General features: G+C 32.5%; 14 protein-coding genes and 1 pseudogene across 23 annotated transcripts in view; 7 read left to right on the forward strand and 8 right to left on the reverse strand.

The window, feature by feature from the left end:
- The window catches only part of LOC114421014 (calcium uniporter protein 2, mitochondrial-like), a 2,539-nt gene extending 417 nt beyond the window's left edge, over window positions 1-2,122 (forward strand). The window contains exons 1-2 of the mRNA XM_028386763.1: window positions 1-333; window positions 1,354-2,122. The exon at window positions 1-333 is cut by the window's left edge and continues 417 nt beyond it. Coding sequence (XP_028242564.1) covers window positions 1-333; window positions 1,354-1,830 — 810 coding nt within the window. The 3' untranslated portion in view covers window positions 1,831-2,122. The remainder of the gene's footprint in view (window positions 334-1,353) is intronic.
- A 3,001-nt stretch (window positions 2,123-5,123) lies between these two features.
- On the forward strand, window positions 5,124-6,532 carry LOC114421023 (E3 ubiquitin-protein ligase RNF185-like). Its single transcript, XM_028386775.1, has 2 exons — window positions 5,124-5,327; window positions 5,651-6,532. The coding sequence occupies exon 2, from the start codon at window positions 5,673-5,675 to the stop codon at window positions 6,363-6,365; it is 693 nt and encodes a 230-aa protein (XP_028242576.1). The 5' UTR covers window positions 5,124-5,327; window positions 5,651-5,672; the 3' UTR covers window positions 6,366-6,532.
- Window positions 6,533-14,927: 8,395 nt separating this feature from the next.
- On the forward strand, window positions 14,928-16,880 carry LOC114421029 (probable galacturonosyltransferase-like 2). The gene is made up of 2 exons (XM_028386789.1): window positions 14,928-16,344; window positions 16,635-16,880. Exon 1 carries the CDS (start codon window positions 15,098-15,100, stop codon window positions 16,151-16,153), a length of 1,056 nt encoding a protein of 351 aa, XP_028242590.1. The 5' UTR covers window positions 14,928-15,097; the 3' UTR covers window positions 16,154-16,344; window positions 16,635-16,880.
- A 4,978-nt stretch (window positions 16,881-21,858) lies between these two features.
- LOC114421034 (probable vacuolar amino acid transporter YPQ1) lies at window positions 21,859-26,575 on the reverse strand. Of its 3 annotated transcripts, none has more exons than XM_028386803.1 (12): window positions 26,282-26,573; window positions 26,098-26,140; window positions 25,681-25,707; window positions 24,294-24,392; window positions 23,851-23,963; window positions 23,529-23,706; window positions 23,287-23,391; window positions 23,082-23,174; window positions 22,933-22,953; window positions 22,761-22,819; window positions 22,572-22,662; window positions 21,859-22,263 (listed from the first exon to the last, which is right to left on the reverse strand). In XM_028386803.1, exons 1-12 carry the CDS (start codon window positions 26,503-26,505, stop codon window positions 22,126-22,128), a joined length of 1,191 nt encoding a protein of 396 aa, XP_028242604.1. In that variant the 5' UTR covers window positions 26,506-26,573; the 3' UTR covers window positions 21,859-22,125. The 3 variants fall into 3 exon arrangements, with proteins under 3 accessions (XP_028242604.1, XP_028242618.1, XP_028242611.1); XM_028386817.1 differs by having other exon boundaries at window positions 21,859-22,230; window positions 26,282-26,570; XM_028386810.1 differs by lacking the exon at window positions 25,681-25,707 and having other exon boundaries at window positions 26,282-26,575.
- Window positions 26,576-31,754: 5,179 nt separating this feature from the next.
- Window positions 31,755-33,286, forward strand: LOC114405738 (probable pectate lyase 4). Its single transcript, XM_028368218.1, has 4 exons — window positions 31,755-32,213; window positions 32,356-32,711; window positions 32,799-32,934; window positions 33,062-33,286. Exons 1-4 carry the CDS (start codon window positions 31,755-31,757, stop codon window positions 33,284-33,286), a joined length of 1,176 nt encoding a protein of 391 aa, XP_028224019.1.
- A 12,278-nt stretch (window positions 33,287-45,564) lies between these two features.
- On the forward strand, window positions 45,565-48,009 carry LOC114421063 (lysM domain receptor-like kinase 4). The gene has a single exon (XM_028386840.1). The coding sequence runs from the start codon at window positions 45,713-45,715 to the stop codon at window positions 47,660-47,662; it is 1,950 nt and encodes a 649-aa protein (XP_028242641.1). The 5' UTR covers window positions 45,565-45,712; the 3' UTR covers window positions 47,663-48,009.
- A 1,889-nt stretch (window positions 48,010-49,898) lies between these two features.
- Window positions 49,899-52,619, reverse strand: LOC114421070 (serine/threonine receptor-like kinase NFP). The gene has a single exon (XM_028386851.1). It carries the CDS (start codon window positions 51,959-51,961, stop codon window positions 50,162-50,164), a length of 1,800 nt encoding a protein of 599 aa, XP_028242652.1. The 5' UTR covers window positions 51,962-52,619; the 3' UTR covers window positions 49,899-50,161.
- Window positions 52,620-53,433: 814 nt separating this feature from the next.
- LOC114394981 lies at window positions 53,434-56,665 on the reverse strand (annotated as a pseudogene).
- LOC114421078 (clathrin heavy chain 2-like) lies at window positions 56,482-67,590 on the forward strand. 2 transcript variants are annotated; one of them, XM_028386873.1, is made up of 30 exons: window positions 56,482-56,705; window positions 56,810-57,014; window positions 57,108-57,196; window positions 57,299-57,377; window positions 57,524-57,651; window positions 58,758-58,856; window positions 58,945-59,053; window positions 59,352-59,431; window positions 59,506-59,733; window positions 59,820-59,885; window positions 60,470-60,586; window positions 60,741-60,938; window positions 61,135-61,251; window positions 61,370-61,429; window positions 61,738-61,824; window positions 62,144-62,227; window positions 62,331-62,465; window positions 62,548-62,610; window positions 62,707-62,811; window positions 62,914-63,026; window positions 63,140-63,392; window positions 63,513-63,649; window positions 63,720-63,998; window positions 64,097-65,099; window positions 65,337-65,822; window positions 65,947-66,117; window positions 66,236-66,421; window positions 66,614-66,736; window positions 66,824-66,934; window positions 67,015-67,170. In XM_028386873.1, exons 1-30 carry the CDS (start codon window positions 56,664-56,666, stop codon window positions 67,168-67,170), a joined length of 5,109 nt encoding a protein of 1,702 aa, XP_028242674.1. In that variant the 5' UTR covers window positions 56,482-56,663. The 2 variants fall into 2 exon arrangements, with proteins under 2 accessions (XP_028242674.1, XP_028242666.1); XM_028386865.1 differs by having other exon boundaries at window positions 62,548-62,811; window positions 67,015-67,590.
- Window positions 67,591-68,281: 691 nt separating this feature from the next.
- LOC114421088 (cytochrome P450 71D8-like) lies at window positions 68,282-70,761 on the reverse strand. The gene is made up of 2 exons (XM_028386884.1): window positions 69,808-70,761; window positions 68,282-69,102 (listed from the first exon to the last, which is right to left on the reverse strand). Exons 1-2 carry the CDS (start codon window positions 70,714-70,716, stop codon window positions 68,491-68,493), a joined length of 1,521 nt encoding a protein of 506 aa, XP_028242685.1. The 5' UTR covers window positions 70,717-70,761; the 3' UTR covers window positions 68,282-68,490.
- A 4,627-nt stretch (window positions 70,762-75,388) lies between these two features.
- Window positions 75,389-77,476, reverse strand: LOC114421098 (cytochrome P450 71D8-like). Its single transcript, XM_028386895.1, has 2 exons — window positions 76,514-77,476; window positions 75,389-76,217 (listed from the first exon to the last, which is right to left on the reverse strand). The coding sequence occupies exons 1-2, from the start codon at window positions 77,420-77,422 to the stop codon at window positions 75,606-75,608; spliced, it is 1,521 nt and encodes a 506-aa protein (XP_028242696.1). The 5' UTR covers window positions 77,423-77,476; the 3' UTR covers window positions 75,389-75,605.
- Window positions 77,477-79,734: 2,258 nt separating this feature from the next.
- Window positions 79,735-82,901, reverse strand: LOC114421105 (cytochrome P450 71D8-like). Its single transcript, XM_028386907.1, has 2 exons — window positions 81,917-82,901; window positions 79,735-80,609 (listed from the first exon to the last, which is right to left on the reverse strand). The coding sequence occupies exons 1-2, from the start codon at window positions 82,820-82,822 to the stop codon at window positions 79,998-80,000; spliced, it is 1,518 nt and encodes a 505-aa protein (XP_028242708.1). The 5' UTR covers window positions 82,823-82,901; the 3' UTR covers window positions 79,735-79,997.
- Window positions 82,902-89,299: 6,398 nt separating this feature from the next.
- On the reverse strand, window positions 89,300-91,485 carry LOC114421113 (cytochrome P450 71D8-like). The gene is made up of 2 exons (XM_028386920.1): window positions 90,496-91,485; window positions 89,300-90,167 (listed from the first exon to the last, which is right to left on the reverse strand). The coding sequence occupies exons 1-2, from the start codon at window positions 91,393-91,395 to the stop codon at window positions 89,556-89,558; spliced, it is 1,512 nt and encodes a 503-aa protein (XP_028242721.1). The 5' UTR covers window positions 91,396-91,485; the 3' UTR covers window positions 89,300-89,555.
- A 12,637-nt stretch (window positions 91,486-104,122) lies between these two features.
- LOC114421123 (protein DA1-related 1-like) lies at window positions 104,123-111,840 on the reverse strand. Of its 5 annotated transcripts, XM_028386943.1 has the most exons (13): window positions 111,645-111,840; window positions 110,750-110,794; window positions 110,480-110,631; window positions 110,207-110,297; window positions 109,238-109,559; window positions 108,484-108,604; window positions 108,200-108,283; window positions 105,700-105,819; window positions 105,364-105,576; window positions 105,190-105,252; window positions 104,961-105,079; window positions 104,813-104,871; window positions 104,123-104,728 (listed from the first exon to the last, which is right to left on the reverse strand). In XM_028386943.1, the coding sequence occupies exons 3-13, from the start codon at window positions 110,588-110,590 to the stop codon at window positions 104,391-104,393; spliced, it is 1,641 nt and encodes a 546-aa protein (XP_028242744.1). In that variant the 5' UTR covers window positions 110,591-110,631; window positions 110,750-110,794; window positions 111,645-111,840; the 3' UTR covers window positions 104,123-104,390. The 5 variants fall into 5 exon arrangements, with proteins under 5 accessions (XP_028242744.1, XP_028242752.1, XP_028242729.1 ...); XM_028386951.1 differs by lacking the exon at window positions 110,750-110,794; XM_028386928.1 differs by having other exon boundaries at window positions 110,480-110,794.
- Window positions 111,841-136,241: 24,401 nt separating this feature from the next.
- The window catches only part of LOC114421153 (BEL1-like homeodomain protein 4), a 7,418-nt gene continuing 96 nt past the window's right edge, over window positions 136,242-143,563 (forward strand). The window contains exons 1-6 of one of the 3 annotated variants that reach the window (XM_028386984.1): window positions 136,242-136,506; window positions 136,549-136,694; window positions 136,796-138,118; window positions 139,382-139,770; window positions 140,980-141,040; window positions 142,699-143,563. The exon at window positions 142,699-143,563 is cut by the window's right edge and continues 96 nt beyond it. In XM_028386984.1, coding sequence (XP_028242785.1) covers window positions 137,063-138,118; window positions 139,382-139,770; window positions 140,980-141,040; window positions 142,699-143,325 — 2,133 coding nt within the window. In that variant the 5' untranslated portion in view covers window positions 136,242-136,506; window positions 136,549-136,694; window positions 136,796-137,062 and the 3' untranslated portion in view covers window positions 143,326-143,563. Of the gene's footprint in view, window positions 136,695-136,795; window positions 138,119-139,381; window positions 139,771-140,979; window positions 141,041-142,698 lie in introns of all 3 variants that reach the window. The other 2 variants (XM_028386968.1, XM_028386978.1) reach the window with 2 other exon arrangements.

The following is a 143,563-nucleotide window of genomic DNA, read 5'->3' on the forward strand; positions in this document are numbered from 1 at the left end:
CAACTCGCCGGAAACCTCCTCGACAGGCTCAGGACGATGGGTATTGCCCACAACCGGATCCGGTTGGATGGGTTGACGCCGCCTCCGCCGATGGAAATGGTGGACACAGTCACCGTCAAGGACGCGAGAAAATTGCTAAAGGTGGCGCAGGTGGAGATGGTGAAAGCGAAGCTGAGAGAGACCCGAAAGAGTTGCATAACGTTCTCGGAGTTCATTGGGATCTGCGATGAGCATTGCTCGGATCAGGATCAAGCGGTGGAGATTGCAAAGATGTTGGACAATTCCGCGGCTGTGATTGTGTTGGGAGATGTCGTGTTTCTCAGACCCGAACAGGTTAATTCTTAATTCCTTTTATTTTTGTCATTTAATCCAATCTAATCCTGTGATACTTTATTTGTTTTGCAATTTTGTTTTTTTGGTGTGTTTTCGTTGGGTTGTGTTTTAATTTCTGGGTTGTTACAGAGGGGTGATGGTGGAGATCAAAGATAGGTTTTTTTTTTCATCACATGCTTCTTCGCGTTTCCCATTTAATTGGAGACTACCGAAAACTGATAGTTTTTTTATGATTATTTCTTGTGTTTTTTCGACAGGAATTTGAAACTATGTTGTTTCGCAAGATCTAGAAAGTGTAAAGGATTCCACGTTTGAGGTGGTTAATTAGGGCTGTAAAGGACTGCAAAAGCCCATCAGCTTTCATCCATCACCACCATTCATTCAATTTTGTCATTCTGCGGCTTCACTAATGAGAAATTTGGGATTTTTTTGAAATAAAAAAAGAAGAAAATTCAAGAGTTTGGTTCAATTGTGATCTGCTTGAATGAGTCTTTGCCCCTACTAATCCCAAATTATTTTAAAACAAGACTAAAATGGTATACAATTATTAGCTGCCATTAAGTGAAAATTGGGGGTTTGATTATGTCTATAAGTGTATTGAAAATTGGAGGTTATAAAGCCCAGCTTTTTTTATAACTAGGAGGAGGGTGGGTACCTTCTCCTTACATAAAAATACCACAAGAGATTCCCCAATATGTGAAAGTGTTTTTTTTTTTTTGGGGGGTTGGGGGGGGGGGGGGGGGGGTGGAGGAGGTTATAGGGGGGGGGGTGGAGGAGGTTATAAAGCCTATCCTTTTTTATAATTAGGAGGGTGGGTTAAGGGTTTATTTAGGTGATGGTCATTAGTAAATTTGTTCTTATTTCTTAGGCATTATTAAATTTGTTCTCCTGTGTTTCTTATTAGGTACAATCTCAGAAAGTTTAAATTTAAATAGCAAGTTTGTGTGATTATTCCTAGAGGAAAAATCAAATGTAGTTAAAGCCAATTGTTTTACCCAAACTCTAAAATTTGTGATACAGGTAGCAAAAGCCATCCAAGGTCTTCTCCCTGTACCAGGAGCCAAGGCGCACGAGTCGGTAAGAAGAGAATTCGAAGTAATGGAGAAAAAGAAGTCAGCCATTGACAAGAAAGCAGACACCATGGTTCGGCGTGAGCTCTGGGGAGGGTTAGGTTTTATGATGGTGCAAACAATGGCATTCATGAGGCTTACGTTTTGGGAACTCTCCTGGGATGTGATGGAACCCATATGCTTCTATTTGACCTCAATGTACTGCATGGCAGGCTACACCTTCTTCCTAAGGACCTCAAAAGAACCTTCCTTTGAAGGCTTCTACCAAGTCCGTTTCAGCTCCAAGCAGAAGCACCTCATGAAGCTTCACAATTTTGACATTGAAAAGTATAATCAACTCAGGGCTGCTTGCTCTCCCACCACCATGCCTCCAAAGTTTGATCCCTCCATTGCTCTCCCATTTGACAATTCTTCCATTCATCAATGATATTGAAGGTGGTGTGGTGATTGGCCTAATATGAAAATAAAGATGATATGGAAGGCCCTCAATAACATTAATCATTTTTCATTCACTTCAGAATACAGCACATTGCTGTCTCCTTCGGCAAATTTGGGGTTACAATCCCCTCCACCGATTCATCCCCTTAATGGTGTGTTAGAATTAGATGCGGCTTTATGTAGAACAGATGCTGAGTGTTCTTTTCGATTTTCCTTTAAATGTCTTTTTTGAGAATGACAAAATGTCAAACTCTCTTCATCAAACTTTTTCTTCACCTGCATACGCCTTCATTACAGCAATATTCTCTCCACGAGTACGACAAAATTTGTCCTTCAGCAACAAAGTTCTTCATTTTCTTAAAACCTGACAAATTTTAGATATTTTCGCACACTAAACATCCAAAGAAATAACACAATAGAAGTAATTGGACAATAATTTTCTGTTGTACACACTCTTAAAAACATTAATATTTTAGAGTCACAAAATTAGATTTCCATTTAAATTTATCCTTCGAAAATCCAATTTTAGAATCAACTAGAAAATATTAACTTTTAACAAAATTTATTAAAATATATTAACTTCAAGCGTGAATAGATAATTAGTCTAATGGAATTGAAAACAAATAGTCTCAAGGAATGGCAATCTGATACTAAGTCTCCGTTGCACAACTCTATTACATGACTGCTTCACCTTCTCATGCTCCTCTTGCTAGTTCCTTTCGAATCCTCTTCCTTCATATTCTTGAATCATGAATGATTATGATTTGGTCCTTATTGACTTGTTCTTGCATATAGATCTTTCATTGAGTTACAAGATTCAAGAAGGAGCAAATATTCTGCGGGGTACGTAGTTAAACAAGTCTAAAACTTTTCTTATCTCGGATTCTACAAATACAAGGAGTGTAATTGAGCCAGCTGTGTGGAAAATACCAGCACCATCAAAGTCTTTGGGGTTCTCATGGAGTGTTATTAGACCAAAGTTCAAACCAAAGGAAACTTGAGGAGGCTGAGTATTATCAGAGATGATCAACATTCTAAATATCCTCTTGTAATCTGTCTCAGGAAACAATTTCTCACTTGTTCTTCTCTTGTGCCTTCTCTCATTCAGTTTGAACAAGGATACATAGGTGGCCGGGTTTCGAGGTAGAACCGATTACTCATTTTTGGCATCATTGGGGTCTTTCTCTGGGATATAGGAAGAAATTCCTTTGGAAGACAGTATGGACAGCGACATCTTGGTCTATATGGCTACACAGGAATGCAGTCATACATTTAAGGAAGTGGAGCTATGTCAGGTATCCCTGGTTGAGTGAATTATTTTCATGGTTTGGTCTTGGTTGAAGGCGAGTTTTAAAGCATCTTTTTATGACTGGTTGAACCAACCCGTTTTGTGTCTCAATGCTGTCTGATGGTTCCCTTGGTGAATTTTAGCCAGAGATTAAACTTTCTTGGAAGGGGCCTGATTCGAATGCTGGTTGAGGGATTATTCTAGCTGTTCACAATTGGAGGGCTGGGTTTTTATCTTTGTTTATGGTTTACTGTGGCTGGTCATTGTTCTTTATCATAAGTAGGGTAGGATTGTTGCACATGAGTAGCAACACGTTCTTCTTTTTATGCCAAGTTTAATAGGAAAGATTATCTGTTTTTGGATTCTCTTTCTTTTCGTAACTTGGTTGGAGTACTTTTTTTGTTTTCATAGGGTATCTCTTGTCCTCCAACTGTGATTACAACATACAACTTCTTTTTTTTTCCTGATTATTACAACTTGTAATGCAATAAGTAATGAAGTATCTAACCCAATACTCATGGTAAACATCTTACAACTTGTAGGTCAGATTCCGAATCCCTCTTTTTCCTTTCTTCTGTTAAAATACTACCATGAAAAGCAAATTATTGTTATAATTTTAAGAAACACAAAACGGTAACAACTATTTATTGGGTAATTTTACGATGCCTTGCTTGTATGCCACCTCCATTAAACAGGCTAATCATTTTTAATAAAAGGGAATCAAATAGTCAATCATGAATTTTCAAAAGGCTGAAACGTTTCCTAAATGGTTTCTAACACAGGTTGAAAATTAAATTTTGGTTCAATTCCTTTCCCTTGCGCATTAAAACTCTAGGAGGATATGAATGTTTAATATCAAATAAATTTGTTACTACGTGGATGAATTTGTATAAAAAAAGATGTTAGGCCGGAGCCCAATTCCCGTAATGCTTCAAGGCCCAAACAGATAGAAAGTAAAGGCAAATACTTCTTGCACCTCTTTTTTGTGTCCTGCACCCCTAAATGTTTTAAATTTCCATATCATCCTCTCTTTATTCTAGAATATCTATTCCAAAAATGTATATGTATTCCTAAATATGATTTTTTATTTATTTTGAAATAGGTATTCGAGAAGTGTATAGGTGTTCCGGAATGACTACTCTAGAATATGGTTTTCATATTCTAGAATAATTATCATGGAAGTGGATACCTCAGCACCCAAATGTATTTCCCTTTCTTTATTCATAGAAACTCAACACAAAAAGCTTTCACTCCCATATCTCTAAACCCAAAAGTGTTTCCCTTTCTTTTGTTCCCTTTTTTCTCTCAAGAAGGGAAGGGACGAGGAGGTGAGCAATGGTTATGTGGGTTTGGGTGGAGGTGGGGCATTGTGGTTATTGGGTTTAGAGGTGGGATGCAGTGATGTTGGGTTTATGGCCAGGGTTGTGAAAGTGAGGGAAGGGGTGCTGAGTGCTGACTATCACGCATAGAAGGTAAATGTGTCCTTTAATTATAATTGTGGGTGCAGAAAGTAATTCTTGAAAATGAAAGACGATTCCGATTGATAAGTACGGTGGATCCATTGATTTCTCTTTAGGAAATTACTTTATGTACTCCACTTTTTTCATGTTACACCCCTCAAATTCATAATATTTCCTTCTTACCCTTCTTCTCCCAAATAAACCTTAGTCACCTCTCCTTCAAACCTCTTTGACCATCCATCTCCCCTCCACCCAATGCCACCTAGACTCTGCACCAAATCCACCACCGCCGCACGGGTCACTGTGACCCACGAACTTCCACATTGCAGCAAACCCACCATTCCACTGTACCACGTTTTGGATTGAGAAATCCGTAATACAAAATGCATTATGGATTCATGAGGATATAAAAAGCAAATATTGGGTGCATAAAGTACTTACCTTGACTTCAAAGGAAATTGGCCGATTAGCATATTATTCATAGAATAGTGGATATATAATAATTAGAATAGACCCCTCAAAAAGAGAAAGGAATAGTTAGATTAGACCAAAATACTACTAGTACCTTAATAAACAAATAAATAAATAAGGTGAGAGAAAAAAAAAATGTAGAGGAACCTGGAAACTTCCACGAGGTTTTCGGTGAAAACCAAATTTGGGGCTTTGCATCGCAAGATTTACCCTTTCCAATCAAAATTCTTCTGCCTTCCCCTACCAATTCTTTCTCTCAACCGATTTGTAAGTTTCTCTCTCAGATTTCTTATTTCGTTATCAATTCATGTTTTTTTAATTTTTTATTTTCTACGTTTTTATTCTGAGACGAGATCTGTATCTGTATCTGTTTTTCTTTCGTTAAAATATTTTTCTTTCTGCTTTTGTTTTCTCGTTCCACTAATTGCCACGTTCAATCCCTAGATTTATACGTCGATTATTCGATTGCTTTTCGTGCAATTCGCTGATTTGTATTTTAGTATAACCTTGTTGGTGACAATGATGCGATATAGCGTATGGTGATTGTTTTTTTCTTTTTTGTGACATTTTAATTAATTTTGTTTGTGAAGATCTGAGTGAGGGGTTTGGCCAATGACGAGTGGTTTTGGTGAATCAACGAGAGCGTCTGCACCGAGCCCATCATGCTCGGGGAACAGTTCAAACGATGCCGGTGATTTTGAATGCAACATATGCTTCGATTTGGCGCAAGACCCTGTGATCACACTCTGTGGTCACCTATTCTGTTGGCCATGCCTTTATAGGTGGCTCCACCATCACTCCCATTCTCAGGAATGCCCTGTTTGCAAGGCCCTTGTGCAGGAAGAGAAATTGGTTCCTCTTTATGGAAGGGGCAAAACACAGACTGATCCCAGGACCAAGTCATATCCTGGAATGGAGATCCCCCACCGTCCTTCCGGGCAGAGGCCGCAAACCGCGCCACCCCCGCCACCTCCTGAGGCTAACCCTTTCGGGAGTTATGGGTTTGGACTAATGGGAGGGTTCATTCCTATGGCAACTGCTCGATTTGGAAACTTCACGCTTTCCACTGCCTTTGGCGGGTTTATCCCGTCCCTACTCAACATTCATTTCCATGGGTTTCAGGATGCCACTGTCTATGGGACAACGTCTGGTTATCCCTTTGGGTTTAATGGCTTTCATGGAGGGAACACGCGGGGTTTTACGCAGGCAACTGGTCAAGTGCAGCGGCAGGAGGATAATGTTTTGAAGAATCTGCTTATGTTGATTGGGTTTCTTGTCCTTCTTACGGTAATTTTTGTGTGGTAATGGTCGTTCTGTGTTGAGGTTACAATGCTTCTTAAGGAGTTGCGTGTGTAAATATTTTAACTGGCTTTATGAGGGAATTGTATGCTTGAGAGTGCTGCCACTTTGGCTCTTTATTAACTGTATTATAAGCATATGCAGTAAACTTGAATGCTGCCTATTTGTCTTTATCGCTTGCCTGTTGTTTTTTCTGTCTTTTAATAGCTTCTCTCAATCTGATACTATATTTTGGTCTTAAAACCTTTGGTTGTTGGTCTCACAAAAGTGGCTTATTTTTCAAGTATCTGGAATAATAGTTGGTAGCTTCACTGTGCTGCCCATGGTCATTAGCAGCTCAAGTTTTGGTTTGACAATTAGTATCTCATTATTGGAGAGTTATTGTGATTGATAACTGAAACTTATCAATGTTATTTGTCTCCTTCCTAACGGAAATTGAGGACGTGGTTTCAAACAAATGGAAACACTTGGATGTTTCCAATATTCAAGATGGGGTTATGTTACTAGATTTACATATTTTTGCTTTGGTTGTATTTTGGATTTGCATTGGAGACATACTAAATTCATTTAGCGTGGTGTAGGCATGTAGCTAGCTTTGCTCTTAAGACTAATTCCAATAGAGATCAATGTATAAATAGAGAGGCTTTGATGCTGGAGTCAATATTTATCTCATCTTCCTCTTGCATAGATATTCTGTTTTGGATTGAGTAATGGACAGAATAATCTTCAGAGTTTTCTGATTTTTATTGGTATGTTTGGAGGAGGGGAAGGAACATAGAGAAGGGAAATAAATTTAAGAGAAAGTGGAAAGAGAAGAGGAAGAACGGCATATTATTAGAACAAAAATTCAATTTTTTTTATTTTATTTTCATTTCAAATTTAAACTTTTCACTCTTGTTTCATTGAATGAAAGGGTAAAAAGCTTTTGCATATAGAAGCCTAGACGGATATAAAGTTTATTATATGTATAAGGGAGTTGTCATGATACTTCTTTGGATGCGGTAGTTAGGGTGAATGTAGCTGATTTTTACTAATAATGGTTGAAGGTTTAATTTATTGAGTATAAAAAGAAGCTAATGAAAGGCTAGACACTAACAGTTTAAATATTATTAGCATAATGTTGTGTTGTGTTGTTTTTTTTTTTTTTTTTTTGGATTTGGGTTCTCTCCTGTGCCAGGAGAGATCCTGTTTGAAAAATTTTAGGCATTTTCATTAGTTTAAAACTTAATTTACGTTCAGCAATGTGGTTTTTCATTTTTTAGAAGAGAAACATAAATGAAAATGTGCAGCATGGATATTGGATGGTCTTTTGGCAAACCCACATGTGTAGTTTCTCGGCGTAGCACTACGATGTACCTTTGGATGTTGTTATTGAATCATGTAATTACAATAAGTTTTGGTTGATTTTTATTTCAGTCGGCCTTAAAGTAAGTTTTAAACTAATGAATTTGCTAAATTTTTTCAAAATGGCCTCTCCTGTTACAGGAGAGGATCACGAATCCGTTTTTGTTTTGTTCCCAATTACATTTCGATTTAAAGAAGAAAACCAATCAACCATGTAGGCGAAATCAAGAAACTATAAAGGTGAAAGTATAAGAGAGACCATTAAGCAAATCTTTACGTTTTGATTTTCATTAAACTAGTAGATAAATATGATATTTTTTGCTATGAGTGGATAAATAAGTTCTTACAATTTAGTATTTTTTACTTTTAGTTCTTATATAATTATTTTTTTTAATTCTTATAAATTATATATTTTTATTTTTCTTTCTTGTAACATTTTAAATAACACTTTTTTCATTGATCAAAGTGATATCTAAAATGTTTTAAGGATTAAAAAGAAAATAAACATAATTTACAAGAAATAAAAAAAATAATTTTGCAAAGACTAAAAAGTAAAAACAATGCTAAATTATAACGAAATATTTTGACATTATTTGATCACGTAACTTTTTTTTTAAATTTTATCTTTTATTATATTTCAAATAGAATTTCAATTCAAAGATATTTGAGCCGTAAATATTTTCCTTTTAAGGATGTTTTCTTTCTCTTTCTTATGTACGTCCATGTATGTGTGTAATTTTCAAGGTTAACGTTAAACACCCTTTTATCTAAGACTTTAGAAAATGAAATGAAATTTGACTGGTTTAAAATTTAGGCACTATTTTTATACCGTTAACTAATTAGAAGTCATAGTTAACTTTCAAGGGTGTTGCTTTCTGTGGTGGTGTTTTTGTGCATGTTGGGAGGGAGTCAAACCATTTGGTTGACTCCTTTGCTAATCATGGCTTGTCTTTAAGTAGAGATAGTGTGTATTTTCATTCTCTCCCAGCTTTTGCTGCGCCCTATTTTATGGAGAATGCTCATGTAAACAGGTTGCATTTTAGTAACATTTAGTTCTGGTCCTGGGGATCTTTGCCCAGACCTTCCAGCGAAAAAACTTTCAAGTTAATTATTGTAAGGATTAATAAAATTAGTATATATATACAATTTTTACACCGTTGATACGTGTATTAATTACTAACATTTTTTTTTTATTGCTACTCATATTTTAAACATCTTTATGTTAAAATTTTATTTCACATTTAAAAGTTTTAAAGCTGATAACAATTATGAGAGGGGGTGGGGGAGAGATTGATCCTAAAAGAATAAGGATTCCTTAAAATTATCATACTAGACCGAACAAGAAAACAAACTAACAAAAACAAAGTTACATCTTAATATTTTATTTTGTATATTATTTGACGAATAATAGACAACATAACTAAAATAATATAAAATTTACTAAAATATTTAATATTAATTCTCTTAATATAATTGATATCAAATTTAATGAATTTATCGAAATAAAAAAAGAGAGATTAGATTAAAAAAATCAATATTTCCTTTTTAAAATGATTGCATTGGTCATATTTTTTTTTTAATTATCAAAAGAGTATTTTTTTTAATATTTTATACCTGTGACAAAAAGTAGTCCCATAATTTCCTAAATAACATTGAAAATTTTATCTTCTCTTCATTTTTAAGTTGTCCCATAACCTTTTATCAAATCAAATGTATAACAAAAATATTTAACAAATCAAATAGACCCTAATTCACTGTAAGAACATAATCTATTTATGTAGGATTGTTATTGAATCAATTAATTTCACATCAATTCAACATAAGTTATTAATTATTTATGAAATCAATTCATAAGCTTGATGAATTGATTTTAGAATTGAGTTCACCAAATAAATAAGTTAAACCTGGGTCAAATATCTTATAACTAATGTCCAAGAATTCGTTACGCTTACATGTATGAAAAAAATATAATTTATATGTGTATCATTAATAATATAAGTAAGTTATATTATTTGGTTTTTAGTTTATGTAATTTGAGATACTAAATTTAATAACTTGTGAGTTAGAATCAAATTAAATCTGAACTAAAAAGATCAAGTCAAACGAAGTCCAGCTATATCAAATTTGACTCAACTTTTCATTTCTACCTTTACTTTCAAAGAATGAAAAGAAAAAGACAGTACAATGCATTATTTACCGACAAATAATATGTAAATTATAACAGTTTTCCTTCTCTTTTTTTATATTTAATTTATAAATATGTTATAATATACTCAACGTTTCTTCAATATAAAAAGGTTGTTATTGAAAGAAAAAAAATCTTTATAAAATATTCAGGAAATTTATAGACGTTGCATTTAAGAAAAGGAATTCCTGGACGTGATTCAACGCTCAAATAATTGAAGATGCAGATTGATTAGGCCCAAGTTGGCAGAAACGAGCTCGAAAAGAAAATGAAGGTTGATGAACCAGAAATCAATCCTCATTTATTAGGAAGTGGGGCCAATTTATCAGACATATGGTATTCAAACATTGGTCTTCCCGAAAGCTCCACAGAGTCAATTTAAGTGTGCATACATTACCAGAGAAGAGAACTCTTTAAGTCCTTTGCTGCACCGTATTATTGTATTTTTTTTTTCAAAATGAAATTATAACTTTTAATATGAATTTTATAAATTTTCATCAGTTTGTAGTTTTAAGTTAACTAATGAGTGATTTTACATTTTACGGTGACTTTTTAAAAAAAAAATTAAAATATAAATGAAAATGCAGAAAAGGTAAAAATAAACTTTTTTTTGTCAAACTATGACAAAATTACCTGTCATACAAGAAAAGTATAACAAAAATTTAATTTATCATCGATCATAAATATTTTAATTTTTTAAATAGAAATATAATAAACCCATAAGAATTTTAATTTTAGAGAATAGATTTTTTTTTTTACAGGAATCAATCAACACATTTCATCTGTAATAAACAGGAGAAATACAAGTAGGACATTGATGATATAAGAGTAAGGAGTAGCTTTAGAAATAGCAACTCTAACTAAGGAATGAACAACTACATTAGCTTGCCTTTTGGTAAACTCAACTTGGAAAACTTGCCTTCTGGTAAACTCAACTTGGAAGTGAGAAAATTGGCACAAAATATTTCTGCAGTCAAAGATAATGGATTCAACTTCTGGTAATTAAGTTTGGCTTATTACCACAGAGGAGGTCCACAACACCTCTAGGATAACATGAGTGATATCAAAGTCCACCAGCCACTGAAGAACCAAATTAAAGGAGACCCGTTGCCCCAAATCCACTAATAAAATAGGTAATGTTGGCGAATCTTCTGATTATCGAGTTTCAATTCGACAAGTACCAACAGGCCGAAAAAGACGAAAAAAAGGCCTTGCATACTCGAGAAGGCAAGTTAGAAAATAGTTATGTAAATAAATTATTTGAATTGTCATATATAATTTCTCAAATTTCATTATCGCCCTTTTATAAAAATGATATAAAATCTGCATGTATGTTTACTTGTTCAGGTGTGTTAAAATTTAAGTAACAATATATAAGAAAAAATGAAAACTATAAATAAAAAATAAAATTAGATGTTTAATATTAAAAAATTATATTTAATTAAAAAGTAAGTAACTTTCAATATTTTTAAAAGAGAGAAAATTCAATTTTATAATATTAAATTTTACAATGAGATAAAAGGGCACAATAGCTATCATTTCTGTTTAAAAAATTCAAATTTACTACAAGAATATAATTTTATGCTAAAAAAGTCAAAATCACTGAGTGATATTAAATTAATTACTATCAAACTATCGAGGATGTGGATTAATTAACATAACATTATTTCAATTTAACTAGTTTTTGATTTTGTGTCTCCCATATGAAGGAAAAACTATTATTCAACTTTAAATATTTGAAGGAAAATTTTTGTTATTCATAACTGTATATTACCCAATTCAAACATAATTATCTCCAAAAGATACTTGTAATTTAATAAAAATATTTACTATCAAAATAAACCAAAGGATTTACTAAAATGGAAATGAAAATAAAAGACAATAAAAATATTAATTAGTCGTAACCAATTTATCAATTTATGCATTGTTTTTGTAACCAAAAAAAATAAAATGCATTGTTTTGCACCTATATTCAATTCCAGCTCCACAAAAGGAACCTGACTTATAGGGCTGACTATTCGGATTTGGGAAAATGCAAAATGCTGGTTATAAAAGTTTTTTAATCTTAATCTATAAATTGAATCTCTGCCCCAATCCCAAAAACCATGTTACGTAAATTGAAAAACTTGGTGCACATGTATGGTGTTACTTAAAGGTACTCTATTAAATAACAAACAGCGTACAATCAGATAAGAAACTTAGATTTCTGTAAAAAGAAAAAAAAAAAAAGGAGAGATAAGAAGAAACCTAGATCAAATTTTTTTTAACGCAAAATATTTATCAGTAAAAAATTGTAGACTAATATCTTAAAATATTAAGATCTATTCAAAGAACGCACCTATCTTCATATATGATAGTTTAAGGTTTTGATGCATTATTTATTGGTTAAAAACAAATATTTGCTCCTTTACATAAAAGTAAACAATTAGTATTCAATTAAAAATGCTATTATATGTCTTATTTGGATTAAAAAGATAATTGTTTGCAAACAATTACTATAAGTTATGCTTATATTTGATTCTGTTGCTTAAATTGCGTGTTCCTGTTCTTTAATGGATGAGATTTTATTTGTGACGCTTTTGTAAAGTACTAAAAGTAGTATGTATGAACTCTTGAAGAAAACATAATTGAGGAAAATTTACGAAAATTACATCAGGTCATGGACTTGGTGATGGAAGTAGAATTGAAGAACGAAAGCAGCTATAGGTCACGAATCACGATTGAGAAAGAGAAGCTGTCACTGTGTAGTCCATGCCTTACGACATCTCTAGCTTGGACGTCTCTTTCCCTTGGAAATTAACCAACACCAAAACACCTTTTCTATCACGGTTTCACCCTTCTTTATATTTTTATGATATTTCATGTTTAAGTGCCACCATTTTGTGAAGCTACTTGCAACCTGCCAATTAAATAAAGAAGGTGGTCTAGCTAAGTTTTTAATCACAAATTTTGAGTAATATGCTACCAAGTGCCCATCTTTGTCCTCGGAGCAAATGACTCCTTTGTGCATCCCAATTCCTTAATTATATATAATCGCCATGATAGTCTTTTTTAGATTGTTTTAAATTTATTATTATTTTAAAAAAATCAATTAGTTTTTAGTTTCACCATTATCTTTTATTATTTCGAATAAATAAACTAACAACTATTAATAAAATAAATACAATATAATCAAATATTTTTATATTCTTTTATAGTTAAGAATATTTAGCGAATTTTCTTAATTATTCTGCAAATATTTTATCTATAGTATCTTAAATTAAAAAGAGTAGCATTACATTAACATATCTTAAGCTTAGTTATTAATTATAGTTACATCCTTCTTAATTGTAATGTTACATCTTCCTCGTTTATTTTATATATGAACAATGGTAGGAAAATGTTTGGTAAAATGATATACGAAGCAAGTTGATTGTTTTTTTTTTTCGAATTCAACCGAGGGCGTTGTATTCCATCTAAGTGTACGTGTGTAACTGTTGATACGCTATTGGTTAAAAATTAAACACATATTTCCTTTAGTCTCTAATTATAAGACCATTTTAAATAATTTATATTTCTTGAGAAAAATAGTTAAATTACATTTGTAAATTATTTATACTATCATTCTGAAATTATCATTTTCTTATCTCTCTATTCACTTAATTTTTTTCATTAATGTTTGGATGAAAAATAATTAACTAAAAATATGTAGAAAAAAATAATGCATTTAGAAATTAGAATATAATTTTATAAAAAGAGAAAAATAAATTTTTGAAAAAAATATTATAATTAGAAACAAAGAGAGTATATTGCTTTATGCATTTCATAAAAAAAAAAAAGAGTTCGTGCGAAATTTGTTCTTTATATATTATTATTAGTTTTCTACATGTTGGCATCATATTCATTTCTGTTACAAAAAAATATATATTCTCCTATTTTTTATTCAAATAATGTTGTTGTTATATGTTTTTGAAAAAAAAATAATGATATACAAACACTCTCATGTTTCTTTATCTCTTTTTTTTATCTGATGAAAAATTGTATCATACCTATATTTTTTACTCGCTTTTTTGAGGTGTTTATTTAACTTTTTCCTTTTAAAAAAATATATGCACAAGGTAATTCCGAGATGTTATGTTAGCAGCCGTATTTTTCTTCATTGTATCCAACCTTTGTTTAATGTTTATGAATAAAATGATATTATCATCTTTCTTTTTTTTCTAAAAAAAGAAGGTAATTCCAAGATCTTGCTTAATTTTATAAAGACGGGTAGGAAACAGTCACGATGCTAATTGAATCGGTTGATTCGTTCGATCACTTGGATTTTTGTGGATACGTATACATATATAGCAAGTCATAAAAGTGATCTTTCCCTACCAAGAACTGTTGGTTTGAGATGCAAGTAATACTCCGCAGACGTGGATGGTTTAACTAATAAAAAGAGAGGAAAGAAAGTGACGAAATGGTTTAAAAAGATGTAATATTCATATTAATAATGATATGATGAGCATGGTTGTATAAATCCTTCCAATTTTTATCTACCAAAGCATATTATTTGTAATTTTGGGTAAATGGAGAGAGCAGGAAACTACTTTAAGGAAGCTAACTCTCACGGCATCAGTCAAGAGTAGTGGTCTAATATTATTTAAATTTCATTCTTTAGGGCCGACAACATTCGAATTCACATTATTATCCTCATAATGTATTGGGTAGTTCATGCTTTAGACTTGTTAGAAAGAAGAAACAAGGAAAAGATGGAACTCATTTGATCTTCTTCCATTATGAATATATTTAGAGTGCATCAATGCAATTCCAATTTAAAGATTTTTTTTTTAATTTCAGGTGTATATTAATTAAGGGAAATAAATTAAATTCATAAGGAAATGCTGATAATTTCCAATCAACATTTCATAATTTTTTTTTTATAAAAAAAAAGAAGGATGTTTGTTTGAAAAACAAATAAGGTTACTCCTTGTAAAAGAGAATAATTAATAATTTCTTAGAATTACTCCTTGTAAAAGATGTTACCTAAAGCAGCACCCCCAGAATATAAATACAGGGATAAGAGGTACATAGAGTAAAACTAATTGGGCGTAGAAATATGGCGAATTGAAGGGGAAATAGAGAAGATGATTGAGTGAATATGCATAAAGGCGGGTGTTTTTGAAGCAAGTGGGGTTGATAAGAAGAGAAAGAGAATTTAGATCAAAACTTGGAAGCTCCTTTTGCCATGGCCACTAGTGCTGCACCCAAACCCAACCAATATTATTTCTTCACATTAATCCTTCATTTCTGTCTCCTCCTTATCATTTCCACATCCACTACTCAACAACGCTTCAAACAAGCCCCCAAATTCTACAACTCCCCCAGCTGTCCCACCATTCGCCTCTCACCCACCGACACGTGTTCCGACGAGGCAGTCCACGTGGCCATGACCCTGGACGTAACCTACCTCCGCGGCTCCATGGCCGCCATCCTCTCCGTCCTCCAACATTCCTCCTGCCCCGAAAACATCATCTTCCACTTCGTCACCGCCGCCTCCTCCTCCCTCCTCAACCGCACCCTCTCCACCTCCTTCCCCTACCTCAAATTCCAAATCTACCCCTTCGACGACGCCGCCGCCGTCTCCGGCCTCATCTCCACCTCCATCCGCTCCGCCCTGGACTGCCCCCTCAACTACGCCCGCAACTACCTCGCCAACCTCCTCCCCTCCTGCGTCCTCAAAATCGTCTACCTGGACTCCGACCTCGTTCTCGTCGACGACATCGCAAAACTCGCCGCCACCCCCCTCGGAGACAACAACAACACCGTCCTCGCCGCCCCCGAATACTGCAACGCCAACTTCAGCGCCTACTTCACCCCATCCTTCTGGTCCAACCCCTCCCTCTCCCTCACCTTCGCCGGCCGCACCCCCTGCTACTTCAACACCGGCGTCATGGTCATTCACTTGCAACGCTGGCGTGCCGGGGACTATACCACCAAGATCCAGGAGTGGATGGAGCTCCAGAAGAGAATGCGGATCTACGAACTCGGATCGTTGCCTCCGTTTTTGCTCGTTTTCGCGGGAAACATAGTCCCCGTGGATCACAGGTGGAACCAACACGGCCTCGGCGGGGATAACTTCCGCGGGCTTTGCAGAGACTTGCATCCGGGCCCGGTCAGCCTCCTGCATTGGAGTGGCAAGGGCAAGCCCTGGGCCCGCCTCGACGCCAACCGCCCTTGTCCCTTGGATGCCTTATGGGCTCCCTACGATCTTCTCCTAACTCCTTTCGCTCTTGAAGCCTAGCCCGCCCAATTATTACTACATTTTTATTTTTATTTTTATTTTTTTTAAATAAACTCAATTATCTTTTTCTTTTTCTTTTTTGGCTGAATAGTTTTGATTTAGCACTGGTGTATAATGTATATGGCATTATTATGGCTTGTCCTTCGGAGCTGGCGCTGGAGTCACTCCTTGATCTTACACTGTACAGCCAGGTACTTTTTTTTAACCCTTTCTTGTGGGCCAGTGAAAGACTGTTACCGTTACGGCTTCTAATGTAGTAGCTACTAAGTACTAACATTGAAATGAACCAAATAGCAAAGCTTTTTATTCTAATATAGTTTGTTTCTTCACTTATTGTTCTTGAATGGGTTTTTTGTTTTTTACCCCTGCGTTATGCTAGGTTTCTATTTTTGTTGAAAGTATATATATGAAATTGATAATTGAGAAGTAATACGTGTGGAATTGGAGTGGGCAATCATGAAACTTGTTATTCACCATGTAGGAGAGGAAAAAAAGAAAAGGGAGTGTGTGTTCTGTTGTGTCGGTGACGTTGGGTTTGTTATCATGGCTACGGATCTGAAAACGATCGTGTGGAGATTTGGATATTTTTCTTGTCCAAGTGAATCGCTCGTTTCTCTCTTCTATTGTCTGGCCAAAGCCCAACATTGCTTTTGAATGTTTTGACCACATTGACGATGATTGATGTATCTTCTTTTTTACAACACAAAATTTGAATTTGAAGTTGGAATAATCTATACGTAGTAGATAGGAGTCAATTGCTGCTAGAAATAAGTAATCACCGAGAGGGACACGGAATATTTAGTTAATTATGAATAATACAACGCACTGAGATTTAACGAATGAATAAATAAAAACAACATCTCCCTTTACTCAAAAAGAAGAAGAAGAGAAACTATAGCTTTGCAAAAGAAAGAAAAGAACAACCAACCGGGCTTTAACACTAACATGTTTTATTTGACTTACCGGACTATTTTCTAACTTTTATTTTTTTCTTCTATCAATCTGATTTTCTTATCGTTTTAATACTTGGTTTCTTTTTCTTTTTTGCTACAATTTTTTCTGCTCATATGCATGCGTCTGTCATTACTTTCCGTTCACTCATGTGACCAAGAAGATATGTTACAGTTGTTTTTTGGATTTTAGTTGGAAACTCTCAAATTAAACGATATCCTGTTATTGTAGAATTTTTAAAAATATAAACCAGGTCATTCTGATCGCATAAGATAAACTTACGACATGACCTTATGCATGAAAATATTTTTAATCAATTTTTTTTTATTTACTATTACAAATTGTATGTCTCTTAAATTGAAAAATCAGATAGCAATTGACTTTAAAACTATACTATTGCGTTTGTGCAGACAAAAGGTTATGTAAATATTATTATAACAAAACTAATAGCGAGCATAGAACAAGGTATACACTAGATGCAATTAATTAGTCCCAATGTTCAATATTACCATTGATTATACAAAATGCAGTGCACCGTGGTGGTTATATGCATCCTCTTTTCAATTCAATTCTAGAATAATCATTCGCCAATCGCTGAATGTACATTGGTGAATAAATGTGAAAAATAGAAGCAAAAGTCAAGGTTTCCTACTAAATGAAAAAACAAAAACGTACTAGCTTGAATGCATGTATATGGAGGAATCAATGTCAGAATGTACGCGAACATTAATTCGTCAGTAAAGAGCCTCGCGTCTAACTATCACTCATCAAGTTTTTCGCTGGCTTTAGTTGGTTAAGTGGAAATAAAAAAAAATTGTTTATAGAAATTATGTTTTCCCTTTGTCATTTTTTAACCAAACAAAAAAAAAATACATCATTATACTGCAGCTGCTTAAGGCCATGGAACCTGAAAAATAAGGTAAAAAAGTTGTTCACTTGTAGAATATTAAAAAAGTAAAAAATATTTAACATATGTTTAAAAAAAATTATAAACATTAATATAATTAAAGATAAATTTATGGTAGTTTGAGATAACATTAATATTCAGTAAAAAAAAAAAGATGACATTAATATAAATGTATAATTTTTTTCATTGATGACGTAACAACACTTCTTACTATTAAACTAGATGTAATATACTAAATTTTCCATGAGAGGTGACTAGTCAAAAATGATCTGACTCGTTGGATTATTTCAAATTACGTTTTTATTATTTTTTTTATGAAACGAGTATATGCGCGAGGCTTGCTGTTTTAAACTTGAAAGAGGAGCATTTGATATATTAAAAGCTTTCTTTAAGTCAATCGGAATACTTGATTCAAATCTATCTTATTACTATAACTTGAAAGAGGGGAATTCCGAGGCACCCATGGAAATTATATTATTAGAGCAGAAGTTTTAGGTATTTTCTTTGTGCTAGATCCTAGATGAGTTGCCATAAGTAGCATGCTGCTAGTTTCAGCAACCGGACGATGTAAAAGACTAGATGTTCAAAGACCAGAAAGTTGAGACATTAAAAATTGCCATAAGTCTACAACAATTAGGCATTGCTTACTTATTTTAATTTTCTAAGTCAACTCATACATGTATCTAAATTTCTACGCAATATAAACAGGGTGATAGAACATGGGGTACGCGGATTACAATGGTATTGTAAATTAAATATGAAAATCATGGTATCATAAGGGTTTATTTGTTTATATTAGTATGGTCAAATTGTCCGTTTTGCATGAATGAGAGTTGAATAGAGGAATAAGATGCATGGGCATAAAATATAGATGGAGAAGTAATGGGAGCAAGAAGCACATGGAGGCAAAGGGAAATTGGTGGGACGCGGAACATGATGAGTAATATAACAAACAGAAAAAAGAAAGAAAATGAGATGTGCCCATTGAGATGAACAAACTCCCTAAAATCTCGGTTAGAACTTAATGAGGCATACAAAGTTAGGACAAATGTTAATACGTTCCCCCTCCCCAAAAAGAAGAATATTAATTTTTTTGTTACTTTACCTATCTAATTTCTACTCTGTTTTTTTTTTTTTTTTTTTTTTCTATTTCATTGTAAAGATTTGTTGCGAGGGGGTTCATATCTCCTTGTTTTTTACACCAAAAGCAACAGTGATAGGTGTTGCAATCTATTTTGGTTGTTTGTTTCTTTCACCGCTAGAACAATTGAGTTCTAAGCGACTTCAACCTGGTAGCTGAAAATTGAGTCAAACATGAAGATTATAACATAAAGATACGCAAACATTACCAAACAGCTAAGAAGTTAATTGGAAGCTTCAAACTTCCAATTATGAAATCCAAAATCTAAACCTCGATAGTCAATTATATTTATAATCTGTCGTCATCTTAAGTAGATGCCTGCGGATTCTTCTTTTGTGATTGTCATTATTCTAGGATTTAATTTCTATGTATTACGAACATAAACAGTCTTACACTACTAATTAATAAGAGATTATCATTAATATAATTTTTAACATAATTCTTGTAAAAATTAATAAAATTATTATATATGATGACTTATAAATTATGATTAGATGAGAATATAAAAATTATTTATACTATAAATGCATGCAACAAGTAATTTTGTGCTGAGAGAGAAGCACGTTGAAAGTGGCAGAATTTGACACTTAATGGTATAATGAGTGTCATTTTAGGAATGATTTTGGATGACGACTATTCTTGAATATGGTAATACACTCTTACCATAATGGGTTAACAGCACTTGACGATCTCGTGTCATGTGATATAAATCCTTCAATGTTGTCTACCCTGCTACAATGGCAGGTCTGTCCAAATCTTGGTTGTAGAGAATGGTATGCAAATTTTCATCCTTGTCAAGCAAATGACAATAACGGTCAAGCACGGCTTTTCACCTCACAGCAAATGACCTACTAACTTCACTATAAATATACATTTGAAAATAGATAAAACATTAGAATGAGACAAATAGGTTGGTTAGTTACACAAAATAACTAAAAAAATGATGTTAATTAAATCAAAATGAAGATGACCTGGTTCTTGGCGTTAACAGTGTTTATAATAGCTTCTGATGCAACCGTGACCTTTAGCATGATCTTGGCCATTTTGCAGCAGTGTTCGTGCTCTTCATTTTTTAATTCTGACATAATTCACATTCAAGCATGATGTTGAGTATCTATTTAAGCAGATTATTATACAATAATATAACAAAATTGGCATTGAATTAGCAGTCATGATAAGCGCTAGTTCATCCTTAGCGTCACATAAGTAGGTACATCACAAATATATGCTTCATTAACCAAAGAAAGTGCATGCATAGAACATTAATGCTAAAATAATATTGTGTCTGTGAGTGAAAATATAAATGCATTCAATACAACGCAGGGGTTTGGACATTCTTACCAAGCAGAGTGGCAAGAACCATTTCCAGTTCCTTGTTGAGGGTGCTTAACCGTGATGGTGGTGGAGTAGAGCCTAAGCTTACAAAATGTTTTGCGTCTTGATTCATCAATTCTAAATTCCACATACAGTTCAAGGGTGCACATTGTTAAATGTTCAAACATAAATAACCATTTAAGCATATTATTATATAATCCTATACCAAAATTGACACTAATCCTCCTGTTCAAGCATAAATGGTAGTTGCTTGATGCCTGGAATTCATAATTGGTATCTGACTCCCAAAAGAGAGAAAGAAAAAAATAATAATCTTAATATATATATATTTTAATTACACTACAAAACAATTTCAAAAATAATTCATAATTTTTTTCAATTAAATAAAAAAAATCCATACGGATCAACAATCCATATAAACCATATGGATCAATGATCCATATGAACTAATACAAAGAAGCAATACATTCAATCAACCAAAACAATGAATCAAGCAAAGTGCGTGACAAAAATAAGCACGAAGAAGAAGAAGAACCAGAGGAAGTAGCAACATGTGTGAGAAAGTGTGAGAAGAAGCACCAATGTGCGTGAAGCGGAGGAACAAGAAGAAACAAAGAAGTAGAGAGGAAGAAGAAAAGAATAAGCAGAGGATGAAGAAGAAGCGACGCGCACGAGAGAGGCAATGACTCATACGGACGAGTCATTGTTCCTATTTATATTAAATAGGTGAAGGGCATTTTAGCCCTTTTACCTACGTTGCTGGGTGTCCCAGCAAAAATGTTGGGTGCCCAAAGCAACCTCCCTTCATTATTACTTCTTGTTGCGTCCCATTGTAATTGCATTACACGAAGCAACATCTGAGCTTCAGATATGCTATGAATCATAAAAGTAAAATTTGAGAAAGTCTCCCTCTCACACACGCACACAAAAAAGTGACACAACTATAAATGACCCTTTTACATAAGTTGTAAAGGTCTTTCTACATTCAGGATTCAGTCATGGTAGAAAGTGAGACTTAATCAGAGTTTAACTCAACCCAACTCATTTTTAACAGGTAAAAATGAGTTGGATCGGGTTGACCCGTTTGATATCCCTTTGGATGTGTGCATAAGTAAAGATGTATCCAGACATATACACCTGTAATCTATGATCACATCAAGCCATACTGAAGCCTTACCTTAGGCCTTGGCACCTCTTGACTCTTGGCGAGTCGAGCTATCACTTTGTTCTTACATGAGTTAATACAAAATCATCAATCCCATCGGTGTTACAGCAACATGAAGTGGAAGGTTTTCAATTTTTCATTCTGTAGGGATTATCAACCATACAGCGATTATTAGTGACACAAAAAAGTGGAATACGGTATAAGAATCGGTTGATAATTCATAAACTTTATAACTTTGATATATAGCTGGTGTAAGAACCGTGAACGATTCATAATTCATAAACTTGATTACATTGATAGCTGGTAATCGTATAGCACATTTTAAGACGCTAATATATAGAAGCGTTTCCTAACTAGTCCACCTCATTTTTCTAGCCAGACCTTTACTAATAGCTGAATGTCATGGTGGAATTGAAGTATAATATTGGTTCATAATGGGGAAGACCTACATGTGTCGGCTACAGTCCCACAAATCAAGACACAAAAGTTTTGCTGGCTTCTTTGTAGTCTCCATAATCAGCATCATCACTTCCTGTTTTCTTCCGAACGTATCTGTAGTTGGCATACTGCAAAATTATCTGCCACTGTTGAGGTTTACCAACTTTATAGTCCTAAACATATTTCTTTAAGGATATGTTCAAGAGTTAAGTTTTCTTTAAAATAAAAAGGATTATTTTTTATTCATAGTAAATATTTTAATTTAATAAATTTTTAACAAAAAAACTAAATTTACATAAGTTTAATGTATTAATCTTCTATTTAAGTTTAATGTTGTATTATATAACTCTTAATTTTAAAATAAAAATGTCTTCCAACACGTAATAATTTCTCTAAATATAGGCCAACTGATAAGAGTGTGGGAGAGAGTAGTGCAACCAAAATAAGAGTAAATTGAAATTTTGCAAGATAAACAGGATACGAATAGGTCCAATGCCACGCAAACAATGGCATCCAAAAGCCATGGCATATTAGCTCTGATGCTTTCCCATTCGATAGTTCGTACAAGAATACTGCACATACACAGAACAACAGAGGAGTTAGATTGCTTAATGTTGGCTTTTTCAGAATAACAGGATGAAAAATATATGCAAGGGAGGGAAATCCTAACCTTCCCACGTAAGTGGCATTGGCGATCAATGCAAAGATGAACATGAGTGGATTTAAGCCCTATCATGATAAAGAAATAGTGTCTATAAATCAGTGGAAATACAAGCTAATCTATGCACTAAATTTTGAGTTATGATTCAAAACAAAAATAAATGATTAAGATCAAACATTACCTCCACGCTCCCTCTTTTAATCTGGCCAATGATAACGTAATCAACAACTTTATCAGTAATTAACGCACAGAAAAATAGAATACACAACTGCAGAAGAAAAAAAAATATTCGGAATAAATAAATAAATAAGAGATAATTTTGAGACATACATTCAACCATATTTGAGGAAGCCGGCCACCCATATAGATAACAGCCATGAGCCATCCTAACCATTGACCCAAAGCACTGTGCATGTTGTGCTCCTGTGATGATAAGTGGCAACAACATAATGCAATTATGCAAAGGAACCATATTCTGTACAAATAATCATATTAGTGTGTGAATAAATTAATTAACGTGTATCACTGGCTATACCTGCGAGAGTAGCTTTCTTCCATTGAATCTTTTGTATCCCTCCATCAAAGCATTACCCTGCCGGGGCAAGTTCATAGATGCTGCTAGAAAAGTTCCATAGCTTGTCTGAAACATATATATAGATAGTAAAAGGAGATTAAAATTATGGTTACATACAAGTTACAGATATTAATTAATGGTTTAGTATTGGTGTAAGATTAATACAGATTCTATTAACTTTGATTTGAAGGACAAAAACTCACAGGGACAGAACGGGGGATTGGTCTAGGCTGTGTTACAGGCTTCGTAGAAGAGAGTGGAGGTGCCTCATCATCTGAGGATGAATCATTGTTCATTTCCATGGCTGAAGGGACACTTTTAGCAGCTCTCAAGTAGGTACCAAATGGTGGAGTATCATTAGCAGCCAAAGATCTCGCTGACCTGTTTCATTAACTCAAATAATAATAGTAATTATTAAAAATCACTTGGTTAATTTTTTAATCAAAACATTAATAATTATTATGATTGCAAAAACAGTACCACGAAGTACGAATTGATAGACAATATGAATACGTAGTTACGTACCTATAGTAGTAATCCCGTCGAGGCGTTTCTTTGGGTCCGTCATTTTGTATTGGAATCCCAGAGTCGCGGCCTGGTTTCTGTCTCAAAGGTTTTTTCTCTTCTTCTTCATGAGCCTATTAACATTACGTCATAAAGAATAAGGTAATGAAATATATACATTGTACTCTTTGAAAAGATATCGTAGAAGTGTATTATTTTCTTTGGGGAAGCTTGTAATTTGTTGTCTTAATCATTTCTAGTTCAAGGGAGAAAAGAATTTGACTAATTTGAAAATCGACTAAAAATAAATAAAATTTGAAAAAATTATTTCAACCAAAAATCAATTTAAATGATTCATTCCACATTAATCACTTATGTGAAATTGAAAAAATTGTAATTTGAACAAACATGTCTATGTAAATTTCAATTTTGATGAGCAGAGCGGGACTTGGAAATTACTGTACCTCATCGATGTTAATCTTCCGAAGAGGCTTGCCCCATTTATAGATGTAGTCATAATAGAAACTTTGAAGTACTAACACGATCGTAGTGATTGTGTAAAGCTGTAGATCACAATAACAAGTGGTATAAGGACGTAAGCTTAATTTCTATGCACTCAATCTCAATTTTTTAAACTATTAATTAATTAGAAAGTATAATAAATATGATTTTTAAAATAATTATTATAAAAAATAATAATTTATTTTATGTGCTAATTTATGATTAAATATAATATAAATACATTTTGATTTTTTTTAACAGAGTATAAAGACGTTTAATGATATTTCAGTTTATATTTTATTACCTATTTACATAATGCTATCTATCATTACATAATTTATTTCAGTTTACATTTTATTACATTTTAATTTTTTTAACTATTTCAGTTTATATTTTATTCCCTATTTTATTAAATAATGCTATTATATTTTTAAGGAAAAAATATTATTAGTTAATAAATACCTGTATATATGCTATGATAAAAAATATTTCCCGTAATTCAAATTATTTAATAAATACCTTTATATATATATATATATATATATATATATATATAAAGGAACGGTTAGAAAAACGGAAAGAAATTATTAAAATTTACAAGAACATTTCCCGTAATTTTATCTGGAAATAAATACAAGAACCAGTGTACAATGGATTGGGCCTTGACCCTAGTAAAATGGCACCTCTTTGTTGTTTCAGTAACAGTTGGGCCTACCCTATTTTTTGCAAAAACAAAACGTTAATGGACCTTAGTTTCAAAGTTTTCAACGTTCAGAATAGTATATTTCTTTCAAAAAAAATGTTACAAATATTATTTTACAAAATTAAATATGCTTGATTATATTAAATTGAAATTAAGTTTAATTTTAGAATAAGTTTTAGTAAAATTTAAATTTAAATTAAATATATATTTTTTGCATTAGATAAAGAAATATATATCAAATTATTGTAATCTTGCTTTCAAATAAAAATCAATTTAATTTATATTAAGGATTTTTTTAATAAATTTATTTATTGATGGGAATTTAATACATTTAATGAAATAATTTTAATTAATTATTTAAAACTAAACATCAAATAAATTTTATATAATAAATACTTTTTTTTTTGCTAGTTGAAGAGCAGGTTAGTGACAAAAGCACCCACTAGAATCTGTAAACTTCCAAAATTAAGATAAATCAAAATCAAATTGACACATGCAAACATGCAATTTCCAAGGCTAAACATAATTTAAAGGTTTTAGGCTTATGTTGTTTTCGGATCTAAAAGACCCATACGCCCGAAAAAGAAGATAGTAGAAATAATATACATAGAGAAAATTCCGGAGAAATATGTTTGCAATGTAATTACCAGAGCTGTGTAGTACTGGGTTGGCAACTAGTTTCGCAGCCATCCAAAAAGCAAGAAGAAAAACACAACACAAAAACAAGAAAATAGTAAGGCAACAATCAAAATAAGTACAGATAGCACATGTTAATGTGAAATTTTTACATATACAGAAAACCACAAAGACAAGTGAGATTAAAGCATGAAAAAATCGTAAATAAATATAAGATGAGATGAATGATTAAGACTTAAGGAAGAAAAGAGAGGCCGAAAGTCATACATTTAATTTCCTCATTTAGTAACCAAACTAGCATTCTAACAATCTAACAAATAAAAAAAGAAGAAAAAAACACGAAAGAACTGGAATAAGAAGAGGCATGGATGATGGAACGAAACAAATTAATATTTTAATGTATACGGTTAACTGAAAAACTCAGATACCGTGGCTGGCTCCAGATGGCAACCAAGGAGGTTGAATATGTCGCTGCATCCAAATAATTCAGTACAGCAATTAGAGTACTGGACTAACTAATTGTTCCAATAATAAACCTAAGATTTGACTAAAATTATGAGAAAACGAAGAAGTAATTAAAGTGCATGGGAAAAAGTTGACAAATTAACTAACCCAGCGACCCAAGTGAGGAGAAAGGCTAAGGAGACACCATGGCTGGACTTAGCGCGAAAGTTGGTTATTATCTGAGGAATTTCTGCTACTCCCCAACATACGAGACTTATGAAGCCAAAGCCAAAGGAGATTTTATCTTTCAAATTGCAGAGACAATCATCCAAGTATTTCTCAACCCAACCCACACAGGGTTTACTCTCCTTCACGCAGTACGATTCTGGCATTATTTCTTAATTGCTCTCGTTTTCCTTGCACTTGGAGAGAGGGTTTATCTGCTTCTATTTTTAAAGGAAGAGCTAGCCTGCTGAAATTACCAAACTAGATGCCACAATATGTATTCAATTTGTGAAAAAGTGCGTCCTCTTGGTTGGACTGTGTTGTCCTTATCGGTGTTTAATTGCACAATTTGCTTATTGCTACACGTGTGAGGCATATTCTCTCAAGCCATATATGCTACGTACTACTCCATGTGAGTCTATGCATAATACTATTATATTGCATATTGCAAGTTAAATTATATTTTGAGACAAATTATAACATCTAAGTACATGTGAGCTCTCTCGGCTGTTAGACTTTCCAATAGACCATGGTCATGTTACACATGAGAACACGAAGAAATGTTGTTCAAAAACCTGTTGACATTGCACCAAATCTAAGAAAATTTTACTTCGTCAATTATTTTTTTAAAATGAATATTGTCTGTTTTTGTCTCTTTACAGTGTTATTATTATTATTTTTATGGGATTTGCAAAATTAAAATGGACAGCAGGTGTCAAGAAAGTGTTGACATTATTGTATAGTTTTTTCCGTGCCTTTTTTGTTTTACCTTTTTTTTAAAGCAAAAAGAAGAGCATGCAAGGTCATGGTACTTTTTTTATTATTGTTTTGTTTCATTATCTCCACAGAAAACTCTGAACAGAAATTAAGTAGCTCTGACAAGTAGGCCCCGAACAGAAAATAATATTCGGAACATTCACCGCATATACTGGAAAATGATTCCCAAGATGCTATATTTACTGGATGAAAAATACTTCGTGAAAAAGGGAATATTTTTTAATAGAAATTAGCATTACACTCGTTAAAACACTTTTTTTAAAATACATTCTCTCTTTTACCGGTTAAAATTAACAAATTTTTGTAGATCTTATATGTTATTTAATAAATTTCTTTTATAATTTTATCTTTTAATAAATTTTAATCAATAAAAAATATGTCATTAGCATTATTTTTTTAGTTTCACTAACATACTGGGAATTGATTCTTTCCCCTTCGATTTTACCAACTCATTTTTATTAGTCTTTTTCTTTTATCTCTTTTTTTTTAGGAAAAATGTAAATTATATTAAACCAAAAATGATACAATAATAAACGGGACATACCCCGCAGCTAGAGAAAATTAAAAGTCTCCCTAATACAAGAAGACCTATATCAAGGTTTTAAAACAAACGTAACAGGTGCGTTTGTCTATACATAAGAAACTTAATCTGGCTAATAACCTCTATTACAGAAAATTGATAATCTTCAAAAAATCAGTTTGTTCCTAGACAACCAAATGCAGTAGACTGTAATTGTTATATAGTCAGACAATGTAATTTTCCTTGAACACCTGATGTGGATCTGTCCCTAATTAAAGAGTCAGTAATGCGCTGTAAAGAAGTAAAACGCCTGGAGCCAAATCACGAATGTGAGCCCAAACTTGGAGAGATTTCCTGCAAGAAAAGAACAAATTAGCATTTGACTCAACCTCAGTTGAACATAAAGGGCAGAGGGAACCCTTGTTCAAAAAAGCAACTTTGTCAAGAGTAAGCAGCCGATTCCTTTTAGCAAGCCACAAAATGAAAGACATCTTAGAGGAGATTGCTGGGTTCCATATAACAGAACACCAACTAACAGTAGGCTTGACACCTCTAATGTATTCATAGACTTTGCCAACAAGCAATTGTTCATTGGTACTCCAAGATTGAATCCTCTTTTTGGCATCTTCCGTACTTAGCTCTTTAGAGATAATAAAGTCCCTTATTTGAATGATTTTCTTTATCAAAACTGAATCTGATGAAGAAATATTGTAATTCCACACATAGCTACCTCTGAAATAGTAATGGTGAACCCGGCGAACCCATAGAGAATCTTTCTTACAATGAAAGTCCCATAGGATACGGGGAAGAAACGCAAGGTTCCCGTCCTTGAGATTAAAAAGGCCTAAATCCCCTTCTTTTTTCGGAGAACAAACTACTGACCAAGCAACCAAGAGCTTGTTTTTGCCAATATCCGCTTTACCCCACAGAAAATTACGATACAAAGCGTTGATCCGGTCCAGAACAGATTACAACAAAGAAAAAATTCTTAGACATCTTTTTCTTTTATCTATTAATCTGTCCTGCGGGCTTCCAATTTCCTATAAGACCCGTTCAGCCGGAGCAAAGTAACGGGAATTTATTTTATATAATTGAGAATTTTTACCAAGTGCAACTGAATCTCTTATGTTCACATTCACTCAATAAACACACAAAAATAACAATGAATTCATTCATTATTTTGCTTGTTTGTGAGTTTGTCATATAGAAACTACAATGTACGATGTAGAGTTTGGCAAATGAAAGAGTTATGCTAAGCCTCCATGAATCATTCCATTATACTGACCGAGTTCAAGATGGGACCCCCAAAAGCAAAACCGAAACAGAGTGCATAATATAGCCATAACAGCATTGATGATAGGTGAACCTGGCCTCTAAACTCGTCAAGGTTCATGTTCAAAAACAACGGTTCTGCCTGCATAGCTCTGCGTCGTTCTTTTTTTTGCACTCAAACAAATTTTCTTTTACCATTCCTTTAACAAATAGTAATATCCTTATTAAATAAGAAGTTGGGGGCACCAAAAAAACATGAGAAGAACTAAAAAAAAAAGGTGGGGTCCATCCATTATTCGTAAATACGTTTTCATTCTGTGGCGGAAATGATTGTTCATAAGTACAAGTGGCTAAAATTTGTTGAACACTATCACTATGGTGGAGATGGAGCTAGCTTTGTGACGTTTGGGATTAGTCACCCTGCAAGAGATGGATAAGAGAAAGAATATATATATATATATATATATATATATATATATATATATATATATATATATATATATATTCTGATCCACAAAAGCAGTCAGGAAACGGACAAAGAAAACGGCGTCGATGCGTCGCAAATTGGTGATTTCATGTGCATAGACGTGTAGATCGATCTTGTTACGTCGGCTTCATCTTTATCCTTTCTAATAAGCGGATCTGGATTTCCTGTAGTCGAAAAAAAACACGCATTCATACAATCAAACGATTTTAATCGTCTGATAAAGATCTAACGATTTATTTTAATAAATTCAACCTAAAAATATTTTAAAATATTAACCGTCTGATTGAATCAAATGGTTCATATTCATGACTGTCCATTTCCCTCGTAAGCACACAGCACTACGACTTCTAACGTATTCTATTGTCATATACCAATTAAGCCAATTCTATTTTGTTGATTCGTACGTGGATGCGTTGGATACGAAAGCAAGTCGATAGAGTCATCTTGCAACTCCGCCATATTCCACATTAGTAATTTACATCTGATAATTACATGATTGATCACTTAAGTAGCCTTTCAAACACTAAAATAAATAAATATTTAAGTAGTTTCAAATTTCTAACTATAAGGACAGTTAGTAGATGCACATATACATTATATTAAGACAAATTTAAAAGTTTGTTAGGGCTATTGCCTCTAATGCCCACCAAGTGGATCTGTCCCCAGACCCTACACCTTTTTATTTTCACTCCTAAGTGGATGGAAATGAATAATAATTATCTTTATGATCCTCATTTAATCCCTAATAATTGATAACAGTTTTTTTCTTTCTATTTTTGTCTTTTCGATTTCTCTTAAACTAAATATCCTAATTTTTTTTCTGTTCTTACTACTTCCATTCACTCTGTTTTTTTCATTTCTATTTTTTATGTATTTATTTATTTTATTTCTATCAATCACATCTTTTTTTTTTTTTTTATACAGAAAACACATCTGTTATGAATGTACGAAGACGCTTTTAGTTCTTAGTGGGCTCATTCACACCACTTCTTCAAAGCCACGGGCCCGCAGCCTATGGATTATGTTACTGAGAAAATGTATCTACATGGGCCGAAAGCTATAGGAGGTCGCACATAAAAAGGCTTTTAAATGGAAGGTCAGTTTGTCTCTATATGACCAAAACACAAAAGCCAGGTTTGCTTAATTTAAAGTCTTAAATCACAAACTACTAGACAGACATATATATATATATATATATATATATATATATATATATATATAGTCGGTAGATAGTTGGTTTCTTGAGCATATTGTTTGGGGTTGATTCTTAAATAAAATTAATTTACAAAATATATTTTAAAATAGGAAAATTCATATATATACAATTTATCCAAAAATTTCCATTTGTAGTTATTATTTTGAATTTACTTACATGTTTTAAAAAAAATCTTTATCAGGTGAGTGAATGATATATAACTTAGTAATTTAATAAAAAAAATTATTATATATTTTAATTAAAGTATATCTTAAAATCTTGTAAAAAAATTCTTTAGTAATGTTAAGTTAAATAGATAAAATTATACATTTTAAAATAAGAAAGTATAAATAATGTAATATTTGCATCTCTTAAGGGGGAAAAAGTGTAATTTATTCTATGTTTTAACATAAGAAGAGAGGATTCCCTAAAAATAACCTAAGAGAGGATAGTGTAATACTCACCTTTTTTTTAGGCAAGGACACTGTAATTTACTTTAACAATGTTAAGTTAAATAGACTTTGTATATTTCAACATAAGAGGAGAGAACAGTATAATAGTTGCAACCCTCATGGGAGTGTGATGTATTCTAAAAAAAATGATATTGTTTAATATGCTATTACAAAATTATTATTTTATATTTTATATATCAATTGGTAAATATGATTCTAAAAATTTAAGTATTACATAGATGTATAAACAAATCTATGTATAGTAGTTTTCATTTTATGTATTATGAGAGTATTAGGATCTAATAACACATACGTGTATGATCCCTATGTGATGTTAAATTAATCTAAAAATATTGTTCGAATTTTTTTAAAAAAAATTCAGCCATTAAAAATATTATTATCTTCAGAGCATATCAAATTTTCCAAATTCACTTTTATTGGTTCGTAAATTTAGGTAATTGTTACAACTTAAGGTGAAGATTTAGAATTAGTTAAACATTCATACTTACTTATTTCTATTCATAGTTTCTATCTAGTAATGAATACTTTCTTGTTTATAGCTTTAGAAAACAACTTTAACAAACTCCAAGATCAATCTTTTCTATATAATTGCTTCTTTATACTACTACTTTTTCAATATACTATCAAAAACTCTCTTTTTTATCTCTATTTTCTCTGTGGTTCACATTCATTGAGAAAAAATATTTTTCATGATGGTCTCTCATGGTATCAATTCTATCCTTTGGCACTTTATTTTGGTTATTGTCATTGTTGCCCTTTTCACTCCAACCCTTAGTGCCGCAAAACAATCTAAAATAAATGGCCTAAAAATGAATGTAATTGATCGATGTTGGAGACTGAATCCTGAATGGAGGAGGCATCGACCTCAACTAGCAACATGTTCCGTTGGTTACACTGGCAAGATGACAAACAACATTGGAGATGACCTCATCCATTATAAAGTTATTGATCCTAGTGATGATCCTATAAACCCTAAATCTGGAACTTTGAGGTATGGAGCTTCAGTAATTCAAGGTAAAGTGTGGATCACATTTCAAAGAGACATGCACATTAAGCTTGAGAGACCCCTTCTTATTAGTAGTTTCACCACCATTGATGGTCGAGGTGTTAACGTTCACATTGCTGACAATGCATGCATAATGATCTTTAAGGTAATTGATCGCCAATTCTTAGTAATTTTTTTAGAGGTACCAACTTCTACAAATTAAACATGCATGCACAATAAACATTGCAAGTTTTTGTTTACATGAGTTAACACTTTGTATGCATCTTTTATTATATTTTTTCTTCTAGGCCACCAATATAATCATCCATGGCATTCGGGTTCATCATTGCAAACCTCAAGCCCCAGGGATCGTGATGGGACCTGAAGGAAAGGTGGTTCCTTTAGGCCAGGTAGATGGGGATGCAATTAGATTGGTTACTGCTTCAAAGATTTGGATTGACCATAATACACTTTATAATTGTCAAGATGGTCTACTAGATGTAACACGAGGTTCCACTGATGTGACTATATCCAATAACTGGTTTAGAGACCAAGACAAGGTTATGCTTCTTGGGCACGATGATGGATATGTGAGAGACCAAAACATGAAGATCACTGTTGTGTACAATCACTTTGGACCTAATTGTAATCAGCGTATGCCAAGGTAATTAATTGCTTAATTAAGAAGTTAAGATACACAAATTTAAATGTATTAGACAATATTAATTTGTTTTATAAATAAAAAATACAGGATTCGTCATGGATATGCACATGTAGCCAACAATTTGTACTTAGGATGGGTGCAATATGCCATTGGTGGAAGCATGGGACCTAGCCTCAAAAGTGAAGCTAACCTCTTTATAGCACCAACAACAGGGAGTAAAGAGGTAATCAATCTTAACAATTCCATTTCAAAAGCTTAATATCCAATTAATGATATGTCACAAAAGTTGGGCATTTATGCACATATAAAGTGAATTTACAAATGTTTTGCTAATTATTTAACATGTGTAGGTGACATGGAGAAAAAATAGTCATAAAAATGGAGATATATGGGAATTTCATTCAGTGAGAGATGCTTTTGAAAATGGAGCCTCCTTTGCAGTAACAAAAGGAGGACGTGTGCCAAAGCCAAATTATAGCAAGGAACAATGCTTTAAAGTTGTTAATGTCAACTCCGTTAGATCATTGACAAGCTCATCAGGTGTTTTACAATGCACTAAAACTTCTATATGTTGATCAACTACAAAATAGAAAAAAAAGGATTTTGAAGTGAAGTTTGTATCACTTAAAATTTAATCCTAATATTTGACGAGGAGTTAATTTCCTCCCAAATGTATTAAAACTCCATTATATTTAAATTTTGATTTCTCAACTATGATGTTATAATAAACTTGTTTAATTTTTTTATAAATAGAATGTTAAGAAGATATATAACAATTATAATTCAAGGAAGGAAAAGTATCCAAGTTCAAACAATATATACAAAGAACTTACACGTATTCCACTTTAAATGTATGAGTGAGAACTTCATATTACAATGTGTAAGATGCAAAATTATGTTTAAGTATACCAACACTTTTGAAATTTTATTTTGCTAAGTTTCACAATACTTATAAATATTTATTCATATATATATATATATATATATATATATATATTGAATAGTTTTAATTTTAATGTTTACCTAAACATATTGAACCGAGTGATAAAAAATAATCTAATTCATTTTACGAGTCTCATTTAGTTTGATGGTGAACTTGATGAGTTTATATCTCTAATATATTGATTTAAAATTGGTCAAAATGAACAATTCAAAACTAGATACGATCGAATAAATTAGATTAGGGTGTCTCAAAAATAACTTAATAGAGAAGAAAATGATTTTCTCATTACGTCCAAGCATTTTTGCCTAAACCAAATAGTTCATTTTTGTTTGGGTTGTTATTCGGCGTTTGCGTTGTTGTTGTTGTTTTTTTTTTTTTTTTTTGACGTTAGTTTGCGTTGTTACATATACAAGATCTGTGGTGTGCCTTTTTAAAAGCATGCTTCTTTTCTTTGTTTTGGTGTTAGTGGGAGAAGGAAGCTTGAATTAGCCGTGGACATATTTAAATTGTACTTTTTAATATATAATCAATAATTAAATATTGATCAATATATTTAAATGATTTAATTATCTATGATTATATAAGTTTTTGTTCATTCTATATTTGTTAAGTTTTCTTAAGAGAACTTCTATTTGCTATAAAGCCTGATTTACGCCAATTATACAAATAAACTTTCAAGAATTTAATAACTACCTATACCACCGTATAAAATAATTTTATATTATCATATAATTATAATTTATTGTTATATAATTTTTAAAATTATTATTATAAAAATTAATAAATTTATCATACATAATTAAATAATCATATAAAATTATTTTAAACTCATTATATAATTTTTTTCCTCAAATATTAATGGATACAATTCATTATTTGTATTTGCTGTAAAACAAAGAAGTGATAAAAATAAAATTTACCTAACCAAATGTGTTTTGTCTCTTGATACTTTGAGACACAACCAATTTTACCTAACAATAACTAGACATATATATACTTTCACAAAATCAAGTTTAATTTAATCGGAGTGAAGATCAATCCTCATCATTCTTATTATGAAACCAAACATAGTGAATTCAGTTCACTTTTCCAACCCACATGCCGCCGTGCGCCTCCTCCGCTCCCACCACCGCCCTCCTTCCGGTTTTCACCTTTGCGATCTGAACCTCGTAATGAGTCCAGTCTCAATCATTGCATGTTCTTGGCGGTTATCTGCATCACCACCAACCTCGTCTAAGAACTCCTTTGACTTCACGACGCATAATGCAGGGCCAATTCTAATATGAAGTAATTTGTTTGGAGCTACACGGGTGAAGTAGTGGTTAAGACCGTAGGATAGAAATTAAAAAAATCGACGGATCAGATTTATTACCTGGTACCGGTTAGTAACTTTAGTTCCATTTACGAATTTAATTTATTTATAATTTCCAATAGTTACAATTATAAATTTTAATTAGTTAATACCAATTAATGAATTTATGATTATTTAAAATATATAAGATTAAATCTTATAATTTTATGATTTTTATTTTTTTAGTTCTTATAATTTGAAAGTAATTTTAATTCTTTTCTAGTCATTGTTTATAAAATATTTTTTTTTATTTTTTATAATTTGTATTTTAATTATTTTTAATTCTTATAAAAAAAATATATAAAGATAATTAGTTACAAATTATTTTAAAAAAAAAATATAAATTATAGATATTAAAAATATTACTTTTAAACTATGATGACTAAAAAAATTAAAATACAAATTATAAAATTAAAAAAATCATTTTTAAAATTAAAAAAAATAAAATATAAACTAAAAAGATAAAAATTATAAAAGAGCAAATGAATAATTTAATATATGATGATACTATCGTAACAAATCCTCCAACTCCAAGAGAAACCGTTCATCCACCACCAGCATCACGTTGGTTCTTCAATTTTTGATTCCCATTTGTTTTCCTTTTATCACATTTAATTTTTGTTCTGATATTTATCTTTTATATTTTTTATTGCATTTTTCTTCTTGTATGTTTTTCCAGATCTGGATTTGTTTTCGGATCTGCACCTAACACCTACTGCAGCCCGCAACACTCAAGACTTCTCCTCCTTCGCCCCCAACCATGCCTTTCGCACTCTGACCTTACTTTCCGGTTTCCTCTCTCCCACATCACCGCCGCCACCACCAGCCCCTTTTTCCCCTTTCTTCACCGACAACAAAAACAAATAGACAACCCCAAACACAACGCACACCCAACAAAATACAAAAGAAGAGGTCGCAAACGTTCACAATTCCCTTAATCTCAAATCTAGAAACTCATGCACACGAAACCAAAGTGGAGGGGCACGACAGTCGGTTAGACTCTAGATTCAGCGGCGATGATGACCGTAACGACGGTATTCACAGTCTCTACTATGTTGTTGTGCCTTCCCTATGATGAATGAGGGAGCTTTGGTGCCGGGAATAAATGGTGGTGAGACATTGGAGGAAGTTAAACGGGTTTCAGATTACAGTAGGAAAAATTGGATAAAAGAAAGGACTTTTGGCTTTTCAATTTGAGAGAATAAAAATGGTTGAACCATGGATGCCAATGCAAACCGAGATTCAAATCATTAAACACATGAGCCGATATAGTGGAAAGAAACACGGTCTTGAATCTACGAATGACAAAAAAGATGTTAAAAAAAAAAGTTAAAAAGAAAAACACAACCTACCTACACGGTGACAAAACAAGATTTTTTTTTTCCCATTTTTAATTTTATTTTTTAAATATTAGTTATTTATTTTTCTTCCGATAACAAGTCTGTTATTGCAGGTAATTTTGCTCCCTCGTCACAAGTGAGGGAGTAAGTTTTGGACTTCACCTTAGAATTCACCGTCTATTGTTGAAATTCTGTTTTCCTTCACTTTCATTTCATAGAATGAAATATACAAGCTACACAATCTTGTGATGGAAGGCTCTTATATATAGCCTTGATTCCTAACTGCAATGTAACTGCCACAGCTAAGCCTAACAGCATGACAGCTCAGCATATACTACTATACCTACATTGTACAAGGTATTCATACAAGTATTCATATACATGACTATACTATCACTATACTTTTGGTATACTCTATTATTCCCCCCACAAACTCAAGGAGATTCATGCCAAAGGAAACACCTTGAGTTTGGTACGAATTGCAGTATGCTGAGAAGGTGACAGAGGCTTAGTTAGAGGATCAGCCAGTTGATCTTGGGCAGGCACATGTAGTATATTGAGTTGTTTGGAGAGCACTTTTTCTCGTACAAAATGAATATCAAGCTCAATGTGCTTGGTTTTGGAGTGTAAGATGGGATTGTGAGATAGGGAAACTGCACTGAGGTTATCACACAGTAAGGTAGGAGTAAGAAATGGCACTTGGAGTTCACGGAGAAGGGACTGAATCCAGAGTAAATCTGCAGTGGTGTTTGCCATGCTGCGATACTCAGCCTCAGTGCTTGATCTAGCTACTAGTTGTTGTTTCTTTGATCCCCATGAGATGAGATTAGGGCCAAAATAGATACATGAACCAGATGTTGAACGTCTGTCATCTTGATCAGTGGCCCAATCTGCATCACTGTAAGCTCTTAAAGAGAATGGAGGACTGGTGGGTGATGGAGTGAGCAGTAGGCCATGACTGAGGGTGCCATTGAGGTACCTAAGTATTCTTTTGACAGCTTTCCAATGAGACTCCAGAGGATGTGCCATGAATTGACACACTTTGTTAACACTGAAAGCAATGTCAGGCCTTGTCAATGTAGCATATTGGAGAGCTCCAACAATGGATCTGTAGAGAGTGGGATCAGTCATGGTGTCTGAGCCGTATTTGCTAAGTCTGCAACTGCTTACCATGGGTGAGCCAATTGGTGCAGAGTCTTCCATATGTGCCTTGCATAACAAGTCTCTGATGTACTTAGTTTGATTAAGTAGAAGAGCTCCTGAGGGTAAGTGATGAACCTCAATGCCTAAGAAGTAGTCAATCTGGCCCAGTTGCTTTAATGCAAACTTCATATTTAGCTTGTGAATGAGATCACTAATGAGGTGTGGTGCTGAGCCTGTGATTAGAATGTCATCAACATAAATCAGTACATAAGTACATGCACCATTTTGAGTGTGAATAAGCAGAGATGGATCACATTTGCTCTTGACAAATCCCAGTTGCAGTAAGGCTTGTGTCAATCTGTCATACCAGGCTCGAGGAGCCTGTTTTAGGCCATATAAAGACTTGTGAAGTTTGCAGACTAGGGACTTGTCTGAAGCCTCAAAGCCAGTAGGTTGGGTCATATATACTTCCTCTTGTAGTATGCCATTGAGGAAGGCATTATTCACATCAATCTGTTGCACAGACCACTTGAAGGTAACAGCCAGAGTTAGAATAATTCTGATGGTGATGGGCTTGATGACAGGGGAGAAAGTTTCTGTGAAATCAAAGCCAGCAGTTTGCAGGAAGCCCTTAGCTACAAGTCGGGCTTTGAACTTGTTAACAGTACCATCAGGATTTTCTTTTACCCGAAATATCCATTTACATCCAATTGCCTTTCTATGTTGTGGAAGAGGCACCAGTGTCCAGGTTTGGTTGTCCATGAGAGCTTTATATTCTGCCTGCATAGCTTGCAGCCAGGCAGGATCATTGAGAGCACTTTTGACAGATTTGGGTTCAAGAGCAGCCACAAATACTTTAGGCTTGAGATTACCAGTTTTGGCCCTAGTGATCATGGGGTGAGCATTGTGGTGAGATATGTTTTGAGAAGCAGGTTTGATTGCTGGCACAGGATCTGCAGGAGGTGTAGGGACACTTGGTGAAGTAGTAGATATTGGTTGAGATATGAGGGAGTTGATTTGAGATATAGTTAGAGGTGTGGAAGATGATGGTGACACTGATCCTGGTAATGGTGAGACTGGATCAGGTGGATCAGTGTCAGGAGCTGATGATGTCTCAGGGTGCAGATTTGTGTTTGTGTTTACTGAGGGAAACAGAATTTGTGCAGGGTAAGTGTGAGACATGTGTGAATTATTGGATGATGAAGCAAATAGAGACAAGTAGGGAAATTGAGACTCATGAAATATCACATCCTTGGAGATGTAAATTCGACCAGTTGCATCAAGGCACTTGTGACCTTTATGTTGAGGTGATACTCCTAGATAGACACATGGACTGGACTTATATTGAAGTTTGTGGTTGTTATAGGGTCTCAAGTGAGGAAAACAGAGACAGCCAAACACTTTGATCTGAGAATAATCAGGTTGAGATTGATGCAATGCATGGTAAGGTGACTGAAACAGTGGGATAGCACTGGAGGGTAACCTGTTAATGAGATATACAGCTTGAGTGAAACTGTGATCCCAGAATTTTAGAGGTAAATCTGCATGTGAGAGTAGTGTAAGTCCCATTTCAACAATGTGTCTGTGCTTCCTTTCAACAGTCCCATTTTGATGAGAGGTATGTGGACAGGTAAGTCTGTGTTGGATACCTAACTCATTGAGCAGGGCTGTGAAGGCTCTGAATTCACCTCCCCAATCAGATTGTATGGCCTTAATAGATGCTTGAAATTGGTTTTGGATAAGTGCTTTAAATTGAGTAAAGGCTTTAAGTGCATCACTTTTGGCTTTTAGGAAGTATATCCAAGTAAACTTGGTATAAGTATCCACAAAGGTGATATAGTAACTGTAGCCATAGTAGGATACAAAGGGAGCTGGCCCCCATAAGTCACAATGAATGACTTCAAACGGTTTAGTGTAAACAGTATTGGATAAAGGAGAGTGCAGTCTATGAGATTTGCCCATACAACAGAAAGTGCAAGGAAGAGTTGCAGTTTTATTAGAAAAAGGTATATTACACAGATTTAGAATGTTCTTAACAGCACTGGTGTGGGCATGGCCCAGCCGAAGGTGCCACATTTGAAATACATTGCCATTTTGCATAACAGAAACAGTGTTATTACAATTGACAGGATTATTGAAAACAGAAAATTGACTGGAACTAGACATTGAGCTTGAATCTGAGTTTGAGGCAGCACCACTGTTGGTGAGAAACTTGAAAGGCTTGAACTGATAAAGGCCATCAGCTCCAACAGTGCCTTCAAGGAGAACTTGTTTAGAATCCTTGACCATTTCCCATCACAACTTGGTCCTGACCAGTGTAGGGAGAGCTGTAGGACAGGTTGTTGGGATTATAGGTGAGGTGATGTGAGGCACCAGAATCAGGGTACCAAGCTCCATTGGAGAACTGATCCATATTAGGCATGGCATAGGGCTGAGGCATGGCCAAGTGTGCAGTAGGCCTCATGTAAGGGTTGAAGTTCTGAGGCCTGTTGGAGGGTCCTACTTGGTAACCACCGCGTGAGTTTTGATTCATGGCTTGAGGATCATACCTGTACCAGCAGTTAATGGCATCATGATTTGGTTTAGCACAGATCTGGCACTTGACTTTGCCTTGATTTTGAGCTTGACCTTTTCCACGACCTCGGCCACGGCCTTTACCACGACCTCTTCCACGATTGGCATTGACATTGTAGTGCTCTGTTCCCAGTTCTTGACTCTCATGCTCAAAATTTGAATCACTGGCATTGGTTTCAGTATGTGCCACATTTGCTGACACACTTGGACTCGTAAGTTCTTGCTTGAACTTTTCAAACTGTGCTTCTTGAAGAAGGAGCAATGCTTCAACATCTTCGACAGTTGGTGTGTCAAATCGACTATACACCATCATGACAAACGAATTGAACTCTTCTGGCAGTCCCTCAAGGATTGAATCAACTTGTTCTTGTTCAGAAACCATGTCACCAACCGCAACGAGTGAGTTCACAATCGATTTGATGCGCAGAAGGTATTCATTGACGGATCTTGAGAGTTTCTTCGTGTTCTTGAGTTCAGATCTCAATTGACGAGCACGAGATTTGAGTACAGAGTTGAAGTATTTGTGGATCTTGTCCCAGACTTCATGTGCGTGTCTACAACTCAGCACACGAGGAAGTACACCATCGGAGAGGGTGGATAGCAACCAAGTGAAGAGTGTTTGATCTTTGATTAGCCATTGTTGATACTCATCGGAGTTGATTCCAAGTGCGCAATCTTCAATCGACGCAAATTGCAACGGAATCTGCGGATTTACAACAAATCGATGAAGATTATGCGCAGTGATTACTCCATTTACCTGTTGACTCCACAGGAGAAAATTCTTCTCATCAAGCTTGATTGTGAGAGAATGTGTGAGCCCAAATTTGGTGGATGCTTTCGTTGTAGCTGGTAGATCAGCAAGCGAATTCACGTTCTGGTGCTCATCGTCCGCCATTAATGGAGGTTCTTCCATGGAAGACGAAGAGTTTCTGGCGCGGAAACGTAACAAACTTGTAACTGAATCTTAGAGACTCAGTGATACCATGTTGAAATTCTGTTTTCCTTCACTTTCATTTCATAGAATGAAATATACAAGCTACACAATCTTGTGATGGAAGGCTCTTATATATAGCCTTGATTCCTAACTGCAATGTAACTGCCACAGCTAAGCCTAACAGCATGACAGCTCAGCATATACTACTATACCTACATTGTACAAGGTATTCATACAAGTATTCATATACATGACTATACTATCACTATACTTTTGGTATACTCTATTATCTATTGTAAGGTTTTTTGAAGTTCATTTGTCTCTATCTCAAGGATAGAATTGCTTGATTTTGAATATCTTAGCTAGACTTGTGCACTTGCTGGTGTTAAAAGAGTGTATTCGGGGACTGACATTGTTCAGGGAATTTCCATGGTAGAATATAATGACTTTGTCAAGAAGTTGACCAATAACTAATTTTGTTACCTTTTGTCGATGATCGATCTTTCGTGCAGAGTAAGAATATACGACCAATTGATATTCAGGGAACCCATTTTAAGGAATATATATATTGAAGCGCGACTTTGCTATTAAGTTGACCAATTGCAAATTGAAGCGCGACTTTGCTATTAAGTTGACCAATTGCAAATATTGTTGCAGATTCTTGGGATATTTCGTGCGGAGCAAGAACATACTATAGAAGAAAGTCATAAACTTATAATAATGCTTGATACACCGCACCTATTGCGATTGGTGAACATTAAAATAATAGTTTTAATTTTAATTTTGTCTAACGACATTTGTTAGTATTTTCTTATAACTTTTTATAAATTTTTGACGTCTTTTACTATTATTATTATTATTTTTATTATTATTATTATTATATATTATAGATTGATCGGAAATTACAATTCTCGCTAAAGATATTCACAAGATTTCACTTTTATGAGGGAGAATAAATCAAAGCTCGTATGCTGACTTAAAAAAAGAAAATAGCTCGTATGCTGTTTGGAGTGCAAGCAAAGTAGCAAACACGGATTGTTCAGATTAACACATGCAATATGTGATAACAAATTGATACAATTCAGTAAAAAAACAAATAAACAAATTGATACAACGAATACATACTATGAAACAGATGTTCCCCATGTTGACTTGGTACCCTTAATATCTATTTGTTTATTCCAGATGGTTATGAATTGATTATAGATGAAAATTACTTCACTGAAGGTTTTGTTTATTTATTGGAGAGTTGTCGTTGGTATCATGAGAGAAAAATGTAAAAACAATTATTTTTTCTTTAGACTAAACATCTGTTAAATTATATTTTAATTAAAAATCAAACGCACGCTAACATATCGTTACCAAATTTTTAATAAAATTTCAATGCAAGAAATTTCTTAATAGGTGAAGGCTAAAATGAATTACTTGATAAATGGTTCATTATGAACAATAAAATTTAACGGTTAGATTAATCTATGTCATCAGATTATGAGTCTTACACATCAGATTATATCCTCTAACTTTCTTAATCATCACTATCCTCTGACTTTCTTAATCACCACTATTCATCCACGATGAACCACTTTCAGGTTGAGCCACAAACCACCAAAAATTAACTCGTGTTTGATGTGGATCTCTCTCTTGCGCGTCACGTGTGTCGCCAGAAGTCACCTATGTGTCGCCCTCTACTGCTTTTGTTCTCATTCTCGTGTGTGTCGCTAGGGCCGTTGGAGACCACATCACACGTGACCCTGTGACCGTTAGTATAATAGAGAAGACATCAATTTCAGTTTTCACTACTTTTAAAATTCTTAATATGTAATTTTTTCCTTGGTTTTCATCTATCATAGTTTTCATTGGAAGCGAATTCTATCCAATCATTTCAATGAAGACAAGTAGGCAACGACACCTTGGAGTCGTCCCCGCCAATGGTGGACTTGTCAGAGTCTCTGGTGTCATCGCCAAAAAAGGAAGAGCTCATGGCTAATGACAATAACTTCCCAGCGTCTATTGTTGATGCAAAGAGAGTTTGAGAAGGAAAGAGGAAAAGAAGAAAGAGAGGGGGGGGGGGGGGAGGGGGAGGGTCGCTGCTGCTAATCAAAAGGATTAATCAAATGGTCAGAAATTTGTCGTCATGGTCTACGCAGACGCTATTGTATCGACGAAAATCATTCACTGGTTTTTGTTGGAGTAGTTTTGAAGGAGTTATTAGAATTAATGTCTCATGTGAGAGACATGTGACTTATGTAGGGACTAATAAATAAATAATTAAGAAATAAATTGTGATTGGGTTAACTAGGAGAAGTTTTTAGAGATAACTGCTGCTTAATGAGAGTCGTGATTATAAAAGAGATTAATACCTACTAACGTAAAACAAGGTCCTCTTTTTGATAAAAATATGTTCTTTTTAACCCCTAATCATTACAAACATAGAGAGACAAAAAGAATAGTCAAGAAAGCGAAATCTTATTTCTCTTCTCTTCCAAGAAATCAAAGTGCACTAGAAAGAAGCCTCACTATGGAGAAAAGTATGTATTGTGATAACTGTGAAATTTGAGTTTAATTGATAGTCAATCTTGACTAAGAATGATTAAAATTTCTCTACTTTATTGTTGTTTTTAATGGAATAATGATGATTTTTATGTCATTTTAATTCTTGACCAACAAGATTTAAAAGAAGGAAAATTACAAGTGCTTTAGAGGAAAATTGATGCAAAAACTTGAAGAAAAAGCCTTGAAGAAGAAGTTAAGATTGGGACAGCTCGCTTAGCGCACAAGACAGGCACAACGCATTGCCTCGCTTAGCGACCAGCTCAAGCTTAGCGTGAAAAGGCCCACGAAAAATCCTAAAGGTGCGCTTAGCGTGAGTCCCGCACTAAGCGTGTGAGCACCGCCATACTCGCTAAACCCAGAAGCTTCGGTGCTAAGCGCATCATCACCGCCATACCCGCTAAGCCCAAAAGGGTGCACTTAGCATGAGGTCATGTGAATTTTAAGCTACCTTAGACTTATAAAAGGAGTAGGAAGGGAGAAAGTCATAATGAGACTTAGAACTCTCTATTGAATACACTCAAAGTCCGAGTATCTCTAATAGGGGAAACCTTCTTTCTTTAGTCATTCTCTCCTCCTCCATTATTCATCCCTCTTCTTCTTCCATCCTCATCAATCCCTAAAGTGTAAAGTCTCTCATGACCATGAGAGGCTAAAGCCCCATCGTTGGAAGCCTAGCAGCCAATACCCTTGTAATGTAATATTTTCTTACTATTTATTGCATGCAATGCCAATTTTTATTGTTCTTTCTTGCGCTTTATTGTTATTGTTTATGATCTGATCGTCCATGCATCTGTTTAGGGATCAAGCATTGAGAAGTGTTTAATTTCTAAGGAACTAGGAAAGAGCATTTAAAAAAATCATTGTTAGGGATAGAGTGGTATTGTTTAGCCTATGCATACATTTCTTAACTTCATGCAATTTACTGTTCTATCTCTACGAAGAGATTTGAGAAAGAAAATAGATAAATTAGACTTTTCAACGTGAGGGATCAGGATTGAATATCATAGTAGATGTTGGTAGGAATTGAAATAGTATTAAATAGAGAAACACATTAACATTGCATTAAGGGTAGTTAGGCATGTTAGGTCCCAAGATATTTAAATTCTGAAGTCATTTTTTGCATTCAAACTTGTTTACTTCTCTTGTCTTTTATCTTCTAATTCTTTCTCTCTTATTTTCATTGTAATTTCTTATCTCTTGCTTAAAAATTGGATATACATAAACTCAAGTACAAATAGAGTCCATGTGGATTCGACACTTGGACTTTCGAGTAAACTTTATTACTTGAAACAAATTGGTGTATTTGTCGATGAGTTAACATTTATTTATTATTTGTAAAAATTATAGGTTTTAACATCTTGTTGATTTCCTATAATTGTTAATCTAGGAAACCTTTAAAATTGACAAGAGTCTGTTCCACGAATCTATAATAGGTTGCTGGTCCACGAGGTTGAGCTCGTTAGCACTAGAGAGATCGTCAGAGAGAAAGTTGAGGTGACAAGGGAAAAAAATGCCATTGCCAAAAATTGCCTTCGACGATGACAAATGATAGTTACTTGAATGAGATGAGGGATTCATAGTTACTTAAAGGAGATGAGGGATTTAGTGTGGAATGACATATTGTAGTAAGATTAATCTAATGATAAAAAATCATGGTTCCCTTTGGACCACCTATAATACTAGTTCACCGAATCAATCAACTAAATATTATGCTTAAGTTGCTTGGTTAAAGATGCTATTACTATCAGTAAGAGATTGACAATAATGTCACGCGGAGAAGATACAAGCAAAGCAAAAAGAACTAATTCAGCGTCTCAGTCAATTTAAGTTGTCTTTTTCTTCTTCTATTTTTAATTGATTTTTTGAAATTGATCCTCGTGAAGTGATAAGACAAGAGGTCAAGAAAACAAGTATAATTCAAGTGTTGTTACTTGTTATCCACTATTTGGTCAACAACAATCCAAGCCAACCCGTTGTTTGAAAATATTTTAACTCTCAATTCAACTTCAAGAAGAAGCAAATCAATAGGCTTGTTATTTCTCAGAAATTGTCTTCCATCTGAAATTTTGACCAACAGATCAAATAATTCCAAAAAAATTGAAACAGGCACTCCCTAAATCATTTAATAAAGTGTTACATAATTGCTGGGTTTAGGCCCCGCTTATGTACAAAAAGTGGTGCATAATTGCATTCATTTCTCTGCAAACAACAATGGATCTCTTTCCCTTCATCCCCATCATCATTTTCACACTATTGATCCACAACTTCTCTCTGATTCTGGGGCAGCAACCTTACATTGGTTTAGGCACAGTAGCGTGCCCAAGAAGGGGTAACAAAAATTCTATCCGTGGTTACACTTGCAATGGTGCAAACCATAGCTGCCAAAGTTACCTCACCTTCAGATCTCAACCCATCTACAACTCTGTCAAGACAATATCAACTTTGTTGGGTTCTGACCCATCCCAGCTTGCTAAAATAAACTCAGTTTCCATGAATGACACCTTTGAAACAAACAAGTTGGTTATTGTTCCGGTCAACTGTTCCTGTGCAGGTGAGTATTATCAAACAAACACATCCTATGAGTTCCATAATTCAGAAACTTACTTCTTGATTGCCAACAATACTTTTGAGGGCCTCACAACATGCCAAGCTTTGGAGAACCAAAACCACAACCCTGCAAACATATACCCTGGTAGAAGGCTTTTAGTGCCTCTTAGATGTGCTTGTCCCACAAAGAATCAAACTGAGAAAGGCATCAGGTACCTCCTAAGTTACTTGGTAAACTGGGGTGATTCTGTTTCATTCATTAGTGAGAAATTTGGTGTCAACTTTATGACCACTCTTGAAGCTAATACACTTACTCTCACCCAAGCCACGATCTATCCCTTTACCACAATTCTAGTTCCCCTTCATGACAAGCCCTCAAGTTCTCAAACTGTTTCGCCAACTCAGCGCACTCCACCACCCTCTCCTCCCTCTTCTGATCATAGCTCAAACAAAACATGGGTGTATGTAGTTGTTGGGGTTGTTGTGGGAGCTATTGCCTTAATATCGGTTCTCTGTGCTGTCATTTTCTTCACACGCTATCGCAAAAATAGAAAGAAAGATGACTCAGTGGTAGTAGGGTCCAAGAGTTTTGAGGCAATTGAGGAAAAACCAGAAGTGAAAGTGAATGAAAAATTGTCAGAGATCATATCTGGCATAGCTCAGTCTTTCAAAGTGTATAATTTTGAGGAACTACAGCGTGCAACAGATAACTTTAGTCCTAGCAGCTGGATCAAAGGGTCTGTTTATCGCGGTGTGATTAACGGTGATTTGGCTGCAATTAAAAGGATAGAAGGAGATGTGTCAAAAGAGATAGAGATACTGAACAAAATCAACCATTCCAATGTTATACGCCTTTCCGGGGTTAGCTTCCACGAGGGGGGTTGGTACCTTGTTTATGAGTATGCCGCTAATGGGGACTTGAGTGAATGGATCTACTTCCACAACGTGAATGGGAAATTTCTGAGTTGGACGCAGAGAATGCAGATTGCATTGGATGTGGCCACAGGACTTGACTATCTTCACAGTTTCACTTCTCCTCCTCATATCCACAAGGATATAAACAGCAGTAACATTCTTCTGGATGGTGATTTCAGGGGAAAGGTCACGAATTTAAGCCTTGCTAGGTGTTTGGAAGGAGGGGACGATCAACTTCCCGCGACGAGGCACATTGTTGGGACAAGAGGCTACATGGCTCCAGAGTATTTGGAAAATGGTCTTGTGTCTACAAAGCTTGATGTGTATGCATTTGGGGTACTTATGCTGGAAATGGTCACTGGAAAAGAGGTTGCTGCTATTTTAACTGAAGATGAGACAAAATTGTCACATGTTTTAAGTGGCATACTTGGTGAGGAAAGTGGCAAGGAGATGTTGAAGGAGTTTGTGGATCCCTCTTTGGGAGAAAATTGTCCATTGGAACTTGCTATGTTTGTGATTGAAATGATTGATAATTGCATAAAGACAGATCCGGCAAGTCGCCCTAGTGTGCATGAGATTGTGCAATCTATGTCAAGAACCCTGAAGTCTTCACTGAGTTGGGAAAGGTCAATGAATGTCCCACGAAATTAAACTAGAGCTTGATCAGAATCTCTTGATGTTAAATCAGTTGAAACAAGATGCTTCAATCAGTCAACGATATTCTGTATTTTGCTAACTTCTTCTGTTGTTTTCTCCATCAATTTATGTTGTAGTCCGTTAGTATTATTATAGTGTGTTTGTTCAACTAGGTTTTTATAGATAAACATATATGATACATTATGATGATCGAATAAGAATTTATTCGATAACTATCTTTAAGAGATCTGATGCTAAAGAGCATGAATATTTCTCTGACGTCTCTTCCAGAAATGAATTTTCTGTATGTTGTGATTTTATCAGAAATTAATGTAATTGTAGTTTTATTTCCTTGTTAGTTATTATTTGTGTGACATTAAACCCTGAATATGTGTAGAGAGACTCTAGTTAGGATTTTAATTGTTAAACCAAAAATTTCTTAAAGTGCTTGATGATGCTATTCCTTTCAGTGACTCTGAGCAACAAGTCCAATCCAACTGAAGTCCACGAGAACAACTCCTGCCGTAAAAGTTGTGCAAGAGATGATATTGAAGTAGACCTTTTAAATGTTGAATACAAAAGTTAAAACACACCCTGGATTCATTAACTTGAATTTCCGAATTTCCAATTCAGAAATGATTACGAGAATGAATATCATACCGTGGAAGAAACGTGATCTATGGATGGCTTTCACCGACTTGACTTCCGTTAAAAAATTATACTATAGCAAAACTCATTCCAATTACCAGTTGACATAAAAAGGAAAAAGTTCATATTATTCGTACAAAACGGGGGTCATTAAAGTTTAGTATGCACTTGGTATAAGACTCCCCAAGCATTGAAGGAGCTGTTGTGGCATGCATGACCCGGTTGGATTGCCCTCCCCAGTGGTTTTATGTAGTTTGTGTTAGATTTAATTCTGGTAAAACTAGGAAATCTGTAAAATGAAAAATTAAGAATGTATCCACCGTTGATTTAAAATTGACTAAGATTACAAAATACTTTAATTTAATATTTTTATTTTGATAAAAAATTATTCTTCACTAAAATGAATTCTCTTTGTATACGTGGAATAAATACACGATGAAATTAGTTTCTGTTTTGTATTTTAGTCAAAATTATGTTTTCCTTGTTATTTAAAAGAGGTTGAAAAAAAAAATAAACAACAAAAATTTGAGTATGTTGATAAATTACACAATGAAAACATGTGTATTTTTTTTTTTTTTTGCATTCCCTCTTGCATAATAAAAACATGATTTCATTGTATATTTTATTAATGGAGTCATATTTTTGTGAAAATGATATATTTGAAAAAAAAAAAATCAAAACACACGTGGGTAGTGTAAATAAGAAACATGGTAGTGCTAATAGCAGCTTCATTGAATCAATGATTGTCAGACTAAACTGGATTTGACGGGTAGCCCATTCTAGTAATTTTTTGATTTATTTTCGAATTTTATGGCACAAAAGATGAAATTGAAAATACTAGTCATGCAGAAGCAGAACCCTCTCTAAGCACGGGCCGTTAATATTTACGAAAGATTCTCCACAGATTCCTATCTTTGGTACTTGCATTTTTTTAAACGAAAGAGGTAGGTACCTTCATCAATGATTGGAACAACATGGACGACTTTTTATTTTATGCGTATTTCAAAAGCCCTTCACGTTACATGAATACCCATCCACCCCAAAAAAATAAAAGGTAGAGCTAGTCTGCTTTCATTTATGCTGGCCATAGAATAATACTATATTATAAACGTATAGGCATATCATAATGCACAAAAATTTGCACTTTTTACCTTGGTTACTCCATGCATGATGCATCATTATACGTTAAAAATGCATCTATCCCAAGGGATTGGCATTGTCGTCAAAGAATAGTGAGCAGATATTATAGGCCATATACTCTCAATTTTATAGATATATAATAATAATAATTTAACAGAGCTGAGGCCGTATCCAAAGGCCTTCTTGCATAAATTCTAAGTTCCTATGTCCAGCCTTGTGACAAAAAATTAGAAGATAAAAAAGTGGGATAGATTAATTGTATTTTAGAGATCAAAGTGTTAATGGCAAAAAGTACTAAGATAAGAAGAATTGAGGATGTAATTGGACGAACAAAATCCTAAATTCTATCTGTGCAATATTGTGACTTTATGAGGTATGAAACATAAGCTTGATGCAACCAGTGGTAGAAACGTATATTTCAAACTCGAATAATTATTCTTTCGCTTGAATTTGTTTGTACATGTAACAGATAATCCATCATTTAATTCAGTTTCAATTGTCATACAAAAAAGATACAAAGAAATAAGCAAGTTTAGTCTGAGGTCAATTGCAACTTTCATTTTTGCCGACTCTACCCCAAACTTAAAAAAAGTAACAGGGATGCAATAACAAATTTTTTAACACACTCCCCTAAACCAAGCCCACCATTAATGACTAAAGATGTAATAATCATCATGTAAACAAAATACCATCATGGATTTGAGAAACTAAATTGCCCTCACTCAATCAACGAGCTGCTATGGAAGTGACAATTTGAGTAGCTTCTACATCTAATCCAGAAGAAGTCAAGGATCTCTCCAATGTCGCAGGAGATGGTTGAGTGAGAAGGGAGAGGCTAAGGACAATTTCTGCAATGGTTGATCTGGACAAAGACTTATCTGCTGTACAATTCACTGCCAAGGAGGCCAAGCTGAGAGCATAATCTATAGGATAATAACTCTCTAACTTAGGATCCATCCATTTTTTGAGCCTCTCCTCTCTATTCTCTTCTTGATCAAAGATCTTCCAAATGTCCTTCCACAGCATAACTACCTCACCATTTTCCTTGGTTGTCATGGCTTTCCTACCAGTAAGCAACTCTATCAGAACCACCCCAAATGCAAAGACATCTATCTTTGGCATCGTGGGGTTGGTAAAAGTTCTGGCCATGGAGAAATTTGCTATCTTGGCCTTGAAGTTTGAGTCAAGAAGGATATTGCTGCTTGCGATGTCCCTGTGGACTATTCTTGGATATGCATGTTCATGCATGTACTGCAAACCCATTGCAACATCCACTGCTATGCTTATCCTCTGACACCATGTAAGGGAGGCCCTTGAGTCTGATGTGTCTGAACAAGACTTGTAGAATAGCCACTCATCAAGAGATCCATTTTGAGCATATTCATAAACCACAAAACAATTTCCATCATTGTCTGACGAGACACCCATTAATTTCACCAGATTTCCATGATTCACCTTCTGCAGAATTTTCAACTCCTCTGTGACATTTTCCTTGAATCTTTTTACTGCCAAAACCTTACCCTCTATGTTTGCCTTGTACACTGATTCCCCAATCTTGCACTTCTCACTGAGGTTCATGGTAGCTTCCATGATCGCATCAGTTTCATACATGGTAGGCTTACTTACATAGCCTGAAACTCCAGAAAGTAGTTTATCTGCAGTTTCAGCTGATGAAGCACTCCTATTCAAACTCTTAATTTTCAGACAATATACATACACCAGTAATACTGCTAAAACCACGACCAGTAGCGTGCATCCCAAGCTAATACCAATTATAACTGGAAGACGAATTCCGCCTTTTCTTACATCTGAAGGAAATTGAGCAAGAACAGGCAAGCGTGTCACTGGGATCAGAACTGGAAGGTTGTTTGCAGCAGTAAAGTTCTGACCATAGTTGTTTTCACTCAATATGTCCTCTGGTGATGCACCAAACTTTTCACTTACAAGGGAAACATTGTCACTGGGCTGCCACACGTATGTAATCAGGTACTTTATCCCTTTGTCCAACTGGTTCTTTGAAGGACACTTGCAGAATAAAGGAAATACTACTTGGATTCCTATTGGCAACGTATTTGGACTTAGACTGGGGTTTAAATCCATCACTACACGCCAATTCGTGAGATTCTCGTATGAAGTGGTTGCAACAAAGTAGAAGGTATCACCTGGGTTGATCTCATAGGAGATATTGGCGAAAGAACGGTTTCCAGTGCAACCACAGGTTACTGGTATCAGTAAGACTTGGTCTGCGATCAGCTTGTCGTCTTCAGGCTCTAAGTTACTTGCTCTTGCAATGGATAAAGGACTTGTGTCAAATATATTGGATATGCTGGTTAGACTCAAAAAATTTGGAGACTGAGCAATGTATGTTACATAGGTTTCACATGAAGGCGGTGGTGAATCAGAAGGGCATGAAAAGTTTGTTTCATTGGTCTGTTGTGATTGAGCTACAATATTAGTGAAAAACAACATAAGTACAAGACAAAGAATCTGAGAACGGAGCGGAAGAAAGGAAAATAAGACAGCCATTGCTGTTTAGTTGTGAACAAATGTAAGTAATGAGGGAAAGAATAAGGAGAGTCTATTATCACAAGCAATTGCCGTTGTTGATATGTATGTAGCATTCTGTCAACAAAATACCCATTGGTTTAATATAAAAATCTGCTCCTGCCTGTCACTAGCTTTAACTATATTTTCTTTTGGCTTTTGGAATCCTAGACACTGTGGACACGTCAATATTATGTTAGCCAAATTGTATGCAATTCATGCGCATGACATGATATAAAAAATGACAATAGAGTATTGTAATGCCTAATCAAACCTTTGGACGCCCAGTTAATGTTCCTACCAGTTCTATCTATGCACGATGTTGGCCAGCAAGCCGATACCTACAGACCAACTACACTTGATGATTGCTTGGAGTAGGTGTAGGTTTGGATAGACTTTTAGCTAGCACCAAGATGCAAGATCATTATTTGCTATTGTAATTTACACAGGCATTAGACAGCTTGGAGTGTTGAATCGTCCATTTGCGTATAGGATATGCAACAAAGTAAAACACTTCATCAAATTCACCTTTTCAAAAAAAAAAAAAAAAAGTAAAACACTTCATCAAATTCACCTTCATTTTATTTTTAATCAGAGAAACTCAATACTGGACTGTCTACAGCAGCTGAGCAAGACGTACACCAAAAAATAGGACTATGGTTGCAGTAGCCTAGTACTTGATATGAATTGAATACCCATTAGTGTAGTTCTTAAATTGATGTATTTTAGTAAAGTTCAAAGATCAATTTAAAGGTTTTTTCAGTATTTAAGGAATTATTTAGTATATTTTCTAATAGTTTTAGGATTATTTAAGTAGTTTTTCTTACTTTAAGGACTATTAATGAGATAGAATCATATCTCAAGGATCAAATTGATGGTTCACTCAAATGCCGTCCTTATCTTACTCTATCAATGCCGTTCTTGCACCCTTTTCTTTGAGTACCTTTTCAATGCATCTCTTGTTTATTCATAACTGAAATTTGTAACCAACTACTTTCGTAAGAAAAATAAAAAGAATTGAAAGCTGCAACAAGTTAACCCATAACGATTAAAAAATTGATAACTATGAGATGCCCTGCAAATTGCATAAGTCAGCAACTGACTGAATGTAGCTCTCCACACGCTAACTAGAGCTTCATTAATTTTGTGATTAAGCAAAGCCAAGCATGACTTCTAGCTCTTGATTAAGTGGATACACCGAAGCATTTGGTAGCCATAAGAACAATAGCTCATTTCTGAGTATCAATCAACTCACGTCCTAGCCAACAACAATTTTTCAGAACTCTACTAAATATAGAAACTTAAACCTTTGCACCCAGCCTCCCTGTCTAAAAAAATTCCCACCACTATGGGTATTGTTTTCAAGGTTTTAAGTTACGGTGATTGCAGTCATCACAATCCTTGATAGTGCAGAAAAATGCAGACTAACGCGACCACTGTTGTGGTCCTGGCAATAAGTGAAATTGTAAACCGTTTTTTAAAACCTTGATTGTTTTTCACTTGTAATAATGTGTGCTGAGATTTCATGCATGAAGAAATCCATACCTATTGTATAGAGAACTATGGATTACTCTAACCCTCATTTTAAGCAGAAGAATTTGAATAAATATTATAAATTCTTGTGAGATCTGCAGAGCTGACAGTCCATACATGACCCTGCAATGCAAGTGGAAGGACAGTATTTATTTCCTCATAACTTTCTTCCACTGCAGCAGCCTCTCTTCGTCTTCCCTCTTTCCATAGGCTCTTTACTAGCAACTCTTTGGTGGCAGAGTCAGGCACCAAACCTGAATTCTTCATGTCTTCAAATAGTCTACATGCTAGTGCAGCTCTTTCTGACTTGCAATAACCTTGGATTAATACCTTAAACAAATAAGCATCTGGCTCTAAACCGCTCTGCCTAACCATTGCAAAGAGCTTCTGCACTGTTTTTATATCTCCAAGCTGTGAAAAATATTGCATTAGGCCTGAAAATGTCTGGATATCTGGGCAAATACCATTTAAAATCATGTCATCAAGCATATCCAGGGCATCAGAATTTCTTCCACACTTTGTCAATGTTCTTAGAAGAGAGGAATACAGAAGCATCAAGTTAACATTTGATATAGGACCGCAAAGTATTCTATCATCATTAAAAACCTTCAGAGCAGCATCAGCATTTTTAGAAATCCCATAAAAGTCAATGATCAGCCTGATGGTGCTGAATGGCAGTCTCATTCCCTCCATTCTGGATCTTGGAAATGAGTCTATCAACCAAGTCAGTATGTCCATGGCGTGCTAGAAGGGTCATGATTCTTTGTACCGTGTATATGTCATGAGTAAATCCTCCTTGATTGCCAACCCAACAGAAGAAACTCCATGCAGCTTCTGGAGTTTTGAAAATTCTAAGCATCTTGCAAACCAGCCTTGTTGTCTACACAAAGTTTGCATTCTCTAGTGCTGCTACCTCATCAGGACTCCAATTCCGCAAGGCACTGGCCAAAGCCCGTGGGTCCATCCACGGTTTTAAATGAATTCCATCAACATGATCACATTGACAAGCATCACTTATATTCTCATCTTTGCCCTCCTTCTCATTTTCATCCTCATCCTCATCACCATTATCAATAGAATAACTTACACTCCTGACTCTCGCATCCGGCAAAATTCCTCTCAATAATCGCTCCTTGCCTTCAAGAACTCCTTCCTCCTTCATCTGCTGCAGCAACAGACCCATACCTCTACTAGGCAATATTCCATCAACCAGCATTTCCTCAACTAAAATTCTCACTTCATCAAACTGTTTGCTACCTACAAAACCCTCAAGCAGAACGGAGTACTGCTTCAAGGTGCGTTTGATCCTCATTGAAGGCAACAGGTTAAAAGCCTCCAATGCCTCTGATAACTTCCGCGACTTCACAAGGTGCTCGATTATCACTGTATAGCTTCTGCAATTCGGAAGAGACCCTTCATCAATCATTCTGTGAAAAACTCGAACAGCCTCAAAGTCCTTTCCCATTTGAGCATAAAGAGTCATAACAATGCTATAAGATTCAGTACACAGATGGTCATTCTCGAGTGCATACTGTTCCCACACCTGAAGAACAGTATCAAGGTCCCTAGCTGCAGCATGCCACTGCATGAGATTCATGAAACTGATCTGAACAGAGCCGAACCGGTTAGCTCGGATATCATCAACGAGAGATTTGAGCTCAGAGCTTCGACCAGACTTGGCAAGAACAAGAACAGTGGCAAGTGCATGGAGCGTATGGTGGGTGTGGGAAAAATGGGAACTTTTTTCAAGGGCATGGACAAGGGAGAGAGCGGAATCAGCAGAAGGAGCAGAGCGAAGTGCATGACTGACCACGAAAGAGTCCAAAAGACGGTGGTTTATGAGAGAGGGAAGGGAGGAGTTGGGGGTGTTGGAGCGTAGAGTGAGTCTAATGGAGTCAATGAGCTTTGCACGGTGGAGGCAGTGAGAAACTTTGGTGGGAAATTGTTCGCGGCGACGAGCATAGGAACGAGCTTGCACTTGCAAGGTTAACCCGTTTAACAGCCTCGCGAAAGAACTGCCTCAAGTGCATCCGCATTCAACACTACCGAGGTACAGTTCGTGATTGAGAAACCGTTTTTATTCTGTGTTGGGTGACGCAATTAATCAAACATATGGTGTGCGTGCTATTGCTTGTATGAGCGGGAGGACCCAGGGCAGTGAATAAAGCACAAACTAGATGCCTAGATGGGATACAGTTGGCTCAAATATTTCGTTTGCCAAAATACATTGCACATAATGATTAATATTTGGTTATTTTTTCATAACTACGAATCAAAACAAAACATTGTGAAGTTTTTTGGAAAAGTAAATTCAAAATTATTTTTTTGATAATTCCAGATTAATCAATCCAAAAAATTAGTTGGGGGACACATAGATCCTCCTCCTGGTTATTTTAGAGGCTTAAATACATCTATAATCTCATATTTTGTTAAATACCTAATTTTAGCTTTCTATTTTAAAAACTTAATTTTGATCTAATTTTTAATTTTAGCTATAGTTATTTTTTACATTTTAATTAATGAAATTATTTATAAATATGTAAAATCTAGGATTCAATTGGATTAAAATAAAAAATATATAATTAAAATTAAAGATCCAATTAAAATTGTAATTTTTTAAAAATAAAATTACTTTTTTTTGTATTATTGTAAAATAAAAGATTAAAATTAATTTTTTTAAGAAGAGAAATAAAATTAAATATTTTATATGATTAAATAGTTATTTTTATTTTTAAATGGATAATTTCTAAAAGATAAAAATTAAAAATTTAATTTTAAAAAAGATAAAAAATACAATAAATTTATCCTATGGTTAAAAAAATAACATAAGACACGAATTTGAATTTGTCAAATAAAATGATTGGAAACTTTTTACAGGTTATTTTGTTGACAATGACAGACGAGGATAACTTTATGGCACTCTTTATATTAAATTTTGTAACGAATGTACCCTCGAAAGTAGACAGAGAAGAAAATAAGATCTTGCATACATTATCAACGCGCATTTGAATGAAATAACTTTTTTAGAAAGGATCCTTTAATTTTTTCTAAGCACTCTTCTTCTCTCGTTCTTGGCCTTCTCTGCTGCTACTTCAGATCTCGCAGCGCAACACTAACACTCCAATTCCCCTCCGATTCATCCCCGCTCACCATGGCCGCGAACGCCCCCATCATCATGCGCGAAGCCTTAACGGTCCGCATTTCGCCACTCTCTCGTCGTTTTCCCCGCAATGCCTTGCCGCATTGCCCATTCTCTCGTCGTTTTCTGACTCTCCGATACGCTCTTCGTTTTTGCAGTTGGCAAGTGTCGGAATCAACCCGCAATTCATCACTTTCACGCACGTCACCATGGAATCGGACAAGTACATTTGCGTCAGGGAAACCGCGCCGCAGAACAGCGTCGTCATGATCGACATGACCATGCCAATGCAGCCTCTCCGGCGCCCTATCACCGCCGATTCCGCGCTCATGAACCCTAACACCAGAATTCTCGCGCTTAAAGGTAACCAACCATTGGCGCCTTCGATTGATTGCGTTATATGATTCCAATTCGATCACCCAATGTTTTGTTTTGTTTTGTTTCTTCTCCGTGCAGCTCATGTTCCAGGCAGTACTCAGGATCATTTGCAAGTTTTTAACATTGAATCCAAAGCGAAGATGAAATCGTATCAAATGGGCCAACAGGTGAGGTGTTGTAACATTTGTTAATGATGTGATTCCCGGATAATGTGTTTGTCTATCGTTATTAATTGATTAATTGGTTGTGATGTGCGCTATTTCCTTTAGGTTGTGTTTTGGAAGTGGATAACCCCAAAGACACTAGGCATAGTGACTCAGTCATCTGTGTATCATTGGTCAATTGAAGGTAAAGCTAAGATGTATTGTTTTGTTGCTTTCTACTTTCTTTCTATAAGTTTGACTGTGGCTCATGTTATGCTCTATTATGTGTGTTCTATTGATGGGACTTTTCTGAGTAGTGAGTTTAATGTTTTTACCGTTTCTCTTATCTAGGTGATGGTGAGCCAGTGAAGGTGTTTGACCGAACAGCTAATTTGGCGAATAATCAGATTATCAACTATCGTTGTGATCCTACTGAAAAGTGGTTGGTTTTGATTGGAATTGCCCCCGGTTCTTCTGATGTATGTATTTCCTTTCCAATAGCTACTTTGAGGCCTTGCACTTGGAGTTATTGGCAAAGAGCAATTCCCCTTGTTTTATTCTTGTGTTTGTGTTCTGTTACTAATAAGTTGCAAAATTTGTCAATCTTATATCATGGGTTGATTGTGACCATTTGAGGAGGACATTACAATAGTTTCTTGGAAAATAGTCAATTACTGGTATCTTTTTACAGCCATTTGTGTAGACATTTTACAAATTATGATGTTGTAACTAGGGATGCAAAATGGAAGGTTTGGGTAATTTTTTTTTTTTTTAAATCGGATTATAATGGATGCGTCATAACAATCCATTAATCGATTCTTGATTTTTAGAAAATGTATGTAAAATCCAATCCATTCACGACACATTTAATAAATCTTCCAATCTGTCTATTTAAAATATATTATATTAAAAATTTATTTATAAAACCTACCAAAGAAAATTGTTATTTATAAAACTTTTGTTTCTATCTTCTGGAATTCTGTTATTTTCCCCTTGAGTTTTCCTGTTAAGTAAAGCTTAGGCTGCTTAGTTTGCAAAATTTTTTAATTGAAATGCAGTATGAATTGAATGTGGCACTCACTATAAGTGTTTATAGGACTCCAAAACCTTGTTTTGCACTCACTATGATTGTTTATGCATCTCATGTGATTGGTCTTTCCATTTTGTTGTAACGAAACATTGTTGCTTTGTTTTATGAGAGTCAGAATATGTTTATGATTAGAATAAGTTTAACACTAAAAAACATAAAGGATAAGGAATGTGTGTTTGTGTGTATGTGCATGAATGTATTGAGCCACAAAAGGTACTTTTTGACCAATACTCCAATAGTTACATAAACAAATTACATTCTGCCCCTCTTGATTAAGAATTGTATTTGTGGCTACTGATATGGCTCAAATACTGTAACATACTGTAAATTCTGGCCTTGTGCCCATGTTCATTATGAGTTATTTTTAGTAGATTCCAGAAATTTGTACAAATTTGTTAATTTTCTTGCATAAATTAATTGGCTAATTATGTTTTTTTGGGGGTGTGTTAAATTTCCTATTTGTTGGAGTGATGGAATTTTATTTGTTGGTTACAGAGACCACAACTTGTAAAAGGAAATATGCAACTCTTCTCTGTGGATCAGCAGAGGAGCCAGGCTCTTGAAGCACATGCTGCCTCATTTGCCACATTTAGGGTAATTCTGTCTTCTTTGTGATTCATTAATATGGATTTCAGCTGTGTGGCTTGTAGGTTGAATGCTGTTTGATATTTGCTACATGTAGGTTGCTGGTAATGATAAGGATTCAACTCTTATTTGTTTTGCATCAAAGAGCATCAATGCTGGACAGGTTACGTCAAAGATGCATGCCATTGAACTTGGTGCCCAGCCAGGTAAAAGCATGGCTAGATTATCCTTTATCGGCCAGTTGGCACATTCCTACTTAATGGTATAACAAGTTTTTTTCTTTTAAAATCTTAAAAATAAATACTTTTTAATATCTTTTAATTAATTAATGAAAGAGGAGATAATGGGATAATATATACAGTGATTAATGATTAAAATAGGAGATAAAAAACAAAATGTTACTATAGAGCTTCAATAGAGTGTCTGTTGTTCGTAGTATATGTTCTTGCCTCTTACTCATCATTTACTTGCTACCTTCTGGTATATGGTGGCATTGGTTATCAGGCAAGCCATCATTTTCAAAAAAGCAAGCAGATCTCTTCTTCCCTCCAGACTTTGCTGATGACTTTCCTGTATCAATGCAGGTATAAGTGTAAACTTTATGGTTCGTATTCCCAATAAAAATTATGTTGAAAGTTTGACTTGTTTTATTATGCAGATTTCAAATAAGTATGGCTTGATATATGTTATCACAAAACTTGGGCTTTTATTTGTCTATGATCTAGAGACTGCCACTGCAGTTTACAGAAATCGAATCAGTCCCGATCCTATATTTTTGACCACAGAAGCATCTTCAGAAGGGGGCTTTTATGCTATAAATAGACGTGGCCAGGTGTTGCTCGCTACTGTGAATGAAGCAACCATTGTACCTTTTGTTAGTGGCCAGGTATTTAATGCGTTATACCATGTTTTTGGCTACATGGATATCTTTTTTGGCATTTACTTCTAAATGTTTGTTTGGATACTTTGCAGTTAAATAATTTGGAACTTGCTGTTAGTCTTGCTAAAAGAGGAAACCTCCCTGGTGCAGAAGAATTGGTAACTTGAGCTGCATTTGATAATTTTGTACTTTTATCTGAAGTTTTTGAAGTTTATAAACTTCATGTATTGACTTTTAAAGTGGCTGATGTTCTATTGACAGAGGAATACTTGACTAGAGGATTTATCATTACATGCCTTTTGTCTCAATCGGTTGTAGTTGTCTTGAAAGCATCTCAGCTGTGTCATCTAGAGTAGAGCAATTATCAGCAAGACAATTAGCACAAGAGTGCAAGAAAATGATGAAAAATATATTATTTATTTCAGTAGCATCTGCTTGTATATTTGTTTTTATTTTTTGACAGAGAATACCAGAATGAACAGGTCACAGTTTGTAAACTATAATTTCTTGATGCCTGAGAGAATCTTGATCAGAAGTATGCGCAAAGAAGTATACTGTTTGCGTGAAATATGTGCACGGCAACATAGATCAGTAACTTGAATTGTTTTGACATAAAATTTTCCCCAGCCATCATTTTTTTTTCTTCCTAGTTGATTAATCTGTGGGAAGCATGGGTTTTCTTTTCAGGTTGTTATGTTTCTTTTTGTACCTATAGTTATTGTTATGTTTCTTTTTTTCTCAGGTTGTTAAGCGTTTTCAAGAATTATTTGCTCAGACCAAGTATAAGGAAGCTGCAGAGCTTGCTGCACAATCGCCACAAGGAGTACTTCGTACTCCTGACACTGTTGCTAAATTTCAGGTATTTACGCATCACACATACTGATCCATTCATATTTCTTGGTCTTGGTAAGTCAATGCATTCAATTTAGGGTGTGCCTAATGACTACCACATTAATATGTTAATATGCTGTCTATCTCAAGTTCTTGAGTTGCCTTTGTTCATTTGCTTTCAGAGTGTACCTGTGCAAGCTGGGCAAACACCACCGCTGTTGCAATACTTTGGAACTCTGTTAACCATGGGAAAACTGAATGCTTTTGAGTCACTGGAACTTTCACGGCTTGTTGTAAATCAGAACAAAAAGAATCTCTTAGAAAATTGGCTAGCAGAGGATAAACTTGAATGCAGTGAGGAGCTAGGTGACCTTGTGAAGGTCCTGACAGAAATTTAAATTGTTTTATCTTTTTCATATGAACTTATTTATTAGTTTTATTTCATGGACAGTTTGGGTGTTTGGGGAAGGAAAATCCAAATTCCTTTTAATGGAACTCATTCTCTGTTCCCTGATTTGTGTTTTGCACTTCTATCCTTTATTTTCCCAATTTTTATGAGGCTTGCAAATAATGTAGACAGTGGATAATGACCTTGCATTGAAAATTTATATCAAAGCTAGAGCCACACCGAAAGTTGTTGCAGCTTTTGCAGAGAGGAGGGAATTTGATAAGATCCTGATATATTCTAAGCAGGTATTTTGTTTTAGTTTAGTAGAATCATAAAAATGCTGGTGTTGTGATTAAATGTTTTTAAATTTGTTTTTTTTAATACTATCAGTCTGATGCATTCTTTTCTTTTCCTTTGATGAAGGTTGGATACACACCTGATTATATGTTCCTTCTTCAAACAATTTTACGAACTGACCCCCAGGTGAGAAGGTCTTTTCTGAACAAATGTTTAATTCAATTACGCTTTATCTGAGTTGCTTCACCTTCAAAATGCACTTATTTTTGTTCTGAAGTCTGAGCATACCATAGCTTGCTTAAAATAGCATCACCTCATGAATGGAAGTTAAATGCATCCAATTGGAAATGGTTTCCTCATGTTTATGTTGCTTTCGTTTTAAGAATATCTATATATTCTATTCTCTGAAATCTGATTTGTTTAATTTTTTTAGCATCCAAGTTGATTTTTTTTTGGTTTATGTATAGCATAATTTAATACTTTCTTGATTGCAGGGTGCTGTAAATTTTGCTCTGATGATGTCTCAAATGGAAGGAGGATGCCCCATTGACTACAACACCATAACAGATCTCTTTCTTCAGGTTTATTTGCAGTTTACCCTAGTAACTTCATATTTGGTTCATTGTGTTCTCTTATAATTATTATTCAGTTGTAATTTTAAAATACAATCTTGTTTTCCTTTTATCCCACTGCATTCCTTCTGCACCTTTTTGAAAATTTAAAATGAAAAAAAATGATTTTTGAAAATTTAAAACGAAAAATAATAATTATAAGAATACAAACCTTTCTTTCTTAAAACTGGTTTTGATAAGGTTTTTTTTATAACTATCTTGCTTACACTTTTTTTGGTTATTTGTGAACTGGAATTCTTGTTTATATATTTCTTATGTTACTTTTCAGAGGAATTTGATCCGTGAGGCAACAGCCTTTTTGTTGGATGTACTGAAGCCAAATCTTCCTGAACATGGATATCTTCAAACAAAGGTTCTTTTTATTTTCTGTGCCATTATCTCTGTCCCTGAACTGAATCAGATGGTGATATATTTAGATTTTTTTCAAATCTCAATTTTCCATGTTTTATTTTTAGGTTCTGGAAATTAATCTTGTGACCTTTCCAAATGTTGCTGATGCTATATTGGCCAATGGCATGTTCAGTCATTATGATCGCCCACGTATTGGACAACTATGTGAAAAGGCTGGCCTGTTCATACGGGCTCTTCAGGTTCTTTGCTTCTTAAGTTCTGATGACAGTATAATGATCTCTTGTTAGAATATTTCTTGAACCGTGTCTGTATATTGTGCAGCATTATACTGAGTTGCCTGACATCAAACGTGTCATTGTGAATACACATGCCATTGAGCCACAGGTTTTGATTGCAACTGCTCAAATGACAATCTATTATATATATATATATATATATATATATATTGTATTCTTACAATATGATTATAATGTATTTCAGGGTTTAGTTGAGTTCTTTGGAACCCTTTCTCGAGAATGGGCACTTGAGTGTATGAAAGATCTTTTACTTGTCAATCTTAGGGGCAATCTTCAAATAATTGTGCAGGTACTGTTTCTGTATAATGTTGCCATAAGATTCATGTTCTATTTTATTTTTTGAATTCCACAATTCATCTATAAGAGAATCTTACTAATACATGATTTACAGACTGCTAAGGAATATTCTGAGCAGTTGGGTGTTGATGCATGCATTAAACTCTTTGAACAATTCAAATCCTATGAAGGATTATACTTTTTCTTGGGTGCATACTTGAGCTCCAGGTATTTCTTTCTTATTGGAGAGTGAACATGACCTCAGTTCACTAGTTGGTCTGCTTCACTGTTTTTTTTTTCTTTCAATTTTTGTAATTTTTTTTTTGTTCTGTCTTGTAAAGTGAGGATCCTGATATTCACTTCAAGTACATTGAGGCCGCTGCTAAAACTGGGCAAATTAAGGAGGTAGAGCGCGTTACTAGAGAATCAAACTTTTATGATGCGGAGAAGACAAAGAATTTTCTTATGGAGGCCAAGCTTCCAGATGCACGTCCATTGATTAATGTGTGTGATCGTTTTGGCTTTGTTCCGGATCTCACCCATTATCTTTATACTAGCAACATGCTTCGCTATATTGAAGGTTATGTTCAAAAGGTAACTTTGTTTTCAGGGTTTGTGTTTGATTTTGTGATCCTTGTAGCATATGGGTGTGCTTCAAATCATTCTTGGAAAGTTTTAAAACTGTGACCTAAACTTTGAACTTCTGGCTTTTAGGTCAATCCTGGAAACGCTCCTCTAGTAGTAGGGCAGTTGTTAGATGATGAATGCCCTGAAGATTTTATTAAAGGTCTTATACTTTCAGTTCGTTCTCTCCTGCCAGTTGAGCCTTTAGTTGAAGAATGTGAGAAGAGGTGCGTCTCTCTATCTTTCATCTCCACTATCATTGCCATGTTCATTTCTCATTTAATTTTTTATGCATAGGAATCGTCTCCGCTTGCTCACTCAATTCTTGGAGCATCTTGTAAGTGAAGGAAGCCAGGATGTACATGTACATAATGCCCTGGGTAAAATCATTATTGACAGCAACAACAATCCTGAGCATTTTCTCACAACCAACCCATACTACGATTCTCGCGTTGTCGGTAAATATTGTGAAAAGCGGGATCCGACCCTTGCTGTTGTTGCTTACCGAAGAGGGCAATGTGATGATGAGCTTGTTAATGTTACTAATAAAAATTCCTTGTTCAAACTTCAAGCAAGGTGTGTACTGTGAGCTTCAGCAGGAAGTTGTCATTGTATTTCATATTTTTATAATGCTAGTCTGAGACACTCATGTTATTTTCTAATGTTTGTGTCAGATATGTTGTCGAAAGGATGGACTCCGACCTCTGGGAGAAAGTTCTTAATCCTGAGAATGAGTTTAGACGACTGTTGATTGATCAAGTGGTGTCTACTGCTTTGCCTGAAAGCAAGAGTCCTGATCAAGTTTCAGCTGCGGTGAAAGCTTTTATGACTGCTGATCTTCCTCACGAGTTGATTGAGCTTCTTGAAAAGATTGTACTACAAAATTCTGCTTTTAGTGGAAACTTCAATCTGCAAAATTTGCTGATCCTTACTGCAGTCAAGGCAGATCCTTCTAGAGTTATGGATTACATAAATAGGTTGGACAACTTTGACGGGCCTGCAGTAGGGGAGGTGGCTGTGGAAGCACAACTATATGAAGAGGCATTTTCTATTTTCAAGAAATTTAATTTGAATGTTCAGGCTGTTAATGTCCTGCTGGATAACCTTCAGACTATTGATCGTGCTGTGGAGTTTGCTTTCCGGGTTGAAGAAGATGCTGTTTGGAGCCAGGTGGCTAAAGCACAACTTAGAGAAGGCTTAGTGAGTGATGCAATTGAGTCATTCATTCGTGCAGATGATTCAACTCATTTCTTAGAGGTTATAAAGGCTGCTGAAGATGCAGATGTATACCATGACCTGGTAAAGTATCTTCTCATGGTTAGGCAGAATACCAAAGAGCCCAAGGTGGACAGTGAGCTCATCTATGCTTATGCTAAGATTGAACACCTTGGAGAAATTGAAGAATTTATACTGATGCCAAATGTTGCCAATTTACCAAATGTTGGAGACCGCTTGTATGATGAGGCTTTGTATGAGGCTGCCAAAATTATATTTGCTTTTATTTCTAACTGGGCTAAGTTGGCAGTCACATTGGTGAAGCTTAAACAGTTCCAAGGTGCTGTTGATGCTGCCAGGAAAGCAAATAGTTCAAAAACATGGAAGGAAGTTTGTTTCGCCTGTGTCGATGCTGAGGAATTCCGCTTAGCTCAGATTTGTGGTCTCAATGTCATCATTCAGGTGACACCATTTTCTAGTTTGTATTTTAACATGTGGAATTTGTACTTGCAGGAATGATTGCCCCCTCCTCACTCCAAAATTACTACACAAATCTTCCCATGTTGGAAATCCTTTAAATGCAAGTTAAAGGATGTAGCTAGTAGCAAAATACTAAAAACAAGTGACAGAAAAACTTTTGATTGCTTTGTCTAACCTTTTGACCTTGTCTGAATACTTACTATCTGTTTTATATTGAAGGTGGATGATTTGGAGGAGGTTAGCGAGTACTATCAGAACAGAGGATGCTTCAATGAACTCATATCTCTAATGGAGAGTGGGTTAGGATTGGAGCGTGCACATATGGGTATCTTTACTGAGTTGGGAGTTCTGTATGCAAGATATCGTCCTGAGAAGCTAATGGAACACATTAAGTTGTTCTCAACTCGGCTTAATATTCCAAAGCTTATTCGAGCATGTGATGAACAACAGCATTGGAAAGAACTTACATACCTATACATCCAATATGATGAGTTTGATAATGCTGCAACCACCGTAATGAATCACTCTCCAGAAGCATGGGACCACATGCAATTCAAAGATGTGATAGTTAAAGTTGCAAGTGTGGAGCTGTACTATAAGGCTGTTCACTTCTACTTCAAAGAGCATCCAGATGTAATAAATGATATGCTAAATGTGATTGCTCTTCGTGTGGACCATACTCGTGTAGTAGATATAATGCGGAAGGTCTGCAATTTCATACCCTATTGCCAAATGACTACAGTTTCAATCTTATTTGGAGAGATAATTTGCTGGTTTCAAATGCTATTCTGTAATAGTATTGTTTGTTGCTTGGATTTTTTATTTTCAGGCTGGCCACCTTAGATTAGTTAAGCCGTACATGGTTGCAGTTCAAAGCAACAATGTGTCCGCTGTCAATGAAGCTTTGAATGAAATTTATGTTGAGGAAGAAGACTACGACAGACTCCGAGAATCAATAGATTTGCATGACAACTTTGATCAGATAGGTCTTGCACAGAAGGTGAATCTCGGTTATCTTTTGTCTTATTTTGACAATTAGCAAAATCTGAGATCAGGAAGTTATGGAAAATTTAAAATGTTTGAATTATTATTGATTGGCTTCAACAATACATGAGCAGATTGAGAAGCATGAACTTCTTGAGATGAGGCGTGTAGCTGCCTACATTTACAAGAAAGCAGGAAGATGGAAGCAATCCATTGCTTTGTCAAAGAAAGACAATCTTTACAAGGACTGTATGGAAACATGCTCTCAATCTGGTGACCGTGAACTTTCAGAAGATTTGCTTATCTACTTTATTGAGCAGGTGTTTATTTTCTTGTCCTTTTCCTTAAGATATCAAACTCCAGTATTCGTAAATTAGATACTAACTAGGTTAGACCTTTTGGCATAGTGCAGTGACCCTGCTTCACTTAGAAATTATTTTGCTGCTTTCTTTCTTCACCTCCAGTGCTGGTTCTTTTCTTTTAATTAACAAAGGGATTATATTGATTTGCAGGGAAAGAAAGAGTGTTTTGCATCATGCCTCTTTGTCTGTTATGATATTATACGGCCAGATGTTGCTCTTGAGCTATCTTGGATGAACAATATGATTGATTTTGCTTTTCCATATCTCTTACAGGTATGTATTTGTTTGTGGTTATATTTATCAACAGATGAAATATATTCTTTTTTTGCTAAAAATTTTGAAATGTTTTTTTGTTTGAAGTTTATTCGAGAGTATACAGGCAAGGTAGATGAGCTTATCAAGGACAAAATTGAAGCACAAAATGAGGAGAAAGCTAAGGAAAAGGAGGAGAAGGAAGTACTTGCTCAGCAGGTACCCTTTTTCAAATCTCCTTTTACAAGACAGTTATATTGTTTGATTATTAAATTAACAATGTTTCCAATGATCTACAGAATATGTATGCCCAGTTGCTACCGCTTGCTTTGCCAGCACCTCCTATGCAAGGAATGGGGGGAGGCTATGCCCCTTCCCCACCACTACCTATGGGTGGAATGGGGATGCCACCAATGCCTCCTTTTGGTATGCCTCCAATGGATGGGGGCTACTGATCTCCCTATTTACTGGTGAAACTTGATAGTTTAGCATCTCTCATTTTTTGCTTTCAAGGTGACTATCTTAAGGTTAAAGAGTTTGACGTGGTGGCACCAAGCATCAGTCTTCTAGTCTGTTACTACTTTCCAATGATTGCGGTTTTTTTCAATGAAAGTTTTCCGAGTCATGTATTTTGTTTGTTCTTTCTTTTTGGATTGTTTGATCATTCTTGTGAGAGCCAAGATGGCCAAATGATCCTGCTTGTATCTTTTCGAGGCATTGGCTTGGTTGCAGCCGTATAGTTTATTTTCTCTAATTATTATTTGTTTCCATAGCTGTGAAGTCATAAATGTTATTACTCTGATTAGGACTTAAAATTCTTGTTCTTTCCTGGTATATAAACTTTCATATAATATTTAAAGTGATCTCTTACTGTATGTTGCTTTCTTTCTTTCTTTCAATGATATTATAGTTAGCCTTAATTTTATTATATTAGCCATTCTACAAGTCTTGAATGTTCTAAATTGTCCGTTTTAGTTTAAGCACTTTAAATATGAAGTTTCGTCATTAAGAAAATTGGCATAATACAAAGGTGGATCCTTTTCTTGTCGATTACATGACAATTCAAACTGGAGTAACGACGATAGCCACATCCTTGGCTTTTGGCGATGTTTGGATGAAGAAAAACTGGGAAGGAAAAAACAAGAGAAGTAGAAGTAGAAGAGAAATATAAAAGAAATAAATTTGGACGATGGATAGTAAGAAGGAAAAAAAAAATAGATTTTTCCTTTTACATTTGTTTGGATAATTAACAGAGAATACAAAAAGTAAATAAATTGTATATGGACCCTTACATTAAAAATCTGGTGCAATCAACCGAAGGAGAATTGCGAGTCGACTAGTATAAACAATTTATTTACATGTTGTACGTGGACGTCACTTATCGTCGGAGATTAGTTTTACTTATGCAAACTGTTTGGTGAATAAATCACCTCCATTTAGCATATATAAACTTTTCCATGAATTTAAATCTGCAAGAAATTATCATATCTTCACTAAAGTCGTAAGGAATTCCGGTAAAACAAAAATTGCTGGAAGAATCTGTAATATCGTTGCTGACCTGATATATAATTCGCGTATAAAGATTGGAAAGAGTAAACCATAAAATTCAGCAAAGATTATTATACACTAGTATAAAAATATAGCTCGGATGGCTAGTTAGATAACCTAGCTTTTAAAACAATAAAGACATGCATATTGCTAGACGCGATTTTAAAACACATTTATTTCCTTAGTAAAAGAAACTTGATTCCTCCAACCATATCAATCGTGCAGTGTCAAAGATCATTAACAATGGGAATCAAACACAACTCGCTTTTCCTTGTAACTGTCAATCCAAAGTTTTCAGACATATCCATATCCTCAGGTTTCATCTCATTTGGAAGTTCCCAATTGAAGTGATAGAGTAATAGAGCGAGTGGAAGCATAATGTTGGCTAAACCAAATGTCATTCCTGGGCACATTCTCCTTCCTGCCCCAAAAGGAAGATACTCAAAGTTATTCCCTTTGAAATCGATAGAACTACCATCGAATCTCTCTGGGACAAACCTCTCAGCATCAGTCCAATATTGGGGATCTCTTCCAATTGCCCACACGTTTATCATGACTTTAGTCTTGACTGGTATTTCATATCCATCAATGATGGTTAGTTCAGAGCATTCTCTAGGGACCAATAAAGGAGAAGGAGCGTGTAACCTTAATGTCTCTTTGATCACCAACTTTAAGTATGTAAGTTTCCCTACATCTGTTTCATGGATTATTTTCAATTCCCTAAATGCTTGTCTTACTTCAGCCTGTGCTTTCTCCCTCACTCTTGGGTTTCTCATCATTTCTGCCATAGCCCATTCAAGTGTTGATGCTGAAGTATCCGTTCCAGCAGTAAATACGTCCTAGTCAAATAATTTTCAAATAGGTTTAATGGTAAAGAAATAAGATTTAGGTTATCTTCAACAAAACTAACAAAATGATAGTTAAAAGTTGAATAATTAACTTGATAAATTATAAAGATTTGATAAAATTAGATGTTGAAATAACTAAAATAATATAAAATAATATAAAATATAATTTATTTAAAAAAAGTAATATAAAAATTTGATAAATATATCAAAGATAAAAATAAAAAAATATAAAAGTTAAGAGTTATAAAATAATATTCTAAAAAACTGTTATTTCAAGTAACATGTAATAAAAAATATTAAAAATAATTAAACTTTCTTTATCGAATAGTCAAACAAATTTGTTAGTTAATAAAAAAATAAAAAATTAATTAAAATATCTTGTGAAACTTAATTTAAATATTGAGTTTGCAAATAAATAAGATTGCTTGAGATGGGTATTTGCTTCAAACACTAATAGTTTGGGAACCCACGTATGCCTCAACATGAATTTTCTAAAAACTTGATTTTATCAATGAATATCTTATTTGATGTTTGTAACTTCTTGATCAAGTCTAGTATGTTGTATGCATAAAGGAGTGCTAAAAAAGGTGATGCAAACAATTTTCTCTATAATTTTGTAACGTGCGAGAAGGGGAGAGCACTGCAATTAAAGAAAAATCGTTTGTTAGAGCATGTAATTTTGCTGCGTATGCTTACCAATATAACAGCTTTGATGTTTGTGGTACTAATTTTGATCTCGAGGTTGTCACTTTGTTGGATTCTCAAAAGAACATCAACAAGATCCTCCTCCTCTAGGTCAACCTTGCCTTCTCGTAGTGCCCTTTCGCGCTTTTCTTGATGCTCTCTGAGAATGTTGTCTGCGATCTTGTCAACCTGCTCATGCATCTTCTCCAATTTGGCCTTCCTTCCATTTATGAGATGAAGTTTCATCGAAGGAAACAAATCGTCAGGTTCAAATCCTCCCCCCGCTAATATCATTTTTTCAAGCACACACAAAAACTCTTCCTGGTCCTTAGATTTGTCGCCAAATGCTACCCTGGAAACAGAAGAACTTACCAAGGAGTAAATTTTACTAGTAAGATTGATTGGTGAACCTTCTGATATTCGAATTGATTCTATAAATTTGGATGTCTCGTCTTCTCTAATATGAGAGAAAGACTGAACTCTCTTGGCACTTAGAAGCTCCGAGACACATATTTTCTTCATTTGTCTCCAATAATCCCCATATGGAGCAAAAACAATATCATTTTGCCCATAGGTCAAAATTTGAGCAGGAAGAAATTGTGGCCTCTGCACAAAAGCAAGATCATGGGTTTTCATTATCTCCTTGGCCATGTTGGGGGAGGATACAACCACGGAAGAAATTTCACCAAGTTGGAGATGCATGAGAGGTCCGTATTTAAGGGCAAGGTCTCGGAGAGTACGATGTGGAAGTGAACCAGCCATTGCTAGTTGATGCAGGTTCCCTATCAGAGGTAGCTTCTTTGGTCCCGGGGGTAGTTTGTGAGAAAGGGTGGTTTTTGGCTTGTAATAATGCTTTGCAAGCAAATGCAACACCAGAGAGAAAAACAAGCTAATAAACAAGAACGACGCTTGAGCTTCCATGGTATTATTGGAGCACTCAACTCTGGTGTTTGTGATTGTTATTGCGGAGTGCTAGTTCTTATTTATATACACATTTAAATTAGCTAGTTATCTAGGATAAATAGTAATTTTTAGTTTTGTGTAATCCATGAGTTATTGTTAATAAAAGAATTTATGTTTGTCAACTTATTACATATTTAAAAATAAAAATAATTATTTATTTAAAATATAATTTATTTTTTATTTTCTCATTTGTTAATCATTATAAATGTAACATTATAATAAATATTTAAAAATAAGAAAATAAATATAAGTTAAAACAAATATAATAATAAATATAATATTGTTTAAAAAGTATATTTGATCTGTTATTCTAAATTTCTCTTGTAATAATGTTAGGTAATGAAAAATTTAAGTCGAGTCTTACTTTTATTTGAATCTCATATTTTGGATAAGATATAGTCACATTAGAAATTTCAAAGTAATAGATAAATTATATTTATTAATCAATATGATGTTTATTATTATGTTTGTTTTAACTTATGTTTGTTTTCTTATTTTTAAGTGTTTATTGTATTGTTATACTTGCAATGATTAAAAAATGTGAGGAAGATGAAAATTAAATTATATTTTAGATAAATAACTATTTTCGTCTCAGAATATGTAAAACATAGACAAATTCGTCCTTGAGTGTGTCACATAGACTCTTTTATTATAATTAATAAACCAAAATTAATGAATAAATGAATTTGTTGTATTTTTTTCACTTTCAATGATTAAATTTTTTTTTTCATTTTTTGAAAACAAATTTAAAAACAAAAATAACTATTAGGCTCATAAAGTCACTCTAGCAAAACTATCTTATACGTATATAGATATTCTAATGTTAGTGCTCATTTTGAACTTACGTTAAAGTAAACAATTTACCCTTGTTAAACTTTAAATATTGGTCACTAACTTTAAAAATGCTTATTCTAAAAAATCTGTTTGGATAAACTTCTTTAAAAATATTTTTAAAAAAAGAAAATAAGAAGAAAAAAGATGAGATGAGTTTTTCCATAAACAAAAATAAGCTCTTCATGAATTAATTTTTAGAAGCTCACTAATATAATTTCTTTAAAAGATAAGATGACATCTACAAATTAATTAATAAAAAATTCATTTTAACTAATGGAGAAACTCATTTTATTTTTTTTTTCTTATTTTTTTCTTCTAAAAATATTTCTAAAAAAGCACCCAAAATCGTTTACTTTCACTCTTTCTAGATATTGCTTAGGTAACATCGATATATATTTTCAAAACCTTGCTCTGGCACTCTATCTACATATTTATATCTATCAATATATCTATATATGAGACGTATTAAGTATATCAATTATTACTTGTTAATCAACGTGGGATATATGTTAGTCAACCTTTCCTTATCAGGGATGTCAATATGTTGGTATCATAGCCGATTCAGTGGCTGAGGTTTGCTGCTCGTGGCTGCCCGTAATCTCCCATATTGGGTCTTATCTGTTTAGCACTTTAGCCTGACAACCACCGTTGCCGTGTAACCATGTATTGTGGACTTATATTGAGGGCATAAGTTTGCCACGTAGAATTGCTGTGTAGTGGGCTTTGCCCCTCTCTTTATTAAAAAAAATTAATTACTCATTTAATTTTGGTAAAATTATAAAGTTGATCTTTTAATTTCAATTTTAATCTCCCTTTAAAATTATTGACGAATTTTATCCTCCTAATTTATCCAATCACTCAATTTTGATCTTCCAATCTAGATTTGGACGTTAATTGTTAAAGAATGTTTATTGATATGTGTCATTTTCTATTTGAATAATGACTGTCACATGTTCTGATTGACCAATGATAACAACAATGTATTCCATTTTTCATGAAGTTGACATCCAATCAGAACATGACATATGACAGTCATTATCCAATGAGAACGTAACACATGACCGTCAATATTTCTTTGTAACATCAACATCCAATTATATATGGATTCGAGAACAAGATTGGATGATTGGATAAAATAAGATGACAAAATTTGTCAATAATTTTAAAGGGAGACCAAAATCGAAATTAAAAATAAATAAGAGGACTAAAAATATAATTTTACCTTTAATTTTTATAATTTTTAAACTTATTTTTTTTAGTTTATATATTTAATAACTGAATTTTTAGTTCCTAAATTTTATATTTTAATTTTTAAAAGGTCTTTTAATGAAGTTAAAAAAAATTAACGACAAAGACCTTATTAATTAATGGAGTTAAACTTTAAGATCTAAAAAATTCATTTATCAAATTTCAGGGATTGAAATATTAACTTATTAATTATAGATGTTAAAAAAGATAAGTTTAGAACTATAAAAACTAAATAGATAATTAAACTTAAAAAAAACATTTGTATCATTTAATACTTGAGTTCGGGACAACTTATTCTTTATCTCAAGCATCTATTATAATGAAATATTTTGCTTTTTAAAAAAATTAGCCTTTTTCATCTTTCTCTCTTTTTTTTAATGTCTTACCAAACTGAATTATCTAAGGCACGGAAAATTCTAAAATTTACCAAGTATAATAGTGAAAATGAGCAATCAACTTTCCTCAATATATTTTTTTTCAGTGGAAATAAAAGACAAGCAATGGAAAGAAAGAACTAAATCTTAGTATGAGAAACACCCCTGGCATCATCGCTCAATAGGTGCTTCATTTGACTAGGACAAGATTCTACAACAACCAAACGAGCCATAGAGGAGGAGCTAGCCTCGGGAGCCAATCCGCACATAAGTTGGCCTCTCGGAAGACATGCCTAAAGTTGAGATTCCACGGGAGAGATTTGAAGTGATTGATTCTCCTGTTTACCGAAGTATAAGGGTGGGTTCTTAAATCATGATTCTGCAGAAGTTGAATTGAAACGAGTGAGTCTGATTCAAAAGTAACATCTCTCTAGCCTTCATTCCAAGCTAACTGTAAATCGTGCATGATTTGCAGTATGCTCAGTGTTGACATTTGTTAAAACACCAATAGGGGAGATATTGCTAATAATATAAATTTGAAAATGAAATATTTCGCAAGTTCTTCACCTAATGCTTTTATCCAAATTAATTCATAAACGAGTTGATATTTAGGAGAGAGCCTGATTGGTTTAATGAATCTTAAGTGTTCGATGTTAGCTCACGACAATAGGATACACCACAATGTTACTAGCTAGAAAGACTTTAGATTTTCATATGTGAACTCATTACTAGAATAACTTTTGATACAAGAATCTTCATATTTGAATTTATCGTCAATTTCATTATATTTGTTTAAAAGTAAATCATTTGATCAAACTATCGGTTTTTATATCAATTATTTAGAAATTAAAGGAGTAAAATCAAAAAAGTAATCTCCTATAAATCACAAGTAAACTTGACACAACATTTCACCTAAAACTTTAAGATTTATGAATTTTGGTTACTTGTATGATGTTCCACTTATATATTATTAGCTATAAAATATTAAAGGAATAAATAAGAAAATATAAGAAATTAATTATAACTAATTTTAATATAATGAAAAGTTTAACTACTTTTCTTAATATATGTGTTATAATTAAATAACATAAAAATAAATAAAAGAAGCAATAAATAAATAGTGTAAAGAGTGAAATGTAGGTCTACAACTTTGGAGCCGTTTTCCTCTTTAAAATAAATTGCAAAGAATTTCTGAATTTGATTTTGGGTTTTTCAAGTTGGTGAAAGGTTTTTGCAGGTCTAAATTCTAACTTCTAACCGTTCGCTTCACCCAGTGGCAAAGTCAGTGTGAGCAAATTATTTTAAAAAATAAAAATTATTATATAAAGACATAAATATTAAAATTATGTGTATCGAGTTAAAAAAAATGCCCAATTGATGAATAAAGCTTAAAATATATAGTGAGCTGAAACGGAATTAAATGTAAGAAAACACTAGTAAATAAAAAACAAAATTTGACAACAGTTAAAAAAAATCGAAAGCAAAAGTTCAAATTATAAAATTGAGGATGCAAAAAAAATAATAACAATAAAGCCCCGTTTAAAAGAGTTTATTAACAAACTCATCTGTACTTATAAGAGTATTTGAAAAGGCTTATAAAAATATATGACGAATTCTTGTAAGATGTTTCGTGCTATTTTAATATGAGCTGTCTTACTGAGCTTATTGCTACAGCTTATGCGGAGCGACTCTCGTAACATCCAAACTTCAAATCCCATCCACAGACAATACGGCGTATCAGTGTTTGTTTTTTTGGTTCCTCCCTCGAAAACTAACTGTTTATTTTTTTCGTTCCCCCTCCAAAATCCAGTTTCGTTTGTTACTCGCCATTTTTTATTCTTCCCCCCCAAAAGTTTTCTTAACTCTTCTCTCAATATAATATATAATGCTTTGTTGATACGTTGAATTTCCAATTGATATGAACAAAGAGAGGGGTCTTGAATTTAGACATGACTCATGATCTCCATAAAAGGTTTCTCTGACCCAAATTAATCAATTTGAGTATAATGCATAGCATAATATATTGCTCTTGGTTTAAAGAAGAAGAAAAAAACGATGACCCATTATGTGCATATTCATTAGAAATGGAATTGATTTTCCAACAGTAATGCACAGCCAAAAATAAAATATGGTATGAATGCGAACTGGATAGCTTAAAGTAATTCCTTTGTTTGACTATTAATGCATTACTATATTATCAGGAACTACAATTTATTTATAATATAAATATTTATATTATATTTGCATTGTGCTAGAATAGCTCCTAAAATCTCTTCAAACCAAGTATAAGAAAAAGGAAATAGTAGTGAAGGATAATCGAAGGCTGAATGTAAAAATAGGTTAGTGGAGTCCAAGAAACTTGATTCCTCCAACCATATCAATCGTGCAGTGTCAAAGATCATTAACAATGGGAATCAAACACAACTCATTTTTCCTTCCAACTGTCAATCCGAAGTTTTCAACCATATCCATATACTCAGGTTTCATCTCATTTGGGAGTTCCCAATTGAAGTGATAGAGTAATAGAGCGAGTGGAAGCATAATGTTGGCTAAACCAAGTGTCATTCCTGGGCACATTCTCCTTCCTGCTCCAAAAGGAAGATACTCAAAGTTATTTCCTTTGAAATCGATAGAGCTACCATCAAACCTCTCTGGGACAAACCTCTCAGCATCAGTCCAATATTGGGGATCTCTTGCAATCGCCCACGCATTTATCATGACTTTAGTCTTGACAGGTATTTCATATCCATCAATGATGGTTCGCTTAGAGCATTCTCTAGGGAGCAATAAAGGAGAAGGAGTGTGTAACCTTAATGTCTCTTTGATCACCAACTTTAAGTATATAAGTTCCTCTACATCTGTTTCATTGATTATTTTCAATTCCCTAAATGCTTGTCTTACTTCAGCCTGTGCTTTCTCCCTCACTCTTGGGTTTCTCATCATTTCTGCCATAGCCCATTCAAGTGTTGATGCTGAAGTATCCGTTCCAGCAGTAAATACGTCCTAGTCAAACAATTTTCAAATAGGTTTAATGGTAAAATGAAGATATCATAAATTTTTGGAGAAAAAGGGGGGACATATATAAAAACAAATGAATCTGTTGGGGATCCATAACAGTATGTTTTCTATTGTTTAGAATTGGTTAAACAAGGTTGCTTAACTTTAAACAATTCTTGTAAGTAACTGCGTTTGAGATGACCTCAAGGAGTGCCAAAAAGATGTCATGCAAACAATTTTCTCCATAATTTTGTAATGTAGGAGATTAGGAGAGTAATATAATGTGTTATTGTTTTGCTTACTAATATTATAGCTTTGATGTTTGTGGTCGTAATTTTGATCTCGAGATTGTCACTTTGTTGGATTCTCAAAAGAACATCAACAAGATCCTCCTCCTCTAGGTCAACCCTGCCTTCTCGTCGTGCCCTTTCACGCTTTTCTTGATGCTCTTTGAGAATGTTATCCACGATCTTGTCAACCTGCTCTTGCATCTTCTCCAATTTGGCCTTCCTTCCATTTATGAGATGAAGTTTCATCGAAGGAAACAAATCGTCAAGTTCAAATCCTGCCCCCACTACTACCAATTCTTTAACCAAAGACACGAACTCTTCTTGGTCCTTACATTTGTTACCAAATGCTACCCTGGAAATAGCAGAACTTACCAAGGAGTAAATTTTATTGGTAAGATTGACTGGTGAACCTTCTGATGTTCGAACTGATTCTATAAATTTGGCTGTCTCGTCTTCTCTAATATCAGAGAAAGACTGAACTCTCTTGGCACTTAGAAGCTCCGACACACATATTTTCTTCATTTGTCTCCAGTAATCGCCATATGGAGCAAAAGCAATATCACTTTGACCATAGGTCAAAATTTGAGCAGGAAGAAATTGTGGCCTCTGCACAAAAGCAAGATCATGGGTTTTCATTATCTCCTTGGCCATGTTGGGGGAGGATACAACCACTGAAGAAATTTCACCAAGTTGGAGATGCATGAGAGGTCCATATTTAAGGGCAAGGTCTCGGAGAGTACGATGTGGAAGTGAACCAGCCATTGCTAGTTGATGCAGGTTCCCTATCAGAGGTAGCTTCTTTGGTCCCGGGGGTAGTTTGTGAGAAAGGGTGGTTTTTGGTTTGTAATAATACTTTGCAAGCCAATGCAATACCCAAAAGAAAAACAAGGTAATAAACATGAAGCATGCTTGAGCTTCCATGGTATTATTGGAGCACTCAACTCTTCGGTGTTTGTAATTATTGCTGAGTGCTGGTTCTTATCTATATAATATTCCATCTAGGAGGACAATGATCTATTTATCCTTTGTTTTCGCCCTAATGATCTATGCGTCCGTTGAATTCTAGCTAATACGTTTGATTTGGTTTTTTGGATTACAAAATTCAACGGATGAGGCATTTTTTAAGATCTTAAATCATACGCTTATTGCAGTATTGACAATTCAACGGATGAGGCATTTTTTAAGATCTTTAATATTATGGCTGATTTTGAACTTACGCAGGGCCGGCACTGAGCATCGTTTAGGAGTGACCCATGGAAGGAAGAGATCAAAAGCTTAATTAAGCAGAAAATATATATATAAAATTGGAGACGGCAAAAGAAGTGGCAATGATCAGGATTCACGACAGCACATAAAGCAAAAGACAAAATACTAGTAAAACAAATAAAAGGGACACAGTAAATAAACAAAAGAATAGACAAAGTAAAACATAAGGGAATTTTTTGTTTAAGAAAATATAAGAGAATACCAAAACCCAAGGAAGATCAGTGAATAACACTCAAACCCGTTGACAGTCACTCGAGCTTCGTCGTGTTCTGCACCTCGAGCCTTCTGGTCCAGATAATGAACAGTGGTGGCACAAATGGGTCTGCCAAAATGAGTGAGGTTGTTTAAGCTGTGGCGATTAAAGTGCTGATGATTTGTTTTTGTCTTTGTTCAAAGTGGCCCCAAAGTCGAGAGAGTCATGGCTTTGGTATTCTTTTGTTGACTGAGTAGAAATATTAATGGTTCTATGGGGGCTCAAAGGAGAAGATAAGATGCATGGCTCATAGTAAGCGTGAGCCTTTGACAGTGAGCGAGAACTACTTACGTTCTAGTAATATTATGCAGCTCATAACTTGGAGTGCCATTTCTAGCTTTGACTTTAATTGGAAGCAGTTTGATATCAAAGGCTTTACCATCTTCACAATTTTTGTTAATGAGTATTTAACTTTCTGCTAATTTCATCTTGTATCTTTTGTAGTGGGAAGGTCTTTTGTACGTGTGTTCAAATTTGTGGTTTATCTTTGACATATAATTAAGGAACTTTTAAGTTTTTTGCTGTTATTTTTATGAGGGCTGATTTTTTTTTTCAGGTTATTTATAAGAATATATAGAGAGAGAGGTATGATAGGTAATATTTGAACATTCTATAGAGGAACAATTTATTATTTTGAACAATTTATTAATTAATATTTCTTTCTTTTATTTCTTCTTTTTTATTACATCATATTATTTATCATACTTTTTTTTATTAATGGTTGTTACTTAATATATAGTTGCTATTTTGTTGTGAATCTTGTTCTTATATAATGAAATAGTAATATAATTAAACAGAAATCAAGATAAAGATGCAAATACATATTGGTGGGACATAAATAAGACAAATAATAATGTAAGGGCATCAATCTTAGAGGCAGAACTTAGAACAAATTTTAATTAATCAATATGAATTCAGGTGGGATATATGTTAATCATCCTTTCCTTGTCTCTCTGTCTTTTAAAAAAAAATGTCAAACTCAAAACTAAAAATCATCCCATACAAACCTAAGTTTGTCAAGGGAAAACAAGCAACCAACTTTCTGTTGATTCCAAACGTGACGGGTCCTGAAGCTGAAATGAGATTTGTAATTTAACTGCAAATCTTATCGATTTGCCTTAAATAAATAGATTATTACTTGACCAATGAAATAATTTTTTGATATTTTTTGACATTCTCAAAGTTGCTAATGCTTGGTTACTTAATTTCAAGTTGAATTGTCAAAATTTTCCTTTATTTTACTTACATTATGAGAAACAAGAAAAAAAAAGGAAATGAATGAGAGAAATAAAGTAAAAATGTATTATTTGGATGGATAAAATAAGAAGAAAAAAAGAAGAGAAATTTCTATTCATCTGTTTGAAAGAGTGAAAAAAACTAGTAAAAACATTTCTATATTAAGTAAAAAATTAATCGTTTACGTACTCTATTATATTTACTTATCATAAAATTATTATTTTATTTAATCTCATATGTTATAATTTTTTAATTTAAAAAATTGAAAAAATGAACCATCATTTCCCCCTCCCCCAATTTAATGCCAATTTGGGGATAGAGTCCTTTTTTTAGATCTCACGAAAATAACTTCCTTCAATTCCCTATTTTTATTCTTTTCACATAGAAATAAACAAAAGTTTAACAAGTATGCATATTTTTTATATCAATAAAATATCTAATATAATATATTGTGCTCATAATATATAGACCTGTAATGTTATATATGCTAGAACGGAAAACGATTCATTATTATTTCAATCATGTTTAAAAAGTATAGATTACATATAGACATTTTTTCTAACATACTACATCACCTAACATATTTATATTTTTCTCATTTTTCTCTTTATATCTCTAGGTGTTAAATAGTATTTAGAATTTATTTTTTCAAAGTATAAAATATATATGATATCACTTCAAAACAAAGGGAATTCACACTTGAAAGTGCGGTTGATAAACATGGGCATGTCAATCATGCACTCAAAGATTATCAACAAAGGGAATTAAACACAAATCATGTTTCCTCCCAATAGCCAATCCGAAGCGTTCTGTCATATCTATACTTTCAGGTTTCATCCCATCTGGGAGCTCCCAGTTGAAATGCAAAAGTAATTGAGCCAATGGAAGCATAATACTTGCTAAACCAAATGTGATGCCTGGACAAATTCTCCTTCCTGCCCCAAATGGAAGATACTCAAAGTTATTCCCTTTGAAATCAATAGAACTATCCTCGAACCTTTCTGGGACAAACCTTTCTGCATCAGTCCAATATTTGGGATCCCTGCAAATTGCCCATACATTTATCATCACTTTAGTTTTGACAGGTATTTCATAACCACCAATGATGGTTTCTTCAGAGCATTCTCTAGGGATCAATAAAGGAGTAGGTGGGTGTAGTCTTAATGTCTCTTTGATCACCAACTTCAAATAAGTAAGCTGCTCTATATCACTTTCATGAATTATTTTCTTCTCTCCAAATACTTTTCTTAGTTCAGCTTGTGCTTTTTCCCTTACTCTTGAATTTTTCATCATTTCTGTCATTGCCCACTCTAGTGTTGATGCTGACGTATCGATTCCAGCAGCAAATACATCCTAGTCAAACCAATTAAAATATTTTCAAATGAATTTTGGTAAAATCAAAAGAGAATGTGCATTAATACAATAAAATTGTATAACTTTCTGTATAAAAAAGATAAAAAGGAGAAAGGGAGAAAAACCCAAGATAAAATCGTTAAAATAGTAGAAAGAAATAGAAAATTATGTTATAAAAAAATTGTTGGTATGAATTAGCAAAGCTAGAAAAAAGAAATATGATGTAGTGTCGGGAAGGAAAAGCGCAAATAACAATTAGTGAATGGTGTAGCTAAGTTGATTTCACTAGGAAATACATGTAACCTCCATTTGTTTACTTTTTTTTTTTGTACCAAAACAAAGAGCTGTACCAAAAACACTTTTTTTTTTTATCATAGCACTTAAACCATTTTTTTATCTCTTTTCTTATTAATTACTCAAAATCCACCCCCAAAATGGGGTGGACGAGGATAGTTTTCCTTTTTTCCTATCGACAGATATTAAAAGTTAACTAGTGATTAATTAATTGTTTAATTTATCACTTTCATTGACAAGATATATTTGTTGACATAATAAATAACGTACCGAAGGTTAATTCTCCACCCCACCCCCACCCTCAATTATCAGTTAATATTTTTTAGCCTAATAATTGTTACCATTATACACACATACATAAGGACAACAGCATACTTTATAAAACAAACCGGAAGCAAACATGGGAATAATGAAACAAAAACCAAACCCCAGCCGATCGAGTAGGTTCAAACTATTTTTTTTTAAGGTTAACTATAGGTTCAAACTTATTTTACTACCAAGAGTAAAAAAATTAACTTTTCTATTATTGAATATTGAGTTGGCGAAGACGAAACAAATCTAAATGAGATCAATTACTTAACCTAACTTCATACTAATATATACCCATCAGCCTGTACACATTTTTTTCTCTAAAAAAATTGATTTTTACGACTACCTATCGCTCTTGTTCCTACGTAACTTTGAAAGGAAAAACTGCTGTGGGAATGGTTTGAATTTTGTTATAAAAAAGCCATTAAAAGGCCCTTATTTCAACAAGTTAAAAACCAGACGTTAATTAAACAATTTTTTTATGCAGATAGTTAGTTTTCTCAGTAATTTTGTAAATTGGAAGCGCAGGAAATTAAAGAGATCGAGCACATGCATGTGGACTATATATTCAGGTAGATTTAAAAGATAATTTTGCAGTATTCATTACTACCTCCCGAACTTAATATTCAGGCATTCATGTGTATTTCATACTAAAACTTGTTTGTTATAAAAATAAAAAACCGAAAGGAGTATTAAGTACTAACCAATATCAAAGCTTTGACGTGCCTAGTCGTCATTTTGATGTCGAGAGTGTCAGCTTGTTGGATTCTGAGAAGAACATCAACAAGATCTTCGTCCTCTACTTCAACTCTGCCATCTTTTGCTCTTATTTGCCTTTCTAGATGCTCTCTGACAATGTTTTCCAACACCTTGTCAACCCTATTCAGCAGCTTCTCCAATTTGGCCTTCGACCCAGTTATGAAATGTATGGATTTCATTGAAGGAAACAAATCAGCAAGGTCGAATCCTCCAACCGATCCTATTACTTTCTGAAGCCAATACATAAACTCATCCTGGTCCTTAGATTTGTTACCAATTGCTGCCCTGGAAACAGAAGCACTTACCAGTGAGAAAACTTTTCTAGTGAGATTGATTGGTGAACCTTCCGATGCTCGAATCGAGTCTATAAATTTTGCTGTCTCGTCTTCTCTAATAAAAGAGAAAGACTGAACCCTCTTGGCACTGAGAAGTTCTGACACGAACACCTTCCTCATTTGTCTCCAGTAATCGCCATATGGAGCAAAAACAACATCTAATCCCCCGTAAGACAAGATTTGTGCAGAAATGATTTGTGGTCTCTGCACAAAAGCAACATCATGGGTTTTGGTTATTTCCTTGGCCATGTTGGGGGAGGATACAACCACTGCAGAAATCTCACCAAGTTGGAGGTGCATGAGAGGTCCATATATATGAGCAAGTTTTTGAAGTGCACGATGTGGGAGTGAACCTGCTACTGCTAGTTGATGCATGTTTCCTATGAGAGGTAGCTTTTTTGGACCAGGGGGAAGTTTGTGAGCAACATTAGGTTTTAGCTTGAGATATTTTGCAAGCCAATTCAGTAGAATGAAGAGGGATAAGGCAATAACCAAGAAGTAGGTTTGAGCTTCCATATATGGCTTTATTATAGAGTCAGCTCTCAAGGGTTTTATTGTTGTTTGTCGATGGCTGGTTCGGTTCCTATTTATAGAATCTTCAATCCGCAAGGAAATTTCGATCTATCTATCATTTTTAAACCACTCAACGCACTCTTATATTCTTTTCAAATATCACTTACGTTCAATATCCTCCTTTTTTACGCTACATACGAAATGCTTTCAAACCATTTAGATTTTAGAGAGGATGTTTTCACATCAATTATTTCAAAGTAAACGATATAATATTATTTTCATATTAATGATATAAAAATATAAACAAATGTTAAAACTCTTAATTTTAAAATATTAATTTAATTAATAAAATCATAGTAATTTACAGTATATTGTACACTTAATGATAAATGAAAAAAGTTAAGTGAATAGTATTTTCAATAATCAAGGGAAGTAAATTTTTTTAATTGAATAACTAACTAAAATAGATTGAATTACTTAAAATTGAGTTTTCTATAAACAACAATTTTTTATGATTAAAAAAATATCTCAATTAAAACTATTAAACTAAAATTTAATTGACACAAAAATAAGTTTAAATAAAAAAATATAAAAATGGGGGTCATCTAAAGGTTATTTAAAATTATATCAATTATGGGGGGCAATTAATAAAAGATAAGAAATTTAAAATGAGTTGTTTAAATTGTACCAATTAAAAAAGCACTAGCATGATAAAATTATATTTAGATTCATATTCATAAAAATTAAATAAATATCACTTGTTTAATATATTTTTAAATGATAAACATGAATTTTAAACATGACTTATCATATTCATGGAATTAGAAAATGTGTTCCATATATAATATTTATTAAAATAATTATAAACATAAAATTTAAACTTAACTTCTCATATCCATGAAATAAAAAAAATGTATTTCATTTTAATACTTATTAAAAATGATAAGCATAAAATTATATTATATAATGTCATATTCATGAAAATAGAAAGTGTACTTCATGCTTTTAATTAAAAATGATAAACGCTAATTAAATTTAAAAAAACTATAATATCCACGAAATAAGAAAATGTGTTTCATATTTTATGGTTCCATCCATATCGGCCTGGTCGATATCATTCCAGGACCAAATCAGCAAATTGCAAAATATGTTCATTCTTTTTTTTTTTACCAAACAAAATATGTTGATTCTTAATTACCATACAAGTTACAACAAAGACATGCATGTGGAAAAACAAGAACTTTTCTAATGGCATGATATATAAATTATATTTTAATTCTATTTGTTTAAATATCTAATAATAATTATTATTATAAATATATAAAATGTTTTTAAATTACTATTTTTTTCTGAATGAAAAAAATACAAATTTAAATTTGAATGCATACAGAAAATTATCAATTACAAATTTAAATGTGCTTATTAAAGATAGTGTGCCAAGAATTAATCCTTAAAAATATTAAGATAAGAGATTGATATTTTTTAATGAATATTTTTCATACACATAAACTTAGAATCAAAGTTTTTACCGCATACTTAAGGGACAACTAGACAATGTTACGTTAAACATGTCCACATATTTAATATATACAAGTCTTATTTAAATAAATCTTCCAACTGATTTTATACGTAAATTGTACTTGTTAAATATAATTTTTTAAATTTCTTAACAGTATTTTATATAATTATATACTTCAAATACTATTAAATAACTTTCATTATATTTTGTGAGTTGTATTTCATAAATACGACTTAGCTTATACAATTTTTCATAAAAAAATAGATAAATGACAATTTCTTAAATATAATTTAATGTATTTTTATAAGTAAAAATATGTAATTAAATTCTATCTTACGTATTAGAAAGATTTTAAATATATTTTCATAAATTTATAACATAAACTTTTATATAATAAAAAATTATTAATGAATATTGAATTAATTTATTTATTTATCCAAACTCTCCTCCTTAAGGGACAGTTGACCGTTTACCCAGTATTATTTATTTATTTTTATAAGTTTTTCAACTGGTTGGAGTACCTGGGAACGAGATAATTCAACCACATATCTTATCCGCTTTTAAATAAATTAGTTACGATTTGACAGGTGAAAGTGAAACTATGTTTTTTGGGCAACAAAGTCACCTAAACATTAAAAAGTCAAAACGTCCCGTAACCATAATTTATAAATGAAGTTGACACGTATCATATACAAAAGTTCCTCCTTGAATTCCACGGTGTTTAATCTATTTACCCAGTCCAGTCAATGTTTCTCCATAATGAAACATCTATTTGTATTGACCGGTAGCCATGCTAAAAAATAATAATTATTTAATGAAAAATATTGAATCTTAGAACCATTTTTATTGATATAACTTTTATCCAATAAAATTTAACGGCTTAAATTACAACTTATTCTCTAGTATCTTATTTTTAGTTTTAGTTCTTCTGTTATTTTTTTTGTAAGTCCTTGTAAAAATTTAAAAAATTATAATTTTAGTTTCGACTAATAACATTAATTGATATAATAGTTACAATAACATCTTATTTATTGATTTGTCAGTCATCAACAAATCAAACCAGGTAATCACATGTAATTTTTCTGTTTTTAATATAATTTTTAATTCTTCATCATTTGATTAGTATCACATTTTTGAATAAATGAAGATTTGGAATCATGATTTACAAAATAAATTACTCCTAATTATCCTATTAAGTTTCTTAATAACACAATAAATTAATGAATTGTCAATGTCATTAATCAATATTATTACTTAACAGCAAAATTAAAAAAATTCAATAACTAAAATTAAATAAATCTTTAAAAGACTAAAAATATAATATTTTATAAGAACCAAATTATTATAAAAAGTAAATGATAATAATAATAATAAAAACTCTTTTAGAATGATCTCTTGTAATAAGTAGATCCTCTCTTTAGTAGTAGGTGTGCATGCATGTGCTCCTAACTGGTTTCACTTAGATAATTGGCATATTTCTATTTAGTCTTTTTAACAACATTATATGACACTAACTAATAATGAAAGAACTTAATTAAATGATATAATTTACAACTTTAGAAATGATTTTTGTTGATTTTTTTAATTTTAGATACCAATTTAATCATGATTATAGTTTCAGGAACTAAAATAATTGGCCATTTAAACTTTCAAATAATATTTTGCTATTTTATTAATTTCCTAAACCAATTTAACTAACCGTTATAATTTTAAAGGTTGAATTAATTATTCACTCTTTAAAAATTTATATCCGACGCGAAGATTAATTTGAACGAATCCGTGGTATTACACTATTGAGTTTTGTTTTCAATTTGCAGTCAAAATATTTTTTTTCTTTTTCTTATATATAGAAAGCTTTCTAGAAAACTTGCATTATGCATATTTTAATATTATGTTTTGTATGTATTAGAGCAGATTTTGAATTTAGGTTCAATATTGTCTATTCTTTTTTTTTTTTTAGTATTCAATGCCTATTTTTAAACATTATTAGGCTAGTTGCACATTCTATACGTTGAAAGATGTTAAATTTTGTGTCACATATATTAATGAGCTTCAACTTTTGTCATGTATAAATTCCTATATATGCATATGTTTAAAAAAAAGTCAATACATATTTTCAAATTGATGTATGAAAATGACAAGTTGGTGCGTTTTCTTTCCTAAGATTTAATCAAGGATAAATTAGAAAATGATCAAATTAATTGGAATGAGTTAAGTCATTTCATTTCTTAATAAATAAAAGATAATGGTTGATGTATCAAATTAAAAAAAAAAAAAAAAAGATAATGTTGGCTTAAGATACAATCAATTCAAAGAATGTTAACTTTATTATTAATATAACGAAAAGTAAATTGAGTGATGCGTACTCAAATGACCATTCCCATTTCATTGCATGTATAAAAATAAAAGATGATAATGGCTTAAGATACATTCAATTCATGGAATGTTTATTTTATGATTTAGTGAAAAGTAAATAGAGTTACTCGTAAATGTAAGCTCTATCATTGCTATTGATTCTCTCTGACCAACGACACAAACTCATCTTGGTCCTCAGATTTGTTTCCAAACGCTGCCAGTAGTGCTTAACAAATTAAGAGAAAATTCTGCTGGTAAGATTGATTGGAGAGCCTGCTATTTTCGAATGGAGTCTATAATTTTTTGTCTCATCTTCTAATAAATAAGAGAAAGATTAGACTCTCTCGGCACTTAGAAGCTCTAACACACGTACATTTTTTTCTCATTTGCCTCTAATAATCACCACCATATGGAGCAAAAGCAATATTTGTTGCCCCATAGGCCAAAATTTGAGGAGAGAGAAGTTGTGGCTGCACAAAAGCAAGATCGTGGGTTTTCATTATCTCCTTGGCCACCATCTGGGGGAGGATACAATTAATCACTGCAGAAATTTCACATAGTTGCAGGTGCATGAGAGGTTCATATTTATGAGCAAGTTCTCGAAGAGCATGATATTGAAGTGAACCTGCCACTGTTAGCAAGTTGATGCAGGTTCCTATGAGAGGTAACTTCCTTGGGCCTGGGGACAATGTGTGACTGGATTTTGACTTGTACTTTTTAATGAGCCAATGCAAGAGCAAGAACAAAAAGAAGGTATAATAACAATGCGTAATTTTATTATTCTACCAGTTAATTTAATCTTTAATATTAAGATTTATAAATTGTAAATCATCAATTAATTTAATCTTTAAAATTGTAATGAGTAATAAAATCGGTCCCTAATTTTTTTTTAAAAAAAATCTTCAACTATAAATCATCAATCAATTTAATCTTTCGTTATTAGCCAATTTAATCTAACGTCATTAAATGAGTAGAGGAATAGTAAAGACGCGTTAGGATGGGAAAAACTAATTATTATTCTACCAATTTAAGGTCATTTTTATTCATGTGACGTAAGTGAAACTAGTTTCTTCAAAAAAAAAAAAAAACTAAGTGAAACTATAGTTGGTTTGTTACTTAACTAACATTTAATTCATTTCAGTCTTTTTGACAAAATTAGGTGATACTAATTAATAACGAGAGAACTAAGTTAGTTGATAATTTACAATTTTAGGAGTCATTTTATTATATTTTTAAAGTTCAGACAATAATTTTAATGGCTAAATTAATCATCCACTCTTTAAAAATTTATATTCCAAGATTTGAACGAGTCCTTGGTATTACACTATTATGTAATTTTTTTAAGTCAAAATGTATACGTAATTAAAATTTTCAAGATAACAATATTTACCATAGAATAAAATTAAAATAAATATTCTTATGGTATGAGCATTTATTAGAGGATAAAATTAAAATAAATATTCTTATGATGGGAGCATTTACAATAACAGAAAGGTTGGTCATTGGTAAGGAACACAACTCCCAAACATCAAGTATGAACTTTGATATGAAGTAGGTCATTCATATTATTGATGCATGTAAAAAAAAATCCTCCATGTGTTGCTATGCATTAATGCTCTATATTTGCTAGCATTGAGATAGCGAATAAATGAGATGGAAGGGACAAAAGTGTGAAAACGAGGAAACTTGCATTGTTTTGGTAGCAAGAAAATAAAGAGGAATTATTGAGAGAATTTTAATTTCTCATCTTTTAGAAGGAAATTGAAATTCCACATTTTTAGTTATTTAAAATTCTGTTTCAAAATTCAAAAAATTTCAATTCTTTATAAAAAAATCCAAACAATAAATTTTAAAATATAAAATTTTAAATTTTCTGATAAATTATTTTTCTCAGTTAAATTTTTTTATCCAAACATACTCTTAGCTTATTTTTAGCTTGGATTCTTTTGTTGGTCGGGACTCTTTATTTTTACGTTATTTTATTCAAAGTCTAATGGATAATATTGTATGCTTGCATTATCATGGACTGGCTTTTTATTTAAAATTCGGGAGTGGTTTTGTTTTTGTTTTTGTTTTGTTATGCATACATGGGTCTCATGCCCCGTTACATAATTCATTTTTTTTAGTGCCTTTTATAATTTTGCTCGAAGCCCGTTTCCATAAGAGCATAACATAATTGATTAGGCTCAATAGCGGTGTTTGTAATGGACTTATCTTTTTTTAAAAAAAACATTTTATAAATTATATACAACAAATATTTTTAATTTACTTCAATTATTAAAAAATTATATATTTTTATTATATAGTGAAAATGATTATACATCTAAATTTTATATTAATTGTGTATGATATAAATGTTTATACCAATTTAAATGAGTTTACCATTTCAATATTATATAAATATTAAAACTTTAGACTATATATCACTATTAATATATTTAATAACACAAATTAGCTTTATATTAAATGGATAATTATTTAAATTAATTATAAAATAGCTTTATTTCCTTTCAAGTATGTTAAAAGAAAAATGTGTATAAGAAAAGAATATTAAAAAAATGGTGTACAAATGTATTATACAATGAATAGTAAAAACTTCACCCTTGTAAAAAAAAATCATCGTAATGATAGTCAAATATTATTGATTATAGATTCAGTAACAAGCAAAAAATTACATCAAACAAGACTCCCCAAAGTGTAAAGATATCTCAATAGACATGCACTACAAATATTATCACTGTGTGGCTTTTCTTTTAGTTTCTTTGCGCCTTGGGTTCCTTTATTCTCTGTAACTTTTTTATTCTGAATATCATTGGTACTCTTATTGAATCTCCTTTGGCCTATTAAAAAAAAATACATGTATCATGAAGCTTCATAAATAGTGGGAATCAAAAACAACTTGTTTTTCCTTACAACTGTCAGTCCGAAGAGTTCATCCATATCCAAATCCGCAGGTTTCATCTTATTTGGGAGTTCCCAATTAAAGTGATAGAGTATTAAAGCCAATGGAAGCGTAATGCTAGCCAAACCAAATGTAATGCCTGGACACATTCTCCTTCCTGCCCCAAAGGGTATATACTCAAAGCTATTCCCTTTGAAATCGATAGAACTATCATCAAATCTCTCTGGGATAAACCTTTCAGCATCACTCCAATATTGAGGATCTCTTCCAATTGCCCATGTGTTTATCATGACTTTAGTCTTTATTGGTATATCGTACCCATCAATGTTGGTTGATTTGATGCACTCTCTAGGGATCAACTGAGAAGGAGGGTGTAACCTCAACGTTTCTTTGATCACTGACTTCAGGTAACTAAGTTCTTCTAGATCAGTTTCACGTATTATTTCCTTTCCTTTGAATGTTTGTCTTAATTCAGCTTGTGCCTTCTCCCTCACTCTTGGATTTTTCATCATTTCTGACATTGCCCACTCCAATGTTGATGCCGGGGTATCAGTTCCAGAAGCAAATATGTTCTGGATAAACAAAATAAACATTTTCACATGAAAAGAAAAAAAAATATGATGAATTAGTTAACCGTTTTGCTTGCATGTGACTTGTGAGCATATTGAGGTGTTTTCTTCTTCCCCAGAAAAACATGTACGGTGAGTAAATAGTTCTACCCTTCATTTTTGTGGTAAAATTAAAAAAAATGTTTAAGATTTTTGATAAATGATGAAATTTCGATCTGACTTTATAATAAAAAATTTAGTTATTTTGAGTTTTTGATATATTAAAATTTCTATTTTGAATTCCCTTAAGTGCAAAACAAGAATTGAATTTTGTGGCATAATATTCACTAACCCATATCACAGCTTTGATATTCTCCATAGTCATTGGAACCTCGAGACTGCCACTTTCTTTGAGTCTCAAAAGAACATCAACAAGATCTTCTTGCTCTGCTTCATTACTGCCTTCTTTTCCTATTGTTCGTTTTTCCATATGCTTTCTGAGAATGTCTTCTAAGATTTTGTCTGCCCGCTGGTGAACATGCTCCACTTTGGCTTTCTGTCGGGTCAGTAAATGCAATGGTTTCAATGAAGGAAACATGTCATCCAATTCAAATCCTCCTGTCATTGTTATAGCTTTTCTGACCAAAGACATTAATTCATCTTGGTCATCATTTTCTTTTCCAAACGCTGCCCTAGAAACAGTGGTGCCCAACAAAGAGAAAAGTTTGCCACTAAGATCGATTGATGAGCCTGCGGATGAGTGAATTGATTGTATGAGTTTTCTGTTCTCATCTTGTCTGATATGAGAGAAAGATTGGACCCTCTTGGCACTTAGAAGCTCTAAGGTACATATTTTCCTGATTTGCCTCCAATAATCACCGTATGGAGCGAAAACAATATCTGTTGCTCCATATACCATAAATTGAGGAGCCAGAAGTTGGGGCCTCTGCACAAAATGAACATCATGGGTTTTCATCACCTCCATGGCCATCTTGGGGGAGGACACAACCAGGGTTGAAATTTCACCAAGTTGGAGGTGCATGAGAGGCCCATATTTGCGAACAAGTTTTTGGAGAGCTTGATCAGGAAGTGAAGCTGCTAATGCTAGCTGATGGAGGTTACCAATGATAGGTAACCTCCATGGGCTAGGGGGCAATTTGTATCTCGATTTTTGCTTGTAAATTTTAACTAGCCAATGCAAAAGCAAGAACACAAAGAAGGTAATAACAATGGACAGTGGAGAATATTCCATGGCTTTAATTAGGGAAATAGACTCAACTGGTCTCAGGAGTTCATTGTTTGCTGAGAATCCTCGTGGGTTCTTATAGAAATTTTAATCCTAATGAGAACAAACGATCATTTAATATTTTATTATTACTCTTATTTTAAAGATGAGTGGATCACTATTTTAGTCCCAAAAATCATAATAGTGTGTGAAATTGGTTCATGATATTAACAAAATGTCGCTTAAGTTATAAAAACATGTACATACACGCACACACAATTTTTGTTTAATAAAAAAATTAATGAGCTTTTTTATTTTGGTCATCCATGACTATATATAAAAAGAATAGGATGCTTTGATAACATTTTATGTCTATTTTATTTGTACAGCTATATTTATATTTATAAGTTATTATTTTATCCTAAAAATTATTTTTACAAATCATTCACTAACTTTTTTATTTTTCTTTTTATTTAAAAAAAAACAGTTAAGCACTCTGTTCTTGCCTGTGTTCCCCTAGTCTATTATAAAGTCAATACGTACACTGCATATTTTCAAATTGTGTGGGCGTTTGTTTTATGGAAATTGTGTGGGTTTGTTTTTTCTTACGGAAAGTTTTATTTTATTTTATCTTAACTGTTCCAGGAAGCTACCTAGATAGGTTGATTCGGTTTGGATCAACCGGTTATCCATCTAAATTTGATATTTTTTTATAACTAATATTTTATATTATGATTCATCTAAATATTTAATATAATTAACGCAATATTATCAAATGTCTAAAAGTAGTACAATTGATTCACTTAATACCATCAACATAAAATTTTAAAATAAACTAATACAACTTAAAACAAAATATTATTTAACGAGATTTACTATAATAGTCTAAATCACAACTAATTTTTACAAACTAATTTTTTGCAATAAGTTTTGCTACAACCAAATTAACTGAAATCAATGAACAAAATATAATTCATTAATATTATAAGCATATTAGAAAAATAAATATGAAAAAAAAGTAAAGCAAACAATAATATACATGAAAGAAATATCTTAAGAAGTTTTAACATTAGTAGTCCAAACATTTGCGATTTCAATATTAGTAGTATTTAAAGTCAAATTAAACAACTCTAAAATTTTTAATTAGATTTATAAATTTAAATTCGTGACACAACCCGTACATGAACGATTTTGATCAGTTCGATTCAGTTTTGATCCAAATATATAAATGATTCAACCTAAACTATTCAAATTGATTTAGATTAATTAGGGTTCGTGAGTGACTCGGACCCATAAATACCCCTAAAAAAACTTATCTAACCCCAAATATTGATAGTGTATGTTTGAATCCAAAAGGACTCGATAAAATATAAAACAAGACTAAATTAACTTATTGACCTGGTATATAAATTTTAATATTATGTATAATTAAATTGCATAATTAAAAATATAAAAATAAAGTGTATTTTGTTATATATGTTTTAAAAATAATATTGATATAAATATAATGTCATGTAATAAAATATATTATCCACTAAGTCAAGAAATATTGTTATTACATTACATAATTAAAAATATAAAAATAAAGTGTATTTTGTTATATATGCTTTAAAAATAATATTGATATAAATATAATGTCATGTAATAAAAAATATTATCCACTAAGTCAAGAAATCTTGTTATTACATTATTATTATTATTATTATTATTATTATTATTATTATTATTATAAAACAGTATAATGTATTTTTAAAAATATCACCTGATATATAACTCAAATTTATTCTAAAACATACTAAATTTAACTTTGTTTGTAACCACAATATTAATATTAAAATATTAAAAGAGTTTAATGATCACCTATTAAAAGTTAAAAAATTATATTATCTGTTAATCATGAATTATGCATGATTGATATAAATTTTAGTTTAATCATCTTAAAAATTAATAAAATTATCATATATTATGAATTATGATTTAATAATGTTATAAATTATTTTACACTATCAATATATAATATTTTTTCTCATATTAAAATCATGTCATGGCACTAAAACTTTTACTAAATATAACCTTTAACAATAATAACAATTTAGAATTATATAGGATTATTTAAATTATACATTTAAAATAATAAGTTCCTTTAGTTATAAATTATGAATTAATTTAATTCTTAAAATTATACTCCCTTCATCATATTATAATTATTTTCTTAAATTGTTTTACATGGATAAAAAAATAGATTCTTAAAGTTAAAAAATGATATATTGAACAATTTCAATAATTGAGTTCATCGATAGTTATAGAATGGTAGATACTATAAAAAAATAAAATCATATTTAATAGATGAAAGAGAATCTTAATTTTATAAAAAGTAACCTTGTCATCATTAATTTAATTTTTTTAACTATATGGTTGATATTATAAATGATATACTTGACAAAAAATAATTAATATTATATTAAAATATTAAAATAATTATTATTTTTAAGACAATTTTTCTTCTTATAACTCATGCTGATTTTTTTAAAAAATATATAAAAAAAAATTGAAAGAAGCCGCCGCCTAATGTCTGATTTCTAGTTTTCATTAAAAAAGAGCCCACTTGCACGTTCATTTCAATTACAAAAATATCCCAAGCAAATGTTTCATTAAATGCTTCTTAAAAAAATAATATCACGTTATCATCTTACGAGAAAAAAAATTGTAGATAGAGATTTAACTAGTTTTCAAAATAAAAACTATATAATATTTACTTTTCAAATAAGTTTCAACCATTACTGCACTTTTTGTTTTTTAACATTGCACTATATTGATTTTCAATTTATAGGCAGTACATTGCCTATGCTTATTTGGATTTATAGGCACCAAATAAGAAACAAAACTCAGCGTTTGCTTTTGCTGTATAAAAAAAAACATATATTGCCTTTTTGTTTTAATTGCAGTATTTTGATACTACTACTAATTAAGTTGAATTTTCGAATGTTTTACGGGTCTCAATTTCCATACAGTTTTAAAAATGCATAGGATTATCATTCTCATAATGCGTGTTTGCTAATTCGCAATAGACAACAGCTATCAAGATTTCATTGAAGGGGAATGCTGCTGTACACCATTATTGCCTTCTTACTGAAATTAAGTTGTCCATGTACAGTGAGAGGTGAGAGGAGACAGAGGGGACGAGTAGAGCACGTGGGAGAAAGAAAAGAACAGGATTAATAAAATTAAATTAAGGTACGTAATTAAAATACAATATATTTATATAAATAGTCTAAATATAAGAAGAATGATTATTTTGTCCAAATAAAAAGATTAGCTCACTTGTACCTCTTACCTTTTTTTTAGTGAGTATATTAAAAAAATACCTACACAAAGGCTTGTATCCTGTTAGATCAAGTTTTATCCTTATTGAAAATATGAGTTTTTCGTAAAGATGCACGAAGGCTTGTATCCTGTTAGATCAAGTTTTATATTTTTTTAATTTTTTTAATAAAATTCATTTATAAAAAAAAAAAAAAAAAAAAAAGATTATGGTCCTCCTCAGTAATTCGTTTACTTCGTGCTATATCCTTTCGTAACAAATAGCACCTGTGGTGAATGATTATTATTAGTCATATAATTATCCATAGCTGTCTCAACTCATTCATTAATGCAGCCACATTCAAATTCAACTACTGCCATGGTCGAACGATGCTTACTTGCTTAACAAAGTCAATGGCAACATAAATGCAGCCACATGCAAATTCAACTACTGCCATGGTCGACTATATATTCAGTATTCAGATCTCACTCAACCTTCCTTTTCTTTTTTAGGCGGCTTAATTATTAATCCTATAGCCATGACTATGAGACCATATTTCTACTAGCCAAGAATCATACAGAGTTGGGATTGTTGGAAGTCCACGTTCCCCCACGTTCCACATGTTTTTATTTTTTTATTTTTTTTGGAAAATTTTGTTAGTTCTGAATCTGGTTCATTTTCTTTCTACATTCAACCCATATCTTTGTAACATATTTGCAATAATTTACCTATCATTTATCTATCTCTTATAACAAGTTGGTTGACCTCTGTGACTCTATAAATAGAATGTAATATTCTCAATTTTGTATCCCCAAACTCACTTCTCTATTCAGTAAAAAAAACAAAATTGTCTTTAGATTTCATAAAATATTAAATAAAGCATGACTTGTTCTAGTGGTTGATGCGGTTTATATTATCTCTCTGTCGCGGGTTCGAATTGGGCTGGTCTTCCCTGCAGCATGAAATAACTCCCTTTGCCACTAAATTATTGTGATTTATTTGTTTATTAGATGCAGTTCATGTATATTTATAACTTCTAAAGGATAAATCATTTATGCGCAAACTGTTTAAAATTGTGTGTCTCTAAGTTATGTTGAACATGATTTAATAGTTTTATCGTAAAGTTGCACGATGAATCTAATTGAGTAGGACTTTAGTCCACAGGCAAGTTTTGGGTCACTAGATTCATATATTGAGACATGATTTGCATTGACAAAACATGACATTTGTTTAGTCTCAAATTTTCTTAATGAGCATGTGTGTTTGTTTGCAATTTCACAATCTATGAATATTTCTTATGACCTTCCCATATTGAAAGGTGATAATTATAAGGTTTGGAAGGAAAGAATTCTCCTTCGTTGGGCTAGATGGATATTGACTATGCTATAAAGAAGGATGAGCCACCGGTTATTACTGAAACTAGCGAACCTGATGTTGTTGACCTTTATGAAAAGTGGGAGAGATCTAATCGTCTCTCCGTTATGTTCATAAAAACCAACATATCCGCTAGTATCTGGGGTTCAGTTCACCAACATGATAAGGTCAGAGATCTGTTGAAAGTCATTGATGTACAGTTTACGACCTCTGAGAAGTCGCTTGCTAGCATACTCATTATGCAATTCTCTTCCATTAAGCTTACTGGAACAAGAGGTGTGCGTGAACATATCATGCACTTAAGGGACATAGTGGCTCAGTTGAAAACCCTGGAAGTTACCATGTTTGAATCCTTCCTGGTACATTTCATTTTGTGCACCCTACCTCAACAATATACACCCTTTAAAATCTCCTACAACACACATAAGGATAAATGGTCTATTAATGAATTGATGACCATGTGTGTTCAAGAAGATGAGAGATTGATAATGGAAGAGGGTGAGAAAGTAAATTTGACTGCTTCTACTTTTGGAAAGGATAGGAAGAAGTCTGTAGGCACCAATAAAGGAAGGATTTCAACTCAACAAACAATTAAAAAGGAGTCAAAGTGTTTCTTCTGTAAAAAGAAAGGACACATAAAGAAGGACTGCCCCAAATTTAAAAGTTGGTTTGAGAAGAAAGGTACACCATTTACTTTCGTTTGTTATGAATCTAATATGATTAATGTGAATCATAATACATGGTGGATTGACTTTGGTTCTACAATCCATGTTTCTAATACCTTGCAGGGTATGGAAAGCCTAAGGAAGCTAGTGGGAAGTGAGCAATGCTTCTACTCAGGGAGTAGGATGAGCTCGCATGTAGAGACCATTGGAACGTGCGTTTTAGTTTTAAGTAGTGGCTTTAAATTACATTTGGAGAAAGTTTTTTATGTTCCTAGTTTTTGTAAAAACTTAATTTCTGTTTCTAAACTTGCACCTTTAGGATTCTATTTTAATTTTACAAACTTTGGTTTTAATTTACTTAATAAATCTGAAATTATTAGTTGTGGTCATTTGATTGATGGTCTTTATTCGATTGAATTGAAAAGCGACGCTACTTATAATTCTATGCACGTTTCTGTTAGGTTAAAACGATGTATTGTGAATAAAGAATCCTCTATGTTGTGGCACCAAAGATTATGACATATCTTTATTGAGAGAATCAAGCGATTAGTAAATGAAGGAGTACTTAGTACTTTGGATTTCGCTAATTTTGAGACTTGTGTAGATTGCGTTAAGGGTAAGTAAACTAACAAGTCTAAAAAGGGCGCAAAGAGGAGTTCTAATTTATTAGAAATCATACATACAGACACATGTTGTCCAGACATGGATGCAAATAGTTTGAAATACTTCATAACCTTTATAGATGATTATTCACGATATATGTATCTCTACTTACTTCATTCTAAGAATGAAGTTTTAAATGCCTTTAAAGTTTTTAAGGCTGAAATTGAGAAACAATGTGAAAAACAAATTAAGATCGTGAGATCAGATAGAGGTGGAGAGTACTATGGTAGATACACAGAGGATGGACAAGCACCGGGTTCATTTGCGAAATTTCTTCAAGAACATGAGATTGTTGCCCAATACACTATGTCTGGTTCTCCGGATCAGAATGGTGTGACAGAATGAAGAAATCGAACCTTATTAGACATGGTGAGAAGCATAAGGAGTAATGTAAAGCTTCCTCAATTTTTGTGGATTGATGCACTTAAGATGGCTGCGTATATATTAAATCGAGTTCCAACCAATGCTGTCTCAAAGACACCTTTTGAGTTATTCGAGGGTTGGAAACCAAGTTTGTGACATATACGCGTTTGGGGATGCTCGTCTGAAGTAACAATTTATAATCCATAAGAAAAGAAACTAAACCCTAGGACTATTACTGGGTATTTCATTGGATATGCTGAAAGGTCTAAAGGGTATAAGTTCTATTGTCCATCCCACAACACTAGGATTGTGGAATCAAGGAATGCAAAGTTTCTTGAAAATGACTTGATCAGTGGGAGTGATCAATTTCAGAACATTTCTTCTGAAAGGGATCACTATGAAGCTGAACCTTCTGGGACAAGTAATAGGTTGATAGTCATTCCCACCCCTCAAGTTAAAATAGGTGTTAGACAACCAGTGATTGAAGTTCCACAAGTTGTTGAAAGTGATCATGTAGATCAAGTTGTTTGTGAGGAACAACATAATGTTATTGAACAAACTGGTGAAGAATTGGTTGAACAAGTTCCTCAGCAGGATGACCAAGCAACATTAAGAAGATCTATTAGAGTAAAAAAGACAGGAATTCCTAGTGATTATGTAGTGTACCTACAAGAATCAGACTACAAAATTGGAGCCGAAAATGATCCAGAGACATTTTCACCAGCCATGAGTTCTAAGGAATCAAACTTGTGGTATAATGCTATGAGGGATGAGATTAATTCTATGGCATCTAACCAAGTTTGGGATCTCGTTGAGTTGCCTGTTGGTGTAAAAGCCATTGGATGTAGATGGGTCTTCAAAACAAAGAAAGACTCAGAAGACAACATTGAGAGACATAAGGCAAAACTTGTTGCTAAAGGATTCACTCAAAGAGAAGGAATCGATTACAGAGAGACCTTTTCCCCTGTATCTAAGAAAGACCCTCTTCGAGTAATTTTGGCATTAGCAGCTCATTTTGATCTTGAGTTGCATCAAATGGATGTGAAAATGGCGTTCCTGAATGGTGATCTAGAAGAAGAGGTTTACATGAAAAAACCTGAGGGATTCTTATCTAGTGTTGGTGAGCACTTAGTCTGCAAGCTTAATAAGTCCATCTATGGATTGAAACAAGCCTCCTGCTAGTGGTATTTAAAATTTCATGAGGTCATTTCTTCATTCAGCTTTGAAAAGAATGTCATGGATCAACCAGAAGGTCAGTGGGAGTAAAATTTGTTTCCTTATATTATACGTAGATGATATTCTGCTTGCGACTAATGATAAGGGCATGCTATATGAGGTGAAACAATTTCTCTCAAAGAACTTTGATATGAAGGATATGGGAAAGGCATCTTATGTCATAGGCATAAAGATCCATAGAAAAAGATCTCGAGGCATTTTAGGCTTGTCTTAAGAAATCTATATCAACAAAGTTTTAGAGAGATTTAACATAAAAGATTGTTCACCAAGTGTAGCTCCCATTGTGAAGGGTGACAAACTCGCTTTGAGTCAGTGCCCCAAAAATGATTTTGAGCAGGAACACATGAAAAATATTCCATATGCTTCAGTAGATGGAAGCCTTATGTATGTTCAGGTTTACACTAGACCTGATATTGCATTCGTTGTTCGAGTCTTGGGAAGATATCAAAGTAATCCAGGTATTGACCACTGGAAAGATGCAAAGAAAGTGATGAGATATCTTCAAGGAACAAAGGATTACATGCTCATGTACAGACAAATTGATTGTCTGGAAGTGATTGGCTACTCCGACTCAAACTTTGTTGGTTGCGTTGATTCACGAAGATCAACATCTGGTTATATTTTTATGTTAGCCGGTGGAGTTGTATCTTGGAGAAGTGCCAAGCAAACCTTAACTGCTACTTCCACTATGGAGGTTGAGTTTGTTTCCTGTTTTGAGGCTACCTCGCATGGTGTATGGTTGAAGAGTTTCATGTCTGGTCTTAGAGTTGTGGACTCTATTTCTAGGCCATTAAAGTTGTATTGTGACAACTTTGCTGCGGTGTTTATGGCTAAAAACAATAAAAGTGGAAGTCGAAGTAAGCACATCGACATCAAATACTTAGCCATAAGAAAACGTGTTAAAGAAAAGAAAGTGGTCATTGAACACGTCAACACTGAGTTGATGATTGCTAATCCTTTAACTAAAGGCATGCCACCAAAGAATTTTAAGGATCATGTAGTACGAATGAGACTTGGTTCCATGATGTAATTTCATTGTATGTACATTTGTTCTTTTCAATGAAACTCTTATTCAGTTAGATATTTTTTCATATGGTTTTGTGCACATATTTATTTATTTCAAGAAAAATCATTTGGTTTAGATATAGAATAAACATATGGTTTATTCATTAAGTTGAGAGCTAGTGTTGAGATACTTGATATATTGTGGTACATGGAAGATACTACTCATCATCAGAGGACCTATCCCCATGACTCATATATTATGTTTCTTGTTACGGTTGATGTTGAGTTAAATGGAGCAAGTGGGAGAATGTTGGAAGCTCACATTCCCCCATGTTCCATGTGCTTCTATTTTTATTTTTGGAAAATTTTGTTATTTCTAAATCTGGTTCATTTTCCTTTCACATTTAACCCATATCTTTGTAACTTATTTGTAACCACTTTCAGTAACAAATCACGTACTTATCCTTTATCTCACGTACTGATAACTTCTATCTCACGTTCTGATAACAAGTTGGTTGAGCTCTGTGATGGACAGACTTTATAAATAGGATGGAGTGCTTTTAGTTTTATATCACCAAACTCACTTCTCTATTCAGTAAAAATATACCATTTATTAAGAGCGAGTAAGGGTCTGGAAGAACAAAACTGCCTTCAGGTTCGTGTATGTGCCACTTCGCGTTCGATTTGCAATGGCTGGAGGTACGCTCGTAATATTTAATTTCTATTGTTTGATTTGAATATGTTATTTAAATTGATTTGCATGTTTAGATCAGTACCTGTTTAATTTACAGGAATTTTACTGGTTAGGACCAGGAGTTATAGTGTAATTGAGGGAAGCTAAATCCTAAAAAAGGTTAGCAATAAGTGTGAAATTAAGGTTTTTTTTTATCTTTTGTGTTTTTACTAAAGAATCGATAGTCGAACATTAATTATTTTTTAAGAGTAATATTAAAATAAATTTTATTTCTTTTAAGAAAGTCTTTTTCATATACATAATTAAAAATATAACATGTTTAAAGAATCCAATTATCTATTATGATTTATTGCTAATTTTCTATGGTTTAGATTTGAAGTATATTTTTTTACTGGTAGTTTAAATTTAAAGTTTGTAAATTATTAAATTTATTTATGTTGAGATAATTTGGAACTTTCAATCATGAATAAAGATCATGAGTTTATCTTATGCATATCTTATCTGAAATTTGGTAATGTATTTGTTTGAATCCAAATGGACTTCATTATGTATAAAACAAGATCAAATCGACCAAATTTATTGAAATGATATATATTTTTCAATATTATATATAGTTAAATCACATAACTAGAGAAATATATTTTGTAATATATATATATATATATATATATATATATATATTAAAACAAATAATATCAATAAAAATTATTACAAGTTAATTTTTTTTATTAACACTTAATCATTATAAAAAACATAATAATTTTAAATTTTTTTATTATGTGATATATAACTTGAATTTATTCTCATTACACACCAAATTTAATTTGTAAAATTCGAAACCATTAGTTATCATTTTAAAAAGTAATTTTTTATTTTATTTAAAAAATATATCCATAATTGTAGGGTTTCTTTTACGTCTCACAGACATTATGTTTTGACGATCTTTGACAATGGTCCATTAGTGTGATTGTGAAACCCATGTCATGATCTAATACCATGCGATGCCGATGAGTTTCGACCATGACCATAATTTGCAGAGGGGCCTACCTATTTCCATGATTTTTTTTTTCAATTATTCAATCTCTATAATTACACAAAATTTACATACTTAGAAATACATTTATTTTAATTCTTAGACATAACATTTTTAATCCTTTTAGTCCATGTACATATTATTTTTATTTTTAGTATCTTTTAGTTCCTAACTTCCTATCATATAAACTCAGACATTAAAAAATCAAAAATTGTACGTATAAAGACTAATTATTTATAAGAATTAAAATGTAAAGTTTATATAAGTGATTAAACCTATTTTTTTTCCTGTTAGGATGAAAAAGTTTACAAGGTTTATCCATTCTTCTTGTGAGAAATTCTTGGGGTGACACATAACCAAATGTGAGTTGTTAGACAAAACCAATCAAAGAGTGACAACACATTAAAATTTTAAAATATAAAATAAAATAATAAATAGTATTCAATTAATCAATTCTTATCGGGTCCTCTTCATCTTCTTCCATCAGCTTAGACGATGAACAATCTATACCAATTTTTTTCTCTGCCGAACACAAGTATTGATGAAAGGATTTAATTCCCTCTTGAAGTTGTTTGGCACTACATAAAGCTTAACCCAGATCCTTCTCATGGAGTCACATGCACTGCATCTCCATCCACATTCTTTTTCACTGCTCACCCCTTCCTCTTTTTTCCTCTCTCTCTCTCTTTTTAATCGGCAAATCCTTCTCTCTTGTTTCAATTCCCCTTTCCAAAATGTTGTTGGTTCTCTTATGTAGATTGAAGGCCCAAAAATATTTTCGATTAATGGATAAGTATAAAAATCAATGGAAAGAACTCTGAAACTACCAAAGAAAATAAAAATTGCTCCAACATTTGAATTTTCGTTCAGCAACTTTTTATTTTATTTTATAAAAACTAGCAATGGAAAGCATCCTATCTTTAATGGCCTCAAAAGCATTAAATAGATAAATCCCTTTTTTTTTATCTTCGAATTTGCGTACAAGCTAATTTGTTGAGTTTCTGCGACGTGAGAATCAAAATGGAGATGAAGAAAATTTAAGAGGGGAAGAATTTAAATGAAAAAATAACAATAAAAATCGAAAGTAAGAATTGATGTGTTTTTCAGGTTGTGTTTATAGTTTTATGCTTTAAATTTTTAGTGTTTTCCTCTAGTTGCAGCAGCATCACTCACGATTCAGAGGGGAGATAAAAGAAGATAATGCTAGGAACGGGCGCCACGTAACTATGAAGTTATGAATTAGACTTGGGTTTTTGTTTTCTATTTTATATTTTAAAATTTTAATGTTTGTCACTCTCTGATTAGTTGTGTCTAACACCTCACATTTGATATTTGGGTATGTCTCCACCCAAGTGTTCCTCTCTTCTTGTTAACATTAAATATGACAGTAATAACTGAGTATTCCATAAACCTTTGTACTTGAATTATGTAACGTTGGGTGTGCTTGATAAATATTATGGTACAACACAGAGAATAATACAACACACATGCTTAAATTATAAAATAATTTTATCATGTATATGTTTGATGAATAAAACTCTATCATGAATATAAAATTTACAATAATACTCTTTTTAATATTAACTATCTTGATATTATTCATATTATTGTTATAATTTTACATTATAAAATAATATATACACACACGAACGTACTATCAACATAAATACTTTTTTGGTAACATGGATATAATAAAAAACAACAAAAGCAAGCTAAAAGCGGGACGGTTATTCCCAGCTCCATTTTATGCTATTCCCACCGCATACTTTTTTTGTACTTTTGGTTATTTTTTCATGAAAACGTAATTTCATTGATCAAATTACACAACAAAATCAGATTTTAATATATATATATATATATATATATATATATATATATATAAACTTCGTGCAGCCTTACCCTTGCATATGCAAAGAGGCTGTTTCCGGATTCGAACCCATGACCAACAAGTCACCAAGGCACAACTTTACCGCTGCACCAGGACTCGCCCTCATATATATATATATATATACACAACAAAAACACAATACACAATTTTATTGTATATTTAGATCAATAGAATCACATTTCTATTTTATATTGGATTTGCACCTCTAAAACAATGTAAATCAACGTGGGTCTTTGACGCAACTCAAAACAGTAACCCCGATGTCCTTCCAAAAAAATATAAGATTTCACAAATTCGCATGCAACACTGGAACAATAAGTTGTTTTAGCTTAAAACCAACTTTGCTTTTTTTTAAAAAAAATTATAATAATGGGGGGAAAGAAAACGATCTCATTTATCTGCAAGAGGTAACTTACCTCGTTAATCTGCAAGTAAAAATAATGGTTACGGCAACTACCTCATCAATCATCCTCAGAAGCATAAACCATAAAGGTTGAGAGCAAATAAAATTTCCAAATGAGGAAATCAAATATCAGCAAAACACGAGATACAACATTAATTCTATACTTTCATTGCTTCAGTTCCTGAGTAGTATTTAATTATACATATAGAGTATGCGGTGCCACATTTGACACGAAATTATGGAACTACAACGAAAGAGGAGCAATTTTATTCCTTATTTTGTCTAGAATTAAACTATATGATCTTGGAAACTTTGAACTATATAGTTTATTGACCAAGCTGCGGTAATGGTCAATGTATAAGTCAGAAAATTATATCTTCTTTCAAATTTTCAATTCTCAATATGGAAAACTTCCTGTCATATGGATATGGTCAAGGGTCCTTTTAAGCCCATACTTGAGCATTGCTTGGTTACCCAATCTGAATCCATCTCCATATGCTGAAGAGGTATCTGACTCAATCTGGTGTTTAAAAAATTCACCAAGTTTCTTCTCAAAGTCGGACCGTTTACCCTTCTTTGTTGAAACAGAAGAGGAAGGCGATGATGAAGAAGAAGATGATGCTGAGGATGATGCACCGTCATTCCCAGTTCCAGAATAGAGCTCTGATTCCAACCACATATGAGCCAAGACTTGGCAGATTCCTTCTTCAACTTCTGGACTGAGGTTAGGATAACCTGTATAAAATCCAGAAATTTTGTCCAACTTGGCACCATGAAACAAAAATATAAACTTTCTGCATCATGTTAATGGCTGAATACCTTTAAGCCTAAGCCATGCATGCATCATCTCATGAGCTAGGATTGATCCTGTTAACAACCTATATACATAAAAGAAATTGAATTATATATGGGGAATGTCATATGCAAGCACTGTAGATTATGAAAGTAGATTGTATAAGAAGGATACCTAGGAAGGCCATACAAAACAAGAATGGCTGTCACTTCACAATGACGGATCAACCTATAAGGTTCAGTTATCATGTCTATGGCTCGGTAGCCTGCTCCAATCCTTGGCCTCCTTGAAATCTATTATTACATGAAATATATAAAAGTAATAAAATCACTATTTGATGCACAGATCTTCTATATAGCAGAATTAGATGTGAAGATTCAATTTGCAAGTGAGAAATCCCTACGGTGGTGACAGTTTGCTCTTCTGACAAGCATAGCCCTCTAGTTTCAGGTAAGTGGTGATGACCCTACATTCAATAGTGAGAAATAAAAGAACATTTCGAAGTCAAGATACTAGAAAGAACAGAAATAACAATATTCCATGAATGAAATGGAAAGTTAAACACATTGACACTTACATTCTTTTCTCCCTCCATAGCCTCATTCAGAGCTTGTCTCTCAACCAAGAGCATAGGAATTTGCTGCTCCAATTTCATATTTAAACCTTCGTAAAATTCTTGTATTTCAAGGTAAAGAGGTTGGCATTCATGAGTATCCATAATTGATGAGTCTAGACACTCTAAACATAGCTTTCGACCATCATCAAGCAAAAGATATTTTGTATCCCTAGACTGCACTGATTGAAAAGGCAAGAAAACGGTACAGGGAATGGAGGGAGGAGGGGAAGGGATCCATCAGTTAGCTTCTAATTGTTAATAATAGGATGAAAAGATTTGGGAGCTAATATAACTGACCTCCATTCTTTCGCAGCTACAACAACGAGGAGTGCCATCAAGCTCATGTGATGGGCAGTATTTTTGTAGCCAGAAAGGATGAGCTCTATACTCAATGAGACCAGATGAATTAGTTGGGATCTACAAGGAAAGAACCAATAATTCTAGTTTACTGAACAATGTATCTTACTGCCATTTTTTTCTTTTTTGAAAAGGCAAACTTAAGGTTTGTTCTATGAAGCACCAATATTTCAATTTTCTTCACGTATCCGATACCAATACTATGTATCCGAGTCTTTAAAAAAATTATAAAATCCAATACAATTACATGAAACATATTAGCATTTATAATATATAAACATAAAAGAATTGTCCCTTCATAATCAAAAATGAAAATTGTCCTCGTTATAGATGATTTCAAGAAAGAAATGTGATTGACAATACTATTCCTATTTGTAATTTGTAAATAATAGGAAGTAATGTTTTATGACAATGATTTATAACTTTTTTGTTTTAGTAATCTATAAGAAGTACGTTCTTCATTAGATTTGATAACTGCAAAATCTGAGTTAATTTGATAGTCAATTTTGTCTAATAATAATTACAATTTCTTCCTTTTACTATTAATTTAATAAAATAATGAAGAAATTAACATCTTTATAATTCTTTATTAGCAAAAGTTAAAAGAAGAAGATTTCAAGTACTTTAGAGGGAAATTGATACAAAAACTAAAAGAAAAAACCTTGAAGAAAAGTTGAAAAAAATGAACAGCTCGTTTAGCGCACGAGACAGGCCCAACGTGCGTGCTCGCTTAGCGACCAGCTTAGCACGAAGAAGGCCCACGAGAACGCCCAAGGCTGCGCTTAGTGCGCACACTGTCTTGAGTACGTGATTAAACCGCCATTCTCGCTAAGTCCAGGAGTGCGCGTTTAGCGCGAAGTCAACATGAAAAATAAGCTACCTTAGACCTATAAAAGGAGTAGGAAGCAGAAGGAAAAGACACACCAAATCTTATATCTCTCTAGTGAAGAAATCCAAAGCTTGAGCACCTCTAATAGGAGAAACACTCCTTCTCTAGTCATTCGTCCCTTATTTTCTTTTAGTCATCCAACCCCTTCTTTCATCCGCATTAGTCCCTGAAGTATAAAACCTCTCATTGCTATGAGAGACTAAACCCCCATTGTTGAGAGTCTGACATGCCAAACTCTTGTAGTGTAACTCTTTTTCATTATTTATTTAATGCAATCTTGTTATTACTCTTCTTTGTGCTTCTCTGTTTATTATGGCCCAATCATCTATATAATGTTTAGGGGGTAATGCATTGAAAAGATGATTATTTTCTAAAGAATTGGAGAAGAGTATCTAAATAAAATCATTGTTAGAAATAGATTGATATTTGTTTTTCCCAATTCATGCATCTATAAGCAGTTTATTATTTTTATCTTTGCAAAGAAATTTGGGAGAGAAGAATAAATAAGTTAGGTTTTTCATGTGGGAAACCAAAGATAGAGTGTCTTAGTAGATGTGGATGAAATCAAAAATTTCATTAGATAGAAAAAATCATTAATATTGCATTAGATGTAGTTTTGGCATGTTAGAACCTAACATTATCACATTTTGAATTCATCTTTCTGCATTTAAATCATTGTTTATTTTTCTTGTTATTTCTTTCTTTTTCTCTTCAAATTTCACACTTACAATCTCTTATTTCTTCTACTTCTAATTGCTTAAAAATTGGGTTTACATCACTTTAAGTACAACCAAAGTCCCTATGGATTCGACACTCAGACTTTCGAGTCTTTTACTACTTAAAACAAATTGGTAAACTTGCGAACAAGTTAACAATAATGTTTTATGAATTTTGATACATATCAAGATATGAATCTTACACATATTGTATCCTATATAGTTTTAGAATAATCGTATTGCTGTATTGAATACGTGTAAGGAGAAAGCTTTATCGATTGGGGAAAAAAATACCACAGAGAAGAAAACCCCCACTGCCACCAAGCAAACGCTCTAGATTTCCAGAAGGAAAAAAAAAACCTAAAAGCTACCTCCCAATATTAAAGCCTTCCTAATTATATGTTTACCGTGGCCAACCCTACTGGGCTGCTGTAATTACAAATCCTAAAATTACATTTAAAATATTAAGATTTGAGTCTATGTGTGTATAAACCCTAAGAGGTATAGCCACATTGGGCTGGGCCCAAACATACTGGTCCAAAATATTAAAAAAAAAACTAATATCAGCTTCATGAAGGGATCACATGATGTTATAAACATGATTTGTTATAAAGATTAAACAACCGCTGAGTTCAGCAGAACTTTCTCAAGTATAGTTCTGAATTAGATCTGTCTGAGAAGCAAAAACAACTCAATATCAACAGTCTTCCTTTTAAATGCATCTTGTAGAGCTTCTAAAGCACATCAAAATTGATAGAAACCTTTGAAAGATAACAAGCACACAGAATTGACTAATAGACAACTGTAAGTGAAAAATAACTGTGAAGATACTTACAAAGTTCTTACAAACATCACATCTTGGGTGATGCTTCTCCCTATAGCATGCTTTATGGTAAGGGCGATTGCTAGACATGGAAAACTGTAAAGGGACGAATTAAGCATAATCATATTGAGATTGACCAAAAAAGATAAATAAATTGAAGACCTTCATTTATGAAGCTAAGAAAAGAATAAATTTCAACTTTTTTTTTTTCACCAAAAGGAAGGTTTCAACTTATTGTAATTAAATTCAGTTTTGCAAATCAAGCAGCAAAAGAAAACAAGACTCTAGTCTCTAACCTCATAATCAGTGATTGGAAGATGACATGCATGGCAGCAGAAGCATTCTGGATGCCAGACACCTCCCATGCAACTTAAAAATCTTCCTTGGCCAATCTCAGTCTTGCATCCAGCACAGATTCTGCAGGCAGATTTTACAGAAAAAAGGTTAAATCTTTGTTTTTAAAAAATTAATAAAGATTCATGAAACCTTGAAAAATAAATTTCAAAGATGTCAATTATATGGATCCACAATATTGCAACAGAGGAGAGTATTTCAAATTTATTTATTAGGTGATCATAAAATAACTTCAAGCTATTCTACAGTAAGTGCTCAGGGATCACCTTAAATAAGACTAAAATAATCAAATTATGAAATGTTCATTTTAATGACTACTATTTTTTTACATTTTCATCTAATTGAAAGGTACTTAAGAACACCAAGGAAAACCAACACACACCAAGGTGTCATGCATAAAATCCCAATCCAGTATTTATCCCAGTTCAATGATTCAGACTAGAATCCCTTAAAATAAGATTGATTAGCTAGTACGAAGTCCATATCAGTTAGTTGTATAGCCTATCACTCAAATCAGCAATACTTAAATTGAAGTTTCAAAACATATTCCGTTTGGAAAAAAAATTGTTTTTTTATTTTTGGCACAAGCATTACATTATTGGTCCCTTCATTTAGAACTAGTGAACTTCAACAATTTCCATAAACAGTATAAGGACTTGCTATATAGATAAAAGATGTGATCATACCCACAATTACCTGTATCCGGGGGGAAAGAGGTGAGGAAAAGATAGAATTGAAGAATCGTTGTCATATCGAGGAGGAGAACCAATTTTCAAGCTTTCTTGAATTGCCCTAGCAAGTTGCTCGTCTTCCTCAAGTTGAGCTTTAGCAAGACGTTCATCCTCTTGTTGGATTTTAGCAAGACGTTCATCTTGTTGAATTTTAGCAAGACGTTCTTCTTCTTCTTGTTGAATTTTAGCAAGACGTTCTTCTTCTTCTAGATGAACTTTAACAAGATGTTCATCTTCCTCATCATCAATTTTACAAAGTTCCTCATCTTCAGATTGAGAGTCGTAATCTAGGGTATTATGAGACAAAAAAACATGAGACCTTTTGGCTATGTTTGGTGTGGAAATAATTAATTGCTTAACACATTCACTTTCTGAACACATAAACCAATGAAACTTCAGATTTTCTCCAATGCACTCTTTTTTATATTTTTTTTAAAAGTTCTTCAATGGACTATTAACTATAATAAATATACTTTAAACACTTTGAGTTGCAACTTAAGTCAAACACCAGAATCAGAATATCCCCATAATTCTTATATATTAAATTTATATTTTAAAGTAATCTAGAAGCTAATTGAAGTAATTTAAAAATTTATTTCTTAGCTCCACTCTGATTAAGATGTAAATAAAAGACTCAACTGATAGCATCATAGCCTTTGATCAACAAAGCATGATTTTTTTTGGGGTGTTCAACAAAGCATAAAGTACTGAAACAAGAATGAAGAAGACACTGAAATAGGCATAGAAAGACAGGAAATATAGAAGAGGTGTGTGAGAGCTTGTAATAAATCAACGAGCATTTTGGTTAGATTAAGATCTTCGAGTTTAGGTACCTCATATGCAGTATCCAGAATCATAACAGTATTAAATGTGAGCCAAACTAACCTGGAAATGAACTTTAACTACCAAGGTACAACAAAAGCATAAATCTTACCAACAACTTTTTTCCCTTTATGATCCTCCTCTGACAGAGAAAGTGCAATTGCACGGTCAATGTCTTCTTTCTCAATATCTGTCAAATCATCCTGCATTCAGTTTATAACTATTACAAATTCAGATTATCTGCTTAAGTCTCAGAGGAAGTAGTACCTTGTTAGCTTCATGCTAATCTCAAAGCTAAATTCAGATAAAAGACTAGCTCAATGACATAGTTATGACTTGTGACAATGCTTTTAATTCTTACTAGAAAAGGAAAAACTTTGTTTACCATCGAACTATGATGATTATCCCAAATTCTGTCCTCTCCATATTTGCCATGGTATTGCCCTCGTAAAATTTTATAATCAGAGCCCTTAAGCAACTTGGTAAACCAACCCATTTCATGCAAAATTATTTACCTTCAGGTTGGCAAACTTTTGTCTGAAAATATGCCCCAGGAGTAGGTAAGGAAAATATATTCCATAATTTACATAGAAGGAAAAATGGCAGACTAATAAGAGCTTGTTAAAAAAACAAAGGCTATGCATTGAGTCCAAACTTCAAAATTCAACTGCAGCATGACCATCCTCTAGAAACTTTTAACCTGCATCAAAAACTACAATATAATACACATACGTTTCCGGGGAAAAATATGCTATGACACTAAGGAAAATAGCAATGACAGAAACAAGAATGCAACAAGAGATTGGGATTACATACATATATAGGAAGTGTATCAACTGTAAGATAAAAGCCTGAGAAAAGCAAATCTCAATCTGGATCGTTAAGATTAAAAATAATCAAAACAATATTTATTGTACATGTATGGCTGAAGGAGTGAATCTCAACTGTATAATTGAAATGGATGATTAAAGTTAAAACTAATTAAAATAATCTTCACCATCTGTATATGATTGTATGACTATTGACTGAGATTTATTCGTCTCACCTCACCTCTCACGCTCTCATTAGATATGTCCAATATAAGTTTATGTGTGTGTGGAGAGGTATTGCAGGAAAATTAAAAGTTTTTAGACTGATAGAGATTCCTACACAACTGATATGGCTTATCAGAAACTGAAAAACTTGCAATATGTGTAAGCATCTAAATGAAGAAAATATAACAACACAAAAGATGACAAGCAGATTTCATTCGTGTAAAATCTCAACGATAAGATATGATTAAAGCCTCCTTCACGTACTAGCATCGACAAATCTCAAATTAAGCAAAAACATCGGATTTCTAACTGTTAGCTCAAAACTCTTCACTTCCGCAATACCCAATGAGACTGTTTGATAAATAATTCAACCATGTTAAATTGCTTCAGGAAAATAAAAAGATATAAAAAAATGAAACACCCTTCATCAAACCCACAACACATATCGATTGAAGTAGCGAAAGGAAGAAAGAAAAAGAAAAAATGGTGAGTTAGAAGAATAAAGTGGGAACTGACCAGAAAGAGATTAAGAATCTGCAGAGACAACGGAATCTGAAGAATCAGAATAAAATAAGTCATGAAAAAAACGATCATAAAGGGAATAGAGTAAAGTAATGGATATGCCCAGGTACCAAGTAGCTATTGAAACCAAAAGAAAGAAGAAAGGAAAGAGAAGGGGGTACTTAGATTCTACGCAAAAAGGGTTAAGGAAAACAAGGCAAAAATAGGAACACTGGAATCTTTTTAAGGTAATATTGTAATTATCAACGTTCCTTAAAAGATAGGTCGGGTTGAAATCATGGGAAGTTTAGTAGGGTAGAAAATTTTCATAAGTGAGAAATATGATTATCGGAAAATTTATTTTTGGATAACATTAAAAATATGTTTGGTTAGTTTTAATATATTTGTTAGAAATTAAATATTTATATAAAATATGTAATTGAATTTTTTCATCTACTGTTAAAATTGGATTTTTGTTCTTTTTTATGAATATTTTTGTGGGAAAGTAAATTAAACTTGATCATGGAGAATTAGGATTTGTGGCAATTTTTTTATTAATTACATAATAAACATCAAAATCATAATTTTTTACTTAAAAAATTTTAGAATAAAATCTTTCAGTCTACCAAACTTTCTCTCAGAGAGAATCGAAGAGGAGAAGAGAAGCAGTTGAATGTCAGAAAAATGTGAAGTTTTATAATTTTGGAGGAATAAAAAAGAAGTAAGATTTAGTCATGTGAAGTTGATTTTTGTTTTTTGTTGAATAATAATGTGAAGCTGTTTATTCCTAGATGTTGTAGTTGTACATTTCCATCTTACGTGAGAGATTATTCAACTATCAACTTATACCTATTGGAAAAAAAGAGTTCATCTAACTGAATTCAAATGAAAATGTAGTTGTACATTTCCATCATAACTAATAGAATATAGATAATTATCTTAAATTTTTAATACTATTATTAATATTACATTTATCATATTTAATATATCATCTTTAATTATATATATAGACAGGGTCTCAGCCCCTCTCCCCTGAATTATATATATATATATATATATATATATAAAAGTTAATTAGTATAAAATTATATATGCTGTTATTATAATAATAGTTAAGGTGTTGTGTTTGTTGTTTGATGGTAATGGTTAAAATGATAATTAGTATAAAGTGTATAAAATTAGTTGTGTAATTGTTGTTATTGTAATAATAGTTAAGGTGTAAAATGGTATAAAATTAGTTGTATTTGTTGTTTTATTATAATGGTTAAAATGATAAATAGTATAAAGTGTATAAAATTAGTTGTGTAATTGTTGTTATTGTGATAATAATTAAGGTTATTATCATTTAGGCTTAAATATATTTTAATCCTTTAAATTTAAGTAATTGTTTTATAAGTCCTTAAAAAAATTATTTTTATCAGTTTCTCAAATTTTCTAAAATTTACTTTTATTTTTTTTTTTTTTTTGCTAATGATATCATAATTTGTGTCGATTTTTCACCATTAGATTTTCTAATTTAATTTCTTTAAAAATGATTTATGGCGGTTTAAATCCATCAAAATATGTAAAAAAAAAAAATCATTGCAATTCAACATCTTTGTTTTAATTTTTATTCTTTAAAACCACAAAAATATCTATAAAAAATCACCAATCCATACAAGTCAATATTTTGGCCATTTAATACTACTAGAAATTATTTTTAAGAAAAATAAATTATAAATATTTATTTTGATGGTTAAAAATATCACAAAATTGTGAAATCATAAATACAATAAATAAAACAAGACTAAAAGTAATTTTTTGAAAATTTTGAGAGATTCATAAAAATAATTTTGTTTTTGAAGGAAAAAACAATTACCCGAATTTAAACAATTAAAAACATATTTAAATCTATCATTTAATATAAAATTCAGTTTCAATTTTATGTGTAAAATTAGTAAAAAAAAATAAAATTATTATTTATTAAAAGTTATGCATTTAAACAATTATAAAGAAAAAAAACATTTCCAGCCTCTCCTTTGTTTCTGCATCCGTCCCTGGAAATACGTCCTTTATTTTGAAATAACTATCATTGTAGTGTAATTTATATTTTAAATCAATGTTCAATTTATAATAATAATAATAATAAAATATTTAAAAATAATATTTGAGAACAAAACAAAAACAAATTATGAAATGGCTGATGTAAGAAAAGTTATGTGAGCCATCGAGAGAGAAGGGTTAAGAAAAAAAATCTATCTAAAAACTATGTACTGATCAAATTTTATATATAAAAATTATTATTAATTTAAAAAATGACATATTTTTATATAATAATTAAATTATTTATACAAAAATTCTCACTTAAATTTAATTTTTATATAATAACAATTCAAAATCACACTTATTTCACAATGAAGTGAGTAATAAATTAAACACATGTTGCATATAATATAAGAGCAATATACAAATTTCTTATAAAATCTTTTTATCTACTCTCCTCCTAATTTATAAAGAAAATTTTAAGAAAATAAATGTATTCAAAACTTACTTTATCTAAAAAATAAAGATAAATATTTTTACCGACTTTGTAGATGTGTAAAAAAAAAAAAAGAATGTATTAAATATATTATTACTATAGGGCATATAGTTTATTACTAGAGTGCATTTGTATTTTATGCATTTTAGAAATTAATTTCCAAGACATATACATATTCTTAAAATTACCTTTCGGAAAGAAATTTTTAGAATGATAAAATGTTAATCGACTTTCATTGACTAGAAATTTGTGAAAGGAAGAGAGAGTGCCATCAAAGAGGTTATTTGAAGGAATTGAAATTGTGCATATTACTCAACCAAGTTAAATCTCTTAGATCGAGAGAAGCGTGTTTCAAAAATATTAAAAAATGAATAAAAAAATTATACATCTTATTTAATCAATTAAATTATATGGTTTGATTGAAAAAAAAGGTGTTTTAGAAATATTAAAAAAACAAAAAAAAAACTTAAATACAATTTTAGGTCTCTTTATTCTTTTAGTCCACAATTTTTTTATCATTTTATTTTAAAATAAAAATATTTAATCCCTTTTATTTTAAATTTTTTTGTTCAGTCTTCAATTTTGACTATGTTTATTTTTTTTATCATTTTAATATCGTTAGACTTGACCTTAATTTAAGATATAAAAAAAATTAAAATGTAAAAATAAGTAAAATTGATAATTGAAATACAATTATGAAATTTATAAAATAAAAAAAATAAATGTAGACTATTTTAAGATAAAATCAAAATTATGAATTTGATAAGTCATGTTTAAGGCTCATCCACTTGACAGCCCAAAATATCGCAAACGTGTCTTAAGAGTACAGAATATATAGCCCAAAATACTACATATATGATTACTCTAAGCACTGGGCTGCGCAGTCCATTTTGCATTTGGATTAGTCATAGTCCTCTGAAACCCAAGATGATTTAAGGTCTAAAACTCACTAATAATCCTAGTTTGCCAACAACCACGTGAATGGGCTGCTTACATGAAAAAAAAATATACATCCTATCTTCTTACAATATTTTTTATTTGGATATTTTTCAATTATCTTTACTTTCATATTTCAATTTGGAGGAAAGTTTTATTTTTGTGGATATCAGGGTATGACAAAAAAAATTCCCTTCCCTCTTTCTACCTAAATACATGGATTAAATATTTAAATTTAAATGATAAGTGATTATTTCAGCTTAGTCAATACTCTCAAAATTAAATTTTAAATATATAATTGTGTTAATTACTTAAGAAAAAAAATCTTATCACTCACAAAGATCTTATCTAATTCAAATAAATTTTCCTTTCTAGTGGTCTCGTGAAAAAAATAGCACATATAAGATGCAATCTCATTATATTAGATATTTTTTTTCCATTAAGAGTGGGGAATGGATGCATTATTAGTTGAACCAATATAAAAATAAAATGTAAAAAACTATTGTTGTAACTCGGGGAGCAAATAAAAAACAGAATATAAGAAAGAGATATTATCCGTTTATTATTTAAAATGTGTATACAATATAAAAATACTATGTAATAATATTTAATGGAAGTTTATTGGTATTGACTTTTAAGAATATAATAATAAATTTATATTATAAAAAATCAAATTAATAATTTAAATTACAGAGCCAGAATTAAAAATCTAATGAAACTTTAGAGACTTGCGTATTAATTTGACTTTAAATATATTAACAATTTTTTCATTATTTTATGATTTTCTCGTATAGTACGTTTCGAACTCTATGGATTTCAACTTTTTCCGCCAATGGGGAGTGGGAAACAATTTTTTTTTATGAAGAAACTAGGGTTTGGTGCTGTATGTGAGAGAGCCACGAGGCTTAATTTTAAAGCAAAAATGTATGCTTGGTTTTGGTTGCTTAACATCATAGAGTATTTTGAGGTACCTCAATTGAGGGAAATGGTTGGTTAGACCTTTACATCAGTAGGTAAGCTTAGCAAGATTTAAATAATCATTTGCACTATTATTAAAGAGATAATTAATTTTATATTTAAGTAGAATAAAGGCCACACAAGATTTAATAAGCAATATATAATATAAAAACACTACTAGAAAGTATGCATATTACATCATCTAGATAACATCGATATATATATATATATATATATATATATATATATATATATATATATATATATATATATATATATATATATATATATATATATATATATGAAAATCAATGTTGACATCGGATTTAAAAAAAATTAATCTTACCTATTGTATTCAACATCAATTTTATTTAGAAATGATGTTAGCCTCGTGCATTAACATCGATTTTATGAGATCTTATGTTGAGTCTTGCTCATTAACAATTTTTTTAAAATCGATATTGTGCTTCCCTAAATATCCAACGCTAAGTTTTGCTCATATTCGAGCTCTTGTGCTCAAACCTCACATATCGTCCAAACCTCTTGAGCCCTAGTCTCTCGTCGCCATCGTCGTCATTGTCACCTTCGTCGTCATGCTTGTCATCGTCGCTGTCGTCATGCCCAAATCACTCTCAAGCCCTCGCCTCTCATCGTCGTTGTTGTCGGTTTCAGGTTCATTTTCGCTTACAGTTATAGAGGTCCCACACCAAAATGCGACTTCCTCGCGGATTAGGTCTCCCAAAACGACCATGTCATTCGCACCCTCCCAATCTATGTCGGTTTCACCTCCCTCTCCACCGTCCTCCTAAAAACTTAAGCTAAGTGATTGGTCAGTGTGGTACTCTGTATAATGATTGAACGAACATTTTTAGTATTAACAGATTGACAAGTGTACCAATTGTCTAAGTAGTAAAACCTCGGAAGTCTGAGTGTTGAATTCCACAGGAATTTTGTGTTGCACTTGTGTTGGGATAACTTTCAATTTGCAAGAAAAATATTGGAGTAGTAGTAAAAACAAGAGAATTAAAACAAAATAATTAAGAGAAAGATTTCAATGAGATGCGAATGTCAAGACCTGACATGCCTAACTTGCCTAAGATGTATGAATTTATGATGTTTCTCTATCAATGTAATCGGACATGTTCTACCCACATCTATCCATTTACCTGTCCCTGATGCCTCACAATGACAAGCCTATTTTATTTACCTATCTTTCAAATGCCTTTGCAAAGACTCGATAAATAAAATGCATGAAGACTAGATTCTAGATGTTTGCTAAATACATGGGCATAAAGTCACCATTCTATGCCTAGCAATGATTACCTTATTATTTCTTCCCTTATTTGTTCTATTAGGAGTTACTCTCTCTCTCGAGCAATTAATCCCTAAAATTGATGTATGCATCTTTTCCTTAGATCTTATTAAAGGTTACCCTCTCTTGAGCAACTAACCTCCAAAAGAAAATAAAGATAAAAATGCAAGATAAAGTAGAGAAGAAAATAGAATAAAAAAACCTAAGAGGAATCCTCTTTGCATTGATAAATCTTGAAATACACCATACATCGTTGACTTTTTAGGCCTGTCAGACCCTAACTAGGGGATAGCCACTCGTGGCCATGAGGGCTTTACAACTAGGGGATGAAAGAAAGAATAAGAATGACAAAAGAATGGGGAGAGAAAGAGTTCTCATGCTTTGAATAATGGTAAGAGTGCTCTGAAACTCAGTGTGTCTTTCTCCTTGACCTGATTCTCTATTTATAGTTGTTGGAGTGGACTTGGGCTTGATGCAAAAAATCTTCCTTGTTTATCTTTTTTTTATATCTGTTGGATCTTTTAATCTTTTCTTTTCATATCTGCAAGCCATAGATAAGAAAATAACCGAAATATCTTTAGGCCAGAGATAAGAAAATTATCAATTCATATCTAAGTCAATAATAACTGCTAGAAATTTATCAAATCATATCATTTAAGCCAAAAATAATTGCTAAATAATTATCTTTAAGTCATAGATAAGAAAATTATCAATTCATATCATTTAAGCCCAAAATAACTGCTAAAGAATTATTTTTAAAGATATTTTCAATATATTTTTATTATCAAAATAACTCATATTTAACCGTTATCATTTAGTTTTTGGGATTTTTATTTTTGGGGTTTACCTTTCTATTATTACCTTACTTGAATTTCAAGTCTATAATTTCTAATTTGTGTTCCTTTTCCAGTTTTTTGTCTGGGTATAATCTTCATTTTCTTTTGTGGATTTTTAAAATGCTACTTCACATTTATATCACAGATATGCATGTCCGTGGTGAGAGCCCTATGACTGATGCCTTGCAATTGGTAAGGTTTGCCGCTTGTTTCTACATTTTCTTGTGTGCTAGTGAACTAGTATTTGTGTGTATGTTCTCCTCAAATGCTTGGCTTGAACCTTTCATGTGGTTTCTTTATTGGCATTGAAGGCTTACATGAATTCAATGAATCCTCTATAATGTTATAGCCTATTGTTATTGCTTCCTATAGTTTAGGATACATTAAGTTTGGAAATAGTAATTGTTGCTCCCTTCTTTATTGAATAATTATTGCTTTCTTACTGGCATATTCATCAGAATGGCGCACACCACACAATAGCTCACCTGACACAATTTGGAAACAGTTTATGTATTTTATATAAATTTTATATCAAATTGCAATCATTTCACCATGAAGGTTTTTTAACTTATACCATGCAAGGGAATGAGCTAGACATACCAAAATCTTAAAGTTGTTAGGTGAAAGTGTAGAAATTAGTCTTGTCTCTTATTAGAATATATGAAGATGTCCAAAATATCTTGCTCATATGTTAGAGTATGTTAGATTGTCCTTTAGATTAGTTTTCATATTTATTCATTATCTCTTTGAACTTATTACCATATTTGGTTATCTCATGAGTTGTTTCTCCATTTAGTTAGGTTTATGATTAGTCTTGAGGTTTTAGTAACATATCATATTGTAATATGTCACAATCCAAAATAGAATATCATTCAAAGTCTCTCTTTTGTTTATTCTCTCAACTTGTTTCTCAATACCTAAAACTCCATAATTTCAACATGGTATCATAATGGTATCATCTTCTGGGTAAAAAGGATTGGTACCCTTGGTGCCTATAAATTTATAAATAAATAAATATATATATATATATTTTTTGTTGGGGAAAAAAACATTCCACTATTGAGTCTCCACAAATCTAAAGCTCTATTTTATTTTCATGATTCTTCCTTCAAACTAGTTGTCTCTCTCCATAATCATTTTTCTAGTCACCATTTGTGAGTTTTCCAGCCATCCTTTGCCACAATGTCATTCTAGCATCTCCTCATGGTATTTATGCTTTTTTCCAACAGCCATTTTTCGGTTTGTAAACCGGAAAATAACCAAGTTAAGTAGTTTATTACTAATTAAATTAATTTAGCAAATTTGGTCCCCCAGGTGGGAAGGTATAGTGCCTTGCGCAAACCTATAATATAAGGCCTCGGTCTAAAACTTGTAGTCTAAACATTATCACAAACATATAGTTATCACTTTCTTGATTCCTTTGCCTTGAGCAGGAAATGAAACCTCAACCTTAAGCAAATCTTGTTAACATTGGAGTTGTGTCAATACAAATTTAATCCAAACTATTTGACCGCTAAGGTCATTCAAATGAAAGTAGAGGACGTGAAATGCAATGAAGCTGCTTCAAGATTTATAGCTGAAAACAAAACAGAGTTGCCACAAAAAGGCTTGGTTGGGTGATGATGATCCCTGACAGACAGAAATCTTCACAATAGGGAGTAATAAGTTAACTTTTTTTCTTATTTTAATTTTATACCTTATCTCTAATATTCTTGAAAAAATGTTTAGAACTACTAGTCCTCTTATACCGTGTTAAATTGTTAATGTATAAATCAACTGGAAGATCCACTCAATGGTTTTTCCTGCCAGTTATGTACAAATCAAGGTTAATACTATATACTAACCGGCTTTGCTCTCACAAACTTACTACTGCCTCTAGTGTGATTTGAGTGCAGAAACAAGTTTGAAATTCAACTCAAAAGCACGGATTTATTATATTAAACAGACAAAAAGAAGTTGTGAAAAATGGATTAATGTTTATAGTATTAGACTATTAGCTATGTCCTATGAATCTTAATTTTATTTATGCACACTCTAATATGTAACCTTGAGGACCTTTGAATTTTTGAAGTTCAATTCTAAACCTAGTAAAGCCAAACTTTAGATAAGCTTTATAAACTGGATTGAACTCAGTAATCAATATATTGTGATTATATGACGTTGTTTCCCTTAATACCTTTATGAACTGGAGCCATAATCTCAACAAACTTGCATTTATATTAATAGTGCTAGCACAATGAGATGCAGTCTTGTAGACAAGATATTGTAACGATAAATACATTAACAACTACTTACGTTGCACAAGGAGGCAAATGAGGGTCAGAACAACATCTTGGTTTCTCCTCTGTCACTCTAACAAAAATACAAGAAAATAAACAGTTAAGGCACATTCTTTAAAATAACATGAACTGCCATAAAATTGGTGCAACACTCTAATCATTCTTGCTTGTGAACTTCCTTATCACCTCTTTTTTTTGTCATTTGCCATGTCAATCCTCTATTAGCCTCCAAGCCAGGCTATGAAATCTCCAAGCCATGCTTCTTCACAAGTTTTATGTACCTGTACTTGAAATAAGAGAGGCATATAAAAATTTGATTAAAAATTAAATAAAATCTTTTAAAAAAATATTCCTCTCATATCGGATACTTACTCTTCTGTTTTTGGTATTGGCAATTATTTTTTCTTTACTATTATTTTTCGTTAATTATAAATTCGTTAATTTCTATATTTGCTATATCTTGTGAACTTGCTATTATTCATGTTGGAAAATGATTTTGTCTTGGCTTGCATCTTTATTTTACTGTAATTTAAACAAGTAGCCTTGTCTTGTCTTGGCTTGCATCTTAATTTAATGCAATTTAAACCCAAAAGGTTTTAGTTCGGCAACATTTATCATTGACTAGTAGTCTTTCATGTTTTCAAGATCCAAAAACAACAGAAAAAATTATGGCTTTCTTGTTTCAACATTCGGTCCTCCACAAGCCTTGTCTGGATGTGAGTTTTTCTTATAATTGTACATGGGATGTTATATATATCTTATACTTTTAATAATAAATTTTGCTTATACAAAATCATGTATGAGTTTTAAATTTTTAAGCTATTATATATAATTAATGGTTTTAGAACTGATGAAGTAGGCTCTGCATGACTTGAAATTATTTACAAGTTTAGTTTACTAGTTTTTTATACCTAAAACTAAACTGAACTGTATAAATTCAGTGACTGCTCATTAAATTCTGAGGTATAATTAAATTTCATATTGAATTTAGAGTAGTTTTCAAACTGGAGGTAAAGTGTGGCTATTTTGTTATGCATTAGATGCTGGCCATAGTCTCAGGGGCTATCAAGAAATGGTTGGAAGAAAGCACTATAGTTTGTTTACTTGGAAAAAAAATCATTTAAGTTTCATTTACTTGAAAAAGTCTTAAGGGAAATAATTATTGACTTTAATATATTAAACTTTCCATTATTTAATGTAAATTAATTTATGATTATTGTATACATGTTGCAGAGTTTTAGGGATCGAATGGGATTGGAATTGAGTGAAGTTGAAGCAATTCACAAACAACGGGCAAGATATTTTCTAGGTCTTAGAAATAGAGCATTGAATGTTAGAATAATATAACTTGCATTTTAGCAAAGTTTTGATTTGGACTATAGTTGTAAACATGATTAACACGAAACTGTTTGTAAATGTATTAATAATTCCAATATAAATATATATTGTATCATTGAAACTGCTTGGGTTTGATTTATTTTGAATTCCAGGTTGGGTTTATTGTAAAAGCAAAAAAAAAATTAAAAAAAAATTGGACAATTTACATTAATTCTGGTTAAACTAATGTAAAAACTAATTATTCAACAGCCATTGTATCTGAAATTGATGTAGAAATCTAGTATTTAACATTGGTTTTGGTCAAAATTAATATTAAACAATTACTTTTTACATTAGTTCAAAACAAAAACAATGTGAAAATACAATAAAAATATCACTACTAAGGATAAATAACATCAATTTTCTGATAACCGATGTTATTAGATAATGTTAATAAATTTCAACCAATGTTAAATGTCTTTTTTATAGCAGTGAATGGATACTAAGATTCTAACTATATATTCTAAGTATTCAAATTTTAATTACTTAATCTTTAACCTAACTTACGAATAACATATACTTAAAAAAATGTTAGAAATTAATTACCTAGTAACTCCTAATAAGATTTGTATGAATAGAAGATTCTCAACAATGACATCAATTTGATTTGAGGTCTCCCATAAGTGTTTTTTTTTTTTTTTTTTTTACAGAAAACAACTCATCATTTCATTAATAATCAAAGAAATAAGATCAAAAGTGTGACCGCTAACATATAATCTAAACGCTCTAATTAAGTTGTGAATGATTTGATTTGTTTGGCTCCTTATAAAACTCATCACTATGTTTGACACATTATTAGGAGAAGTTTTACGCTTGGATAAAAGACATTAAAACTCTGAATTTCAGACATGCAGCTATAGAGACCCTACACCACTGATTTTCAATCAATCTCAAGTAATACATTTTGAAGACTAAGATCCTTCAAGCCACTCCAGAAAGAGAGCCCAAGCTTTTGCCTCTTGAGGTTCGGAAATGCCCTGATGCCATAACGTTTTAGCCTTTAAAAAGGTTGTGCATAAGTTAAAAACAAGTTATGAAACTTGTAATACGAGGATGGGTTATTATCTGATAAAGATATTTGATTGTATCTCAACTAGGGTTATTAGAAAGAGTGTTAAAATTTGATTGGTGATTAAAGAAAACAAATCACAATTAAAAAGGAAGGAAATCAAATCATTAAAATTAGTCAATCCACTAGGTAGGATTCTACTCGGGTTTATCATGGATTTCTAACAATTTATCCCAATTATAGATTTAATTTTTGTTTGATTCTAAAATTAACTAATTAGGCACCAATCAATTTTAGAGTGTGACTTACTGAATCAAGCATTCAAAATATAACCAAGTTAGGTTAAAGATTAGTTAAGTATGATTTGAGTCTATGAACTAATTAAAATTTGAAATTCAAACAAACCTATAATTAGGCATCGTGGCAAATTAAACATTTAACATATTTCTCTCAAGAATCTAAATTCGAATTTCAATGATAAAACACCAACCCAAAATTTAAGAATTTACAAATCATGATTGAAGAGAAAGAAGAATGATTAATTAAGGGGAAAAGAAAGAAAACCAGGAATTAGAATTAAAATAAAACCAAATCTCTAGATCTATAGTAGAAATTCTTATGAGTTCATGTTCTAAGGGAAACTAATCAACTATCTGACAGGATGCCAAGCTGTGACATGTCCTTAGATGGTCAAGTTGGTGTTTTTGATGTGATTCCTCCTCATATTTCCCTTGCGGTAAGGGTTAGTGTTTCTTCAATTGTCCCTTTCCGTGCGATTTTTAGTTTTTTTTAGGGTTTTTTTTTTCCATTTTCTTCCCAAAAAAATGTACAAATTCTTATACTAATAAATTGATTTTTTTAGAGGATACTAATATATTGATTTAAAAGTGTTTATCCTTCCAATGTGGCTTTACATATAAAAGAAATTGCAAGGTATATGAGGAGTAACAAAAGTAAGATAGCTGGAAGAAAATAAAATCTTAACGGGAACTAGTGTCAATTCAAAACTAATCATGTGTCGTTCCTTCTTGGTTCTAAAGAAACATTTTATATAAAGTCTCCTTAAGTTAAATAAAGTCTCTACCCAAGTGATGATTTCATTAAATCTAGTTTATTATAATTAATCACATAAATTCTAGTAGAGAATCATGCCAAATATGTTTACCTCTATCCATGAATTATTAGACCCCTCAAATAGTTTATTTGACTTTAGGTGCATGTCAACATAAAAATTAAACAGAAATATGTCTTTAAAATTTTGACTTTCTTTTATGAATCAAAGACAAATATATATATCTATAAATTTATAACAATTCACACATTTTTTAAATTTCCTTCTTCTTAAAATTTTGACATTGGTCTTATGTTGTTTCAACCTCTACAAGTAGCAAAAATCTAGTATTTTATTCAAAGTCTCATCTTCATATGTCTTTTCTCATTAGTTCTAACGAAACAAGAGGACTTTTTTTTGTTTTAATGATATTTAATGTTAAATAATGCATTATATAAAATAAAATTAAGAAAATAAGTTTTTATTAAAAATATTATAGTAAAAATTTGAAATATTTTTATTAAATTTAAAAATATGATAAGAGACATATTAAAAAAATATAATAGGATGCATTGGTAATATTTTTTTGATAAAATTTAAATTTTAATTCCTTAATCAATGTTATTTATCATAATTTTAATATAAAAAACTATTAATTACATTCTTTAATTTGTGGATTATCTTCTGAAAAAAATATAAGTGATATGTAACTAATATTTTTGTCTGTGTATTTTATAAAATAAATATTTAATCTATACTAATAATAATGAAAATATTGACATTTGTGTACACAATTGATCAGGCGATTTTATATTTGAACGATTTCTTAAATTCTAATATATTCTATTTTAAACTATCGTTATTTTCAGTTTCTTTCTTTCCTTTCACCCTTATTTTTTTTTTATTTAACCTCCAAACTTTTTTCCTTATCGATCTTATTCTTTTATTTTATTTTTATTTAAAAAATAGAGAGACACACACCCTAGTTTTATATAATTAAAATTTATAATAACTAGGTCCAAATAGTGTATGGGGTACTCTTTCTAATATATATATCGAATTTTTTTTAGGTATACTATCTAACTCCAGCTTACGGGAGACTCTTTGAAAACTATTTTGTTCAAATATTTTATTCTAAAAATTGGTACCGAACAATATTAAATAAATATTTTTAAATATGTAAATTATATTTTAATTTAGAAATGAATAATATAAATTATAATATGAGATTATTTTTAAATTGAAATGGATAAAAAGTTAAAATAAAAATAAGTATATAAATATAAATAAAGATAAAAAGTAGAAAATTTGATATGGTTAGGAGAGATATTTTTTGGGCTTGTTAGCTAGGATAGAAGGAAAAAATTGTTGCGAATATCTCATTGAAAGAGTAGAGACTATGATAGTTTTACTCTCTAAATTAAGTATTTTAATTTAGAGTATATGAGTAGATAATCGTTGTTGCAAATATGATGAGAATAATTTTGCACCAAACTCCTTTTTAGCTTGAAATTAATTAAGCTGCTCCGGGGAGTTCATCAAGACATGATCAACTAAAACGTAGTTGTGATTGCAGATCCGAGGACACGCTAGCTGGTCCCGTAAGGTCGCCATCTACACTTGCAATTTGCTATAACATAACAGCGATATACAACATTTTTTTCCAACAAATAAAGACATATCTTGGTGATGAGCATGCACAGAGAGAGGATAGTACAATTCGTTTAAACTAGACAGATGGACTCAGAATCCTTTTATATATGAAGTTTATCGTTTATGCACAGGATTAAGAAAAGAATAAGAGTATATATTGATAGGGAAAGGTGAAAGAATAATATATATAAATAAAATAAGATATATATGTTGCATATATATATCACAATTGGCTTAATCTCATGTGATCACTTCACGTGAGGTTTGATATGGTATTCATGAAATTCCTGCACTTGCTATACATTGCATGCATTAAATAGCTTTACGAGCATGTTTGTGCATTTGAACCTTTAGGTCCACTTTTAATTGAACCTGGAAGCGAAAAAAGACGACAGAGCATGAATGTACGTACATAAGAATCGTAATAAGTCATACTAGTTTCGTTGTTCTGTGTTTGTAATATATTTAGTCAACACGTGACTTGAAAACAACGCAAAGAGCCTTTAAGAATCTATAATTAAACTTTTCGGTGCAGTTAAAGTGTAAACTATACTAGATATGAAGCTAGCAGATACCATAAACATCGCAAAAAAAAATAAAAAAATCCGAATAGGTACACTCGAGCCCATTGCATTAAAGGAACAGTGGCCCGACAGGTACCACACTATAGCTAGCTCTAACTCTTAAACCTCAAACAACTTCATCACTGTCTTTTTTGGTTAAATGCATGCACCCCCTCAATGTTAATATTTCTCCTCGATATTCGAGATTCCGTTGCTACCACATTTTGCTGCCCCCATGCATGACCACAACACTCCTTGTTGGTGGTGGTATTGATTAGTACGGTAGTGAAAAGCACGTGTATATATAGATAAGGTGCAGCTAAACTGTAAAATATGTGAACACATTGAAATTGAAGGACAAGTGCGTAGCATCTCTTGTTAAACAACAAGAGAAAGGTGGAACGTGCGTGTATAGGTAGCAAGTGATATATGAAAGACACCGCAGCTACTCTTTGGTTTCAATTTACATAGATGATTTGAGCTAGCTAATATATATTACTCCCTTATTTTATTTGATGATTTTTAGAGAAAATTATGTTTCTATTTATGTGTTTATTTATAAATTTAAAGAAAACATTCATTATTAGAATTTTTAATTCTTTCATTTGTTTATCCTATCTTTAAAGATGATAGCATGCACATAGATTAAGAAAAATAATTAATCTCCTAATTTTTATTAAAATTGTTTGTATTTTCTTAGCCTTTTATTTCTATTATGACTATTATACACTATTGTTTTCCTTCAATTTTTATAAGGATATGACTGAGCAAATAATAATTGTATTTTTAAATTTTAAAATAAAAAATAATCTTTATCTTCAAAAGTGAAAAAAAATACAAAAGTAATATGTTCTTATATATACTTAATTATTAAATATTTTATACTCATAATTGATAAGAGAAAAATAATTATAAAGGTCCTATTAGGATTTTTTTTAATATAATAAAGAGTATGAATTCTTTTTAAACCGCTTCAAAATAAACAAATAAGAAAAGTTAGAGTAATTTATTACAGCTCGTAATATATATCCTCCACATGCACGTACATAGATGAGGGTTTTTCTTTGAAGCTGATGGTGAGGGGAATTATTTGGGGCTTGTGTCCAATAGTAAAAAAAATACACCTATTAATAATAAATCAATTATTAATTAACTATTTTAGTTAAAGTTTTGCATTAGACAGCAATTAAATAACTAATAAGCATAAACTTTTACTAATAAAAACCACGATATTTAATATATTAATAATAGTTTTGGTGTGTTACTCATTGTGCTCTCCTTTAAACATTTATTTGATTATAAATATTTAGCTTATGAAAAATTATTAATAATACATGTTTTTATAGGGTAATACTAAATGTTATATTACTAATAAAAATATTTTAAAGTGGACATTATATATAATCAAAGAGCTTCATCGTTCATAATTGACTTGATCAAAATTATCTCTCATGAAAAATACATATAAACTTGTAAAAAAGAGAAATTTATTATAGAATAATGGACTAATTACAATATCCGTTAATCAAATGGCACATAAATATTACCAAATTTAGTTATCATTATCAGATAAGTTGGATTGAAGGATGGCGAATGTAAAAATATAAAATTGGAATGATAGATCTTGCCAACAAATTAGCGACATGATGTTAATTAACGTACTAAGGCGTTACTACTGCACACGTATGCAAGGGATTAGGACCATTATATACTCGAAAATCTTGTATGTGATAGGGTCAGATATGTAAACTGAAGGCTACATCAGATTCTGACCCTTAACCTTTTGCTGCATTACCTGCTAATAAAACAAGAAACTGGCTTTGCAGACTAGCAGCATTTGGAAATCATTAGCTGATTTTGTATTATGCTTTAACCAATGCATATATATAAAAACATATCAAGGATCGATGTTCTTTGTTCTTAGTTTTTTTTCTTTCCCAAAAGGAGCAAAAGAATGAAAGTACACAAAATGGTATACTGATTTATTAACAAAGCTAACTTTTACACTGCACCCATAAAAATTAAGAATGCAGTACATGTTGATGCTTTAAACGAATTTTCCTCGTTTCCATTCAAGTACTTCTTCTCCTTTCGATTAGCCTTAATTAGGGAGCAGTTGTAACTAACATATAGGAAAATAAGCAATTAGTTAACAAGGTATACATGTTTCTGGGGGAAAATTAGAAGGGAAAGCAAAATGAAATGAAAACGCAAAACACTAGTTATAGATATATTGAATTATTGAGTATAACAACTGCGAACTAGATAGTAGCAATAATTAAGAACCAATAATTTGTCAACAATTAACAAATGAAGTTGATGATGAACATGTGGGCTCTAGACCAGTTAGTCAATGGGGTAATATCAATTATACAGTATAAAAAGAAAAATGCGGGCTTAGAATTAAAAGATCTACCTCACTTCATTACTCATTTAATTGACAAGATGTAAATATATCATGGGAAGGTGCCATCAAACTTCCCCAATAATTATCATGTACATTACAGTAATATTGACGCGTGCACTATGCACGATGCTCCTATATCTGCTGCTATCCCCGTCATCCATAAAACAAAGCGATCAAAACTAGTGCTGTGAAATTAAAGACAGCGCTATCAGAATGTGCTTGAAATCGAGCAAACATCCGCTTTTGGTCCCACGTACATATTTCCCATATCTAAGTCTAGCTACACGAATATTTAAATAAGTGAACATGGTAATGACAACGGCGCTGGGTGAATTGCATGATATTTTGTATGTCAATTGATTGATACATTACTGGTTTATCTCTCCATCTAAAATATCATAATCATTTTTTTTTAATTTGGGAATATAAGAAAAATGATCATTGGTGTTGAATTTTTTACTTCAAAGTACATCTCTAGGGGTGGTCGAGCGTGTGGTACAGATAAAAAGTGCTGGGATGGTGAGGTTTTCTTTTTGTTTGAATCAAAATCACATAGTGATGCCAAAAAGGCAAATTAAGGGGTGAGCCAATATTTTTGTGGTGTTTAGGCTTTAGAAGTTTAGCCACCTAATTAAAGCAAAGGGGGTGGCTATTGTTCCTTCTAACTTTCCCAAAGCAGTGCGGCACTTGCATCTCGGAACGTGAACTTTAAAAATGTTTATAGCATAGAAAAGTAATCAAACTTGAAAAAGTAGGAGAGAGGACAAAATAAATGTTTAACCAATACTAGCATGCATAAATTAAAGACACGTGCGTAGCCGACTTTGGCACGTGAGTGGAGGATATAAGGGATAATTAGGTTCTCGCAATGATGAAATGGTCCCGGCCAAAGCAAAGGGACCAAGCGTACGTGTAAGGGGAGTGTGGGAATCACGTGACATCACAAAAGACTATATAGTTTAGAACTTGAGAAGAAGTTGAGCTGTCAATTGTTCTTCCGGTTTGCAGTTGGAGAAAGATCAAATGCAAAGTGTTTCGTTTTCCTCCTCTCAATTGAGTGTTTGAGTAATGAGTAGTAAATTCGAGTTTAAGATTGCTCAACCTAGCTAGGCATAGCTACCTGCTAGTTAATTGCATTTCAAATATGACAATTCATCAATTCCCACTTTCTCTCATTTCCGTATGTCAAAATCCTACCTATATCTCAAGGAAACAAACAAACATCAATTACTATTGGCAATTAAATATTTAAATTTAATTGAGCCTTCTAAAAAATCAATATTTTCTCTACTCTCAAAACTAGGTTTGGTTAACGCTATAAGCCAAGGGATAGAGATTTGACGGTTCCTATGTGTTTATGCTATATGTGTGTAGAAGAGAGATAGTAAACTGAGCTATATTATAATTTGGTGGAAGCCTACACTTATATTTAAGGTTGTCTGTACACGTCAATGACTTTAATTAATTGATATATAAATATGCGTGTTTGTTAGAAATAATATTCAAATCATGTGATTTTCTTCTTGCTTGTAATATCATTATATTAAATGATGGCTCGTCTCTTGTAAATTGTCCACCATATTATTGTTTTCAATTAAGTCTTTAAAATCTTCTTGTGAACAAGAAGTCGTATCGGTGATGTAGGACAAGTGAGAATATATATATATATATGATTTGTTAAATAATGTAGAACAACTGTGAGTTTTTTAAAAATTCATGTGATTTTTCATTAAGTTTTAAATTAAATATGCAATCTAGATTTAATTTTCTTAAACCCTTTTCTATAATACTTTCTCTCATAAGATATTTTCTCACTTCCTCTCTATATATAGAGAGAATTTAGACCATAAACAATATAAATCCGTGTTTCTAAAAACACTGATAATATATTTTAAAAAAAAGAGACGAATTTTTCTTTGCCTGGTTGATTGTTTGTAACAGTTGGAATCCTATCTAAAGGATTTTTAAGACATAAATTATTGACTATATTTGGTTGTAGCTAAATATTACAAATTGTTGAGTTAATTAACATTTATGCCTCAGTTATATTTCGGTCTAATTAAAATTTTCAAGACATATATCTATATTTATTTGAGTTTAAACAAACTTTTGAATAAGAACTCATAAGAAAATAAAATAATAAATAAATAAATGTAAAATATTTTTTTATCATAAATTAAAATCAGTTTATGTACTTCATTTTTATAAAAAAATTCTTCCTCTTGTAGCCTCTTTTTTAGTTGAAAAATATAAGTTGATTTTGATTTATAAAAAAGTATGATTGATTATTATATTTTTATTTATAAATATTTAATAAAAAATTATCCAAATTAATTCTTATAAGTGTTGTGTTTCTATAAATTCAAATCTAAGCGGAGATAGCCATATTATACTGTAGGGATTAACAAATTATATTTGAACGGGTTTCCCAGCTTTGTGGTAAACAGAATATGGGAATATAACTACCAAGTACCAACCGATGGTCGTTTTTGTATACAGGCTTACAAGAATTTTGGGTGGCAACATCACCTTATTTTCTCATGGAAAAATAGCACATGCGTGTACCCTAACTGCCTATGCTATTAAAAGAAAATTGCTAGCTTCTTTCCTTTGGCACGTATACGGAAACATGTTTTCAACTATTAATTATCATGTCCATCATAAAGGTTTTTTTTTTATGATGACCATCATAAAGATATTTTAGAACTTAAACAAAGTTAAAAAAATATAAATTAGATAAAGTATTTAAGAACACATTTCTAAATTATAAAAAAATTAATTCAGATAAATTTTAACAGCATGCATTAAATATAAATCATTTTAAATTATAAAAAAGTAATATACATAATTAACAGTGGCATGATTAATTATTTAATAAAATTAAATTAAATATTAAGACAAGAGTAAATACTTTTTTTGAAAGATTAAATAATTTTTTTTTAAATTACTATAAGAGTGAATAAAGTATTCATGATCTCAAGGTAAACCTTTTTAATGAATCTTAATATCTTAAAAGATTAATTAACTTTTCACTCTTGATCGAAAAATATCTAAAGTTAAAAAACGTACTAATCCAAAAAAAGATAATCATAACCTTAGAGAGTTTTTTTAAAATCATTAAATACTTTTGAAAAAAAAACAGATTAATTTTTTATTTTTTTTCTTTTAAAGTTTATAGGTACCATCCATCGAGACCATCCTGCTAAAATTATATAGGATTACTATAAATGATAGAACACAATTTAAGATAATTGTAAACTTAAGATTTATACTCGAATTATTAGTTAAGGTAGAACAATCGCATGTTTATTGATAGATTAATTTTAAATTGTTCAAGAATTATTTTTGTGCATTTAAAGAAAATAAATTATTTGAGTACGTACAAATTAAATTACTTTGTATTACCCTTTTTGGATTCACAAAATAGGTAAGTTTCAGTATTTTAATAATCAAAGTAGTTGAGTTGATGTTTCTTTAATAAAATTGATGATGAGAGTCGTTAAGCTATTCTTTCCTCCTTTTTGTTTTCTTTGATCGGGTGGGGCTGCTATGAACATCAAAAGACGTGCATAATATTGCATATATAATTTGCAAAAGTCAAACTTGAGACTGTACAAATTCTAATGTATACTTACTAAAAATGATAAGAGAGCGAGCCCTATGTTATGTTACCATAAATTAGATATAAAATTATAGTAACACTTACTGGAGCATATCCGGGTATGAATTCCAAATAATACTTGTTATGACGGTAGTTCAAATTGGTACCTGCCGAGTGCCGAGTCTCGTACTCTCGTTATTAAATGGTAAATGTTATTAGTTTCGTAAAATATTTAATTTTGAATAAGATATTTATGAATTATTATAATCTTTTTTGTCTGTTTTTTATTTTTATAATAAAAAAATAATACGTTATTACAATTCATTATTTCAGAGAAAATCAAACAAATACAATTTTTTTTTTCTGAATTCAATAAAAAACAATAATATTAGTCACTTTACCTTTCCTCTACCAACATTAAAAGATTCTTAAAGAAAATAAAAAATACTGAAATCAAATGGAGACATATGCTAACATGTCGCAAACCGGCCTGTGTTGATCCTTTATAGGCTCATAGCTAGGGATGGTAATGCGAAGATATTGCGTAGTGTATCATTTTTATTCTTGTACTCTTAACAGGGCCCACCCTAGCTTGTTGATATTTTCGGGTATTGGTTAAAAAATTGATCATAAAAAATATAATAAGAATGCATTGAAAATTACATAGAGACATGGAAATAATATTCTTATTAGTAATTTTCTATTGTTGATTCTTTATCTAGTTTCTATAAGGTATTAATCAATATTTGCCTTTAAAAATACTTACCTTTGAACTCATTAATGGCGATATATATTTTTATACATTTTGGATATCTAATTACTTATATTTCATTATCCATATATTTTTAAAAATATAATACTTAATCAAATTGTAATTTGACATATTAAAAAAAATCATTTTAAAAACATATACATCTAATACATGTAACTGCAATAATTTAACTAAATTCAAACCCAACCTAACAAACATATGAAAGTTCACCGTCACAAAGAAGTGAAGGTATTAATTAATGGCGACAATTAGGACTTAAAATTATAATTGAGACATGAAGGCATGAATAGGAATGTGAGTTGTAATTTTGTTATAGAATTTAATATGCATGTATTATAGGGTCAATAAAGTATATGTAGCATCTCTATAAATTTATGGCTACCCTAATTGAATCCAAACTTAGGTGATTTTTCTTCTCATCATGGATATAGTATTTTTTTTTTATAGAAAGTTCTTTCAATATAATTTTGATTAATTAATCTTGAATATAATAGAGTTTAGAATAATTTAAAATTAAATTTGAAAACAAAATATAAAAATGAATTTTTTAAAAAATAAGGTAAAAAAATAATAGAATAACTTGATCGTAACCCTTATAAAGATGAGAACTAAAATTTGAAAACAAAATATTAAAGAGTCCATTTGAGATGGTTGCAATTTTCTGATTTTTAAGTCTCAAACTCAAATTTTAGAAGAAAACATGTTTCGATAAATTGTAGTTAAACTGATATTTAACTCAATTTCAAAACTCTTTTACATTAACTTTAAGGTAAGGCTACGATGAACTATCTAATACGTAGTTCATTGTACACCATAAATAATGACCATCAAATTGATCTCAAGTTCATAATATTACAATAGACTCTCCACATTGAAATATTATCCCTTTTATTCTCCACCAAACAACTTGGTTCAACCACCATTTGGTGCTGTGGGAGGTAATTTTTGGTTGGTGTTTTGAATTTTTTTTCATCTTTTTCCTTTCATCCCAAAACCAAAACCTAGAAAACTAGGACCTTGTAGTGATTGATTGAGTTGTGGGCGACTTCAAAAAGTTTTAGGGTGAGGTTGTAGGTTGTATCGTTGGTACTCAACTCATGGCAGCACCCTCCATGACATCCCTGTCGGCAATGGTAGCCAAAAAAATGCCAAGTGCTCCCACACTGCCACATCATCCTCCTCCTTCACAGAGATGATACCTGACCTGCATTTTGTTATTAGTGAGATGAAACGGTTAACATTAAGGTTTTTGGGAGATTAAAGAGTGGCGAAGGTAGATTTGTTAGTGGAGATTACTTCTCGTGGCATGTGTGTGTGTGTCCTTCGACATGACACCTAACATGCATTTAGTTATCAGTGAGATGAAACAATTAACATTAAGGTTTATGGGAGATTAGACAATGATGAAGGTAGATTTGTTAGTGAAGATTACTTCTCTTGAAATGTGTGTCTATCCTTCAAAATGACACCTGATCTGCATTTCGTTATGAGTGAGATGAAACGGTTGACATTAAAATTTGTGGGAGATTAGAGAGTGGTGAAGGCAGATTTGTTAGTGAAGATTGTATGTGTGTGCATTTTGTTATGAGTGAGATGAAATGGTTGACGTTAAGATTTGTGGGAGATTTATGTGTGTGTGTGAGAGAGAGAGAGATGAAACCGTTAACATTAAAGTATGGTGCTTCAATTGTAACTTTTTAAAATAAGAAAGTATGATTAAAGATAACCTTAGAAGTTTGAACACTATAATCTTTTTAGTTACTTTCAATATTTTTTATAAAAAGTTTTTTGGGGCTTAGGGTTTAAAAATTTCTTATTATTATTTCTTTAAACAGGTTATATAAAAAAGTTTTAAAAGTAATTTAAATGATTTTAAGTTTCAGTCTTCTAAAATTATCTTTAATAATATTTTTTAATTTAAAAAATTTGTAATTTTAAAATTTTAAAAGATAATAATCAAGGACTAATTTTAAAAAACAAAAATATAATTAATGAGAAGAGAACATGTAATTCTATTGATTAAAAAAATAACAGTATTAAAAATATTTCAAATTATTAGGACACCATAAAAAGTCTCATATAATGAATTGAATTTTCGTTATAAATTTAATTTTTATTATCTGTTGTTATTATAATACCGTCTTTCAAATTCATAACACAATAAAATTTGAAAAGCAAATTAACAATGTCCTGGGTGTATAAGAAAAAATTACTTTAATGAAATTTCTATTGTTTCTATATTTGATAATAACTTTGTATGATTTCTAGGATGCTGCAAATAAATATGCATGCGATAAAAAGAATTACAAATGAAAAATTAAATTAAAAAATTATCAAAATAAAAAATAATTTTAAACTAAATATAACATGAAATATTAAAATATATTTAAACCTTAATCATAGGTAAAAGAAGGTGAAACATGAAAAACACCTGTAAAAAAATAAGGGTACACCAAAAGGGAAATGAACATGGCCATGGTGACAGAGCCAAACCTTAAAGCAGTTATGGGTACTTTTCAGACCCTATTTATCCCACACAAACCTAACTTGTCTGTTTTACCCATCCACTCGCACGTGCCATTCATTCACTTCGTGTAGCATTTCTTATCTCTAAAATCTCTATTTCCCCGTCTTACTTCACTTGTGCTATTAATGAATTTGCAGCGCTTAAGATGACCTACATGTCCTTACCAACTAAGGGGGCTCAGCTCCATCGGCAATGATTATGTAGGGCACTATGGTCATTTCAACATATCTAAAAAGATGGTGGTAGTTTGGATCACTGAGATGACTTTGTACTCACCTTATCTTTATTTTATTCCGTAGTTTGCGTTGGTCTCCAAAGGACGTATTCAAATGACAATAAAATCCAAATACTTGTGATGACAGTGTGCTAATTTCCTAAACACCATGCATATATAAAACTAAGCTAGTGTGATAAAAAAAAGGATCTTGATCCTCTCATAGTCTCATATATATATTCTTAAACATTGGAGGATTTTTATCGTACAAACAAGCCCTCTATATTTAGAATTTGTGTATCTTTCTCTTTTGTCGACTCATATTTCGAAAGGGAACAAAAATGACACGCACAAATCCTTAGTCTGTTAAATTCATCGTAGTCAGTTTGGAATAATCCTTAGCTTTGACTTGTAATTCCAAGCATTATTATGCTCGTAATTTTTGGTGTGTAGAATGTAGATAAGATAGGGTTAGTATCGTCATTCCAAAACGATGAATATTTCTTTTGCGTACAGTTCATTACCATTTATATAAATATGAAAAAAATGGTGTCAAATTCAAGAATATGAAGATAAAAAAGTATATATAAAAGGACATTATTGGCGGGGAAAAAAAAACGAAAGGAAGAGGTGAAGACCGAAGAGTGAGAGCGACCGCTTCCCTTTCCTCTCTCTTCTTCTCTTTCACACACTCTCTCTCTCTCTCTGTTTATTTGAGACAAGTATGATATCAGTTCCCCAAACCCTCCATCTTTAATTTTATATTGTTGTGAAACCCGCACTTTCTTTTTAGAGAAGGTGATTGCAGAAAAACACTTACCGCGGAGAGCAACAAAAGAAAGAAAAGGAGAGAAAGAGACGATAGGCGACAACGTATAGAGAGAGAAAGTGAGTGAGTGTGTGTGAGGCGACAACGTATAGAGAGAGAAAGTGAGTGAGTGTGTGTGAGATATAGAGAGAGAGAGAGAAGAAACTGTAGAAGCTATCAAAACCACCGAGGGGAAAACGATGTCTGAGAGCTTTACATCCTTTCATACCCTGCAACTCTAAGAGGTACATATATGTGTGAATATATACCCCCCCCCCCCCCCCCCCCCCCATGAGATATTTAGCAAAGCTGAAACTTTAACACACTGTCTTTTTCTATTATGTAGTGTTTGTTGATGTTGTATATGCTTGTTCTCCTTATTATAACTGATCGATAATTCAACTATTGGACAGTGGTAATAATTAGAATAAGCTAGCTGAGGAGGCTAGGGCCGGGATTAGTGGTTGTTGCTACTTCTTGCTGGGAAAGGAAAAAGAGATGAAGATGATGGTTTTAATATGGGAAGAACAGCAACACCGTCACATTCAACAATAATACTAGTGCTACACACCATTGGTTTTCTCTTGGATCTTGTATTAATTCCTGCAATTCTATGTCCCAAGATTTTCAACAAGGAATCTTCAGCTTCCCGAATGGGTTGGAGAGAGGAAGGGTGATGAGTCCGCAGCAGCAGATCCGGCGGGACAAGGTAAGGTTCGAGGCGGCGCCATTGGTAGGGATAGAGGAGGAGGAACCAGTGTACGAGACCGCCGGAATGTTGTCGGAGATGTTCAATTTTCCGCCCGCGACGGAATTGCTGGAGCAGCAGCACGCCACGGCGACGTTCCGGGCGGCGAGGCAAGCCGGAGAGTGGTACGGAAACAGACAGCAGCAACAGCAACAGATTTCAGGCATTAATGCTGACTCAGCAGCAGCCATGCAACTTTTTCTGATGAACCCTCAAACGAGGTCGCCTTCTCCTCCTCAAAGCCACACTACTCCTTCTTCAACTCTTCACATGTTGCTTCCAAATCCTTCTTCCAATTCCCTCCAAGGATTTACTGGTTCGGCCGCGGGAGGGTCTTTTGGTCAATTCACATGGGTTCCTGAGGGTGCTCACCAACAAGGAGGCGTGGTGGAAGGGCAAGGTCTTTCGTTATCGCTGTCTTCTTCGTTGGAGGCAGCGAAAGCCGAGGAATTGAGGATGGGCGATAGTGGTTTTCTATATTACAATCACCAACAAGGTGGTGGTGGTGGTGGTGGAGGTGGTGGTCCTTCTTCTTCTTCTTCGGCGGTTCAGTTTCAGTACAAGAATAATAATAGCCATCATCATCAAGCATTGCATTTACAAGGGGCGATGGGACACGACAACAACCACCAGGGACATGTTGGGTTTGGGTCATCCTCGTTAGGTGTAGTTAATGTTCTGAGAAATTCAAAGTATGTGAAGGCTGCACAAGAGTTGCTGGAAGAGTTTTGCAGTGTTGGGAGGGGTCAGTTTAAGAAGAGCAAGTTCAATAGACAGAATTCAAACCCTAATTCAAATCCCGGTGGTGGTGGTTCTTCGCCTTCATCAAAAGATGCGCCTCCTCCTCCTCCTCCTTTGTCAGCGGCTGATAGGATTGAGCATCAGAGAAGGAAGGTCAAACTACTATCTATGCTTGACGAGGCATGTATTGTAATCTCTCTCTCTTTCTTTCTGTTCCCCTCTTACCTTCTCTCCCCCATCAAGAGTCAAGGTCCCCCAATATCTTTTTCTTCTTAATTATTTGTTTAATTTAATCCATTAATTAATACTGCATTATTTGTCTTCCAAATTAACAACGGGGATAATAAAGCACACGTTTCTTCTCTCCGGCCGGTATCTTCAATTAATATATTTTATATATATATATAAAAAGGAAAAGGCCGGCTGGTATAATAGGGCTCCTTTTGCATAGGATCAGTTGGTAGGTAAGTGTTCCTTATTTTAATTTTAATATGGAACCCGGTTTTTTAATCCTTCGATTTGATTGGTGAGATGATTTTATATTATTTTAATTGATTTCTTGGTTTGTTGTAAAAGCATGAGACTAACTATTAGGAGAACACGTCCATCAAGAAGCGACGTTCCTTCTCATTATAATTAGTGTAAGATAGACCCCAACAGAAGGAAGAAAGACACTCACTCACCATATATATTACGTACCAAGTTGTTATCAATGCCACTCCCACCTTACAGATCCACACCTATCATGGAAATATTACAGTAAAAGCCATTGTTATCATATCTCAGTTGACCAGAACGGATCCACAGGGTTCCTTTTTTCTTTTCTTATGAAAGAAATTCAGCCTTTTTTTTTAATTTTATTTATGTGCACGAGCCTTATCAATTGGTGAAGAGTACTCCGGAAAAGAAACCCAGGGGATATTCTTCATACTCTTTTACAATTAATACTATTTCATTGCATCCCTATTATTCCTTGGAAAAATCAAACCTTTATACAATTCCTTAGATCTCGTGGATCTTTGATTTTCTATTTTTTCTTTCAGAAGTACTAACATAGTCTCACAAATTAACCAAATTTCAATACTTAGTTAGAATTTTTCTTTCTGCCCAGTCTAATCCATCCATTTAATTAACAACTATAAACTAATACGTATTTAATATGTGTGTTTGTCTTTCACTATTTGCATGGGCTAGTGGCGATATATCTAACTAATAACTATCCACATTTATTTCGCATATGAGTTGCTTTCTTTTATTAATGCTAAAGTTGGTTCATCTATGGCTTTTAACAAACGGCACAATGGATGAGTAAATGAGAACATGCACGAACGACATTACCTTCTAGCTAGCTTTCCTTTTTATTTTAATTGGTGTCTTCAACATTTCATTCATTCATTGATATAGCAAGTTAATAGTGAATTATATTAATTTTGTTGGATGCAGGTGGACAGGAGATACAACCACTACTGCGAGCAAATGCAAATGGTAGTGAACTCATTTGACCTGATGATGGGATTTGGGGCGGCAGTGCCATACACAGCACTGGCGCAGAAAGCAATGTCTCGGCATTTCCGGTGTCTGAAGGAGGCGATAACAGCGCAGCTGAAGCAAAGTTGTGAAGTACTTGGAGACAAAGATGGGGCGGGAAGCTCAGGAGGTTTGACCAAGGGTGAGACCCCAAGGCTTAAGATGTTAGAACAAAGCCTAAGACAGCAGAGAGCCTTCCACCAGATGGGCATGATGGAACAAGAAGCTTGGAGACCCCAGAGAGGCTTGCCTGAACGTTCTGTCAACATTTTGAGAGCCTGGCTTTTCGAGCATTTTCTCCACCCGTACGAATTCCTTCTATTTCTTTATCACTTCATACTTAATATAACACGATGATAAATTATTAGATGGTAAAATTTTGAGGACGTTGGATGATTAATAAAGAAGCTGAGGGAAAAAAAATTTGAATTCAGTTTTCTGCTAATAAATACTAACTATTAATATTTATTGATAAAAAAACATTATCAAATTTCATTATGGTCCTCATCAGTACAGAAAGATGTCTTGCTCCAAATAGAATTAGATTCTTATTCATTAAGGTTTCATATTTAATTAAGTTTTATATATATAAAAATATGATTATCTGTTAATTTTTTTTATAAAAATTAATAAATAAAGTTAATAAATACATCAATACAATATTATGATGTTCCAAAATTATAATCCTCACATATCTCTAACTAAACACGTCATACTTTCACACCACCTAACAGTACTTTTCCAAACATAAAAATCATATCTACATACTACAGTTATTATTGCATTTTTATATTAGGTGATTACTAATTTCCTTTCAAATATAAGTAATATATATATAGAGAGTGAGAGAGAGAGACGTAGAACAAAGGAGGATGTTGGGATAATCTGTCATTATAGATCTTTGAGAGTAAGCAAATTATATAAAAAAGGATAACACACAATACGGAAGATACTGTGATCATTAAGTAGAAGAAAAGCCACAGCGCTTGTGTTTATTTAAAAATAATAAAGAGACAAAGAAAGGGAAGAGGAGGGGTGGCAGATGGGAAAGAGAGAATCTAAAATAAAAGACATTATTTATGTGCCGTATGCGTATGATCGTTTAGAGGAACAGTAAGCAGTAATGTTGCAGTGTCCTTGGATGTTGTCTCGGCAGCAAAAAGGTGGAAAAAGATGCACACAGCATCATCGATCGATGCTTTAATTACGATGAATATTTCTTGGTATCTTTTTTTGTGATCTCGTTCAATACCTAATTAGATGAACTGATTAAGGGGGGAAGGGGTTGGGGAGAGAGACAGTGATCAGTGTGTACAGAAATCAGTAATCTGCTTTAGTTTCTGCTATGGCAGTTAGGACATAGATCTTTCTTTCTTTCTCTTAGATTCTCACGCCCACGAAAGGAAAGAAAATAAGAAAGGTTTCAAACTCAGCTAGCTAGGGGTACAGATACAGAAAGCTCCGTGTCCCTTTTTTTTTTTCTTTCTGATGTCATTTTCTGGTCTCTTTCTCAGGTATCCAAGCGATGCAGATAAGCATCTGTTGGCACGACAGACTGGCCTATCGCGAAATCAGGTTCGTTCACTTCTTTCTTAATTACCTTTAATTTCTACAATATAATAATTATTAGTTAATTATTAGTGGAGTAATTATTAGTTAATTAGACACATGGACCACGTTTAAGTAGAAAAGAAAAGAGAAAGTCATGAATGGAAAAAGAAGAGGGACCAGTACTGAATTCAGATGCAACTTACATGTTTTTGAGTTTTGTTTCTCTGGTTTCTTCTGTCTCTCTCTCTCTCGGCAATGTGTGTTTTATTTTGTTTAATGCTACCTTTTTCTTCTTTTTGTTCTCGAGTCAAAAATTTCGTTTTCTCCTCTCTGAATCTGAAGAAATGCTTATCTTTTGGTCTAGTTTTAATTTACTTTTGGAATCTTTTACTTCACGACACAATTAATTCTGAAATTAAATGAGCAGAGGTAAGTACAGAAGCAATGAGACTTGTAAATTTGTTAGCTTTCAATCGAGCTCACCCTCCTAGTTACTCCTTTTCTTTTTTCTCTCTCATATCAAATGGCTTCGCCAACTACACAATATAGGAACCATAAATATGGGGAATAAATGTGTGTTTTCAAGATGTTAATGCCTCTGCTAATGCCATAGTATTACGTATTCATGCAACTTCGTCTGCTGGCTGCCTGGCTCGGAATTTTTTTGTTTGTTTGTTTATTTCCTCTGTATTAATATCCACATAAGATATAATCTATGCTAGAATTTTGCACGTTTTATATTAATCGTTAATCCCTTCTTTTCTATAACCTATATTAGTATATATCTATCAGCGACATCAAGCTGCAAAAAACCATGCCCCTCCTCATATTTTATTTGATATATATATGGATAGAAATATAAAATGGATTATTTTTCTTTTTTCTAACATATATATATATATATATATATATATATATATATGTTTATTAATTTTTTTCTCAATAAAAAAAGTAGAAAATGAATTATTTTCTTACTTCTTTTTCCTCAGAAAACTATTTTTATTTGCTTTTCTTCTACTTTGTTTTTATTTCACTGTCTCCTTGGAGTTAGCCCCATAATCAAACCACAGTTCTGTAGAGAAAGAAAAGGCCTGTTAATTTTGGGGAGGGCTAGACTCATTCAACTAAATCACTGTCCCTTCTTAGAACAAACTGGTGATGAATAGTGTCATCTGTTGTAGTAACTAATCACGTTATTATTATTTTTAAATCTGTCATTTTCACTGTCCTTTGTGTCACACCATAGAGAAGATACCTCGGTGTCTAATCACACTTTAGCACAAAGGGACAAACAACAATGAGCCAGAAGAAAGGAAGCTCTTCTGTGTCCCTTTTCTTTTGTGCTGATAATATTATTAATTAAATAATTGAACTGAAATTATAAACGTATTCGGTGAAAACAAATAGTGCAGGTCAACATTAATTATTTAGCTATTGACATGAACGTTATATGCTGCTATTGCTATTGCTAATCTAAATCAGTTAATCCTTTCCATGCATATTACTAGTTTATACTAAACTAAATGTTGCTTTAACGTGACAAATTCAAGCATTAATGCATTATAGTAGTATTTAGTTTGTTTTTTCTTTTTAACCTTTTTGAGCCACATTTACTATAAAAATTGCATCCGTGTGTGTATATTGATGGGTTGGGTGAATGGATGGAACACGTTGGTTTTCAGGTATCAAACTGGTTCATTAATGCCAGGGTTCGGTTGTGGAAACCCATGGTGGAAGAGATGTACCAACAAGAACTTAAAGAAGCAGAGAGTGCAGAAGAGAGAGAAAAGGACCAAAGCAACAACATTAGTGGCAACCAAGCACAAATTCCAACAACACCATCAGCGGCCACAACATCAACAGCAACAGCAACAGCGCCACCACCACCACCATCAACAACGACAAAAACAACAAAACCGACAGGCAAAAGATCCGATACCATCAATGCCCCCGAAAGCGACCCTTCACAGCACCTTGCAATGAATAACAGACAAGGCTTCTCGGAAAACCAAGCAAAGAAGTCCACCGCATCCACCACCACCACCACCATCGCCTCTGAGGTGGCGCCACCCGTGTCTCAGTGCTTCGACGACTCAGACCTGCCCGCACACAGATTAATGGCCTCTGATGACACGTGTCATTTGGTCACAGCAGATTTTGGGACCGCATCTGCAAGTGCTGACATTGGATCCACACTCATTAGGTTTGGGACCACACCCGGTGACGTGTCACTCACCCTAGGGCTTCGCCACGCCGGGAACATGCCCGAGAAATCTCCTTTCTCTGTTAGAGACTTTGGAGCCATTTAAACTTCAATATATATTATATAGTACTACTTCACATAATAATAATCAAAATAATAATAAATATTATATAGGAATATGCTTTATCATATTATTATGTATATCATATCATCAAAAGAAAACATTTTTCCCCCCTTTATTGTTTCTCAGTTATTCCTCGATCTGTCTTATTTGCATTGTGGAAGGACAGGAGAATAAAAAAGGCAATACGATATGAGAAAGGTAGTCTGAAGGTAGCTATTAA

The sequence above is a fragment of the Glycine soja genome, chromosome 1, assembly GCF_004193775.1.
Source record: "Glycine soja cultivar W05 chromosome 1, ASM419377v2, whole genome shotgun sequence".
NCBI classification, from domain to species: Eukaryota; Viridiplantae; Streptophyta; class Magnoliopsida; order Fabales; family Fabaceae; genus Glycine; species Glycine soja.

Bases quoted from the DNA above. Each gene is read 5' to 3' on its own strand.
- LOC114421023 (XM_028386775.1), top strand. From the start codon at position 5,673: ATGACGAGTGGTTTTGGTGAATCAACGAGAGCGTCTGCACCGAGCCCA.
- LOC114421029 (XM_028386789.1), top strand. From the start codon at position 15,098: ATGGCCACTAGTGCTGCACCCAAACCCAACCAATATTATTTCTTCACA.
- LOC114421034 (XM_028386803.1), bottom strand. From the start codon at position 26,505: ATGCCAGAATCGTACTGCGTGAAGGAGAGTAAACCCTGTGTGGGTTGG. The intron at 23,392-23,528 runs GTGAGTTTTTGT...TATATGTTTCAG, and splicing joins CAATCCCCCGTTCTGTCCCT to ACAAGCTATGGAACTTTTCT. The intron at 22,264-22,571 runs GTATCCTGTTTA...AAATATGTTTAG, and splicing joins GCGTGGCATTGGACCTATTC to GACTATAAAGTTGGTAAACC.
- LOC114405738 (XM_028368218.1), top strand. From the start codon at position 31,755: ATGGTCTCTCATGGTATCAATTCTATCCTTTGGCACTTTATTTTGGTT. The intron at 32,712-32,798 runs GTAATTAATTGC...TAAAAAATACAG, and splicing joins TGTAATCAGCGTATGCCAAG to GATTCGTCATGGATATGCAC. The intron at 32,935-33,061 runs GTAATCAATCTT...TAACATGTGTAG, and splicing joins CAACAACAGGGAGTAAAGAG to GTGACATGGAGAAAAAATAG.
- LOC114421063 (XM_028386840.1), top strand. From the start codon at position 45,713: ATGTACAAAAAGTGGTGCATAATTGCATTCATTTCTCTGCAAACAACA.
- LOC114421070 (XM_028386851.1), bottom strand. From the start codon at position 51,961: ATGGCTGTCTTATTTTCCTTTCTTCCGCTCCGTTCTCAGATTCTTTGT.
- LOC114421078 (XM_028386865.1), top strand. From the start codon at position 56,664: ATGGCCGCGAACGCCCCCATCATCATGCGCGAAGCCTTAACG. The intron at 57,652-58,757 runs GTATGTATTTCC...TGTTGGTTACAG, and splicing joins TTGCCCCCGGTTCTTCTGAT to AGACCACAACTTGTAAAAGG. The intron at 63,027-63,139 runs GTATTTCTTTCT...TGTCTTGTAAAG, and splicing joins GGTGCATACTTGAGCTCCAG to TGAGGATCCTGATATTCACT.
- LOC114421088 (XM_028386884.1), bottom strand. From the start codon at position 70,716: ATGGAAGCTCAAGCGTCGTTCTTGTTTATTAGCTTGTTTTTCTCTCTG. The intron at 69,103-69,807 runs GTAAGCATACGC...TTATTTGACTAG, and splicing joins ACATCAAAGCTGTTATATTG to GACGTATTTACTGCTGGAAC.
- LOC114421098 (XM_028386895.1), bottom strand. From the start codon at position 77,422: ATGGAAGCTCAAGCATGCTTCATGTTTATTACCTTGTTTTTCTTTTGG. The intron at 76,218-76,513 runs GTAAGCAAAACA...TTGTTTGACTAG, and splicing joins ACATCAAAGCTATAATATTA to GACGTATTTACTGCTGGAAC.
- LOC114421105 (XM_028386907.1), bottom strand. From the start codon at position 82,822: ATGGAAGCTCAAACCTACTTCTTGGTTATTGCCTTATCCCTCTTCATT. The intron at 80,610-81,916 runs GTTAGTACTTAA...TGGTTTGACTAG, and splicing joins ACGTCAAAGCTTTGATATTG to GATGTATTTGCTGCTGGAAT.
- LOC114421113 (XM_028386920.1), bottom strand. From the start codon at position 91,395: ATGGAATATTCTCCACTGTCCATTGTTATTACCTTCTTTGTGTTCTTG. The intron at 90,168-90,495 runs GTTAGTGAATAT...TTGTTTATCCAG, and splicing joins ATATCAAAGCTGTGATATGG to AACATATTTGCTTCTGGAAC.
- LOC114421123 (XM_028386951.1), bottom strand. From the start codon at position 110,590: ATGGGTTGGTTTACCAAGTTGCTTAAGGGCTCTGATTATAAAATTTTA. The intron at 108,284-108,483 runs GTTAGAGACTAG...GTCCCTTTACAG, and splicing joins TTCCAATCACTGATTATGAG to TTTTCCATGTCTAGCAATCG. The intron at 105,080-105,189 runs GTAGGGATTTCT...ATGTAATAATAG, and splicing joins AAGAGCAAACTGTCACCACC to ATTTCAAGGAGGCCAAGGAT.